This window comes from Lampris incognitus, chromosome 1 (assembly GCF_029633865.1).
Source record: "Lampris incognitus isolate fLamInc1 chromosome 1, fLamInc1.hap2, whole genome shotgun sequence".
Lineage (NCBI taxonomy): Eukaryota > Metazoa > Chordata > Actinopteri > Lampriformes > Lampridae > Lampris > Lampris incognitus.
In genome coordinates, this window is record NC_079211.1 from 116737814 (window position 1) to 116881992 (window position 144179).

The 144179-nt window shown below is 47.9% G+C and overlaps 1 protein-coding gene and 1 pseudogene across 3 annotated transcripts; one reads left to right on the plus strand and one right to left on the minus strand.

Annotated features, from left to right (window-relative positions):
• The first annotated feature begins 14424 nt into the window (after window positions 1-14424).
• On the plus strand, window positions 14425-52373 carry ppm1f (protein phosphatase, Mg2+/Mn2+ dependent, 1F). Of its 3 annotated transcripts, none has more exons than XM_056281972.1 (8): window positions 14425-14558; window positions 26918-27123; window positions 38521-38651; window positions 41053-41255; window positions 42087-42275; window positions 44138-44281; window positions 46162-46255; window positions 51332-52373. In XM_056281972.1, exons 2-8 carry the CDS (start codon window positions 26957-26959, stop codon window positions 51688-51690), a joined length of 1287 nt encoding a protein of 428 aa, XP_056137947.1. In that variant the 5' UTR covers window positions 14425-14558; window positions 26918-26956; the 3' UTR covers window positions 51691-52373. The 3 variants fall into 3 exon arrangements, with proteins under 3 accessions (XP_056137947.1, XP_056137957.1, XP_056137965.1); XM_056281982.1 differs by having other exon boundaries at window positions 14488-14558; window positions 26937-27123; XM_056281990.1 differs by lacking the exons at window positions 14425-14558; window positions 26918-27123 and having other exon boundaries at window positions 38617-38647.
• A 3410-nt stretch (window positions 52374-55783) lies between these two features.
• Window positions 55784-59142, minus strand: LOC130111841 (uncharacterized protein K02A2.6-like; annotated as a pseudogene).
• Between the last annotated feature and the right edge of the window lie 85037 nt (window positions 59143-144179).

The window sequence follows — 144179 nt, forward strand, 5'->3', positions numbered from 1 at the left end:
ATAAAAGTGCTCAACAAATGAGGAGCGGAATGTCAATATAGATGTAGGGGGAAAAACTTTTAATACATGGCAGTACAAGCTTGCTTCGTGCGTCGCGCTCCTGGCAGACTGCTGGTAGCTTTGTCGTGGTTCTTTCTCTGTTCCCACTTGAGCTGCATGAGTTTCTGTGTCAGTTCCCTGTTTTCCTTTTTCACAGACATACATGGCAGTGTGTTGCGCAGTACTCCCTTCTTGTCTGTAGGTGGGGGAATGTCCGGTATGGCCTGTACTTTGGAGCAGTCTGGTTCCGCTCCTTTTCCAGACAGCTTGTCACCTAAGGAAGTGATCTCTGTTGCCCCGAACTGACATTTGTTTTTGTTCAGTTTCAGACAACACCAGTCATGCACAGGTCTAGCAGGCCTAGAAAACAGAAGGTCATAATGGACTTGTAGGATAAAAAAACAAAAACAAAAAAAAACAAGAGACTGAGTTTGGTTACAGATGTCCTACAAGACATCAGAGTGTGGAGTTATTTGAAAACTTATCAGAAAGTTGCATTGCGTTGGGATACCTGAAAAGGAAATAATGTGACTTACCTGTTTGTTGTTACACAGTATACCTGTACTGAAAGGAAAAGTGTTAAATATATTGTTTAATGTTTAAATGACTAGGTATGGCAATAGCTTAATGTGACTGACCCGTTTGTTAGTTTACCTGAAAAGGAAAGTGTTAAAAATGTGGTGTAATGTTTAGATGACTAACAGTCTCTAGACTCTATACTTACCTTGTTTTCTTATTCTTATTATTTTTTGTTTTAACTTCAAAGGAAGGAGGGTGTAATGATTTGCCCACTGGGCCAGTAGGAGGTAGTATTGGTATATCTTGTTTATTGTAGGGTTAAGGTTCATGTGCAGCACGTCCTAGGATCAGAACACGTGACAGCCATGGCGCAGACAAGACGTGATTAAATACACAGAGACAAGATTTACTTTTCAGCTTGATTTATTACATAACAGAACATTACAGTATATACAAAACGGTTGGATTTATTTGACAGTGTTAAGCATTCAGCCCACAGAAGGAAACCGTTTTTATATCTGGTTGTTGGGGTACAGTGCTCTGTAGCGCCGACCAGAGGGGAGGAGTTGGAACAAGTTGTGACCAGGGTGTGATGGGTCTACAACAGTGGTCACCAACCCTACTCCTGGAGAGCTACCGTCCTGCCGGTTTTCACTCCAACCCTAATTTAACACCTGATTCTACTGATTACCTACGTAATAAGGTCTTGATTAATTGAATCAGGTGTGTTAAATTAGGGCTGGAGTGAAAACCGGCAGGACGGTAGCTCTCCAGGAGCAGGGTTGGTAGCTCTCCAGGAGCAGGGTTGGTGACCGCTGGTCTACAGTGATGTTGTCTGCCTGTTTCCTGAGTCCAGAGGTGTACAAGTCCTGAATGGCACCAATGATTTTCTCTGCAGACTTAGCTGTCTGTTGTAGTCTGTCCCTGTCCTGTTTGGTGGTCGAACCAAACCAGACAGTGATGGATGTGCTGAGGACAGACTTCATTAATTAAGTAATTAGTTAACTTCAACGGTAGGGAAAGTGCTCCACAAACAAGGAGCAAAATAATCCAGTGATTCAAGTAATTAATTAAGTAATAGTCTAATTGAAAAAATTACTGCTGGGATAGGCTCCAGGATCCCCACGACCCTGAGAGAAGGATAAGCGGTTTGGATAATGGATGGATGGAAATATATATATATATATATATGCATCTTAAGTTTGTTTTGTCTTCATTTGATGGCTGGGAGAGCTTGGTCTGCCGATCCTGTGAGCCCAGGGACCATGGCCCGGATCGGAGCTGCGCTCAAAGAGGTAACACCAAGGGCGGTCTGACAGGATGCGGGGTAGGCTAAGCTAACTGCTAGCCCATGCAGACCGGCAGTTACGATAACACTAAGGGCGGTCTGGTGGTGGCCTCGCTTAGCGTTGACTGTGTCTTCGTGTCGTCGTGTACGGTGCGGGGAGGTGTGTCGAAGGTGTCTGGCTAGGAGAGCTGGCGTTGGATCGGCTGGGGGAGCCTGGTCTGCTGCATCAGGTGGGCCCAGGGACCATGGCCCTGCCGGAGCTGCACCCCGAGGAGGAAACACCGAGGGCGGTCTGACAGGACGCGGCCTGTTAGGCCATGCAGACTGGCAGTTCCGACAGTCATCCTGGCTGGCGTGAACGAACGCGGAAAGCGGAATTGTTAGACTGTGCTCTGTGTTGCACTGAGTGGACTGTTGCAAGTGTAGGTGCATATAAATAACAGACAGAGTCGGGCTGTGTCGCTTAGTAACATGTATTCACCGGCTGTGCCCATAACGCAACTGAGGCATGTTACACAGGGCAAGTATACATCAATCAGTGCCCCCAGGGGGAGCTGTTGGCTACATAACATTACCCTACAACATCTCCCTTCCTTTCGTAGAATACAATACCAAATAATATAATGGATAGTATTAGCCATTAGAACATTAGTGCTCATATCCCAATATTAAATAGTGCAATGGAAATAGTGCATCAAGAAGGAACAGCAAGTCAATATCAACCAAAACCTCTGCAGAACAATAACGACAAAATGGTAGCATCAGAACATCCACAAGACCACTGAATAAGAACATTAGAAGTGAACATCACAGTTTTTGTTTCGTTTTTTTTTTTTTTTCTAATGTCCACAGTCCAGTGTGTGTGTGTGTGCGTGCGTGTGAGCGTGTGTGTGTCAATCTCAGTACAGTGTATGACCTAGAGGTCAAGTCTTTCTGGAGGCTTAATCTGCCTCCCGCTCCGGGAGAAGGCCCAGCCCTGTAACTCATGGCATGGTGTGGTCACAGCCTGTGGGGGAGATGGCGGCGACCTCGGGGCTGACGACCTTGGAGACATTACAGGGCTGCTGACGACTTCCTCCATGCTGCCCCCGCTCACATGGCCCCCTTCAGCTGCACACGCGCCCACAGGCTGCTCCGGTGGCCGTTCTGTGTGGGCTGACGGCTGTGGAGGGGCAACCTCTGCTGGTCGGAGATCAACCCTGTTGCTACGGTACGTGGTTCCCTCCACGTTGACAAGATAGGACCGCGGTCCCACCTGCTGCAGGCATACTCCTCTCCTCCATCGGCCTGTCCTGTCACCCGGGATTGGTTTCATCCTGACAGGCTGGCCGACGTTTAGCTCTGGCAGATCCCTCGCAGTTCTGTCATATGTCAACTTCGCTGCCTGATGCTTCACCCTCAGCTTGTCTGTGACCCCAGTGATGATCTGAGGTGCTAGTAGCTGGTTGGCCACAGGGAGAAGAGTTCTCAGCCTCCGTGACATCAGCCGTTGTGCTGGGCTGCAGCGCATGTCCTCAGTGGGCGTGTTTCTCCAGTGTAGAAAAGCCTTCCAGGGGTCTTCGTCGGCCCGGTCTGCTTTTCTGCATAGGCGTTTCACAATCTTCACTGCAGACTCTGCTTTGCCGTTAGCTTTTGGGTGTCTCGGGGAGGACATGACATGTTCGAAGCCCCACTCCCTCGCAAACGCCCGAAACTCTCCACAATCAAACTGACCTCCGCAGTCGGAAATGACCCGGTCAGGGATACCGTACCGTGCAAACTGCGCCTTGCACCTTCGGATGGTCGTTTCTGCCGACAGGTCTGGGAGTAGATCAATCTCCCAGAAGTCTGAATAGTGATCCACCATGAGCAGGAAGTCCTGCCTTGCGTAGCTGAACAAGTCCATGCTCACCAGCTGCCAGGGACATGTGGGGAGCGGGTGTGACATCATAGTCTCTTTTTGTTGCTCGTGTGCATACTCGTTACACACTGAGCACTGCTGCACATAGTCTTTGATTTCCCCCTGCATATTTGGCCAGTAGAGAGTATCCCGGACCTGTCTATAACAAGCCTCACCCCCCACGTGGTTGTAGTGGATCCGTTTCAGCATCTCAGGACGCATAGCTTTCGGAATGATGACACGCTGGCTCCTAAAAAGCACACCGTCCTGTGCGCTTATTTCATCTCTGATGGCCCAGTATTCTCTGATGGCTATGGGGCTCTCCTCTTTGTGTTCTGGCCATCCCTCCAGCACGACCGACTTGAGTGTTTGAAGACACACATCCTCCTCTGTGTGTTTTCGAATCTGTGCGAGGCGTTGGCTGGTGACGTTTAGATAGTCTGCCTGCTGAATGGCTGCCGTGTCGTACTGCACCTGTTGCATGCTGCAGACCATTTCATGTCTGTACTGAGTGTCCGTTCTCTGTGGCGGGGTGGTGGCTCTGCTGAGCGTGTCACTGATGTACATTTCAGGGCCTGGCTTGTACATCACCGTGCGGCAGTAGTTCTGAAGTGTGAGGAGCATGCTGTGAAGGCGCTTTGGTGCACTGAGAAGGGGCTTAGTGAAGATTGACACCAGCGGGCGGTGGTCGGTCTCTGCAGTCACATCACCCCTCCCATATAGGTAGTAGTGGAAGTGTTGACAAGCGAATACGATGCTCAGGCACTCCTTCTCAATCTGTGCATAGTTTTGCTCCGTCTGGTTCAGCGCGTGGGAGGCGAACGCGACCGGCTGTCCCCCCTGAAGCAGGCAGCAGCCCAAACCGGTCTGACTGGAGTCGCTCTGTATGGTGACTGGCTTGCTGACATCATAGTAACGTAGTACTGGCACCGCCGTGACCAGCGTTTTGATTTCTTTCATAGCAGCATCATGTTTGGGCAACCAGTGCCACAGCACACCTTTGTCCAGCAACCTTCTCAGCGGTTCATACACCTCTGACAAGCGGGGCATGAACCTCAATAAATAGTTAACGAAGCCGACACACCGCTGAACGCCTTTTGCATCCGTGGGGTTTGGCATGTCCAGGACTGCCCTGACCTTCTCGGGATCAGCTTTGAGGCCCTCCACCGACAGTATGTGGCCGTGTAAGCGGACCTCCCTCACACGAAACTGTAGCTTTTTTATGCTCAGCCTCAGCTTCACTTTCCTGCATCTGTCCATCAGAGCAATGAGGTTTGCGTCGTGGTTGCGAATGGCCTCCTCCTCCGTGTCCCCACAGCCGACTATGAGGATGTCATCGGCTAAGGGCTCAATTCCTTTCAAACCAGCCAGCAGCTCATGTTGTTTCCTCTGGTACAGCTCTGGTGCGACTGACACGCCAAAAGGGAGCTTCAGCCATCGCTTTCTACCTCACGGCGTCCAGAACGTTGTCATCAGGCTGCTCTCCTCATCAAGGCGACACTGAAAGAATGCGTCGCGTGCATCCACCAGGGTGAAGATACGTGCCTTAGGCAGCTTGTACAGCACGTCATCTAAAGTGGGCATGAGGTAATGGGACCTTTTCAGGGCTCGGTTAAGTGGCTTGGGGTCGATGCAAAGCCTCAATTTGTCTGGCTTCTTCACTATGACCAGATTGCTAATCCAGTCTGTGGGCTGAGTGACTGTGGTTAAGTGTCCATCCTTTTCATATTGGTCCAGCTGCGCCTTAACAGCTGCCTTGAGGGCCACCGGGACATTTCTTGGTGCGCACTGGACAGGGGCCACAGTGCTATCCAACTCGAAGTGAACATCACCCGGCAGTGACTCGACTGGGCTGGTGAACACGTCATTGTAAGTGTTAATGAGACAGCCTTTGGTTAGCTCACCTGTCTTGCAGTGCTCCACTTTATTCAGCTCTTCGGGAATGGTGAAGCGTATCAAGCCAAGTCTCTCGCATGTCTCCCCTGAAAGCAAGGGCTTCTGGCTGGTGCGCACAACCTCAAAGTCCAGTCTGTGCGTCTTGCCTCTGATGACACACTGTGTGCTGTACACGCCCATTGAGCTCATCCACTCACTGTTGTAGAGTCTCAGCCTGGTGAGACTTTTCTGAAGAGGCACTCTAGGCGCCAGTCTCATCTTGTCTTTCAAGCTCATCACGTTGCAGGTGGCTTCAGAGTCAAGCTGGCACCTCTGGACCCCTCTGTGCAGTGGCAGGTTTACAAACCACTTTTTCCTTTGAGTGTTCACAGCCCCCGTGCTCTCAGCCGTGTACACGTCCCTCTCATCGCGGTCGCTGTCCTCCGGGTCCCCTAGCGGCGGGTCATCCACAATGTTCAACTGACGTGCTTGCTGGCCTCTTTTCATGCATACTTTGGCAAAGTGATTAGCAGTACCACACAAGCGACATGACTTTCCAAATGCGGGGCACAGGTCTCGCCCCCGTCTGTGCGGTGTGCCACATTACTTGCATTCACCTGTGCCTCTCTGTGGCTGTGCAGATGTGTTGGTGGGCTCGGATGGCCTGCTGGTAGGTCTCTGTCCTGGTCGCTGTCCATGTGCTACATTGATGCTCTCCGCAGTCACAGAGCTGCTAAGTGACATGGATTTTAACTTATTGTCCAACACCTCCGCTGCACGGCAAATGTCAATAGCTCCCTCCAACTTAAGCTCCTTTTCTCTAACATGCGTCGTCTGGCGCCCTCATCAGTTGTTCCAAGAACAAGCCTGTCCCTTATAAGCTCGTCTCTTATAGCTCCATATTCACATGTGGCAGCCTTTTCTCTCAGTCTCGTGACAAAAGCATCCACAGGTTCTCCTTCCTCTTGTTTAAGGTTGCCAAAAACATACCTCTCAAAGATGACGTTTTTGGTAGGTTTGAAGTATTCCCCCAGTTTGTCGAGTATCGCTCCGGCGTCTTTCTGCTCTTCCGCTGTGAGTCCCAGGTTGTGCACGTAAACATGGAGGCATTCCTTCCCCATTAGCCTCCGGAGCGTCGCTGCCTGCACCGGCTTCTCTGCCTTGTCGATCCCGGTCGCAAGCAAATAATCCTCAAACTCTGATCGAAAGCTAGCCCAGTTGCTGTGAAGATCCCCAGTCATCTTCATGGGCTCCGGCGGCGGAATATTGGAAGCCATCGTCTTGGCTCGATGCTAATGCTAGCAGGCTAACTGAAACTTCTAGCTACGCTTAGTAAAAAAATAAACGCACACTGTTCAAGCAACAGGCAACGTAAGACTCACGTTGGGTTCCAATACAGCTTCTGACACCATGTTGCAAGTGTAGGTGCATATAAATAACAGACAGAGTCGGGCTGTGTCGCTTAGTAACATGTATTCACCGGCTGTGCCCATAACGCAAGTGAGGCATGTTACACAGGGCAAGTATACATCAATCAGTGCCCCCAGGGGGAGCTGTTGGCTGCATAGCATTACCCTACAACATGGACTGTGTTGTTAACTGTGTTTGTTGTGCTGTTGTGCTTTGTTCTCGGCGGCACGGTGGTGCAGTAGTTAGCACGGTCGCCTCACAGAAAGAAGGTCCTGGGTCCGAGCCCCGGGGTAGTCCAACCTTGGTGAGTCGTCCCGGGTTGTCCTCTGTGTGGAGTTTGCATGTTCTCCCCGTGTCTGCGTGGGTTTCCTCCGGGGGCTCCGGTTTCCTCCCACAGTCCAAAGACATGTAGGTCAGGTGAATCAGCCATACTAAATTGTCCCTAGAAATGAATGGTTGTGGTATGGTGTGGTATGGTGTGGGTGTGGGAGGGCTGTCCAGGGTGTCTCCCTGCCTGCCGCCAGCCATCACAGACGACCCTGAGAGCAGGATAAGCCGTTAAGATAATGGATGGATGGATGCTTTGTTCTTGGTGGTGTCGTTTTTGAGAAATTTGGGGTGTGTGTTTTTGTCTTTTGTGTCACACTGCGGTGAGCTAGGGGAAATGGAATTTAGTTTCCTTTGTGTACGCAAGTACTACATGAAATAAATGACAATAAATTGTTCCTGAGTCCTCATATATTTGGACCTGAATTAAGGGTCTTATACAGGCTTTCTGTTGAGATATAACACCAGTGTATTTGTATGACTATGTGTTACTGTGTACTATTATTTTGTTTACGACTTTGTTTGTCCACAAGTGGGCGGTGTTGCGCTTGCATGCGCGGATTGATTACGTCACTGAGACGCCGTTCATTTTCTTCTTCTCCCAAAACTACCGAATAAACGAAGGCTGCATTTTTTCCCTCCAGCAGAAGTTCGGTAGTCAGTACGATTCTTTATAACGGTTTAATAATCCACTTCATCTGCGCAGAGATAGACATAAAGTATTAGTCTAGTCTTCTAACAGGTTATGGGCCCAGATAACGTTGGATTATTTAGTAGTTTGATAAAAGAAGTACACGAAGTGTGATAACCTCGGATGGCGGGATGCGCACAGGTTAGCACGGAGTAGCAAGTTAGCAAGTGTGAAGCTAGTTAGCATCGAGAGAAGCTATCGGGAAGCTAACGGAACGCTAAGCTAACGCTACCTAGGGAGATGGAGCGAAAGAAGAGCAGGTGGCCCACATTCAACGGACAGGCCGATGAGTATGAACTGTGGGAAGAGCGAATGCTCTGTTGCATGCATGGTGTGGGGCTGAAAACCACCATCCTTACCGAGCCCGTGGGACCTTTGACAGCGGAAGAGCAGGCCCTAGACGAAGAGCGGAACGCGGACGCCTACTGCGCATTGGCGCCTTTATTGGACAACACAAGCTTGGGACTGATCTTCAGAGAAACGAAGAACAACGGTAGAGAGAGTCTACGGGCGTTGCGGGAACATTACATTGGTAAGGGCAGACCCCGGATTGTCACTCTGTATGTTACATTGACTGGGCTAAAGAAAGCTAATAATGAGACGATAACCGAATACATTATCCGAGCTGAACAAATCATTACGGCTCTCAAAGGGGCGGGAGAAGCACCAAGTGAGGGACTAATGATGACCATGGTGATGAGGGGGTTACCTGAGAGATATAAGCCATTCACTCTAATGGTGACACATGGCGACAGTGAGTTGACATTGGGACAATTTAAGGCCAAATTGAGAACCTTTGAGGCGGCAGAAGATGCAGCTAATGCTACAGCATCGGACGAGACGTCCGAGAGGGTGATGAAGGCCCACGCAGCGCCTAAGAAAAAGCCAGTGAAACGCTGTGAGGGAGAAGATGATCAAACGGTGTGCTGGTGATGCGGTGACAAAGGCCATCGGAAAACAGACTGTTCACGCAGCGTGTGGTGCAGCTTCTGCCGGATCAAGGGTCACACGGACAAAGTGTGCAAGAAGAAGGACCGCGCTGATGGAGCCAGGTGTGCACGCGAGCAAGGTGGCGGCGGCGGTGGTGGTCACGGAGTAGGTCGAGGTCAGGGACCGGGGAATGCTGCGGAAGAAGAGAACTACATCTTCAGAGTGCAGGCTGGAGAGACCAGCTCAGCAGGACCAGGATGACGGCAACAGTTCAAACCAGGATTGATTGTGGACTGTGGGGCTTCTTCCCACATAGTCAATGATAAGAAGAAGTTCAAGAGCTTTGACAGCTCGTTCGAGCCAGAGAAACACTGCATGGAGCTGGCGGACGGTAAGCGCACCTTTGGTGTGGTGCAGGGCAGGGGAGATGCTACGGTATGTCTGCTCGACAGTGAGGGGCGACGGTGTAGAGTGACACTGCGGAACGCACTATATATTCCATCGTACCCCCAAGAGCTCTTCTCTGTGAAGTCTGCGACAGCACACGGAGCCAGTGTGTTCTTCGAAGAGGGCAGAGATGCCCTGATGTCACCGGATGGTACCAGGTTTGACATTTTTGTACAGGGGAAAATGTACTATTTGCAAACTGAATGTGTTGTTGAAAAGTGCCATGTGAGCCATGATATAGAAACTTGGCACGAGATAATGGGCTACTGCAACTATGACGATATCATAAAGCTACAGGATATCACTGATGGTATGCATATAAATGGTAAAGTGTGTAACCTGACAAAGAGTGTGCAGTATGCATAGAAGGGAAGTTTACCCAAAACAGGAACAGGAAATCTACAGACAAAGCCAAGACACCACTGGAGTTGGTAAACACTGATTTAGCCGGTCCTGTGGCAAACGAGTCCATTAATGGTTTCAGGTACATGCAATCATTTACAGATGTGTGCACAGGGGCAGTGTGTGTTTATTTCTTAAAAACAAAGAGTGACAGTGCAAGCGACCGAGAAATTTCTGGCAGATGTAGCTCCCTATGGGACAGTGAAATGCATAAGGTCGGATAATGGAACTGAGTTTACAGGCAAGGAGTTTCAAACCCTGTTGAGACAGAACAAAATAAGACATGAGACGTCCTGCCCATACTCTCCCCATCAAAATGGCGTTGCAGAGAGAGAAGGACGCACACTATTCGAGATGGCAAGGTGTATGCTAATAGATAGTGGTCTACCAAAGAGCCTCTGGCATTATGCTGTACAGGAGGCAGCCCACACCAGAAACAGATGCTTCAACAAGCACACAGGCACTACGCCATATACGGCAATGACAGGAAAAAAGTGCAACATGGCTAGAATGCAAAAGTTCGGGACAGAATGCTATGCTTACCAGCAGGACAAGGGAAAGTTAGATTCTAGATGTGAGAGGGGGCGTTTTGTAGGACACGACAAGAACAGCCCGGCCTACCTAGTCTACTACCCTGACCAAGAGAAAGTACAGAAACACAGACTAGTTAAATTTGTACACAAGGCAACTAGTGAAAATGAGACTCAGACACCAGGTCTGCACCCAGAAGACTGGGTAAGAGAGAGAAAGTCTGCTGAGACAGCTGCAACTCAGCCTAGAGTACAGAAAAATGTACAGACTGACGGTACACAGTCAGCACCCAAGGATGATGACGAGGAGCACCCAAGGGTGACGTCACAAGCCTCAGCCAGTGGGAGGTACCCCCAAAGGGAACGCAACCCTCCGAGATACCTGATTGACTATAGTCAGGGCGGCAGTGATGACAGCTCACTCACTACTATAGATTATGCATACAGGGCAGTGTGCGGTGTCCCTCTGACCTTTAAAGAGGCCATGGAATCGCCAGAATCAGAAAAGTGGTCCAGGGCAATGGACGAGGAAATGGAGTCTCTAAGAGGCAACAAAACATTCACCCCTACGAAATTGCCAGAGGGCAAGAAAACAGTGGGAGGAAGGTGGGTGTATGCGATAAAGACAGATATAGACGGACACGACAAGTACAAGGCTAGATTTGTAGCAAATGGATATAGCCAGAGAGCTGGGGTGGATTATGGGGAGACATTTTCGCCGACAGCCAACCTAACAAGTGATCGAGTGCTTCTACAGAAGGCGGCTCAATATGACTTGATTTTACACCAGATGGATGTAAAGACGGCCTATCTTCATGCCCCCATAGACTATGACATATACATAGAACAACCTGAGGGTTATATTGAGAAGGGAGAAAAACTAGTGTGTAAACTAGAGAAGTCAATCTACGGCCTCAAGCAGTCTGGCCGCAATTGGAACTTACTGTTACACGAGTGTTTGACAGGTGATGGTTTTACACAAAACCAATCAGACCATTGTGTGTACTCCAAGGAGTCAAAGGAAAGGATGTCATTGGTGTATTGCCCTACAGACGAAATGGTTGCAGATGTAATGACGAAGCCCGCATCCAAGGTAAAACTGAAGACATTTGCTAAGGCAATGTTTGGTGTGTGAAATGTGAGTGGTATGGGTTATACCAAGTTTCTTTTCATTTGTTCTATGAATATGAAAAGGTATACAGTAAGCACATGATTCATAAGTGGGAGTGTTGAGATATAACACCAGTGTATTTGTATGACTATGTGTTACTGTGTACTATTATTTTGTTTACGACTTTGTTTGTCCACAAGTGGGCGGTGTTGCGCTTGCATGCGCGGATTGATTACGTCACTGAGACGCCGTTCATTTTCTTCTCCCAAAACTACCGAATAAACGAAGGCTGCATTTTTTCCCTCCAGCAGAAGTTCGGTAGTCAGTACGATTCTTTATAACGGTTTAATAATCCACTTCATCTGCGCAGAGATAGACATAAAGTATTAGTCTAGTCTTCTAACACTTTCTCAGCAATATCTGCCTGCTCGTTAGCAATAACAACTTTGCTTCTTGTTCGAACCTACTTCCATATTTGGTTCTTAATGTGAGGATGCAAATACTATAAAGTTTGATTTTTTTCCCCCGGAAAATCTGACGCAACAATAACTATTTAAATGAGCATCTGGGTGATTCTTCAATTTGGGCACTTTCGGCTTTTGAAATTTTGAAAAAATAAATTTCTTTAAAAATCTGGGGTTTTTTTTTCTTTCTTTTTCAAAAGCTCTGTTAAGTGGTCTGGAACAAATAGCTTTGATCGTCCTACAAAATAAGTTTGATATTGTGACGCTTTTGCGGCACAGTGGCGCAGTGGTTAGCGCGGTCGCCTCACAGCAAGAAGGTTCTGTGTTCGAACCCCGGGGTCGTCGTGCTCTGTGCGGAGTTTGCATGTTCTCCCCGTGTCTGCGTGGGTCCCCTACGGGGACTCCGGTTTCCTCCCACAGTCCAAAGACATGTAGGTCAGGTGAATCGGCCGTACTACATTGTGTGTGTGTGTGTGTGTGTGTGTGTGTGTGTGTGTGTGTGTGTGTGTGTGTGTGTGTGTGTGTGTGTGTGTGTGTGTGTACACACGCACAGAGTGTTGTGATGCGTCTAGTGCAGCAGTGTGTAGTTGGAGGGAAGGTGCACGTGTTCTTCCAACCCGCTTGTGTCCTTCCTGCCCTTAGCTTGCTGCCGCTGGTTAGCCTTTGTGGCGAATAGGGAAGCATCCTAGCGTGTAAGCCTTCCCTTGCCAGTACATAGCCTCTCCTTCACCAAGACTCCTGCCAGGCCTCCCCGTGGCCACACATGGTAACTGGGGTCTTGCGGCCCCAGGCTAACTTGGCAGGGGATCTCGGAGCAGCAGTGGGCCCCAGAGATATGGTGTGCAGGCCCACCCTGGTGGACACACCCTGGCACCTATCAACCACTGCCCCGCTGCCTTGTGGGTGAGTCTGGAAGACATAAGGCTAAGGGAGCTTACCCCAACAGAAAAGCAAGCTGTGGCGGCACGCTTCGAGGCCGTTTCCGAAAAACTGGATTTCCGGCAGCCCCCTGCAGTTGTGTGGAGGTGCCGGTCGTCTAGGGATCCCCCTTGCCATCGGAACCATCTCCTCTACAATCAAGTCATGTGGCGTTGGGAGAAGCGCACCCCCCATGCCACTTTAAAAACCATCTCTGCGCAGGTATCTTCTGCTATCTGAGTCCTCAAAGGACCCACAAATAGAAGAAGATGGTCATCATCGGGCACGATGGACAACCAGCAAGCAAGCAAGCAAGTGTGTGTTTGTGTGTGTGCGTGCCTGCGTGTGTGTGTGCGTGTGCCGGCCGGCCCTGTGATGGCCTGGCGGTGTGTCCAGGGTGTCTGCCGCCCAATGACTGCTGGGATAGTCTGCAGCACGACCCTGAGAGCAGGATAAGCGGTTAAGATAATGGATGGATTATGATGCTTTTTTCAAAGTTGTAACAGAAAAATGTGATTGTAATGACACGTGATGGTCATGACAATTTTCACTTTTTAGAGTAAAAGGTGGCTGAGTCTTAGACTTGCTAACCTAATTTGTTAGCTAGCATACAATGTACAATGAATACACATGAATAAAGTGAAATTTCTTATTTCTGAACTAAAATACTCAGTAACTTGTTTGGTAATGACGCTTAATAAACATACTTTCAGATCGGGACATATAAATCTTCAAATGGCAGAAGCATGACTTCTGGCACTTATCGTTTCCATGGCAACCACGTTTTTGGAAAAAAAAAACCGTTGTTGCTCAGTCTAAAATGTTGGGTGTGGTGGTAATGACAGATGTATGAGGGACAGCGATATTCGACTATAAAATGTGCAAATTGCACATATATAAACCATATGAATTTGAAATATGTCTTTTTAAATTATTATGAGAAAATGCAAAGTAAAGCTTTAATGAATTTAACCATTTTTATTCCTTTACAGAGGCTCGGAAGTTAAAAAGTCTGGGTTGGGGACAAGCCCAAAACAGTGAAATTCTGGCACATTTGAATTTTCAACATACTGAAAAAGTATTAAAATGTCATCATTGAGACACGAATCTTTTTTCATAGCTAACACAACCTGACTCTAACGAATACAATCATTGTTTTGTTGTTTTTTTGTTTATTTTTTTCTTAAAGGTGTTCTTGAAAATCTACCCCTGGACAGAAAAACTCCCTTAATTGAAGAATCACCCAAATACTATAAAGTTTCATTTTTTCCAGGAAAATCTGACGCAACGGTAACGACTAAAATGAGCGTGTACAAAAGCAAAAAATACATTTGTTAAGGTAAATATAGCCTGACGTACTCGATCCAGAAATGAGTGAATGTTTCTTTAAATATTTTGAGGCGGGATATGGATAAAGATGGACAGGAGCCTGACCCAATAGTGTGCCGTTTAGCGAATCTTGTATCGTGCGTTTTTCACGTCGATATAGTGCTTTAGATCTATGAATAGCGTGGATGGGATACATGCTAGGGTTACATAGTACCATCACGTCTTAGTCACTTTACAAAGCGATTCTGTCAACGCAGGATTCAATACACGCTTTTGCGCTTCGGAAGCGGCGTTACTCCTTGTGTCTCGCCAAAGGGCTCGCCTCTCCCAAGCAAGCGGCGGTAGCGGAACCGCAGGCAGAAGTTGGGAAGGGAGTATCGTAAATTAGACAACCTTAAGGTAAGGTATCGTCAAAATTACCGTATGTTCGAGTCGTCATAGTTTACAAATCAGATCTGTTTTACAGCTGAAATGGTATTTCATCACGGGTGCAAAGTGATGTGGGCTGCATGGGTACGTTGTGATAGCATGTTTGTTGGAACTCCTCAGCAGACGAAGATGAAGTTCGTTTGCGACCGGCAGAGTCCTGTTAGTTAATTACGGGAAAATTAGTGGAAACTTAATGTTGTTTCGATCCCCGTAAAATAGCCCTACACACTCGTATGCAAAACCCTCTCCAGCTCTGCACCACATCACACAAACGTCGTAACGTCATGGAAATCACAACAGCAACCACCCATGTCTCGTCAGTAATTTGGGGTACAGAATAATCAAAGTCAAACTATTCTAGGCCACTATTGTAGCTGATTAGTAAACACAGGGTCACGTTTTCAAAATAAGCCCCCAGGGCAGTGTGTCATGAAGAGTTCGCAAAACATTTTAGCCACCTGTACACACAGAAAAATAAAGGCGCTAACTGCAACCGAAATGGTTCTTCGGAGTGATGCCATGGAAGACCCTCAAAGAACCATCAACAATTGTTCTTTTGGGCACCATAAAAGGTGCTCCAAAGAACTTAAGCAAAAACAGGTTATTTCAGGAACCCTTGTCAACCTATCCTATGAAGAGAAAGACAATGCTAGACAATATTTGTTCCCGCATGGCCCAATAAGAGTTTCTTTAGTAAATCAAGCATTAAATGAGACACTTTTAAGCTTGTGTTTTGGGACAGGAAAACCTTGCAGTTACCAGTATCACCATAGGTGTCATTGTTAAAAATGATCTTTAGGATCACACTTCAAATACAGGCACCGGTCATTTTGTAGGACCAATGTGATATGTTTTCTGTGTTATGTATGATTGCAGACTGTCATTACACAATGGCATTAGAAAGTAGCAAACCCTTTGAGCAGTCCAAATCCCAGAGAGCCAGTCCGAATGAAACCGAGGGCTGTTTTGTCAACACCTACCACAAAACAACAAAAAGCCGCACAAATAGCATAGTTGAACCTGTGTTGGACTGCTGTATCTGCTTGTTAACAATCCTGGTTCTTTTTCAAACTACTACCCGCCTTCTTTTTCTGTATTTGCCTGCTGTGGTGGAGATGTAAAACTGTGCCTTGCATCATTTCCCCCAAAGTCCTGACAATTTACTACATAATTTTCCCCAGGGATGAATCTGACAGTTAGCCTACCTTTAAAGACCCGGCCAACATATTTCCTTGATTAGCTTCTTATTATAAGGAGCATGGTCCCAAGTAAACATACTTCTACCAAAGGAAGGACAAGTGAGAAATCTCTGCAATGTACATTCACTGAGTACTGTATAAGGAACACCTGTACACCTACTTATTCATGCAATTCTCTAATCAGCCAATCATGTGGCAGCAGTGCAGTGCATAAAATCATTCCGATATCGGTCAGGAGCTTATGTTAATTTTCACATCAACCATCACAATTGGGAAAAATGTGGTCTTAGTGAGCTTGACGGTGGCATGATTGTTGGTGCCAGATGGGCTGTTTTTTTTTTAAAGATTTTTTTAAAATTATTTTTTATTGGTGGTATTTTTTGCCTTTATTTTGATAGTGATAGTAGAGAGAGACAGATGGGCTGGTCTAAGTATTTTTATAACTTATGATCTCCTGGGCTTTTAATGCACAACTCAGAATGGAGTGAAAAAAAATCCAGTGAGGTGCATTTATGTGGACAGAAACGCCTTGTTGATGAGAGAGGTCAATGGAGAATGGCCAGACTGGTTCGAGCTGACAGAAAGGCTACGGTAACTCAGATAACCACACTGTATAATTGTGGTGAGCAGAAAAGCATCTCAGAATGCACAGCAAGTCGAACCTTGAGGCGGATGGGCTACAACAGCAGAGGACCACGTCGGGTTCCACCTCTGTCAGTCAAGAACAGAAACCTGAGGCTGCAGTGGGTGCATGCTCACCAAAATTGAAGATTGGAAATGTAGCCTGGTCTAGTCAATCTCAATTTCTACTGAGGCACACAGATGGTAGGGTCAGAATTTGGTGCCAACAGTATGAAACCATGGACCCAATCTGCGTTGTGTCAACAGTCCAGGCTGGTGATGGGATATGGTGTGGCGAATGTTTCCTGGGCACAATTTGGGCCCCTTAATACCAATCAATCATCACTTGAATGCCACAGCCTATTTGAGTATTGTTGCAGACCATGTGCAACCCTTCATGGCCACAATTTACCCATCTTCGAATGGCTACTTCCAGCATGATAATCCACCATGTTACAAAGCAAAAAGTTGTCTCAAACTGGTTTCGTGAACATGACAATGCGTTTTTTGTTCTTCAGTTGCCTTCCCAATCACCAGATCTGAATCTAGTGGAACACCTTGGGGATATGATAGATGGGAGATTCGCAGCATGAATGTGAAGCTGACAAATCTGCTGGAACTGCGTGATGCAGTTGTGTCAAAATGGACCAGAATCTCAAATGAATGTTTACATCTTTTGGAATCCATGCCATTAAGAATTGAGGCTGTTTTGAGAGCAAAGGGAGGCCCTACCCACTATTGGTGTAGTGTTCCTAATAAAGTGCTCAGTGAGTGTATAATGTGTTTTCTCTGTCCTCCTCTAACTGGTTTATGGTAGACAGGAAGTTGATATCGTGAATTTTTTTGTGGCCTAATAAACCACTCAGAATTAGAAAGACACTTTTATCAGCTACATCTTAACCACACTCCATCAAGACAGTTACTGATACTTGGGTCTCTTATGTGCAAAATAAGTTGGAGATAAACATGCAATTATAAAGCACTAGCAATGTTACAAGCATAATGATTTCAAAATTAGATATAGAAAGATGAAAGCCAATATACAGCTCAGAGTTATTTTAACCTGAGCAGTTTGTTTGCCTAATTTAACTTTAATGGTAAAACTTAAGGCACAGTGGCGCAGTGGTTAGCATGGTTGCCTGACAGCAAGAAGGTCCTGGGTTCGAACCCTGGGGTTGTCCAACCTTGGGGGTCATCCCAGGTCATCCTCTGTATGGAGTTTGCATGTTCTCCCCATGTCTGCATGAGTTCCTTTCGTGTGCTCTGGTTTCCTCCCACTGTCCAAAGACATGTAGGTCAGGTGAATCGGCCATACTAAGTTGTCCCCTGGTATGAATGTGTCGGCACTGTGATGGCCTGGCGGCCTGTCAAGGGTGTCTCCGCGCCTGCCGCCCAATCACTGCTGGGATAGGCTCCAGCTTCCCGCGACCCCAGTTGGGATAAGCGGCTTGGCTAATGGATGGATAGATGGATAAAATTGATTAAAGGGGTGTATTATGGAAAAAAAAAGATTTCTCTAGTCTTAGGGTGGATTTTGATGTGAACGAAGGGAAGGCGCTGCACCTAAATGACATCTCTGTTTCACCAGCTTTTTATTGGACCAAATGGCAACATTTGAACATGCCGTTCATAACTACTCCTCGCAGTGATGTCACATCAGGAACAATCAACCCAGGTTTTGCATAAGGCCGCCCATTCTGAGAGCAAGGTGTAGCATCTGGTTGAGCGGTTGTCTCTGTCAATGGAGGGGGTGGGGCCAGCAATACTGCCAGCCAATTAGGGCTGTATATTGGTGAGAATCTGGCGATATGATACGTATCACGATACAGGGATTACGATTCAATATATTGCGATATATTGCAATACTGTAAGAAAGGTGATATATTGCGATTTCATAAGCTTGTGTTCTTTGTGGTTATGCTACTTCCTGTCTCAGTTTATATTGGTGGGTTGGCGTGGAAGAGTCAAATGGCTGAAAATAGATTACAACACTGTTATCTAGCGGCCGTGGGGTTACACAATTAAAAATCGATATAGTGGTTTTGAGAGTCCATACAGTATCACAAAAGATAATATCGTGATACTCAAGTGTACCGATATTTTCTTACACCCCCTACAGCCAATTGGAGTCATGGCTCATGCATAATATTATGTTAATGATCCCCAAATGGACTGTTTCATCAGAGGTGGGTCAGGTCAAGTCAGTTTCATTTGTATAACCCATTATTGTGGAGCACTGGAGGCCAAATGAGTTTTGATGACACAAACAAACCTTTGTTGAAACAAATGTCAGCGATACGTTTCATAGACATACCGTGGTTATACCAATGTGTCAAAAAGTAGGAAAATAACCTCCCTTTAATAAATGGAAAAAATTGACAACTGGCTTGAGGGAGAGGACCAAGGACACACTGCTCACAGAGGATTGGGGAATAGTTACAATGAGAGCATTGTAAGATGGCGACAGATCAGAATCAGTGTCATCTTTAATTGGCCATGTAGGTTTGCAGTACAAGGAATTTGACTCCGGTTTCGTGCCATGCAGTGTACCTAACATAGAATAACAACACTATAACACAACAATCTCCAGATATATACACAAGGATTGACTATATACATATGAAATAAGTGGCGATAAAGTGCAATGGTGCAGAGAATATATCAGAGATGTTGAAATGGATGTTAGCAGGTTACTTACATACATGCCTGAGGTAGATGTACATGACAGACTGTACCAATATACATACAGTAAATACATAATGGTTGGATTTATTTGACAATGTTAAGTGTTCATTTGAATGACAGCCCGCGGAAAAAAGCTGTTTTTATATCTGGTTGTTTTGGTGTAAAGTGCTGTAGCACCTACCAGAGTGAAGGAGTTGGAGCAGGTTGTGTCGTTTATATCGTTTTCCCCAGCCCACAGCAGTGCAACACAAAGACAAAAACACATATCCAAAACCTACAAGTACACATATGCAAACTTTAAAAAAAAAAAAAACTACAAAAACACATCCAAAAAAAAAAAATCAGTCTGAGAGAGCGAACGCCAGCCAGGATGACTGTTGGAACTGCTGGTCTGCATGGGCTAGCAGTTAACTTAGCCTGCCCAGCTTCAATGTCCTATGAGACCGCCCTCGGTATTTCCTCTTCGGGCGCAGCTCTGTGCAGGGCCATGGGCCCTGGGTCCACCGGATACAGCAGACCAGGTTCCCCCAGCCAATCCAACGCCAGCTTTTCCAGCCAGACACCCTCGACACAGTGGGTTGCAGTGATGTTGCCTGCCTGTTTCCTGACCCTGGCGGTGTATAAGTCCTGAATGGAGGGCAGGTTGGTACCAGTGATTTTCTCTGCAGACTTAACTATCCGTTAGTCTGTCCCTGTCCTGTTTGGTAGGGAATATAAATCAGACAGTGATGGATGTGCAGAAGACAGACTGGATTATTGCAGTTTAGAACTGAATCAACAGTTCCCGAGGCAGGTTGAATTTCTTGAGCTGGCCATGAAAGCACAACCTCTGCTGGGCCTTTTTGATGATTGTGTTTATGTTGGATGCCCACCTTGGGACCCGGGAGATTGTGGAACCCAGAAATCTGTAGGTTTTCACCGCAGACACCATGCTGTTGAGTATTGTGAGGGAAGGGCAGTGTTGGGTTGGGTTGGGGGGGGTATCCCCCTGAGGTCCACTGTTATCGCCATTGTTTTGAGCGTGTTCAGCTCCAGGTTGTTTATAGCTGCACCAGAAAGCCAGCTGTTCAACCTACCATCTTTATGCAAACTCGTTACCATCCCGGATAAGGGCAGTGATGGTTGTGTCATCCACAAACTTAAGGAGTTTAACAGATGGGTCTCCTGAGGTGCAGTCATTTGTGTAGAGGGAGAAGAGTAGAGGGGACAGTGCACATCCCTGGGGGGGGGGAGGGTGCGAGTGCTGATAGCCTGGGTGTTGGATTTGATTCTCCCCAGCTTCACCAGCTGCCTCCTGTGTGTCAGAAAGTTTTTAATCCTCTGGCAGATGGGGGCTGGTACAGTGAGCCCGAGTGAGTTTGGAGTGGAGGATATCTAGGATTATGGTGTTGAACGCTGAGCTGAAGTCCACAAACAGGACCCTTGCGTGTATCCCTGGGGAGTCCAGGTGTTGGAAGATGTGGTGCAATCCCATGTTGACTGCATCCTCCACTGACCTGTTTGCCCGGTAGGCTAACTGCAGGGGGTCGAGCAGGAGGCCTATGATTTCCTTTGGGTTGGCCAACACCAGTCTGTCAAAGGATTTCATGCCCACAGATGTTAGCGCAATGGGCCTGTAGTCATTTAATTAGTGCAATGGGCCTGTAGTCATTTAATCTAGTGGAGCTCTTGAAGAAGGAGAGGACTTCACACAGCTCCAGTGATCTGTTGAAGATCAGTGTGAAAATGGAGGCCAGCTGGTCAGCACAGACTTTCAGACAGGAGGGTGACATGCCATCTGGGCCCTCAACGCAGATCCTGAGGGTGGGTGGGGGTTCAGTGGGGAGGGGAGAGTGGCTGGCAGTGATTGCAGTTGTTTGTGTGTTGTGGTCAGAGAGGGTGAGGGGTGTGAAAGTTTGCTTTTCAAACTTAGAGTAAAACCCGTTTTGGTCATCAGCCAGTTGATGGTTCCCTGCAGTGTGGGGGGCGGGGTGGTCTCCTGTAGTTGGTAATGTCTTTCAAACCTCTCCAGACTATACTGGGTTGTTGGTAGAAAACCTGTTTTTCAGCTTTTCAGAGTAGCACCTTTTTGCTACTCTGATCTCCTTTGTGAGTGTATTTCTGGCTTGGTTGTACCGGATCCTACCTCAAGCCCTATAGGCTTCCTCTTTGACCTGACGAAGCTGCCTAAGTTTTACTGTGTACCAGGGCTTATTTTTGTTGACGGTACAGAAAGTTTTGGTGGGCACACACATGTCCTCACAAAAGCGTATGTAAGATGTTACAGTGTCAGTAAGTTCATCCAGGTCTGTAGATCCATCCATCCATCCATTATCCAAACCGCTTATCCTGCTCTCAGGGTTACGGGGACGTCGGAGCCCATTCCAGCAGCAACCGGGCGGAAGACAAGGGGACAGGCCGCCAGGCCATCAAAAACACTCGGATCAGTGCAGTTGGGGCAGGCCTGGGGCTCCAGTTTTGACTCATTAGTCAATTTCCTCACCATTTTAACCATAGGCTTTTCAGATTTTTGTTTCTGCCTGCAGGTTGGGATAATATGAATCAGGCAGGGATCAGAGCAGCCCGTGGCTACACGGGGGACAAAGCAATAGGCGTACTTTGATATTGTGTAGCAATGATGCAGTGTTTTGTCTCTGGTGGGACGTTTAACATGCTGTCTGTATTTTGGCAGTTCGTGGCAGGTGTTTACTCTGTTAAAATACCCAATGATAATTAGTAGGGAGTCTGGACATTTGTGCTCCATGTTTGTAATTTGATCAGCCAGGTGTTTTAACGCCTCTTTACCTCTTTTTGGTTTATTTACATGGTGATGCTGGTCACGTGGCTTGGGTCCTGGGCTGTTCGGTGGCATCTGGATACTGCTTGGGATCCTGTGTATCATATTCTTCATAAATTTTATAATTCCGTTGTAATTATGTTATCCTCTTTCAATGCTGTATTCTGTAAATTGTGTAAACGCAACATCCATTGCACGTAGTCCATCTTGGGAGAGAGATTCCTCCTCTGTTGTTCTCCCTGAGGTTTCTTCCTATTTTTTCTCCCTGTTAAAGGTTTTTTTTTTTTTAGGGAGTTGTTCCTTATCCAATGTGAGCATATAAGGACAGGATGTTGTGTTGCTGTAAAGCCCACTGAGGCAAAATTGTAATTTGTGTTATTGGGCTATACAAATAAAATTGACTTGACTTGACTTGACCTCTTTATCACAGGCCTGGGGTGGGATATAGACGCCGATCAAAATCCATCCATCCATCCATTATCCAAGCCGCTTATCCCAATTGGGGTCGCCGGGTGCTGGAGCCTATCCCAGCAGTCACAGCGCGGCAGGTGGGGAGACACCCTGGACAGGCCGCCAGTCTATCACTGGACCGACACATTCACACCTAGGGACAATTTAGTACGGCTGATTCACCTGACCTACATGTCTTTGGACTGTGGGAGGAAACTGGAGCACCCTGAGGACCAGACCAGACCAGAAGGACTGACTAGAATAAATCATGAAAATTCCCGCAGTGAATAGAATGGTTTACAGTCAATGAAAAAGGTCTGTTAAGTGAAGGCTGCATGATTTCTTCAACACTGACATCCGTACAACAACCTTCGTTTATGTAGAAGCATATGCCACCACCCCATATTGTTCCCGATATAGCTCCATTTCGTGGTGCGCATGGAGGAGTTGGAACTGCGGCAGATGAGGTGTACTGTCTGTTATATGCTCACTAAGCCAGGTTTCAGTGAGACACAGGGGCAGCAGATCTGGAAAAGTCCCAAGTTTTTCCCATTTATGAGTAGGAGTTCATCCAGCTTGTTGGCCTTAGAGATGACATGTTCTCCAGGTGGATTGACCGCAGCGCTCCACTTCGCTTACCCCGTCGGCATCTTCGTCGAAGTCCGCACAGGGCTGTACCAATCAAGACCTCGGCAAATCAACACCTCAGCAAGACTTTCGTTATAATGTTGAGTTAAAGTTGGTAAAAAAAACAGATATACTCTTAGCCCCCCCCCCCCCGATTCAGGGATGGTCGTTTTCTCTTCACCTAGATGGACTCTTTGACTCCCCGTTCAAACCAGTGTTCCTCCCTATCAAGGTTGTGTACGTCTTCATCCTTGAAAGAGTGGCCACTGGCCTGTAGATGGGTGTAGACCATTGAGTCCTAGCCTGACGAGGTAGCTCTTCTGTGTTGTGCCATCCTCTTCGCCAGCATCTGTTTGGATTCTCCAATGTAGTGGTCACAGCAATCCTCCTGGCATTTAACAGCCTACACTACATTGCTCTGTTTGTGCTAGGGCCACGAGAAATCTGACTTATTTGATCCGCATATTTGATTTGGCAAAGTTTTGACGCTGGATGCCCTTCCTGACAGAACCCTCCCCATTTATCCAGGCTTGGGACCGGCACTTCACTTCACACACTTCACTTCTTGTGACCGGCACTGAAACTGATGATCCGCTGTGGCAACCCCTAATGGGAGCAGCCGAAAGTAGTAGTGCTAGGGCCAGGGGACCCGATTCTTGGGGTGAACCAGTTTCTGGCGCAGTGTGTTTTTGGGCTTGAAAGCAACTGAGACACAGGGTTTGGAAAATACGTGTCTCAACTGTACCGACACTCCTGCCACATACGGAATCACCCCTGGTTCATGCTTAAGCAGCTGTTGTCCTTCTCCTCTCTTCAATCGGCTGGTGCACCGTTTGGGTGTCTTCCTGGCTTTGACAAGCGCCCAGTTAGGATAATCACACTTAAACAAGGCCTGTTGAATGTGGGATTTCTCCCCTTCCTCAGCTGCTGTGTCAGTGGGGATGTTGTCAGCTCGGTAGTGCAGCATCCTGATGACTTCTAGTTTGTGCTCCAGTGGATGATGAGAGTCAAACCTTGATTAGTATGTGTTGGTTCACGGTAAACATCAACAATCAAATGTCCCCCATCACCAATTGCAATTTCACTGTCAGTTAAGTCAATTTTATTTATATAGCCCAATATCACAAATTACAAATGTGCCTCATGGGGCTTTACAGCAACACAGCATCCTGTCCTTATACCCTTGCATTGGATAAGGAAAAACTCCCTAAAAAAAAACCTTTAACGGGAAGAAAGAATTGGAAGAAACCTCAGGGAGAGCAACAGAGGAGGGATCTCTCCCCCAAGACGGACAATGTGCAATGGATTTTGTGTTTACACAATTTACACAATACAACATTGAAAGAGAATAAGAGAATTATAATGGAATTATAAGATATATGAAGAATATGATGAGGAGGATGCCAAGCAGTGTCCAGACGCCCCCGGAACAGCCCAGCACCATGCAGACCTGGCAGGAGGACAGACTACACATGCACACAACAAGACTCACATCACACTATTCACATACAGAGGAGAAGAGACAAGAAAAAACAAAATCTAAATTCTCTCTTTCTCTCTCTCTCTCTCTCTCTCTCTCTCGCTCACTCTCTCTTTCAAATGCACTAACCAACAAAGGGAAATTGCCGGAACAATTGACCATATTGTACTGGGAGGCTTAATTCATGTTGAGAATGGTTAGATGTGTGTCATCTTCAGCTGAACAATGTGCCAGGGGTGTGCATAATTGGAAAACTCATAAACCAGAACCATCCAAGAAATACATTTTAGTCACCCATTTCATTACGTTATCTAGTGAAGCTGTAAAATTTCTGCTTCACTGGCATTCCTTCTAATAATCTGAAGGTGGTGCTGTCTTACACAATAAACAATCGCGAATGTTCTTTTGAGCCATGACCCTTTTTATGGTGTCACATCATTCTTATTTCTTCAGATACCTTCAGCTGCGAAATATAGGTGAAACTCACTCCCCCGTCCTAGTAGCATAGACTTATTACTCAAGGTAGGAACCTTATCCAAGGGCCATATCTCCTATTTCTACGACTTTTGATCCCAAGCGGATGAGTCGGTCATTAATAAGATTAGTTTGTTGGGGAAAAGAACTGCAGACCACTTTTCAGATGCTTTCTGGAAAAAGGCTCTGGAAGCTGTCAAGTCCTCTGCTAGTTGTGCTAGGCTCAGTCTCATACAGTTCACAGTAGTTCATAGACTCAATTATAGCAAGGCTCAGCTCGCCCAAATTTTCCCAAAGCAAAGGGATATGAAAATTGTGGGAGATGTTCCCTAGTCCCTTGCAATTTGGCTCATATGTTCTGGTCATGTCCCAAACTAACTAGCTTCTGGCATTAATTTTTTAACATGATTTCAGAAATTTTGAGGTTGAAGATCTGTCCGTCTCTTCACATAGCAATTTTTGGTAGACCCCCCAGCCGAAATCACTACTACGGCTATCCAATGTAATGTTATTGCCTTTGCCTCTTTAATCGCCCGTAGAAAAAGCCTCATCCTTTGGAAATCCTCTCGGCCACCCTCTATTAAAGCATGGCTATGGGACGTTTTGTTTCTACTTAATACTGGAAAAAATAAAGTTTACACTGAGGGGCTCCCCTGAGAGATTGTATTCTCTCTGGAAGCCATTGATTGAATATGTGATTGTCTCCTTCCTGGCGAGGTGGCGCCATAGAAATCGGGCTTGGGCTAGCCTGGGGTGAACGAATACCTTGCAGCTTGCCCACCACATACACAGCCAGCAGTTACCCAACCTCATAAAGCCCCAAAAGACCATTAAAATGGCTCAGATGCAAGTACAGTAGTTATCAACTCCGTTCCGAGAAGGGGCCTGCGGGATGGGGTAGGAGTAGATGAAGGGGAGCAGGATGTGGGTAAATGGGATTTGGGGATGTTATCATAGTTTTTCAGCTGTAATTGTTCAGTTTGATTTGTTTTCCTTGAAAAAAATTAATAAAAAAAAGGTTGTTTTTGTTTGAAGTTCTGCATCACTTGCCTTCGAGAAACCTCCTTTGTTCTACATAGTTGAGGAGGAAAATGTCGGTTTTAACACGTTTGGATACCCACTTTATTTCAACAGGTGGTTATGAACTATCAAACGGCATTTTGTTTCCCCATTTAATTTTCTTGCAAGAAGAAACCTTGACTCAGGCACTTTTAGCCTGCTTTGACCTGTCACGCTGCATACCAGTACACAGCGACTCAGGGGCTTAACTTCTGGACATACTCTGACTACTCTTCTAGAGTCATGTGCACACCAGTGAGTTTAACATGCAGGTTGCAGGCACCTGGTGACTAAATGGCATGAGTATGTTTGGATATACAATAGGTCTATGTGATGGTACTTTGCAATAAAGTTTTTTTTGGAGGGGGGGGATTTTTCCCCTTTTTCTCCCAATCGTATCCGGCCAACTACCCCACTCTTCCGAGTCATCCCGGTCTCTGCTCCACCTCCTCTGCCAATCCGGGGAGGGCTTAAGACTACCACATGCCTCCTCCGATACATGTGGAGTCACCAGCCACTTCTTTTCACCTGACAAGTGAGGAGTTTCACCAGGGAGACGTAGCGCGTGGGAGGATCATGCTATTCCCCCCAGTTCCCCCTCCTCCCTGAACAGGCGCCCTGACCAACCAGAGGAGGCGCTAGTACAGTGACCAGAACACATACCCACATCTGGAGTCCCACCTGCAGACACGGCCAATTGTGTCTGTAGGGACGCCCGACCAAGCCGGTGGTAACATGGAGATTCGAACCGTCTTCCTCGTGTTGGTAGGCAATGGAATAGACCACCACGCCACCCGGACGCCCCGCAATGAACAGTTTTAAGTGTTTTAAGATATGCAAGTCCTAGGTTGTAGCTCTGTATGACTATCGGGGTCAGTAGTTAAACACAAGTTGGAGGAGCCACCACTCATTATTGTCGTTTTCAACACTTCTAGTCTTTACCTTTTCACCTTCACAGCTGAACTTTAACCTTAAAGGTTGGTGTGAGGAAACAAGTATGGAGGAGGCAGCGAAGGCCTTCCTGGGGAGGTTTATGGAGGAGTTTCCAGCTGCTCTTCAGCCCGGCGATGCTCTTCCTCTCAGCCCCCTTAGCCGGAGCAAGCTCAGCCTGGATGAGGTCCACGGAGAGAGCCTGGAGCTGGGCCTGCGGCTGCTGGCTACCAGGTGAGGTTGTATTCAAGTGACGAAATTAAAGAGCTGAAGTGATTAACCTTGTATTGAAAGGTGTTTTGCAGAAGAATGAATTGTATGAAAGAATTTTAAAAATGTTTATGTTACAGCTTTCTTTTCTGCCATATAGTTGTTCATTTAGGTATTTAGACATAAAATTAAAAATTTCCCCATTTGAATTGTTAGGTGTTTTGAAGTTGAATCCTCTTTTAATAGTCTTTTTTAACTGTTTGTACCTCAGACTTTTGCACTTAAGTCATTTGAATGTTTAGAATCTTGTTTTTCATCCCAAGGTTTACACGTTGAACAGTTTTTTTAAAGGGCCATACCGGTGTTTTGTTTTAGTCTGTTTACAACTAACATAAAGTCCAACCATTTCCAACTTCTGGTTTCCATTCATTTCAGTGCAGTATAAAAATCAACTTACAGTAGTTTGAATTTTGCTTGAGATAGGTAATCTATCAACATTCAGTAATCTGTCGCCATTATATGTTTTTCAAAGTTACTTCGAAGCCTCTCAAGAGAAGCGGTATTGCTCAGGTGCCATCTTGGAAGCGTTGCTAGAAGCTCAGTATTTCTTAAATAATAATAATAATTTTTTAAAAAGTCTCAATACTGCTGCAACCGGCTGCAACCTACTAATAAAAAAGTAAAATTTAATTAAATGTAAGTCAAAATAAATGTTCCCTCAAATTAATAAGTATAATAAAATAAACATGCATCAAGGTACAGCATTTAGAAAGTTAACCGTGTTTGAATTGTGTGGTACTTGTATTCACATTAGCAGCTTTCAGCTTCACATTAGGACTGTGCAAGAGTGCCAGCTTGTATTGAGATTCATTTTATTTTCATGGTTTTTCTTTTCTTTTTTTCAGAAAAATTAACTTGTCTATGTTGTTTGCAGAAAGGCACTAAGCTCTGCTTTGTCTGTGTTTGCCATAACTATGAGGCTGTGCTAAATACCGGCCAGCTCTCTGTGGCATGCACGTGTGGGCAGGTGGGCATGCTTAGTGGGGGGTTGAACCTACAACATCTGGCCCTTTGTGAAACTTGCTATTGGGGAAACGCGGCATTTTGAATCAAATTCCACATACACAAAAGTTCCGCACGTGCAGTGGTAAAAACAACGCTGCATTCATCTGGTACACGTGTTCCAAACCGAAAGTCCCATACCCACAATTTTTGGTACGAATGCGTTGGTATGAATGCGTACTGTTACACCCCTAGTGTAGATGTAGACGACAGTGTTGGTGGTGTCCATGTATAAACAATTTAAAGGGGTGTAGATGTAGAGTACAGTGATGGAGGTGTCAATGTATGAAGGATATAAAGGGTTGTACGTGCCGAGGACAGTGATGGTGGTGTCCACACATCTACTACTACTACTACTACTTTTGGCTGCTCCCGTTAGGGGGTGCCACAGCGGATCATCCAATTCCATCTCTTCCTGTCCTCTGCATCTTCTTCTGTCACACCAACCACCTGCATGTCCTCCCTCACCACATCCATAAACCTGGTCTTCCTCTTCTCCTCTTCCCTGGCAGCTCCATATTCAGCATCTTTCTCCCAATATAGCCAGCATCTCTCCTCCACACATGTCCAAACCATCTCAATCTTGCCTCTCTTGCTTTGTCTCCAAACCGTCCAACCTGAGCGGTCCCTCTAATATACTCGTTTTTAATCCTGTCCATCTTCATAACTCCCAATGAAGACCTTAGCATCTTGAGCTCTGCCACCTCCAGCTCCACATCCTGTCTTTTCGTCAGTGCCACTGTCTCCAACCATACAACATAGCTGGTCTCACTACCATCTTGTAAACCTTCCCTTTAACTCTTGCTGGTACCCTTCTGTCGCAAATCACTCCTGACACTCTTCTCCACCCACTCCACCCTGCCTGCACTCTCTTCTTCACCTCTCTTCTGCACTCCCCATTACTTTAGACAGTTGACCCCAAGTATTTAAACTCCTCCACCTTCATCACCTCCACTCCTTGGATCCTCACCATTCCGCTGTCCTCTCGCTCATTCATGCGTAGGTATTCCTCTTGCTCCTACTGACTTTCATTCCTCTTCTCTCCAGTGCATACCTCCCCCTCTCTCCAGGCTCTCCTCAACCTGCTTTCTACTTTTGCTACAGATCACAATATCATCCATGAACATCATAGTCCATGGAGACTCCTGCCTGATCTCGTCTGTCAACCTGTCCATCACCATTGCAAACAAGAAAGGGCTCAGCGCCGATTCCTTGATGTAATCCCACCTCTGCCTTGAACCCATCCATTACTCCTATCAGACAACTCACCACTGTCACACTGCCCTCATACACATCCTGCACCACTCCTACATACTTCTCTGCAATTCCCGACTTCCTCATACCACACCTCCTCTCTCAGCACCCTGTCATATGCTTTCTCTAAATCTACAAAGACACAATGTACCTCCTTCTGACCTTCTCTATACTTCTCCATCAACATTCTCAAAGCAAACATCACATCTGTGGTGCTCTTTCATGGCATGAAACCATACTGCCGCTCGCTAATCGTCACCTCTCCTCTTAACCTAGCTTCTATTACTCTTTCCCATATCTTCATACTGTAGTTGATCAACTTTATACCTCTGTAGTTGCTACAGTTCTGCATGTCACCTTTATTCTTGAAAATCGCTACCAGTATGGTTCTTCTCCACTCCTCAGGCATCCTCTCACTTTCCAAGATTGTGTTAAACAATCTAGTTAAAAATCCCACTGCCGCGGTTATGCGATGTAGGTAGAGGATGCACGGCTGAGGGCTCTCAGTCTACTTTTTGACGAAACTTGTTTTACCTAGCTTTTCCTTTGAGACTTTGACAAATAAGGCCTCGTAAGACTTACTTTAGAGATATCTTGCGAAATGAGCCACTGTAAATGCGCCAAACCAGCAAGAAGCATCGACAAAACTCCAGCTAATGCTAACCGTGCATATGCTAACGTTTCCAAGAATGCAGCCGAGAAGCTAGTAGCGTTTGCTAACAACCCTTCGACAACGACAGAAACTGGAGATACCACAGCTGATATGCCCATTTCCATGGATCAACTGTCTGCAGAATTCGAAAAGCAGAGGAGGTCACTTAGGGGTGATGTTTCTTCCCTGATCTAAGAGTCCATTAAACCCCTGCAAGCCTCACTGGACTCCTTGCAGGCGACAGTGAACTCGTTCCAAAATCGCCTTACCTCTGTGGAGTCTGTAACCAGTGACAACTTTGAACATTTAACTGTAGCTGAGTCCACCATCAAAACGCTCCGAACCCAAAACCTGTCTCTGCAGGACCGGATCAACGACCTCGAGAACCGATCTCGGAGGGCCAATCTCCGTGTACTGAACATTCCTGAAGGCAGTGAGGCCGGTGAAGTTCTTGTCGGAGATGCTGATACAAGTAATGGGTCCTGACGTCTTTTCTGCACCGCCTGAGCTGGAGAGAGCACACCAGACTCCGACCTTCAAATTCGGCCGAGGATCATCCCCCCGCACGTTCCTGGTTTGCTTTTCCAGATTCCAGCAGAAGGAAGCTGCATTGCGCTGGGCCAGGAACCCTGAGCTGAAGTACCAAGGAGCAGTTATAAGGGTTTATCAAGACCTCAGCACGGCACTCGCTAAAAAGCGAGCCGCATTTAACGGCATCAAACAAGCTCTGTACCAAAAGAACATGCGGTTCCACCTACTGTACCCGGCCCGGCTGCGCGTGATGTACGGAGATGACTCGCACACCTTTGACTCCCCCGATCAAGCTCAGAAGTTTTACGATCAGAAGCTAGCTTAAAAAGTAGGTTAGCAAAACGGCTGTTTTGAACCACACTGGTTGGAAACTGTTGATTACCTGGACTGCTTTGAAAATGGGTAGAGCTATGTTTACCGTTTGAACTCACCCTCTCAACAGCCCTGGGACTGAAGGTATGTTCACTCTCGCTATATTATTGCCGGGCTACGTTAACTCATTTCTGTTCAGCTTACTCATTATAGTGACGGCGCCTTCCCCTTTTTTCTTCTTTTTTTTCCTCTCTTTTCTCTTCTTTTTTGTATTGCCATCATAGGTGGTGCTTTCATACGTATATTGATTGTTCACCTGGCCTACAGATGTTGTTCGGTTCAAGCTCTTAATATTTCATTGCAGGGAGCCTTCTTTGCTGAAACGGAGCCAGGTTGTATTACCGGAAGGACTGGGGAATAGGGCTATGTAGCCTGCAGCTTGCCTCAGAGAGAGGAACAAGTATAGGCTTAGCGTTAGTTTCGTTCATGTTTGGGATGAGGGACAGGGTTATGGGAAGGGGCACGCCTAGTTTTTTTTTTACAATGTGTATTTTCTTTTGTTTTCCTTAGAGAGGTTATTCATGAGGCTGTGCATTCTATTACAGCCACTTATTTATCTTGTCACTGTCATCGCTGTTACTCTACCATTCCTGGCTAAATATGGAAAATAGAACTAGTAAGGCTGGTGTACGGTTTATCAGCTGGAATGTAAAAGGTTTAAACGGGCCTGCAAAAAGAGCTAGAATATTCAATCACCTTAAATATTTAAATTGTGAAATTGCATTTCTTCAAGAAATTCACCTGTTGGTTAAAGATCAAGTCAGACTAAGAAAAGGTTGGGTGGGCCATGTGTTTCACTCGAATTTAAATTCCAGAACACATGGAACAGCTACATTGATACATAAAAAAATTCAGTTCAGTGCATCCACTGTTATTTCACATCCACAGGGACGCTATGTTATGGTGTCTGGGTTCCTTTTCCACAAACCTGTCATTTTGGTTAATGTTTACACCCCAAATTGGGATGATGATAAATTTATAGAAAGAGTCACATCATTAATACCAGATTTGTACTCACAACAATTGATCTTTGGTGGTGATCTGAACTGTGCAATTGATCCAGTACTAGACCATTCTAATCCTAAATCCACAACCCCTTCAAAAATGGCCAAATTACTGTCACTCTTTATGGATCAGATAGGAGGTTTCGACCCTTGGCGTTCCTTATTTCCACAAAATCAGTCCTTCTCCTTCTTTTCCCCAGTTCATCAATCGTATAGTAGAATATACTATTTCTTCATTGATAGAATGCTTCTCCCCTATGTCACTAAAACTGAATATATGACTATAATTGAATCAGATCATGCCCCTGTGTTACTAGGTATCACATTTCCTCTTAACAATTTGGAACGCTCTCCTTGGAAACTAGACAAAACTTTATTGGCTGATAAAGCCTTTTGTGTATTGATATCTAAAAAAAAATGATGACTTTATCGAATTCAATAAAAAAGATAATATTTCCCCATCATTTGGGAAACATTGAAAGCTGTAATCAGGGGCGAGATTATGTCATATTCAGCTAGATTCAACAAGATGCAAAGGATTAAACAGGACCAGCTCATTAAATCTATAGATACAGTGGATTCTCTGTACTCTACTGCCCCTTCCCCTGAGCTCTTTAAAAGGAAGTGCGACCTCCAAACCCAATATAACTTGTTATCAACTAGAAAGACAGAACGACTCTTACTAAAATCACGTGGATTCGTCTATGAACATGGTGAGAAGGCTGGTCGTCTCTTAGCACACCAGCTTAAGTGCCAAGCAGTTGCTCGACAGATCCCACAAATTAAGAAACCAAATGGGGAGTTAACTATTAACCCAGAAGAAATTAATGAAACATTCGCCTCATATTACTCAAACCTATATACGTCAGAAGCAACAAGTGACAGTATTGCTATGGAAAATGTTTTTGATAATCTCCAGGCTCCTTCTATCAATGCAATTCATAGGACTGAGACTGAACTCCCACTACAACAGACAGAAATTATTAACGCAATAATGGCGATGCAAAGTGGTAAAACGCCTGGCCCGGATAGGTACCCAATAGAGTTCTTTAAAACATTTTCTAACAAATTATCTATAATTTTACTCTATGTTTAATGATTCTCTGACTTGTGGGTCGCTGCCACAAACACTGACCAAAGCATCAATTACTCTCCTGCTTAAGCCAGGTAGAGATAACACAGAATGTGGTTCATATAGACCTATTTCTCTCCTAAACTGTGATGTGAAGATCCTAGCCAAAGCTCTTGCCCTACGCTTAGAAACCACAATGCATGAAGTGATATCTGTTGACAAAACCGGCTTCATTTCGGGACGACATTCATTCACAATTATCCGTCGGCTTTTGAATATTATTCACTCTCCTGCATCCAGTGGGGTACCAGAGGTGATCATCTCACTGGATGCAGAGAAAGCTTTTGACAGGGTCGAATGGGAATTTTTGTTCACTTGTTTAAAAAAATGTGGGTATGGTCCTAATTTTATTTCATGGATTAAGCTTTTGTATACTTCACCCAAAGCCTCAGTTGTTACAAATGGTAAACAATCAAAATACTTCCAGCTGTCAAGAGTGACCCGTCAGGGTTGCCCACTCAGTCCACTATTATTTGCTTTAGCTATAGAGCCCTTATCCATTACACTTAAATCGTTACCATCTATAAGTGGAATCCATAGAGGAGGAATAGAGCAGAGGTTGTCTTTATACGCTGATGATTTATTATTATATGTTTCAAATCCAGTTCTAAGCACACCTCACATTATCCGTACTTTGGAGAGCTTCGGTACATTCTCTGGGTAAAAAGTAAACTTTGGCAAAAGTGAATGTTACCCTGTTAATGACTTGGCTCTGCAAATACAAGATAATGCCTTACCGTTCCAAATGTCTAGAAATGGCTTTAAGTATTTGGGCATTAATATCACGAGAGACATGCAAAGTCTTTATCAGGAAAACTTTTCTCCTTTATTTGAGAAAGTCAGACTAGACCTAAAAAAGTGGAAGTCACTTCACTTGTCCTTGGCAGGAAAAGTGAATTGTATTAAAATGAATGTACTCCCCAAATTCCTTTATTTGTTTCAATGTATCCCACTTTATCTTCCTAATTCATTTTTTAAATCCATTGATAAGGCTTTCATTTCATTCATATGGAGCGATAAGATCCCTAGAATACGTATAGAATTACTACAAAGGCCTAAATTAGAGGGTGGCTTAGCTCTTCCAAATCTTTGCTATTACTATTGGGCTGCAAATGTTCAAAAAATTATGTATTGGCTTCACTCGCCAGATACAGACTGGTGTGACTTTGAGGCTACATCTTGTATCTCATCATCTCTCACAGCCCTGGTCACTTCCAGCTCTCCTCTTTCTATTACACACTTTACTAACAACCCAGTCGTCATCAATACCCTCAAGATATGGTTTCAATTTAGACGGAACTTTGGGTTCAAACATTGTCTTAGCATGAGTCCTGTATGCAATAATCACCTTTTTCCCCCAGCTAGATTAGACTCTGCATTCTCTTTTTGGCAAAGACAATGTATTTCTAAATTTAAAGATATGTACATAAACGGTGTATTTGCAAGCTTTGATGACTTATCACACAAATTTGAGCTCCCTCTGTCTAGCTTATTTTGATATTTTCAAATGCACCACTTCCTTCAGAGCCATGACCCCAACTTTCCAAACTTATCTTCAGTCTCAGTTTTAGATGGTATGCTAGAGAACCCTTTTAATTCTAAAGGACTAATTTCAAGGATACATGATTGTATAGCTTCTCTTAAAAAACATAACTCTTGCTAAGATTAGGGCAGACTGGGCAGCTGAGCTTGGAGAGGACATGGATGAGGACAACTGGAACTGTGCTTTACAAAAAGTGAATGATAGTACTTCCTGTGCAAGACTAAGTATAATACAATTGAAAGTCCTACATCGTGCTCATTTTTCTAAAGCAAGACTAGCTAAGATTTACCCTAATTCAGACGCAAGTTGTGACAGGTGCCGTAAAACCCCTGCCAACTTAACCCATAAGTTTTGGTCATGCCCGGCTCTGACAACTTACTGGTCTATGGTTTTTAAATCACTGTCGGAAGCACTTGATATTGATTTCCAACCCAATGTAGCAGCAGCTATATTTGGAATCACAGGTGGGGAACACTCTATAATGAGGAAAAGCCATAAAACCATCATTGCTTTCACGACACTGCTTGCTCGCAGAAGAATTTTATTACATTGGAAATCAAAACACCCACCTAAAGTGTCTATGTTGTTGAGTGATCTGATGCATTTCATACTGTTAGAGAAGATTAAGTACATTCTTAGGGGGTCCAGTGACAAATTTTTCTCCATCTGGGGTCCAATTTTGACAAATCTAAGCAAACTAAAAACTTTGCCTGATGACCTAAGATATTTAGTCACCACAGACCACAGTAGGCCTATATAACATTTCACAAATAGAAGTGTTTAAACATATTCTGTTATTTTTCCTTCCCCATATCCTTTCCCCCCCCTTATATACCAGTTACCAGGGATTGTATTTTCTAGGGATATACGTACATATTGTGGATATTGTATTTAAATTTTATCGAAATTGTTTCTCCCTTGGACTGATGCAGGCATATATGACTGCAATCGTGAAAATGTATGTACACAGTGACATTGAACATGGCTAAATGTGACCTCTTTCACATGTAAATGTATCTGTTATTATTATTATTGTGTATGTGTTATTATCTTATTTTCTTTTTCTGCTTCTCTAGGCGGGTGCACCCCATGTTTTGGTGGGTTGGAAGGGTGGGTGGTTGGGGTGTTGGTGTAAAATAAAAAAGGAGATAGTCTAATTTCATGCCTATTGTATTTTGCACTTGTTAACATCTCCAAATAAAAAGATTGTTCAAAAAAAAAAAAAAAACCCACCGCCATCTCTCCTAAACATCTCCATGCCTCCTCAGGTATGTCATCTGGACCAACCTCCTTTCCACTCTTCATCCTCTTCATAGCTGCCCTCACTTCCTCCATGCTATTCCAGCGTGCTTTCTGATTCACTATCCCTACATCATCCAACCTTCTCTCTCTCTCATTTTCTTCATTCATCAGCCCCTCAAAGTACTCCTTCTACCAGCACATTTCCATCTCTATCCTTCATCGTCCTAACCTGCTGCACATCCTTCCCAGCTCAGTCCCTCTGTCTAGCCAATCGGTACAAGTCCTTTTCTCCTTACTTAGTGTCTAACTTCTCATACAACTCACCATACGCCTTTTCCTTTGCCTTTGCCACCTCTCTTCACTTTACGTTGCATCTCCTTGTACTCCTGTCTACTTTCTTCATCTCTCTGACTTTTCCACTTCTTCTTTGCCAACCTCTTCCTCTGTGTACATTCCTGTACTCCCTCATTCCACCACCAAGTCTCCTTGTCTTCCTTCCTCTGTCCTGATGACACACCAAGTACCTTCCTAGCTGTCTCCATCATTATTTCTGCAGTGGTTGCAGAAATAATGACTACCACCCAGTGTCTGTCTTAACTCCTGCCTGAACTCCACACAACAGTTGTCCTTCTTCAACTTCCACCATTTGATCTTTGGCTCTGCCTTCACTCTCTTCCTCTTCTTGGTCTCCATAGTCATCATACAGACCACCATCCAATGCTGCCTAGCTACGTTCTCTCCTGTCACCACCTTGCAGTCTCCAATCCCTTTCAGATCGCATCTTCTACATAAGATATAGTCCACCTATACCTACCTATACACGAGGATGTTGAAATTTACTTAACGAGACATAAAATTACAATTTATTTTCGTGGGTCATCCTCTTTGTGGAGTTTGTATGTTCTCCCCGTATCTGCGTGGGTTTCCTCCGGGGGTCTGGTTTTCTCCCACAGGCCAAAGACATGTAGGTCAGGTGAAACGACCATACTAAATTGTCCCTGTGTGTGTGTGTGTGTGTGTGTGTGTGTGTGTGTGTGTGTGTGTGTGTGTGTGTGTGTGTGTGTGTGTGTGTGTGTGTGTGTGTGTGTGTGTGTGTGTGTGCCCTGTGATGGCCTGGCGACCTGTCCAGGGTGTCTCCCCGTCTCCCGCCCAGTGACTGCTGGGATAGGCTCCAGCATCCCTGAGAGCAGGATAAGCGGTTTGGATGATGGATGGATGGATGGATGGATGGATGGATGGATGGATGGAAGTTGAATTCACTATGCTTGACTGCTGTAGCATCATGTTAGCTTTGGTTGAACTGGAGTGTTTTGTTTTGTTTTTGTTTTTGTTTTTAGCTGAACGGTAATTGTGTGTTTTTCCTCATATAAATTGCCTTGAACTGTAATTGGCAAGTTAGAGATGTGTATGAAGAAAAGGATGGATGACTGTGAGAACTATCCATGCACTACATGTGCAGTAAGTATAGACTTACAAAATTCTGAACTATTCCTTTAAAGTCGCATGAAGTGATGAAACCAGTGCCAATAATAATTGCCATTGTTTGCAGTGTACAGCTTTGTGAAATTATGTGATCTTTCTTTTTAAATCTTTAAGAACTGAGACAATATTATCCAGTATCATTATTCATTGTAGTAGTGCTTCGTACCATGGAATTGGGAAGAAAATGTGGTAGCTCAGCAGTATTGGAAACAGTTGATCGAATTAAGTTACTGAATTGATTTCAAACTCGTCTGGAGATAGTTTACCTACTGGTGGAGCCTAGACTGTAGTATGCACGTTGCAGAGTTCAGCAGTCCTGCTTATTCCAGTCTCTCTCTCGTGTGTGTGTGTGTGTGTGTGTGTGTGTGTGTGTGTGTGTGTGTGTGTGTGCGTGTGTGCGTGCGTGCGCGCGCGCGCGTGCGTGCGTGCGTGTGATTGTACTTTTGTGTGGTTGCAAGTTGCACTGAATTCCTCATGTTCCACTCTTGAAGGAGCAGCGGCCCTGTCTATCTCCTGCCCTGCTCGTACGCAGGGTCAGTGTCGCTTACTAGACCCTGCGTGGAAGGGAGAGGGAGAGGCATGTATAGAATCTGAGGAGTAAAATAAGAGTTGTGACACTGTCAAAACACAACTATGAGAGAAAAGCTAAGAAAGAAAGTCCTTTGGCTCAGTGAATGTGTCTAGATCTATGCAGATGACATCATGTTTACCCTCAGTCATGAAGGAGAAGTGGACCACAGACATAAAGGAAGCATTGGCCTCGGTGTTCTTTTTTTGGCTTGCATTCTTTCACAGTTACATCCTGTCAGAAAGACCTAATTTCCTCTCTGTAGAAATACCATTGTCACCTCAATTCCTGTGTTTCTCAGTTTCACTCTCTAAAGAAACAAGAGTTTTAGCTATGAAAGGAGAGAGTGACAATTGAACATATTGCATTTCTGACAGCATTTCCTACCCATGTTGGAGTAGCAGTCATTTATTGAGCCAAACGATATCTCAGCTGTTGTTATGTTTCCGTGTACTTTGGCGTATCAGATTCAAGTTCAGTTGTACTGCTGCGTGTAATTCAGAAAGTGAGTAGTTGTGGATTGTATGCATCAATATCTAAAATGGTGACACAAACTTTGCTTGATCATCCTTTGTCAAGGAATGCCCCACCAGTGCTCAGCACCCTCATGTGCCAAGCGACTCTCTCAGAGCTGCTGAAGTGCGACCTTTCACCTTTCTACTGCCCCCAGGAGGACGAGGCTGACCAGGAGGACCAGCAGGAAGGAGTGTGTGAGTGTTTCCTTCTGCAGTGGCAAACACAGCAGTCAGGATGGCCTCTTGTTATATCCAACTTGACCATTCAAGCAGCTGAATTTGTTAGATAGTTTTTAATCATAAAATGTACTTTTTTTGAGAACTAACATCAGCATGTCAACTTCTTAGTGAATATCAACATGATTTTCATTAGCTGAAATAGCTTTTTGAGTGTTCTAAACAAAACATTATGGTGGGACACAGCAAGCTGTCAAAAATATCAACTTCTTGGTTAAAATCCAGTTAACAGGAGCCTAAGCAAGTATAAGCAACTTTTTTATACATTTAGATAGAGCTACATTAGGCCATAGGAATCAGGAATCAAGAACACTTTGTCATTTCCGTACATGAAATGAAATGACTTATTGTTTCCCCCAGCCGACAGCAGTGCAACACAAAGACAAAAACACACGCAGTCGAGGCAGGCCTGGAGCCCCGATTCTGACTCATTGGTCCATTTCCTCGCAGTTTTAACCACAGTCTTTGCAGACTTTAGTTTCTGCCTTGCGTTTCTGCACTGGACGCCTCACGGCTCCTATCTCCGCCACTCCAAATTCGGGGATCTGAACCCGACTGCCTTTCGATTGACGGGGGGAGACGGAGAACCTCGCCCCTCCCTTTCGAACGGTGTTCGCCCATCTATTAGGACTGACTTACCCGTGTTCAGCTGCTGTTAGTGTGGAACCAAGCTGGAATAATCACAATGTTTATTTGAAGGCTTTACATCTCAGCACATACACAGAATGGTCCCTGACCATGGGAAGATCCACACACATCTTACAAGTCAGGTCAATTTTATTTGTATAGCCCAGTATCACAAATGACACCTACAGTCCTTAATATTTGGTTACCACGTTGATCCAGTAACTGATGTCATTGTAGGCGTGTTTAATCGCAGGGTCACAGAATCTGATGGATCACAGATTTTGGTAGAACAACCCAGCATGCCCGCCTCATCTTATTACTGTAATTTAAAAAAAAAATTATTTCTGATTTTTCCCTTTTTCTCCCAATTTAGTGGCCAATCGCTCCCTATTCTTGTTCAAACACCCACCCTCCTTGTACTGCATGCGTTCGCCAACTGCATCTCTCCGACCGGCAGTCTCGAAGGAGACGCCTCCCCACTTTCGTGACGAGGCGAATCCAGGCCAAACCACTGCTTTTTCCGACACACACAGAGACGCATTCATGTCACGAACACTAGCCGACTCCGCCCCCCTCCCAAAGACAGCGTTGCCAATTATTGCTGCTTCATCGAATCCGGCCATAGTCGGATCTGACGAGACCGAGGTTCGCGCCTCGGTCTCGTCAGATCCGACTATGGCCAGTGGGCAACTGCATCAACACAAAGCTGATGCTTAGACCGCTACACCACCGCGGACTACATCTTATTCCTGTAATTTGAGCAATTTGTACGCTTGTGAGTTTGTACTTGAAGGTGATTTGTATATGATAAATTCTAATCCTCAAAAAGTAGATGAGGTATTGAAGGAAAAATCATCATTCTAAAGTGTGCCAAAATACAGAATTTGGGGGGGGGGGATTTTTTCTCCCCCTTTTCTCCCCAATTGTACTTGGCAAATTACCCCACTCTTCCGAGCCATCCTGGTCGCTGCTCCACCCCCTCTGCCGATCTGGGAAGGGCTGCAGACTACCACATGCCTCCTCCGATACATGTGGAGTCACCAGCCGCTTCTTTTCACCTGACAGTGAGGAGTTTCACCAAGGGGCTGTATTGCATGGCAGGATCACGCTATTCCCCCCAGCCCCCCCCGAACAGGCGCCCTGACCGACCAGAGGAGGCGCAAGTGCAGCAACCAGGACATATACCCACATCCGGCTTTCCACCCGCAAACACGGCCAATAATTGTGTCTGTAGGGACGCCCGAGGCAACAGGGGCTTTCGAACCGGGATCCCCGTGTTGGTAGGCAACAGAATAGACCGCTACGATACGCGGACGCCCCCGGCTAGCCATGTTTCCATTCAAATGTTGGTCACAGTTTAAAGTCAGTTTTGAAAAAAGTCAGTATACATATTCACTGTACTTGTACAGTCTCATTGTGGGCAGGTTGGCAAGACGGTCATCAAACAGTCCAGAGAAAATGAAGAGGGGTGTATTAAAAAGTTGGTGTAGGAGACTTCTTAAACTTCCGTATTCTTCATTGTTTTAAGCAAAGCTTGTTAATCCACACGTCATTTCTTCCAAGTTGAGCGAGAATAGAACGTTTTTTTCTAGCTCTGGTGTTCTCTCTTTTGGGGGGGGTAGCTTTTCATATTTCCATCTTCATAGTTAACATAAAAGTAGCGTGATGGACACATAGCTACTGCTTCTTGTCATGTGAATTACTTTTCTGACACCAGTTCATCTGTCCACAGTGCTCCAGTCAGAGCCAACCCAGCGCCTGTTCTTCAACAAGCTGAGAGAAGTTTGTTTTACCTGGTATCAGAACCTCCCTCCTCTCCCTGCTGCTTCCACCCGCTTTCTCCTGTGTTCTGTTCATGCCATTAGAAACACACGGAGGAAGATGGAGGACAAACATGTTACTTTAGCTGAGTTCAACCAGCTCCTTGGCCTCCAGGTAGGATACTCACTACTGAGGAGACCACATCAATATTTCCATGCTTGTGTGACCTTAAAGCTGCAGTCCTGGAGGTTTATGTAACAATAAGTGTCCTTTTGATACTTAGTAATGCTGGCAGTTAACCACAATAGCTGATCAACAAATATACAATCATACACTTGCACTTGTTCATTTCAATAGCTTCTGTTGAAGAGCACTTTGTTGGGAAAAACTGACACAACAGGGGCGTCCGGATGGCGTGGTGGTCTATTCCGTTGCCTGCCAACACGGGGATCACCGGTTCGAATCCCTGTGTTACCTCCGGCTTGGTCAGGCGTCCCTACAGACACAATTGGCAGTGTCTGCGAGTGGGAAGCCGGATGTGGGTATATGCCCTGGTTGCTGCATAATCGCCTCCTCTCGTCGGTCAGGGCGCCTGTTCAAGGGGGAGGGGGATCTGGAACTGGAGGGAATAGCATGATCCTATGTCCCCCTGGTGAAACTCTTCACTGTCAGGTGAAAAGAAGCGGCTGGCAACTCAGATCAGCAGAGGGGCTGGAGCAGCGACCGGGATGGCTTGGGGAGAAAAAGGGGGGGGACAATTATGACACAACAGCACTGGCAACACTGTTTCATTTTTGAATGCATCTCTGGGATTTGATGAGCCAAACATCAGCATAGGTATCAGTAAGTCATACTGAAAGCATTCTTGTTTTGCTTTATTTTTTCTCCCATGCTAATTATTATTTTCGATTGGGAAGTGAGCATGCATGAACACAAATGAAATGTTGACTTAAAAATTTTGTTATATGATATTATTAATCTGTTTTTCTCCATCCCTTGGCCCAGGATGGTGTGGAGCGTGCCTACTATGCTGTGTTTGATGGACATGGTGGCATGGATGCAGCTACTTACGCTGCCACTCATCTGCATGTCACTCTAAGCCAACAAGAGACGCTCCACAGCAATACTGCTGCAGCTTTCAAAATGGCCTTCAGCCAAACCGATGACATGTTCAAACACAAAGCCAAGAGAGAGGTACAGGACATTCAGGTTTTACGAGTGGGCTCATGCTTATTTTACACATTTTGGAAGCTGAAATTTCTGAGAACTCTTAAGAAAGTCTTGATGCATGCTCAATAATCCAGGTAAGAAAATCCCAGAAAGTTGAATCATTTCATCCATCATCATCTAAGTGACTTCATCAGTCTCAGCTGACTGCAGGTATCCCACCCTTATAAACAATACAGATGCATAATGACCGAAATCGGCACAGTTACATCACAACCGAAACCAGCGATCGGCTTCATATGCTAATTGCCATATGCAAATTGCCGTGACCATTAATTAGATTTAAAATTGCCACGTGATTGTGTAATAGTTGCACAGTCACAGCAGTGTAAGATGGCGACAGATGTACCCCCCCCCCCCCAGTTCAGGGATGGTCATTCCCTCTTCACATAGATGGCCTCTTTGACTCCCTGTTCAAACCCGCGTTCCTCCCTGTCAAGGATGTGCACATCCTCATCCTTGGGGGAGTGGCCACTGGCCTGTAGATGGTGTAGACTGTGGAGTCCTGGTCTGATGAGGTAGCTGTTCATTGTTGTGCCATCCTCTTGGCCAGCATCTGTTTGGTTTCCCCAATGTAGTGGTCACAGCAATCCTCCTGGCATTTAACAGCGTACACTATATTGCTATGATTGTGCTAGGGCCAGGGGACCCGATCGTTGGGGTGGACCAATTTCTGGCACAGTGTGATTTGGGGTTTGAAAGCAACTGAGATGCAGGGTTTGGAAAATACGCATTTCAACTGTTCCGACACTCCCGTCACATACAGACTCACCACTGGTTTACGCTTAGGCAGCTGTTGTCCTTCTCTCTTCAATCAGCTGGTGCACTGTTTGGACGTCTTCCTGGCTTTGACAAATACCCAGTTAGGATAACCACACTTAACCAGGGCCTGTTGAATGTGGGATTTCTCCCCTTCCCCAGCTGCTGTGTCGGTGGGGACGTTGTCAGCTCGGTTGTACAGCGTCCTGATGACTCTTTAGTTTGTGCTCCAGTGGATGATGAGAGTCAAACCTTAAGTAATGAAACATCAACAATCAAATGTCCCCCATCACCAACTCCACAGTGTAAGAAGGTTAGCCTGTCATGTTCCACATCCTCCCTGGTGAACTTGATCTGGTTAGATTAGATTTTGATATTTAATGATTCCAAATGCGTTTCTCCAGCTTGACCCCCAGCAAAATTTAACGAAACAGTTATTGGCTAGCAGATGGGTTACATAGCCACTATTAGTGGGTGAATGGAGATCTTTGTGACAATGTTTTTCTTCCGTGAAACACAACTGCGTTTGTCCACTGTGTTGCACCAAGTCAACAAAACTCCTTGTAGCGATAGTCTGCAGCCCTCCCCAGATCAGCAGAGGGGGTGGAGCAGTGACCGGGATGGCTCGGAAGAGTAGGGCCAACTACAAGAGGGAGAAAAAGGGGAAACCCCCCCCCCCCCAAAAAAATAGTCAGACTTCAGAAATTAATAAATAGAACATAACAATAAGAGTACAAACTATAAAAAAGGTGATAGTGTAAAGAACATGAGAAATGCAGACATCCATGTATGCTCACAGTGCTCCCCATCAAGTGTGTCAAACTACTTGGTTTTCTTTTTTATTGTTTAGCAAATACTGTATGATTGATATGAAAAGGTAATAATGTGGCACTATTTTCTATGACATGGCGAACAAACCTCTCTTTTAGCAAAATGATACCAAAGGCATCCAAGATTTTTTTTCTTAATGTTGGACAACTGATTGTTTGTAGAAATGATCATCTCCTGGTTAGCCATGCTTTCAGCCATGATGGAAGCCAGATTAATGAATGTTTGTGTGCCTTTGGTAGCGCCTGCGGAGTGGCAGCACAGGCGTGGCAGTGCTGCTACAGGATCAGAGTTTGACAGTGTCCTGGCTGGGAGACTCTCAGGCAATGCTAGTCAGACAAGGACAAGCTGTCTCACTCATGGACCCCCACAAACCTGAGAGAGAGGTAGGCACAGATTCACCAAAAAAAAAAAAAAAATATATATATATATTCATGTTATTAATTTTGAGCATGTACACTACCGTTCAAAAGTTTGGGATCACCCAAACAATTTCGTGTTTTCCATGAAAAGTCACACTTATTCACCACCATATGTTGTGAAATGAATAGAAAATAGAGTCAAGACATTGACAAGGTTAGAAATAATGATTTGTATTTGAAATAAGATTTTTTTTACATCAAACTTTGCTTTCGTCAAAGAATCCTCCATTTGCAGCAATTACAGCATTGCAGACCTTTGGCATTCTAGCTGTTAATTTGTTGAGGTAATCTGGAGAAATTGCACCCCACGCTTCCAGAAGCAGCTCCCACAAGTTGGATTGGTTGGATGGGCACTTCTTTGAGCAGATTGAGTTTCTGGAGCATCACATTTGTGGGGTCAATTAAACGCTCAAAATGGCCAGAAAAAGAGAACTTTCATCTGAAACTCGACAGTCTATTCTTGTTCTTAGAAATGACGGCTATTCCATGCGAGAAATTGCTAAGAAATTGAAGATTTCCTACACCGGTGTGTACTACTCCCTTCAGAGGACAGCACAAACAGGCTCTAACCAGAGTAGAAAAAGAAGTGGGAGGCCGCGTTGCACAACTGAGCAAGAAGATAAGTACATTAGAGTCTCTAGTTTGAGAAACAGACGCCTCACAGGTCCCCAACTGGCATCTTCATTAAATAGTACCTGTTAGATCCTGTTTGTGCTGTCCTCTGAAGGGAGTAGTACACACCGGTGTAGGAAATCTTCAATTTCTTAGCAATTTCTCGCATGGAATAGCCTTCATTTCTAAGAACAAGAATAGACTGTCGAGTTTCAGATGAAAGTTCTCTTTTTCTGGCCATTTTGAGCGTTTAATTGACCCCACAAATGTGATGCTCCAGAAACTCAATCTGCTCAAAGAAGTGCCCATCCAACCAATCCAACTTGTGGGAGCTGCTTCTGGAAGCGTGGGGTGCAATTTCTCCAGATTACCTCAACAAATTAACAGCTAGAATGCCAAAGGTCTGCAATGCTGTAATTGCTGCAAATGGAGGATTCTTTAACGAAAGCAAAGTTTGATGTAAAAAAAATCTTATTTCAAATACAAATCATTATTTCTAACCTTGTCAATGTCTTGACTCTATTTTCTATTCATTTCACAACATATGGTGGTGAATAAGTGTGACTTTTCATGGAAAACACGAAATTGTTTGGGTGATCCCAAACTTTTGAACGGTAGTGTAGGTGTGGACACACAAGACCCAAAAGTAACTAGATTTAATAGGGGTGTAAGAAAATATCGATAAACTCGAGTATCGCGGTATTATCTTTTGTGATACTGTATCGATTCTCAAAACCACTGTATCAATTTTTAGTTGTTTACATGTAAAGGTTCATAACAAACATGTTGTGTTGTGTGTAACCCCACGACCGCTAGACAACAGTGTTGTAATCTATCTTCAGCCATTTGACTCTTCCACTCCAATCCAACAATGTAAACTGAGACAGGAAGTAGCATAAGCACAAAGCACACAGGCCTATGAAATCTCAATATATTATCGCCTTTCTTACAGTATTGGAATGTAGCGCGATATATTGAATCGTAACCGCTGTATCGTGATACATATCGTATCGCCAGATTCTCGCCAATGCACAACCCTAAGACTTAGTCCCATAAATGCTGTCCTACACAAATGTAGAAGGGCAGGGGGAAGTTGCTATTTTTAGAAGTTTTTGCTCCGAGGTGTTTCACCTTATGCTGACCTTGAAGTTTTGAATCAAAAAGTGCCAATAACATGGATAACCTACAGTACTGACGGGAAACCCAGTCTCCCTGTGTCTTTTACTACCCAGGATGAGAAACAGAGAATTGAGGACCTAGGTGGCTGTATTACCTTCATGGGCTGTTGGCGGGTTAACGGGACCTATGCTGTGTCTAGAGCCATAGGTGAGTGATATTTAACAAAGAAAAGTAAACAGCGTTTTTTTTTTTTTTTTTACCAGTTCAATGTATGTGTTTAAAAAAAAAAGCATTGTTTTTCAATGCATTTTTTTCCTATTTTTCAGATTGAATGGCAACATTTTTATGTACTGGATTTGAGTAGTTGTATTGGCTTTAAGCTTAGGCTAGCACTCTGAATTGCCAGTTTATTAGGTACAACTACCTAGTAGTGTTTGTGACTCCTTTGGCCTTCAAAATAGCATGAATTCGTCATGGATTCTACAAAATCCTGGATGTGTTGTGCAGAAATATTGTACTATGCAGGAATAATTGTGTTACACAATTGCTGCAAACCAGATGGTTGCACAATCTTGCTGCTAACAGCCCTGCCCACCTCATCACAAATGTGTTTCAAAGGGTAAGTCAAGTCAATTTCATTTGTATAGCCCAACATCACAAATTACAAATTTGCCTCAGGGAGCTTTACAGCAACATAACATTCTGTCCTTAGACCCTCGCATCGGATAAGGAACAACTCCCTAAAAACCCTTTAACAGAGCGAAAAAATAGGAAGAAATCTCGGGGAGAGCAACAGAGGAGGGATCTCTCTCCTAAGGTGGACAGACGTGCAACGGATGTGTGTACAGAATAAAACACAATTTACAGAATACAACATTGAAAAGGGAAAAAAATAATTAGAAGATATATGAAGAATATGATGAAGAGGATGCCACCGAAACAGCCAAGGCCCTGAGCCAAGTGACCATCATCACCATGTAGACCTGGCAGGAGGACAGACAGACTACATACTATGCACACAGGGGAGACTCGCATCACACCATTCACAAACACGGGAGAAGAGACAAGAAAAATCATTAATCACACATCAGCAGGATAAAACATTGAAACAGGATAACAATATATGGATTTATAAGTTATATACACTACCGTTCAAAAGTTTGGGATCACCCAAACAATTTTGTGTTTTCCATGAAAAGTCACACTTATTCACCACCATATGTTGTGAAATGAATAGAAAATAGAGTCAAGACATTGACAAGGTTAGAAATAATGATTTGTATTTGAAATAAGATTTTTTTTACATCAAACTTTGCTTTCGTCAAAGAATCCTCCATTTGCAGCAATTACAGCATTGCAGACCTTTGGCATTCTAGCTGTTAATTTGTTGAGGTAATCTGGAGAAATTGCACCCCACGCTTCCAGAAGCAGCTCCCACAAGTTGGATTGGTTGGATGGGCACTTCTTTGAGCAGATTGAATTTCTGGAGCATCACATTTGTGGGGTCAATTAAACGCTCAAAATGGCCAGAAAAAGAGAACTTTCATCTGAAACTCGACAGTCTATTCTTGTTCTTAGAAATGAAGGCTATTCCATGCGAGAAATTGCTAAGAAATTGAAGATTTCCTACACCGGTGTGTACTACTCCCTTCAGAGGACAGCACAAACAGGCTCTAACCAGAGTAGAAAAAGAAGTGGGAGGCCGCGTTGCACAACTGAGCAAGAAGATAAGTACATTAGAGTCTCTAGTTTGAGAAACAGACGCCTCACAGGTCCCCAACTGGCATCTTCATTAAATAGTACCTGTTAGAGCCTGTTTGTGCTGTCCTCTGAAGGGAGTAGTACACACCGGTGTAGGAAATCTTCAATTTCTTAGCAATTTCTCGCATGGAATAGCCTTCATTTCTAAGAACAAGAATAGACTGTCGAGTTTCAGATGAAAGTTCTCTTTTTCTGGCCATTTTGAGCGTTTAATTGACCCCACAAATGTGATGCTCCAGAAACTCAATCTGCTCAAAGAAGTGCCCATCCAACCAATCCAACTTGTGGGAGCTGCTTCTGGAAGCGTGGGGTGCAATTTCTCCAGATTACCTCAACAAATTAACAGCTAGAATGCCAAAGGTCTGCAATGCTGTAATTGCTGCAAATGGAGGATTCTTTGACGAAAGCAAAGTTTGATGTAAAAAAAATCTTATTTCAAATACAAATCATTATTTCTAACCTTGTCAATGTCTTGACTCTATTTTCTATTCATTTCACAACATATGGTGGTGAATAAGTGTGACTTTTCATGGAAAACACGAAATTGTTTGGGTGATCCCAAACTTTTGAACGGTAGTGTATATATATAAAGAATATGATGAGGATGCCAAGCAGTTTCCAGGTGGCGACCACTATCACCATGGAGACCTGGGAGGAGGAGAGACTACACATACACATGGGGGTGAGTCACATCACCCCATTCAACATACATGGGAGAAGAGAAAGGAGAAGACATCATTCAAGGGGAGAGAAGAGAACAGTTCAATTTAAAGGCAACTAATTTGGAGATGCAGACCTCTCTCATCTCTGCCAGCTGTTTCCAGCTTCCACCTTTGTGAGATTGATAACTGCTGTTTATTCTCTTACTCTCTCTTCTCTGTACTCTGCCCTAACCTTTTCAGTTGTTGTACGGATTTCACTATTTTCAGTGCTTAGTTCACTTATCGCTAGATTCTCTAGTGGGCAGCCTTTCATTCCTAGGCTATTTACTAGCTTCGAGCTTCGCTTAGCAGTTAGCTTTATTGCATTTGCAGTCAAAGTAGCCTTGTTAAAACGATGTGTGGTGATTGTCCTGCAGTTACAGATAAGGCTGTCTCTACTAGAGAGACATGTCTGAGAGTTAGAGCAGCTTCCCTCGGCAAGGATTACATTAGACATGATGGGCACTCCAGATAGCCTTACCCCGGGCCTGACAGCTGATGTGATATTGTTAGCATTAGCTCAGCCTCGTCTGCAGATGCAGCGGAGTTTGTTTTTGTTTTCCAGCATGGGAAAGCTCGCAAGAGCAAGCCACCGGTCGTGTGGCCTGGTCTGCAGTTACCTCTGCCAACTGTAAACCGGTTTTCACCCCTTAGGGAATCTCTGCAATTCTCTGTTCTGGCAATTATTTAGTTCCACTCTGACAATAAATGAGGAGCGAGACAAAAATCTCTTACTATATTGTCACACTTTAATATGTTCATGAACAGACACGCAGAGCATAGATGCTTAAGTGCATGCCCTGATCTCAGAGCCCACTCCCCTTTATACCTTGTGGCACAAACATGCTTACTGTCACAGTCACAATAGTACATACCCAGACCGATAGGTCATACATGGTCAAAGATTAAAAGTAAGCAATCACATATGATTATATAGCAGACAAATTGCTTTCATATCCTCTTTCAATGCTGTATTCTGTGAAATGTGTACACAGCATCCATTGCATGTCTGCCTGTCTGTCTTGGGAGAAAGATACCTCTTCTGTTGCTCTCCCTAAGGTTTCTTCCTATTTTTTTCTCCCCTTTAAACGGGTTGTTTTAAGGAGTTGTTCCTTATCCAATGTAAGGGTCTAAGGATAGGATGTTGTATTGCTGTAAAGCCCACTGAGACAATTTTTTTGGATTTAAACAGACTGATTGTCTGATGGCAGCAGGCATATCATTCCACAACAACGGGGGACTGATAGAAAAAGCTCCTGCCACCAGCTGACTTCTTTTTATCTTTGGGTGCTTCTCTTGGATCGCCATCTTGCCGTGGTGGAGAAGCTTGCATATACTAATGATCCCAAGAGCTATGCCGTCTGGAACTTGGCTCCTGGTAGGGTCACCCAAGGTGAATAAGTCAAGGGGGAGGTTCCAGACCAAGTGCAATCCAACAAAGACCTCAATAGCGGAACTGATGGAAGATGTCTCCAGGTCACAACGGCAGTGAAGGCGGATGAAAGCTGCAACAGAGGGTGATCTCCAATCGTCTTGGTTCTCTATGCCATTGGACTCTGGCCACCCCCTGTCAAGGACCGTGTGGTGGCTGCAGGCATATCAGCCTCTGCATGTAAAAAGCCGTCATGCACAGGCATCCTCCCATTATGAGGCTCCAGGATCGGCCTCTGTACCCACCTGAAGACCCCGAGTGATCACCGATGATGATGGATGGATGGATGATGATGATCTTTGGGTACACACAGGAGCCCTGTATTTTGAGAGCAGAGAGCTCAAGATGGAGTCCTGCAGCTTTCTCCATCTCAGCATCATTTAAGCAGCTGGGTTTCATTGAGCTTAGACCTATGGATGGTTGAAAAGGTCAAACTAGGAAATTGTGTTAATGTCATCAAAATATGGTGCCATTAATAATGCAATTTGTTTACATATTACTCACGCATTAATAAAAAGAGTGATTGGGTTTAGGGTTAAGGTTAGCATCAGATTGTTGTTATCTTTATGGTTAAGGTTAGGCTGTCATCACGTTAAATAAAGTTTCATTTGTCGGATTACGAATGTGGGGAAAAAATAACACCAACAGCAAGTCTAACCATGGCTTACAAACAACTGACACATTGGCTTACCCTAACTGGCACCATGGCTTACCCTAACTGGCCCATAGCCAAAACTTGCTGCATGGAACTCAAATTTCTGAATTTAAGTGGAGACTGCAGTTATTTGGTTGGTAAGGCATACCAAACAGCAAGTGCTGTACCAAACTGTTTGGTGCCATTACATGTACCATTACACCCCAACATTCTGCACACCAATGGTACATTTGAATGTGATTTACCTGGTTGTGTCCCTTTTGTTTGCACACAAACAAAAGGGACCCATTTGCTTTTGACCCAACATTCTCGGTAAACCCTCGAAACGGTTATGTTTGAAAAGTGCAGGGCAACAGCCATTGAGGAAATGCTGAACTGGCACGCCTAGAGCCAACTGTCATGCCATATTCAAAGTCACTAAGGTCACTTGTTTTGCCCATTGTAACACTCAATTGAACATGCACTGATGCTAGAAATGCTGGTTTGCCTGGTTTATACAACACACTGTAGTCACATGACATATGATGTGTTAGAATATACAATATGTGTGAAGGTGGGGTGTGTGCCTAATAAAGTGGCAAGTCAGTATATGTTCTGTCAGACATTTTCACTTTGTCCAGAATAACTTGCAGTAAACCAAGCAGGTAGTGGTCTTGTTCAAAAATAATTTGTATTAAACTACAGCCTGAAGCCACTCAACATTAACAATGAATTCAACTGTCTCCTCACTTCAGGTGATTTTGACCAGAAGCCGTATGTGTCGGGTGATGCAGACTGCGCCACAATTCAACTCTCTGGCAACGAGGACTATGTGTTGTTAGCATGTGATGGCTTCTTTGACACAGTGAAACCCGCAGAGGTTCCACAACTGGTACTGGAGGCACTCCAGGATCCTGGAGACCCAGAGGGGGCTGAAGATGAAGAGTCAGAGATCGCTGCAGGAAAGAGCATCGCCCAAAAGCTGGTTACCCACGCTAAGATGGCTGGTTCAAATGATAATATAACAGTTGTTGTTGTGTTTCTTCGTCCACCCAAGCTTCTAGTGGCTGAAGACACTCACACAGTTGTAAAAGAGGCAGAATCAGGCCTCTAACTGCCAACAAGCACTGGGGTAGTGAGCGAAGAGGTCCACAATTTAGACTGTATAGTGCTTGACCAGGAGTTGAGACTGAAGCAACAAAAAAAAGGACACCTTACCTTACTGACTTAATGTTTTTCTGCCTTCTTTATTTTTCTGGTGCTCATTTAGGCAGTTCACTGGGCAACAAAACTAATGTCATACCAAAATGAAATGCTTTAACTTGGCTGTCATCTTTTACCAGTTAACCACCAAAACTATAATTTATAGACTTTTATGAACTGTAGAGGTTTACAATCAGTGTTGATGTTTGGTGGCTTCAAATTATATTTTAACCTCTTGCATTGTTTATACCTTACACATGACTGTAAGGCCACATTACCAAATAATTGGGCAATGCGGCGCCTTGGTGTGGTGTGTGGCGGTGTGGGCGTGTCACCACATGACCCATTGCGTTCAGTGATCACCGCAATGGGCTATTGCAGCGATTGTGGCCCACGTGGGTGTCTTTGGTCTGATCGCCGGCTTACGTGATTGGCCACTGCAGCGTGCTGCATTCCGGCAAAATCCACTCTGCATAACTGTAGTCCATTGACTTCCAATTTCTACTGCAGCGGTCATACCAGTTTCCTGTTTGTTGACGTTTGCTATTGACAATGGCATATTTTTCGCAATGCCTGCAAGAATTTCCATGGATAAATGTCAACGACATGCACAGAATTGTCGACAAAGTTTCACCTGCACCGACCAGCAAACGGGTGAAAAGTTTCTAGTTGTACATATCAAGTTACGTCCACAATTAGGATGAGTATCCTCATCCTCATAATTGTGGACTTTTCACCCATTTGCTGGTAGCTGCAGGTGAAAGTTTGTCGACAATTCTGCGTATGTCGTTGACATTTATCCATGGTAAATCTTGCAGGGGCAGCACAGTAGCACAGTGGTTAGCGCGGTCGCCTCACAGCAAGAAGGTCAAGTCAAAGGTCCCGGGTTTGAGCCCCGGGTAATCCAACCTTGAGAGTCATCCCGGGTCATCTTCTGTGTGGAGTTTTACATGTTCTCCCCGTGTCTGCGTGGGTTTCCTCCGGGTGCTCCTGTTTCTTTCCATAGTCCAAAGACCTGTAGGTCAGGTGAATCGGCCATACTAAAATTGTCCCTAGGTGTGTGTGTGTGTGTGTGTGTGTGTGTGTGTGTGTGTGTCTGTGTGTGTCTGTGTGTGTGTGTGTGTGTGTGTGTGTGTCTGCCCTGTGTGATGGCCTGGCGGCCTGTCTAGGGTGAAACCGGAAGTAAGTGGACTACAGTTATGCACAGAGCCAACTGAATCTGGTTCAACTTTCTTGCCAGAAGCTGCTGTTTTGTTTTGTTTGTTTGCTGCGCCTCCTGCGGCATGCACTGCCACAACGTAAATGCACTACCCTCACTCAAAATGAACGTGAGGACTTGTGTTTTTGATGCATTGCCTGATTCTGTCTGAATGCAGCCTTAGTCATTGTGTCTTATTTTTGACGTCAGTATTCATAGTTTCACGTCACACTGAATCCCTTCAAAAGGCTTTAAAGCATTGATGCTCAGTCACTCCAGCAACGTGGAAACAGAACGCCTTGCCGCAAAATACCTCTCAGCACAGTGTAATTGACGTTTTCATGTTATAACCTTTTGTTACATTATAAGGATGCTGCTTTTTTGCTACTTTTTGAAATACTCATAAAATAACTTTTCTGTCTTTTTTCAGAAATATAAGAAATATATATACACCACATGTGAAATTAAAATCTCGTTTAATTTTTCAGTGCTTTACAGAAAAGCCTATTATATCCTCCTGTATGGGTCTCATAGGGGCGTCCGGGTAGCGTGGCGGTCTATTCCGTTGCCTACCAACACAGGGAACGTCGATTCGAATCCCCGTGTTACCTCCGGCTTGGTCGGGTGTCCCTACAGACACAATTGGCCGTGTCTGTGGGTGGGAAACCGGATGTGGGTATGTGTCCTGGTCGCTGCACTAGCGCCTCCTCTGGTCGGTCGGTCGGTCGGGGGGGGGGATAGCGTGATCCTCCCATGTGCTACATCCCCCTGGCGAAACCCCTCACTGTCAGGGGAAAAGAAGCGGCTGGCGACTCTACATGTATCGGAGGAGGCACGTGGTAGTCTGCAGCCCTCCCCGGATTGGCAGAGAGGGTGGAGCAGCAACCGGGACGTCTTGGAAAATAGGGTAATTGGCCAAGTACAATTGGGGAGAGCCCCCCCCCCAAAAAAACTGTTAATATAGTCGGTGGCCCCATTGACTATTCCTCCATATCAGTATTGTTTATAGGCTGGAGTTCTCGAGCATACACCTGTTCCTCAATGTTCTCCTACAGTAAAATCCTGAGTGTTAATTTAACAAATGGACAACTCAGAGTTAAATTAACACTCAGTTTTTTACTGTGTAGGACTGAATTTGATGTGAATATTGAAGGCTGTTTGTATTGGAAATTATTTGCCAAATACATAAAGTATATAAAACAAACTTAATGCATTCTTTGCAGTGGAATATGATGTGGATGTTATTAATAGTATTATTCAGTGTTGCTACATGTTGTGTTTTAGTCGGTGTCTGTTGTCATCCCGTCAGTCTCTCCTACAGGGCCTTTTTCACTGGCAACTCAATGAAACGCCTCTTCATCTCTAATGTGACGCATTATCCAATATTTCATGAGAGGGTTTGGAATATGATTTTTCATTTTGGAACAAGTTTTCCATCTTAATTTTACTTAGCACAGTACAAGTCTGACTCGGATATTAATGTGTTTCATGCATCATAGCTTTTTGAGTTTGAAACCCCTTGTTTTATTTCCATGATAAGGGAACTATTGACTATTAAGCCTTTTATAACGAACTTTTAGTAACCACAACTTCTTTTTAACAATAATGTCATGTACTGTCAAACCAATCCTGTCCCGTTTACTGGCCATACTCTTTGCCAGCGTCGTGGTGTAACATTTCCTATCTGTAATTAAACCAGTGTAAACTAAAGCTTTGCAAGATGTGTGCATAAATCCTAAACGACATAGTGTATCGATTATTACGTTAACAGAACCCTTGAAGAAAAGGTAAAACGACAACTAAATATTAAAAACATATTCAGGGGTGTCCGGGTAGCGTCGCGGTCTATTCCGTTGCCTACCAACACAGGGCTCGCCGGTTCAAATCCCCGCGTTACCTCCGGCTTGGCCGGGCGGCAATGGCGGATCATGGGAGCCCCGGATAGTTCCAAAAGTGCGCATAGAATATGTGTCACGTTGGAATATATCTATATATAAATGTAAAAATCTGAAAATTTGTTAGTAGTTACCAGAAATCGCGGCTAAGCAGCTCATTTAAATGACCCGCCAAGCTTCGTTTGGAACTATTCGGCGGCTACATGAACCACGTGACCCTCTCGCGTTCTGACCCCTCATTGACGCAACTCTCTTTCTAGGGCTCTGGTCCTGCCTAGGCTTTGTCCATCACACTCCTTAATGCCTTGGAGGCCAATCTGATTCTGTATCAGCAGCACTTTTCTCTGAGACACTTGATAAGCAAACTCTTGGAGACTGTGATAACGTGTTCTTTTATGAAAATATGTAGTTTCACCGGATTTGGGTTTACCGATTTTATTCAGTCTCACGGAACAGCGTACAGATTCACATGTTGTCATTTCAGTTATCACTACTTACTCTGTATGTCTCAACTCATCAACTTGATAACCCTAGGGGTCAACTGTACCTCCTTAGGGTGTGGGGTGGTACTGCCGGTAAGTATAATATGAACAGGTAGTCAGTATACCACATCCCTCCCCCCTTAAGAGTAAACTACTCGGGTGAGCTTTAACCTCAAGTTACCTTCTTTTTTTAAACTGCTCACACATTGTACTGTAACAGCAATTCAAAACTAAATAAAATGTTTAACTTAAGTGTTCAAAGTTAATTTCAACATTTCATATTATGACAATGTTTACCCATGTGTTTTTTTTTTTTTTTTACATATCCTGCTTGAACATAGCACAAGAATGAACTAGGAAGGTGGGTAGACTACCAGCCTCCAGTGATTCCCAGAGCTTATTCTTGCTCTTGCTTGAGGGATCTCACTACTAACTTACAAAGTCTTTCATGTAAGCAGGAGCCTGTCTTGTGTGCTCAGAGCGGCGCAGTACTGGTGTTGGGTCTGCTCTCATGTCTGGCGGGTCTGGAGGGTGAACCTCAGCTATCTCAGCAGGCTCAGAGACTTCCCCTTCCACTGAAGCAGAGACCGTCGAGTCTGCAGGCAAGGCCTCTGCTGCTTGCTTCGACTCCTGAAGAGTGGTAGGCTTCTCTGTCACCTCCGGCATGGACGTCTCGGTCATTGATGCATGCCGTCTCCGGATTTGGTCGACATGACGTCTCATGACACGTCCATCTCCTGTCTGTACCGTGTAGGATACAGGTCCTGTGTTCTGCTCGACGACCGCTGGTACCCACATTGGCCCGTAGCTGTAGTTACGGATGTACACATCATCACCAGGGGAAAAACTTCTCCACTTACTGTGTGTGTCATGTTGTTCCTTTTGTTTAAGTTGTTTCTTACGTATCTTTGACTTCACATCAGGCAGTAGAACATCCAGTGTTGAACGTAGTCTCCTGGACATCAGCATTTCCGCTGGTGACAAGCCAGTAGTGGTTTGTGGTGTGATTCTGTAATTGAATAGAAATCTGGCTATTTTTGTTTCTAAAGTGTCTCCTTTTATTTTCTTTATACCTTGTTTGAATGTCTGCATGGCTCTTTCAGCCAAGCTGTTTGATGCCGGGTGGAAGGGCACAGATGTCACATGCTGTATGCTATTCTGTTTCAGAAGCGTCTCAAACTCTTGGCTTATGAAGCAAGTTCCGTTGTCAGATACAATTGTCTGGGGCAGCCCGTGCGTGCTAAAGCACTGTCTGAGCTTTTCGATAGTTGCTTGGCTTGTTGCGGTATTCGTTGGATACACGTCAATCCATTTGGAGTGTGCGTCTACAATGATAAGAAATATCTTACCTAGATGAGGGCCGGCATAATCAATGTGAAGTCTGTTCCAGGGTGTCTCAGGCCACTCCCAGGGGTGGAGAGGCGCTGCGGCTGGAGACTTTCTGTTTTCCTGACATGTGTAGCAGGACTTTACTTCCCTTTCAATGTTGGAGTCCATCCCTGGCCACCTTATGTACGAATGTGCTAAGCCCTTCATTCTTGATATACCTGGGTGTGTGTGGTGTAGTTGTTTCAAGATGGCTTCCCTTCCCCTCTTCGAAAAAACCACTCTCGCCCCCCCAGAGCACACATCCATCCTTCACACTCAGTTCCAGTCTTCTCTGATTGTAGGGTTTGTATGCTGTTTCCACCTCTTTTGGCCATCATTTCAGACACCAAAGGAGCACTTGAGAGAGTGTCTCATCTTTTGCTGTCCACTGCTTTACCTGTGCTGTTGTGATAGGTAGATCTTCCATCACATCCAGCATCAGGACTTGTTTTGTGTTGTCTTCCTCCTCTGGTTGTGGCAGCGGCAACCTGCTCAGTGCATCTGCATGTGCGTGTTCCTTGCCGGGTTTGTATATGATTTTGTACTCGTAAGCTCTCAGCAGTGTTGCCCACCTTTGCACTCTTGGTGACCCCATCTGTGGCACTGGCTTCTTCTCATGAAAAAGTGATATTAGCGGTTTGTGGTCGGCGCTGATTGTGAATGTACGTCCACAGAGGTATTTACGGAACCGCTTGATTCCGAACATGATGGCTAACCCCTCCTTATCGAGCTGCGAGTAGCGCTTCTCGGCTGGTGTCAGTGTGCGTGACATGAAGCGTAATGGCTTTTCACTTCCATCTCCCATGACATGTGACAGCACGGCGCCAACTCCGTATGGTGAGGTGTCGCATGCCAGCACCAAGTCCTTGTCTGCTGTGTAGTGACCCAGGACTTTGGCTGATTTCAGCAGTTGTTTGGATACAGGGAAAGCATCCTCCTGTTCTTTTTTCCAGGCCCATGGAGCATCTTTTCTTAACAGCTGGTGTAATGGAGCTAAACGTGTGGCAAGATTGGGGAGAAATTTGTTATAGTAATTTAACAGGCCTAGGTATGCCTTAAGCTCAGTCACTGTGGTTGGCGGTGGGGTCTCCTCAATGGCTCTCACCTTACTCTGTACTGGGTGCAGACCATCAGCATTGATCCTGTGACCTAAGTATTCCACTTCGGCCAGTAAGAATGCACACTTGTGTCTGTGAAGTCGCAGACCGGCTTCTTTGAGTCGCCTGAGCACCTCGTCCAATGTGCTCAGGTGTTCGGATTCATCTCTCCCCGTCAATAATATGTCGTCTAAATAAACAGCTACCCTAGGCAGGCCTTGTAACAGACTTTCCATCATTCTCTGAAAAGTCACAGGTGCTGACGATACTCCGAACACAAGCCTATTGTAGGTGAACAGGCCTCTGTGTGTGTTTATTGTTAGGTATTTCTTGGACTCGTCATCCATGACGATCTGTTGATAGGCGTGGCTTAAATCGAGCTTGGAGAACTGTTTCCCTCCTGCTAGTGTATTGAACAGGTCTTCGACGCGGGGAATAGGGTATTGCTCTAGAGAAGAGGCGCCGTTTACTGTTAGTTTGTAATTGCCACATATCCTGACTGAACCATCCGGCTTCAGGACAGGTACAATGGGCGCCGCCCACTCAGCATACTTAACAGGTGCTATAATGCCCTCCTTCAGTAGTCTATCTCCTCTTGTACTTTCGCCCTCATGGCATATGGAACTGAGCGGGGCCTGTAAAACTTGGGACGGGCTTCAGCAGACGCACAAATTGTGGCTTTCATGCCTTTTAACATGCCAAGTTCTTGCTTGAAAACATCCTCATGCTTCATGAGCACTTCCGGTAATCTCTGTGTCTGTGTCCTCATATGCTTTATCTCATCCCACTTCAGCTTCAGGGCCTCTAGCCATCCTCTTCCCAACAAGCTAGGTCCAGTACCTTTCACCACCACTAGGGACAACGTCTTCCCCTGTTGCACGTAGTTTGCTTCCACTTCAGCCACTCCTACTACTTTAATTTTCTCTCCTGTGTATGATTTGAGTGAGAGTTTGGTTTGTTTTATTGACGGGTGTTGTTTTTCTTCCCACGTCTCATTAAACTTCGTTTCATTCATGATGCTCACACTACACCCTGTGTCAATTTCAAAATTTACTTTCTTCTTATTCACTTCCACGTTTACTTCAAATGGCTTTATTCTCTGTATGGACGTTTCTGTTTTCAGGCAAGTTAATGTAAATTCCTCTTCTTCTTGTTCCGAACTATCACTATCCTGCCTCCCACACTCACAGCGGTAGACGTTGTGTAGGCAGTTAAGTTTCAGTTTGTCTGGGCAAAGTTGTGCCATCAGATGTTGTTATTTTTATTTCTTCTTGAACTGTTAGTAAGAACACAAGGAAAGTAAATTGAAACTTACAATTCCATTTTCTCGTTATTTGAGCTTTTTTATGTGCAGCTAATAGTGAAAGCAAGCTTATCTTTTATTTTTCTACCAACCTCAATGAGAAACTTGCCAAGTTTGGAATCTGGATTCACGCAAATTTTAGTCCTTAATGTTGCACTGAAATGAATAAAAGAATCGTGTTGGGTATAAAAGTCAGAACACACCGCATGAAATTGACAGAAGCTGGGAACCTGTGGCTAGATATTTAATTAGTGTACTTACACAATCTCCACTCGTGGACAAAGGGGACTTTTCTTGTGAACTTGAAAACTCTTCATGAGTTTCAGGTTTAGGCAGTCAACAGTGCCGGCTGAACACATACATTTAAGACGACTATGAAGTTGCCCTGTGGGGAGGAGAGATGCAGCACTGTTATGGCATGCTGCGAGTTAAGTTTTTAAGTATTATTTGGTCAAAGAAAACAATACACGCAGAATAAAATAATCAAACACATGGATGTTGCACTTAAGCGAGTTTTTGGGTTTGGGTCTGAAGACTTCAAAATGTAGTACCTTCAGAGCAAATTAATATATGAATAAATATGTCATAAAGCCCGCCAGAATCAATTTTCACGAAAATAAGTCATTCATTATGCATAAATAAATAAAAACAAAACACAAACCCTCAAATTCATTAAACAACGTACCTTCTACGTGAAAGACAAGCAGGCAGCTGAGAAGGCAGAACACAGCTAATGTTATTGAGCTAGCCATCGATGGACGTGCCTTGACTCTACGGTCCCTCAAATTGAGTACTTTCACTGATTTAGTGAAAATGATGAAGATGGATGAGAGCTTGTCATCTATTTATGCTGTGTGAGACACTCAGACGGGTCCAGTCTCAATAGTGAGAAAGGGAATTTCCCGATCTTTTTCTCTTCTCTCTTTCTCATTGTTAACTAGAAGGCCACGACATTTACTTGAAAAAGGAACTGTATATAACAGTTATAATGTCCGATTGATTATCAGGAATAATGTGTATATATAGTTTCTTTTTGAATGGATCATCACATCCAAGTATTCTCAACCTTTTCAACAAAATTCACATAATTTCTCAATTGTTCCTTCCATCTGTTGACAATGATTGATGGTAACATGTGCTGGTTGACGACACTGCTGCAATAGTGGCTCACGAGTCAACAACGTCACCCATTCGTCAGTCTGTTTGACTTGTTGAGTGACAATTGATTTTTATGCACGTGGTTAGCCTGACATGCGCCGAAATGATTAAATCTATTCAAACAGTTAACACGGAGACCCATTCGGCCGTGCTGATGTGCAAAGCCTGTGTGCTATTCAGAGGCCCTGATTCATTCCCACGTGGTAATAATGGAAATGGTCATGTGAGGTGCAGCAATATAACTGTAGTTTCTGGTGACCATTCCACTGCTGTCGAGAATCCATTATCTGCACACCGACTAAGGTCTGGCACTGGTCTGCTTAATGTCAGTAGTCTGAAACCGCCAACGTCAAATCTTTTTGTAATACCCGTGTGAATAAGTGAATCGTTGTAACTCACATTTCGGTGGCCTTGCGCATACGAAACAGACAGCGATTGTACAGAAAACGGCTTGTGTTCTACTGTAACAGGTTTCTGAAATTCTGATCTGACCAGAAATGTAAAGCGCTTTGAGTGGCTGTTGCAGCTAGAAAAGCGCTATATAAAATGCAACTTGATTGACTGATTTGATTGATTGATTGAATAATGTACACTGTTGAGTCTGACACACAAAAGTAAAGAATTTATTAAAAAGAAATATATATCATACAGTGTGATTTCTGCATAGTTTGCTGAGGACTTCAATTAAAAGCCAAGCCGTTTCTTTTTTTGGAGGGGACATCAAACAACAAGAACAACTCAGCCTGTCTTGCCAACATGTTTTGTTTTTGTTTTGTTTTTAATGCAGTGTATGTGGGGGTAAGGGAGGTGGAATGTTGCATTGTTAATTAGCTTAAGAAAATCCTATAAAGTAACCTAAATACATCTTTCATTTGAACTCAGCTAAAGCAGATTTTTTTTAGAAAAGCCCCCCTTTCACACCACCAAATGGATTCCAGCTATTTTCAGGACAAACACTTTCACCAACACCCAGCAAATCCCTGCACTATATTTACATCACATCCCATTCTTTCCTCTGACCACCTCTATCTTCAGCTTATTGTGCTTGAAAAAATAAGGAGAACTGGTCCTATAGACTAGTTGTTGTGTAGTCGGTTCATTCATTGTCCATGATTTGCATACCACCACGCCACCAGAGGGCGCAGTAGCCTAATGATTGTTGCTGAGTGCAGTACGGTGCTGAGGGTGATGAAGAAGTGAAAAAAAAAGAAAGGAGTTGAAAACGTACAGTGCTCGTCGTTATTTTACAGCTATACTAATGTGATAAATCTAGTATAGGACAAATTGGCGACGAGAAATGGCGACTGCAGCTGTGCCCTTACCTGCTTTATTTCTGCCGTGCGCCGGACAACCTACAATTCCGTTCGACATGTGGGCTAGGATGTTTGAGAACTATCTGCTAGCCATTGATGCGGATGGTGATGACTGGCCAGACACGAGGTTACGTGCACTTCTTTTACATTGTCTGGGTACAGAGGGCCAGTGTGTGTTTTATACACTTGCAAATGCAGGTAGGACTTACAAAGAAGCAATGATGGCACTGCGTGCACACTTCAACCCAGCCATAAATGTTGTGGTGGAACGTCATAAGTTCAGACGGAGAATACAGAGACCGCAGGAGTCCATTACAGAGTACGTTGCCGCGCTGCGCGAGCTTGCCACAACATGTGGGTTTGACAACAATAGAGACGAAATGATACGTGACCAGATCATCGAGCATATCCATTGTGCAAAGATACGCGAGAGACTGCTAGGACAAGCAGATGCAAATTTGACACTTGAAAAAACACTCCAGATTGCATGCCAGGCGGAAGCTGCCATCGGGTATGCGCGCACGCTAGGTTCAGAGTCCCAGGTTCCCGTGCAAGCTGTAACGGCGAAGCCTAAACGTCCATTCAAAAATAAAGGGAAATACAACCGCTCTGCAGAGCCTGCAAACACCACTCCAAGACAGGACAGATGCTGTTTTAGGTTTGGGTCGTCTACTCATCTTGCAAATGCTCCAGACTGCCCAGCTCTGAAAATGACTTGTCGGAAATGCAATAAAGTAGGTCATTTTGCCAAAGTTTGTAAATCTTCTGAAAGGTCAGGTGAAAAGTCTACCAAAAAAGTAGGTGAAGTTGTTGTGCAAGTGCTGGGAATTAATGCAACCCAACCAGCTCAGAAAATATCATGTGAAGTGACTATTAATGCCAAGTCAACTTCTTGCCCAGTAGAGCTAGTGGTGGATACGGGCGCCGCTGTGTCCATCATTCCTGAACCCGTCTACAGAGAGCATTTCAGCGATGTGCCCCTGACAGAACCAGAGGTTAAGTTAGTGTCATATACAAAGTCAGACATCCCAGTAATAGGCTGTTTATCAGCTACAGTGCAGCACGAAAATACTACAGTTCCGGCTACACTATACATTGTGAAAAAGACAGGTACTGCTGTCTTGGGGATGGACTTATTCAGGGCACTGAGACTTTCTATAGTAAATAATACTGTGCTCTCAACTGCGGCTCCAGTGACAGAGGTTAAAACTGGACCAGTGAAACTGGGCTTAGCCAAGGGGCAATGAAGCAGTACAGAAGCTGAGGAGACTTCCCCTCTCCGTGAGACAAGCTGTCTCCACAGAACTTGAGAGACTGTTAGAAATGGACGTGATAGAGAGGATTGATGCATCTCCATGGGTTTCACCCATCGTGGTCACGCGACGGAAGAACGGTGCGGTGAGACTGTGCGTGGACTTACGTGAGCCTAACAAGGCTATAGTGATGGACAGTTACCCACTTCCACACATGGATGACTTGTTCTCCAAGATGAGCGGTGCCACTGTATATTCTTCCATAGATCTCGCAAACGCATATTATCAAGTCCTTTTAGCGCCGGAAAGCCGGGACTTAACCGCATTCATAACGCACGACGGACTTTTCAGGTTCAAACGGGTCCCATACGGGCTGTGCTCCGCCCCAAGTGCGTTCTCCAAGATGATGTCGCTCGTACTTAAAGGCCTCAAGGGGGTCCAGTACTACTTGGACGATGTCATAGTGTATGGCAAGGTCAAGGAGGACCACGACTGCAACCTGCAGGAGGTGCTCGCCGCTATCAGGGGCGCCGGCCTCCAACTAAACGAGGAAAAATGCCAGTTTAACCAGTCCAGCCTGCGGTTCCTTGGGCACACGATCTCTGCCCAGGGCCTGCAGCCACTCACCGAGCACGTCAGAGCCATTACAGAGGCTCCAGTGCCAAGTGATGCTACAACACTTCGCTCATTTCTAGGGCTCACGGCGTGGTACCAGAAGTTCGTAAACAACTACGTGTCGCTCGTGGAGCCTATGCGAGCATGTCTGCGTGAGGACACATTTCAGTGGACTTCAGCAGCTCAGGAGAGCTTCGAGGCGGTGAAGGACCGTATTGTAAACAGCCCAGCGCTGTCCGTCTTCGACCCCAGCCTCCCCACCTACGTGTCTACGGACGCATCCGATTATGGCTTGGGGGCCGTACTGACACAACTACACCCGGATGGGACAGAACGTACAGTTGCATGTGCCTCACGCACACTTAACCCCGCTGAACGCAAGTACTCCATTGTTGAAAAGGAGGCGTTGGCCTGCGTGTGGGCCGCGGAAAAATGGAGGACCTTCTTATGGGGTACTAGGTTTACACTACGCACGGACCACCAGGCTTTGACCACACTACTTGGAACAAAAGGCCTGGGCCGCGCAGGGATGCGTATTGCGCGTTGGTCTGCGAGACTACTCTGCTTTACATACGACATGGAGTACCGTCCTGGCTCACAAAACCAGGCGGCCGACTGCTTTTCCCGGTTGCCCCTCCCTGCAGACGAGGATACAGAGCCAGTGACCGAGCCGGAGCTTGTTGCTCTGTTGGACACAGAACTAAAAGCTCTTTTAGTAAAAGACTTTACGGAGGCATGTGAGGCGTGCCCTGAGCTCACAGCTCTTAGAGCACAGATAAACAGGGGCTGGCCTAAGACAGCTAAGTCCCTACCAGACGAGCTCAAACCGTATTTCGCCACGAGAAATGAACTGTCAATACAGGATGTGATTATTTACAGGGGGCCTCACCGACGACTTGTGCCAGTTGCCCTATGGAAGCAGCTGGTGGACTTGGCACACGAGACACACCAAGGGGTGGTCCGCACCAAACAGAGGCTGCGGGACTTATACTGGTGGCCCGGTATGGACACGTGTGTGCAGGAGACTATCCGCTCATGTGGATCGTGCCAGATTAATGATAAAAGTGCCAAGACGCATTCTGCTCCTCTCCAGCCCATCCCACTCCCGGATGCCCCATGGCAGAAAGTGGGGATAGACATAGTGGGACCATTCGAGTCAGCTACTTGGGACTGTCGCTTTGCTGTGACGCTGACTGACTACTACACAAAGTGGCCAGAGGTCGCTTTCACTTCAACTATCACTACCGCTGCAATCACTACCTTCCTGTCTGCTGTGTTCTCCCGGATTGGAAATCCTATCGAACTGGTGAGTGACAATGGAACACAATTCACCTCTACCGAGTTTGCAGACTACCATGCAGCGAGAGACATTAAACACAGTAGAGTGTCTCTTTACTATCCACAAGCGAATGGAGCCGTGGAGCGCTGGAACCGCGTTCTCAAAGAAACACTACTCTCTGCCGAGCAGGAGAGAAGGCCATGGAAGCCATACGTACAGGATTTCTTGTCCAACTACTGTGCTACACCACATGGCACCACCGGGGTGTCACCGTATGAACTCATGTACAACCGACTGATGCGCACCAAAGTGAACATTGGCCCTGCACGAAAACCTGACCCACTGTCGGAGGAACAACTAAGCAGTCAGGTTGCTGCCAAGCAGGAGGCATCGAAAACCTACACTGACAAGAAAAGGGGAGCACGTGTGCCTAAGATCAAAGAGGGAAGCTTAGTCAGAGTGAGGAAACCTTTCCATGTGAAAAAGGGACTGTCTAAGTTTCAGAGACCTACCCGAGTGATACGCAAAGCTGGTTCAAGTGCTTATGTGCTAGAGGATGGACGTACATGGAACGCTGCCCACCTCTCTCTGGTCCCTGAAAGCGGAACAAACAGGGAATCCGATCCAGAGCCAGTTGCCAACCCTGCTCCAGTGCCGGAGTCGGCCCGACAACCTGAGCCGCCCCAACAACCAGTTGGCACTGGGGTCATGGACAGACCTGTGAGAGTAAGAAAGGAGCCTGCTTGGCTGAAGGACTATGAACACTAGTTAGTCCAATGGACGGTGAGAAATGAGGAGAGAATAAGTGGATGTGAAAATGTGAAAAAAAATACTGTTGATACTAAAATGTGAAAAAAACAATTCTGTGACTAAGAAAAAAAAAGAAATGTTTGTTTTTGATTGATACCAGGTTACTTTGATTCTAGTGCCTTGTGATTGAAAGTGCCTATGTTACACTGATTAACATTTTTGGGATTACAGGTTCAAGATTTCCTGCTATATTTTATTTACAGTAATATTACAGTGGAACTGTGGTTCGTGGTTATTGTGGTTGATGGTTATTATAACATTTCTATTGTGGGAAGTTGTGTTGATGCTGATAGCACTTGAGTTATTGTACTACTGATGTCTGTGACATGGGACATAGTATTTCATGTACCGGTAAGCTTCTTAAGAGAGGGGGAATATGTTGTGTAGTCGGTTCATTCATTGTTCATGCATTGCAATACCACCACGCCACCAGAGGGCGCAGTAGCCTAATGATTGTTGCTGAGTGTAGTACGGTGCTGAGGGTGATGAAGAAGTGAAAAAAAGAAAGGAGTTGAAAACGTACGGTGCTCGTCTCTTGCCTCGTTATTATTTTACAGCTATACTAATGTGATAAAGTCTAGTATAGGACACTAGTTTTTATGAAATTTTATATGTGGATGACATCGCTTCCGGTATGGGAAAATGGCCACGCGAATTCGCGCTTGCAGCGGCCTCACCCACTGAGTGCCGTCCATGCCGTGTCTCTGTGCACGTCTACGTCTAAGTTTTGTGTTGGTTTGATGGCTGGGAGAGTGCCCCAGGGCCCTGGACCACGAGGGGCCCCAAAGGGTCAGGGGTATTGTATTCACATATAGTAGGAATCCCCAATCATACCCTACAAGGGACGTTTGTTCCAACCCTGCGTCGTGATGCAGGGCCCAAGCTAGTCTATTTTGATGCGGGGGCCCCAAGCTACAGTCTCTACTGATGCAGGGCCCCAAGCTACAAAGTCTCTATTGATGCAGGGCCCCAAGCTACAAAATCTCTTGATGCTGTGAGCTGCTATTCTCATCTCTGTTTGTTTTGTGATTCAAAATTGTGTTGTACTTTTTAGTTGCCATCCGAATCCCATGCAGATTGGCATAGCGTCGACTACCATGTTGGGTATTTGCATTAGTTTTACATTTAACGATGTTTAGTATTGTTTGCGTGGCCTATCTGACGGGGCGGGGGGCAATGGACGCGCGTGCCCCGGTGCCCCATGGTGAGTTAATCCGGCCATGCCGGTCTTTCACCCATTATGGCAGGGATAGGCAACATGGTCCAGAAAGGTCCGGTGTGGGTGCAGGTCTTTGTTCCAACCAAGGAGTTACACACCTGAGTCTACAAATCAAGGTCCTTAGCAAATACCAGAGCCCTAGAAAGAGAGAGTTACGTCAATTCCGTAGACGTCAATGGGCCAATTATTTAGCAATGGCGGATCATGGGAGCCCTGGATAGTTCCAAACAGTATGACCCGGGGCAATAGGATTTCTATGGCGAAGGTATGTTTCTCGCATTAATCAAAGGTTAATTTACAGGTAAGAAGCTACAGTTGACATTTTAATTATGACCATTTTACAAGCACGTTTGAATCAAATTAACGATGTAATTTAAAGCGTGATAGCTCGTCAATTTCAAACAAAATATTAGTTTTAATGTTCCTACACATGCGCATAGAATATGTGTCACGGTGGAATATATCTATATCTATATATAAATGTAAAAATCTGAAAATATTGGTTAGTAGTTACCAAAAACCGCGGCTAAGCAGTTCATTTAAATGACCCGCCAAGCTTCGTTTGGAACTATTCGGCGGCTACATGAACCACGTGACCCTCTCGCGCTCTGACCCCTCATTGACGTAACTCTCTCTTTTTAGGGCTCTGGCAAAGACTATTGGTTGACTGGTAGAATCAGGTGTGTAACTGCTTGGTTGGCGCAAGACTATTGGTTGATCTATAGAATCAGGTGTGTGCTTGGTTGGAACAAAGACCTGCACCCACACCGGACCTTCCTGGACCATGTTGCCTATCCCTGCATTATGGCTACAAACACACTATACCAAGATAGATACAGTGCTGTGAGAAAGTATTTGCCCCCATCCTGATGATAACTGTTTTTGCATATTTGTCACACTTGTTCCATTCAAAATGTAATATAAGCGGAAGAGAACCCAAATAAACACAAAATTCAGTTTTTCGATGATAATTCCATTTATTGAAAGAAAAAAGTTATCCAACACCAACTGACCCTGCTGTGTGAAAAAGTTAATGCTCCCTTTGTTACTCAATCAACCAAATTTACTTGGTCAGTGGATTCAATTAGAGCAGACACACCCAGAGTTGATTACTGCCAGCCCTTTTGAATCTAAACATGACATATAGAACTTTACTCTCAATGTTGTTAGGGCTCGGTCTGTTGACCAACCTGGCAACCAGCAATGAGAGCGGGGGGAGGGGCGCGTCTGAAACACCTGCAGCCTACCTACTCGTTAACCACTCTAGTATAAGTTTGTTTGCTTTCCAGAACTCGTCGCGAGTTCGTCCTGAACAGTCCCGTGAGTAAATTCTTCGTCTCGAGTTTTTGTGACATTTCTGTGTCTCCCGGTGGAGTACAGATTGTAGTATTCTCCGTGTTTTTGCTTGTTTGATTATTCCCTTGTGTCAGTTCTCCTTGAGAGCTTGTTCGGAGAAGAACTCTCTTTGTGTTTTCCCCATTGGATTTTCCCATCGTGATTTTCTAGTTGAGATCAAGTTTTTGATATTCTAATTTCTCCTCTCTCACTGTGGATCTTATTACTCGGTTGGACTTCTACCTTAAAGGAGCAGTTTGTGTTTTTTCCCCTTTCGGACTTTAAAGGAGCAGTTTGTGTTTTTTTCCCTTTCGGACTTTAAAGGAGCAGTTTGTGTTTTTTTCCCTTTCGGACTTTAAAGGAGCAGTTTGTGTTTTTTCCCTTTCGGACTTTAAAGGAGCAGTTTACGTTTTTTCCCTTTCGGACTTTAAAGGAGCAGTTTACGTTTTTCCATTTTTAAGAAGCTATTCTCAAGTTCCGCCTGAAGCGCCTCCCCCTTCTGTCCAGGCCCGGCCGGCTCTCCTCTACGAGTCCTGCCAGGTTGGTGCTTTACTTTGTCTTGTGTTGTCGCTATTGGGTTCGTTCTACAAACCTTAACAGTACGAACTCGCCTTCACTATGAACCCAGACAACCCAGACGCCAATCCTGTCCAGGCTGCTCTCTATAAGCAGATTCAGCTTACAGCCTCCCACGGCCAGCAACTACAAGAGGCCGCTGTTGCCATGCAGGGCCTCCGGGCTCAGGTGCAACCCCTCCAGGCTTCGGTGGATTCTCTTTCGGCCCAGCAAGCGGCGCTCGCGAGCCAACAAGAGGAGGTTCTTAAGCAGTTGCAAACTCTCACAGCGGCTATCACCATCCAGCCAGCTGTCCCACCAGTTCCGGCCGCCCCTCCTCCAGCAGTGCCCGCAGCCGTTGCCTTAGACAATCCTACCGTTTATGTTTCGGATTTCCGGGAGCCCAGTATCTCCAATCCCAAGCCTTTTGACTGCAACTTTGAGACCTGTGCCACGTTCATCATGCAGTGTGAGCTTGTCTTCGCCCACCATTCCAGGGGGTTCACCACAGATGCTGCAAGAGTTGCTTACGTGACTAACCTGCTGACTGGCCGCGCTGCTCAGTGGGCCACTGCTTCCTGGTCCATGGGGGCCAGTTTCTGCTCTTCCTACGATGACTTTGTGGCTGAGCTTCGGAAGGTATTCCATCATCCTGTGTACGGTCAGGATCCGGGTGTCCGATTGAGCAGGATCCAGCAGGGCAGTGGCAGTGTCACTGACTACTCAGTCGAGTTCAGGCTGGCTGCGGCTGAGAGTGGCTGGAACGACCAGTCACTTCGGGTAACCTTCCGTAAGGGCCTCAGCGATGCCGTCAAGGATCAGCTAGCCACCCGGGAGGATCCTACCTCTCTCGACGACCTTATCAGCCTTGCCATCCGCATCGATGGACGTCTCCGCGAGAGAAGGCGCGAGCGAGGTCTACGGGGAACCGTTTCTACCTCTCAGCCATCCAGAGCTTCCGAAGGGGGCTCTTCTTCGTCGCACTCCACTTCCCCTGTGGCAAGCCTCTCCTCCTCCCAGACAGTGACAGAGGAGGAACCTATGCAGCTTGGGCGTACACGACTGACTCCCGCTGAACGTGAGGCCCGGTTCAAGGCAGGTCTCTGTCTTTACTGCGGTCTTAAGGGACACCGGATCAGCGAGTGTCCTACGCGGCCAAAAGATTAGGCTCACTGGGACCCCGGGAGATCCTAGTGAGCCGTCTTTCCTGTTCCCGCCATCCTGCTCCGGCTAACCATCTTGTGAGCGTTACCCTGGCTTGGGCAGACCAGCGGCTCACTGTAGGCGCACTCATCGATTCGGGAGCTGATGGGTGTTTCTTGGACTCTACGTTTGCTGCTCAAGCTAACATTCCATGTGAGGAATTGGAGAGGCCAATAGAGGCCTTTGCTCTGGATGAGCGCCGCCTGGCCAGTGTTACCCGACAGTCCTGTCCCGTGTCTCTCACAATTGCTGGAAACCATGTGGAGAGCCTTCAGTTCTTCGTCATCCAGTCTCCCTTAGTTCCTGTGATCTTGGGGCGTCCCTGGTTGGCTCAGCATGAGCCACACATTGCTTGGTCGTCTGGTAACATTTTGGAGTGGAGCTCCTCCTGTCACGCCCGGTGTCTTCAGGCCGCACCTGGTCCAGCAGTCCAGACTGTTCCGATTGCCCCTCCTCCCGATCTTTCCTCTGTTCCTCCCGAGTATCATGATCTCGGGGAGGTCTTCAGCAAGACGCGGGCTCAGTCTCTCCCTCCACATCGGCCATATGATTGTGCTATCAACCTCCGTCCTGGGGCCTCTCTCCCTAGCAGTCGTCTTTACAGCCTTTCCATTCCCGAGAAGGCTGCTATGGACGATTACATTTCAGAATCGTTGGCGGCAGGGCTCATCCGACCCTCATCCTCCCAGGTGGCAGCTGGTTTCTTTTTCGTTAAGAAGAAGGATGGTGGTCTCCGACCCTGCATTGATTATCGCCAACTCAACGACATCACCATCAAGAATAAATACCCCCTGCCTCTGATGAGCTCCACCCTCGAACCCCTGACCCAGGCGACTGTCTTCACTAAGCTGGATCTCCGGAACGCCTACCATCTCGTTCGGATCCGGAAAGGGGACGAGTGGAAGACAGCCTTTAAGACTCCCCGTGGTCATTATGAGTACCTGGTAATGCCGTTCGGCCTCACCAACGCCCCGGCGGTGTTCCAGGCACTCATGAATGACATCCTTCGTGACATGCTCGACCAATTCGTTGTCGTCTACCTTGATGACATCCTCATCTTCTCCAGGTCCCTCGAGGAGCATGTCCAGCACGTGCGGCAGGTTCTCGAACGCCTCCTTCGTAACCGGCTGTTCGTCAAGGCTGAGAAATGCCTGTTCCATTCTGAGTCAATGGACTACTTAGGTTTTATCGTGGAGGGAGGCAAGACTCGAGCTGATCCTCGCAAGATCAAAGCGGTGGTGGAATGGCCGGATCCTAAGTCACGTAAGGAACTGCAGAGCTTCCTCGGGTTCGCGAACTTTTACAGGAGGTTCGTCCGAAACTACAGCTCTGTAGCAGAACCCCTCACCCGTCTAACCTCCCCCTCTCAGCCGTTCGTCTGGTCCCCAGCTGCTCGCTCTGCATTTCTGTCGCTCAAGGAGAGGTTCACCAGTGCCCCCATCCTACTCCATCCCGATCCCAAGAGGCAGTTCATAGTTGAGGTGGACGCTTCGGACACCGGATTGGGGGCTGTGCTCTCCCAACGATCAGAGACCGACCAGAAGGTTCATCCTTGCGCGTTCTTCTCCCGCCGGTTCCTTCCCGCCGAGGAGAACTACGATGTTGGTAATCGGGAGCTTCTCGCTGTAGTGGCTGCACTTGAGGAATGGCGCCATTGGCTGGAGGGGGCAGAGCATCCATTTACCATCTGGACTGATCATAAGAACCTGACGTTCATCCGGGCAACCAAACGTCTCAATGGTCGGCAAGCACGGTGGGCCAGTTTCCTCAGTCGGTTCGACTTCACACTGACTTATCGTCCTGGCTCCCGCAACACCAAGGCAGATGCTCTGTCTCGTCAACACCTTAAGGAACCTGTAACGGTGGAGCCAAGTCCCGTCCTCCCTGAGACCAAGGTCGTTGGCGTGGTGACCTGGGGCCTTGAAACGGTGGTCAAGCGCGCCTTGCGCTCCAGTCCAGCCCCGAGCAACGTGCCGCCTCGCCGACTGTTTGTTCCGGACTCAGTGAGGTCTTGGGTCCTCAAATGGGGCCACACCAGTCAGCTCGCTTGCCACCCTGGAGTCCACCGCACTTTCACTTTCATAGCTCGACGGTTCTGGTGGCCCACTATGAGGAGGGACGTCAAGGAGTTCGTCATGGCCTGCACCATCTGTGCCCGCAGCAAGGCCTCTCACCAGGCACCGGCTGGTCTGCTGCAGCCCCTTCCTATTCCCAGTCGGCCCTGGTCCCATGTGGCGTTGGATTTTGTCTCTGGACTTCCTCCGTCTCAGGGCAACACAGTGATCCTGACGGTGGTGGATCGCTTCAGCAAGGGTGTTCACCTGGTGGCTTTGCCTAAGCTTCCTTCTGCTTCAGAAACCGCTGACCTCCTGATGAGCCACGTCTTCCGTTTGCATGGACTTCCCAAGGACATTGTGTCAGACAGAGGGCCCCAGTTTGTTTCCCGTGTGTGGCGTGCTTTCTGCAAGGGGTTGGGCGCCTCGGTCAGCCTTTCGTCGGGATATCATCCGCAGACTAACGGACAGACTGAGAGGATGAACCAGAGTGTGGAATCTGCTCTCCGTTGCGTCGCTGCCAAGAAGCCAACCTCCTGGAGTCAGTTTCTCCCCTGGGTCGAGTATGCGGTCAACTCCCTGGTCAGCTCCGCCACCGGCCTCTCGCCCTTTGAGGCATCCCTGGGTTACCAGCCGCCCGTCTTCTCTGCACAGGAGTCCGAAGTGGAGGTTCCCTCCGTGCAGACTCATCTGGACCGCTGTCGTCGTGTCTGGGAGATCACCAGGGCTGCGCTGCTCCGTGCTACGGAGCGTGCCAGACGAGGAGCTAACCGTCGCCGATCCACAGCACCAGTTTACCAACCCGGACAGAGAGTCTGGCTGTCCACCAAGGATCTCCCCCTTCAGTCCTCTGCCAAGAAGCTGAATCCCCAGTTCGTTGGACCCTTCGAGATCCAGGAAGTACCCAGTCCTGCAGTTGTGCGTCTTAAGCTCCCGGCCTCCATGAAGATCCATCCGGTTTTTCATGTGTCCCGAGTAAAGCCTGTCTCCGAGAGCCCCCTTATGCCGCTTCCCCCTGAGATTGTGGATGGGCATCCACAGTGGAAGGTCCGTCGGCTGATGGACGTCCGACGCAGGGGACGGGGGTTCCAGTATTTGGTTGACTGGGAGGGCTATGGGGTGGAGGAACGAAGCTGGGTATCCCGCCAGCTCATCATGGACCCTGGTCTGCTCGCTGAGTTCTATCGCCGTCACCCTGACAAGCCTGGCAGGTCGCCTGGTGGCTCCCGTAGAGGGGGGGGGTACTGTTAGGGCTCGGTCTGTTGACCAACCTGGCAACCAGCAATGAGAGCGGGGAGAGGGGCGCGTCTGAAACACCTGCAGCCTACCTACTCGTTAACCACTCTAGTATAAGTTTGTTTGCTTTCCAGAACTCGTCGCGAGTTCGTCCTGAACAGTCCCGTGAGTAAATTCTTCGTCTCGAGTTTTTGTGACATTTCTGTGTCTCCCGGTGGAGTACAGATTGTAGTATTCTCCGTGTTTTTGCTTGTTTGATTATTCCCTTGTGTCAGTTCTCCTTGAGAGCTTGTTCGGAGAAGAACTCTCTTTGTGTTTTCCCCATTGGATTTTCCCATCGTGATTTTCTAATTGAGATCAAGTTTTTGATATTCTAATTTCTCCTCTCTCACTGTGGATCTTATTACTCGGTTGGACTTCTACCTTAAAGGAGCAGTTTGTGTTTTTTCCCCTTTCGGACTTTAAAGGAGCAGTTTGTGTTTTTTTCCCTTTCGGACTTTAAAGGAGCAGTTTGTGTTTTTTTCCCTTTCGGACTTTAAAGGAGCAGTTTGTGTTTTTTTCCCTTTCGGACTTTAAAGGAGCAGTTTACGTTTTTTCCCTTTCGGACTTTAAAGGAGCAGTTTACGTTTTTCCATTTTTAAGAAGCTATTCTCAAGTTCCGCCTGAAGCGCCTCCCCCTTCTGTCCAGGCCCGGCCGGCTCTCCTCTACGAGTCCTGCCAGGTTGGTGCTTTACTTTGTCTTGTGTTGTCGCTATTGGGTTCGTTCTACAAACCTTAACAAATGTGAAGTTGGCTACACAGTCTCAAAAAGCAGCACGCTATGGCGAGATCAAAAGAAATTCCAGAAGAGATAATAAAAAAGGTTTTTGAGATATATCGCTCTAGAAAAGGCTACTGTCACAGATCAGAGACGACCCACATATAGAATCACTGAGCAGAGGCAGGAGTTAGGCAAAACAGTGACTTTACTGATAAAAAAGGCAATCCATCCATCCGTTATCCGAACTGCTTATCCTGGAGCCTATCCCAGCAGTCATTGGGCGGCAGGTGGGGAGACACCCTGGACAGGCCGTCAGGCCATCACAGGGCAATCAGGCGGAATACGAAGCAGGCAGGGAGCACAAACTACAATCTGGCAAACAACAAGGGCCAACGGACCGGAATATATACTGAGGTATGAACAGACAAGCAACACGTGTGGAAGACTGATAGGCTGACAGATAATGCAGGGGGAGTGCCAGTGGGTGGAGACCAGGGGGTGCAACACCCCCGCCATCCACAACTCCATTGGAGCCTGAACCCCCAAATCGAGAACCAGCTCACCCAGAACCCCGAAGCAGCAGCAGCTCCAGGACCGCTCCGACTGTTGAAACCTAAAGCATAGAACTGAAACAGGCTAGTGCTAGCGCAGACTGCGTGGAGGATAGTTGTCGGGACATAGAGACGGGTAAAGCTGCACAGCTAATTATTGACAAAAAGGAGACTGCTAGGTTGTTTGGCCAAAGGGAAAGATACTTCAAGTTCAGGGCCCTGTGTTCTACCTCTGTGTTCTACCTCTTCCATATATAAGTTGGCTCACCAGTATCGCCCATTGTGGCCAACTTATATATGGAAGAGGTAGAACACAGGGCCCTGAACTCCTTCAGAGGAACACCTCCGAGCCACTGGTTCAGATATGTGGAGAACACATGGGTCAAAATCCAAACACAAGAGGTGCAAGCGTTTACTAAACACATCAACTCAGTGGACAAGAACATTAAGTTCACAAGGGAAGAACGTAAAGAACAACAGTTAGCCCTTCTTGGACTGTGACGTCCAAATTGGGGAAGACAGGAGCCTCCAAATTGGGGTTTACAGGAAACCTACACACACAGACCAATATCTACTTTTCGACTCACACCACCCACTGGAACACAAACTGAGCGTCATCAGAACTTTGCAACACAGAGCTGACAATGTGCCCAGCAGCACTCAGGCCCAACAAGAAGAACACAAACACCTGAGGGGAGCTTTAAAAACCTGCGGCTACCCCAGTTGGAACTTTGTGAAAACTGCAACACGTTCCAAAAAGACCAACCAGGTGAGCGACGAGGAGAAAGGGAACAGAAGGAATAGCACAGTCATCCCATATGTTTCCGGGGTCTCCAAGAAACTCAGGAGAATTTTCAACAAACACCGCATCCCGGTATACTTCAAACCCAGCAACACACTCCGACAAAGACTGGTTCCTTCCAAAGACCATGTACCACACACCCGGAAAAGCAATCTGGTGTATGCCGTACAATGCAATGAGGAATGCACTGACCTATACATAGGAGAAACCAAACAACCACTACACAAACGGATGGCCCAACCCAGAAGGCCAAACTCCTCAGGACAAGACTCAGCAGTCTATCTACACCTAAAGGAGAAGACACACTCCTTCGGGGACAGCAACGTACACATTTTGGACAGAGAAGATCGATGGTTTGAAAGAGGAGTGAAGGAAGCCATCTATGCGAAACTGGAAAAACCATCCCTCAACAGAGTAGGTCTGCGTCACCACCAATCTCCCACTTACAATGCCGTCCTTTCATCTCTACCCAGGAGAGTCAAGAAGCCTAGCCTCCAAGAACAACAGTCGGTCAATAACGGATCCAACGACTCTCATGACCACTGAATAATGAAGTCGAAACTAACACCCCCAACGACCGTCGCTGCTAAACAAATGCAAATCAATAGTTCCGATGACGACGGACCCGGCTGGACATCGAAGCACAGGAGAGCCACGCATATCAATAGTTCCGATAACGACGGGCGCGGCCATAACATCGATACACAAAAGAGCATATCTATGGCTCTGTTAGCGACGGACGTTGTTAAACATCGGGACACAAATAACCACGCATATCAATAGCTCTGACAACGACTCCTAGAGGCTAAATATCTGAGTCTCATCACCAGCCAGTCAGACTAGCTTGGTCTAGTCCAGCGTTTCTCAAGCCTCTCCTGGAGGACCACTTGTCCTGCATGTTTTAGATCTCTCCCTGCTCCAACACAGCTGATTCAAATGAGCAACTCGCTATGAGCTCCCGAAGCTGCCTAATAACAAAACTGATCATTTAAATCAGCTGTGTTTGAGCAGGGAGAGATCTAAAACATGCAGGACAAGTGGTGCTCCAGGAGAGGTTTGAGAAACGCTGGTCTAGTCAGAAAGGCATGAACTGAGGAAACCTCTTGGATGAGAGGCGAAACGTCTTCACGGATATATACCAAGTCCAGTTGCACTTGATTCAACTCATTTGGATGCCAACTAATGTATTTCTTTTTTCCAACTTGTATGACTTTCTATGTCGTCCTCGTTATTTCGTCTGCAGCTTCTACAGTTGCCGTCGTTATATCATCTGGTGGGTGTGGCATAGTTTTTTTTCCTTTTAAAAAACTACTAGCGCCGTCTACTGGGGACTGTGGAACATGTTAAACTAGACATTAATCCTTTCTAGGGCAGCTAAAATTCTGGTTACAGCCTCCCCTCCTGAATCATCATGCATCCTTGCATTATGGTAAATACTGACTAGACTACTTCTGAGGACATTGGTTCTAACTGACTTATATGAGTAATGGCACCCCATCAATTAAAGCAAAACATAAAGTCTTTACTTTTCAAAGTACAAATGAAATTACAATAAAATATACAGTCTTTTTTCTTAATCCCCTTCCACTGTAGTAAACCACTTTTCAATAGACTCAAACACTAGATAATAAACTGAAAATTCGCCCTTGTCAATACCAAATATGAACATTACATTCAATATATACACGCACAGTCACAAATGTCCTTTGAATTCAATGAATTAAATTCTCAAACCATTTCAATTCAAATAAATCACTCAGTTCAAAATATAAATGTACCCTATACCGGCAATAAACCCCAAACTAAGTACCGTAGCAGGCCTGTTTCGCTGCTTGGGTACGTTGAGGCCAAAAACAAAACGGCCGCTTCGTTCAAAAGAGCAAAAAGATTTTCGTTACTTCGTTGCAGCAGACTGTTAGCCGAGTTCCATCAACGGCGTTGAAGAGACAAGCAGTCGCGTTGCTCCTCGTACACACTCGATCTCTCCGTCGTTTCTTCACTTCACTTTAACCAGATGAATGGTGTCCGAAATCATAAGTATTTCAAAGTCTAAGCAGTTACACGTGTAACATCCGTCCCATATTTATCTAAATAAAATCTGCAGTCTGTTACTAATATGGGCGGGCCCTGGGTTATGATCTAAATAAATGGCGCTCTTACCTTATCAACTGGTTACCAAAATGTCCTAATGCTGTAAATAAACTGTAAATATTGGCAGTGCCTCCATGACTAAAAGGAAGTAGCATGAATTAAGACTTCCTGTTTACCTTATGAATTATATGAATTATCTATTTTTTAAATATGTGACTCAACACCTTTAACTTAAAATGTACCAAAATATAGATATTTATTTAACAAGCAATATGAAATGAAATGAGGAATTATAGACAATGATAATATAGATATGAAATCACAATAGTAGGATTTGAATGTAAACACAATGTATGGCTTTAAGCCATGTAGGTTCAAAACCTAGAAAAATAATAAAGCAGAGTCTCCAATTAGACTCTGTTACCAACTTTCAACAACACAAAATAATAAAGTGGGCCCACACACTCGCACACGATGCAACGACACAGTCCAACTTTTATCCAGACTGTCACGGGTACGTTGCAGGCCTGAAATGTAGCTTGGGAACGGTGGGGCCTACAAACTGTTATTGCCACTTCGCTTGGTCACTGCCAAGTATAAAGAAATTGCACGTGCAGGAATGGAGGGTTGTACTCACGAGTCCCCGCGCCAGGGGAGAGGGGCAACGATGGTGGGAATCAGGGTAACCGCTCGCGCAGCGAGCAGAGAATGAGAGAGAACGAATGCCACGTCGAGGAAACAGCAGGGCAGTCCAAGGTAGCACTGCAGCCGGGAGCACGTTTCACTGTTGTCCACGGAGGTCTTCCCTGCTCACCGTTCACCTTGTCCGACTCCTTTTGAATAAAATAGATAGCTAAGCTACCAAGTGCCGATACTATCCCGGTTTGAGCTGGTAACAACTGGTCTCATGCAGCCAACATACTGTAACGTGCATGGATAAGAAGACACGCTGGCCGCTTGCTCGCGGGTCTGACCCTTTAGTCTCGATGCCTCCTGCGGTGCGGGCGATACGGGTTCGCTTCCCGGCCGCGGCAGTTCCTGTGGTTGCGTTGTCCCCCGAATTCGCTACATTGGTGTCAGAAGTGGGTTGGACTTCTTTAGACCGCAAATGTTGGCCGAAGAGCGTAACCGAAAGTCGGCCGGTGAGCGTATGGAAATCGCTGCTCTCGAAAAGGAGATCAGAAGTCTGCTCTGTCTGCCAGATGGGAGTAGCGCAGTGCGGCCTCAGGAAGAGTGAAGACCCATACAAGCTTGTGTCTGTTCTGACTTGTTTGACTTGCGGTCATTAAAAGCTTACTTGTTAACTCTGAAAGGGTGTCTAAGAAGTCCATTATTTAACCACGTCACATTGGTGTCAGAAGTGGGATGGAGCGACCATAAGGCCATCGGAAGCGTAGGCGCCCTGAGGCGTGAAGGAGCGGATATGCTTAAGCGCGGGGACGCGCTTCCCGAATGAGGGGGGTAGTGTAACGTGCATGGATAAGTAGACACGCTGGCCGCTGGCTCGAGGGTCTGACTCTTTAGTCAAGCGGTTAGCGATGTCTCCTGCGGTGCGGGCGATACAGGTTCGCTTCCCGGCCGCGGCAGTTCCTGTGGTTGCGTTGTCCCCCGAATTCGCTACAGTACAAAAGCAACACACACAGCTAACGTTGCTGACGCTGGATCGGCTGGGAGAGCTTGGTCTGCTTCGTCCTGTGGGCCCGGGGACCTCGGCCCTTGCCTAGAGCTGCGCCCAAGAAGGAAACGCCGAGGGCGGTTTGACAGGACGCTGAAGCGGGGCGGGCTAAGCTAACTGCTTGCCCATGCAGACCGGCAGTTCCGACATTCATCCTGTCTGGCGTTTGTTCCCTTGGACAGTGATTTTTTTTTAAAATTTAGTATGTGTTAGTTTGGATATGTGTGCTCTTGTAGTTTTTGGATGTGTTGTTGTCTTTGTGTTGTATTGCTGTGGGCCGGGGAAACGGCATTTTGTTTAATTTCATGTACGCAAGTGCATGAAGTGAAACGACAAAGTGTTCCTGATTCCTGATCTTTGATACCGGTTCGATAAGTGACAAGCACATAAATCCACTTGCAGAACTATTGTTGTCTCTGTCATAGTAATGATTGCCGCTTGTTTGTGAGTTCGTGTATGTCTGGCTAGACTGTAAGAACTGAATTGCCCTTCTGGGATAAAAAAAGTTGTCTTAATCTGAATCTATTCGTAAAGTTGGTGTAATGCCTCTATCACTTTATGAGTGGATTACCCGTTTGCATGTAAACACCCGAACTGATTTCCTAGTTTCTTTAACACCAAAGACTTTCCCAGGAAAACTGAAGTTCAGTGTAAAGGGCACAAGAAAAAAAATCATAATCCAATTTTTTGTTTTAGACTGTACCCCTTTCATTATATCCTCTTTTTTGTGTTAGCCATGCAGTAATGTCTTCGAGACATTTTCGTGCATTTATTGCACCAGACAACGACAGTGGTTGTATTTCAATTTTTATAATCATTTAGATGAACTTTCAGTGAACTGATTGAAATGTCTTGATGCATGCTCGATAATCCAGGTGAGAAAATTAAAGAAGGTTGAATCAGTTCAACTGGACACAACGTTGTACCCAGATAAACTGATTCAACCTTCATTGAGAGTGAAAAGAAAGTGTTCGATCATCCCTTTTCACCCCCAGTAGTGGTTGTTTCAGTTTCACTTTCTCTGGCTATATTTGTCTGACGCAATTCAGAGGACACATTATCAGGAAATGGAAACCTTTTCAGGAAATGATCTTTTTATTTTGCGGATTGGAAACAAGCATGAGCGGCAGGAACTAAAATAAAAAAAGTCCAGTTTTCCATGTAAATCATTAACCTACATCTGATTTCAGTGCCAGCACACAAGAGCTTCTCAGCTTGCAGCTTTTCTCTAAGTTTCTTTGCTTAAGCTACTGAAATTAGTCAATGAAAGTTATGCTTGGAAATCTTAAAGAATCAGGAATCAGGAACACGTCATTTGTCATTTCACTTCATGCATTTGTGTACATGAAATGAAACGAAATGCCGTTTCCCCCAGCCCACAGCAGCACAACACAAAGACAAAATCACATCCAAAAACTACAAGAACACACATATCCACGCTAACGCATATATCCAAACTAAAAAAAAATCACTGTCCAAGGGAACGAACGCCCGCCAGGATGACTGTCGGAACCGCCGGTCTGCATGGGCTAGCAGTTAGCTTAGCCCGCCCCGCTTCCGTGTCCTGTCTGCAGCCTGCAGATCGGTGACGTTGTGGTGACCCACATCTATATAACTAGAGACATTCACCTAAGAGGACAGTGTACCTTTAAGGGAAGAGGTGAGGGGTCAGATAATGTACTTCTGCTTCCGGTACACAGTTCAGTGTCGTTGTCGAAGTTATGACATGCAAAGTTGGAGCTAGTAAACTACCTCGACTACGTCTACTCTCACGTCTCCTGTCTCGTTGTTTTCTAACTCCACATTGGTGACCCCGACGTGATCGAACTACTAATACGAGTATGTCTGACAATGACGACGCCGGTGCTAACAACATGGCTATTGCTAACGCTAGCATTTACACCGCTACTGTGAAGCTACCCGACTTTTGGCAGCATAATCCACGGCCGTGGTTTCAACATGTGGAAGCCCAGTTCCAGCTGAGAGAGATAACACAGGATGCAACGCAGTACTTCCACGTAGTGGCGGCGTTAGACGCATCGACAACGGCGCGAGCAATGACACTGTTGGAAGCTCCGCCAGCTGCTGGCAAGTACGATGCTATAAAGACATTCCTCCTGAAACTATTTGAACTGTCGGAGCTGGAGAAGGCAGACCGTTTACTGTCCCCGAATGGCCTTGGCGACGGCAAACCGTCTGAGTTAATGGAAAAAATGCTGTCTGTGCTGGGATCGGCTGATCCGGCCTTTCTTTTCACACATATTTTTCTGAGGCAGCTCCCCGCACATGTACGCACAGCACTGGCCAGTTCTCCTCTCGCCGCCTCCAAGGACTACCGTTCTCTGGCTGCTGAAGCAGACAGGGTTTTCCTGGCCAACCGGCAACAGTTTGTGCATGCCCTGCTACCCCACCAGACCGCCCCACCACCACCTGTGTACGACTATATGGACACCGCGGCTGCGGTGACAGCCCGCCGCCAACCTGACGACGGGTTCTGTTATTACCATGCCAGGTTTGGGGCAAAAGCAAAACGGTGTCGCAAACCCTGCAGTTACAGGGTTCAGGGAAACGCCAAGGCCGGCGCTCGTTAACGGCTATGGGCGCCGGCCGTGACTGCAAGCTGTTGTTCATCAGAGACTCCTTGTCGGGCCGGCGGCTACTGGTTGACTCTGGCGCTCAACGCAGCATACTACCAGCACAAGCTGTGGACACGATGACCGACAGTCACGGCCCCCAGATGGACGCCGCCAACGGCACGTCCATTCGGACGTACGGTATCAGACATGTGGACGTGTGTTTTGGCGGCCGACGTTTCGGCTGGGACTTTGTGATGGCTGCTGTATCCACCCCGCTCCTAGGTGCGGATTTCCTCTGTGCTTTCAACCTGCTGGTGGATGTTAAAAACTGTCGCGTGATTGATGCCGTCTCTTCTGCGTCATACCCCTGCACGCTTGGGGGCGCTGGAGCGCTGTGCCTCGCTAACAGACTCTCCACCGGGGATCCATACCAACGCCTGCTCGCAAATTTCCCTGAGCTCACCACACCCACCTTCTCCTCGGCGGTGGCCAAGCACGGCGTGGAACATCATATCACCACAGTGGGCCCCCCAGTTTACGCCCGGGCCCGACGCCTCGACTCGGCCAAGCTCGCAATAGCCAGGGAGGAGTTTTCGACTATGGAGCGCCTCGGCATTGTCCGCCGTTCTGACAGCCCATGGGCTTCCCCTCTTCACATGGTTACTAAGGCCAACGGGGGTTGGCGCCCGTGCGGGGACTACCGTCACCTAAACAATGCCACGACCCCCGACCGGTACCCCATACCTCACATACAAGATTTCTCTACCCACCTGGCGGGCGCTGCCATCTATTCCAAAATCGACTTAGTGCGGGGGTATCACCAAGTGCCGGTCCACCCACTGGATGTCCCAAAAACGGCTGTCATCACACCCTTTGGGCTCTTTGAGTTTTTACGTATGCCTTTCGGCCTTAAAGGGGCGGCGCAGATGTTTCAGCACCTTATGGATTCTGTGCTCCGCGACATGCCATTTTTGTTTGTGTACTTAGACGACATCCTCATGGCCAGCGCGTCGGCGGAGGAACACATGACGCACCTCAGACAGCTGTTTGACAGGCTCAGCGAACACGGCCTCATCATCAACCCCGCTAAGTGTCAGTTTGGGGAGTCGTCCATCACCTTCCTCGGGCACCACATCACTCCACAGGGGGCCGTTCCCCTCCCTGCCAGGGTTGAGGCTGTCACCATGTTCCCCCGCCCCCGCACTGTACAGTCGCTGCAGGAATTCCTGGGCATGGTGAACTTTTATAACCGTTTCCTGTCCCGTGCCGCCCACATTATGCGTCCCCTGTATGAGGCCCTGCGGGGTAAGAAGTCTAAGGACGAGCTGGACTGGTCTTCGGGGATGGACGAGGCTTTTGTGGCTGCCAAGACCGCGCTGGCCAACGCTGCGCTGCTAGCTCACCCGTCGCCTGCCGCCCCCATAGCCCTTACAACGGATGCCTCCGACTACGCCGTAGGGGCCGTGTGTAAGCAGTGGGTGGGGGGGGGGCTGGCAGCCGTTGGCGTTCTTCAGTAAACAACTCCGTGAGAGCGAGCGCAAATACAGCACCTTTGATAGGGAACTACTGGGTCTCTTCCTCGCAACCAGACACTTTAGGTTCCTATTGGAGGGCCGACAGTTCACCACTTTCGTGGACCACAAACCGCTGACGTTCTGTATGGCCAAAACCTCAGAACCGTGGTCTGGGCGTCAGCAGCGCCATCTCGCGGCGGTTTCCGAGTTTACCACGGACATACAACACGTGTCGGGCAAGGATAACTTCGTCGCCGACTGCCTTTCACGGGCGGTTGTTAACGCCGTTCACTTGGGACTCGACTACGCCACTATGGCAGCGGACCAAGCCAAGGACGCCACCGTTCAAGACTACCGGTTGACCCCTACGGCGCTACGGCTGGAGGGCGTGACGTTCGACGCGGCCAACACCACCCTCCTCTGTGACATCTCCACCGGTCAACCGCGCCCCCTGGTGCCTACTTCCTGGCGGCGCCGAGTTTTCGACACCGTCCACGGCCTTTCCCACCCGGGAGTGCAGGCCTCGACCAAGCTGGTGAGCGTCAAGTTTGTTTGGCCTGTGCTCCGTAAGGATGTTAGAGCCTGGGCCGGCTCGTGTGTGGAATGCCAACGCGTCAAGGTGCACCGCCATACCAAGGCCCCTTTGGCGCCGTTTGTGGTTCCAGAGAGGCGGTTTGACCACGTCAATGTTGACCTGGTGGGTCCCCTGCCCCCCTCCCGTGGTTTATACGTTCCTCCTCACTATTGTGGACAGGGCCACCAGGTGGCCAGAGGCTATTCCCTTGTCCTCCACGACGGCAGCAGAGGTAGCACGGGCGTTCATCGGCTGCTGGGTGGCCCGTTTCGGCACGCCGGGTGACATCACGAGCGACCGGGGCTCCCAGTTTACCTCGGAGCTCTGGACGGCGGTCGCTGAGCACCTGGGGATGAAGATCCACCGCACTACGGCGTACAACCCGCAGAGCAACGGACTTTGTGAGCGGTTCCACAACGTCTTCAATGTCGGTGACGTGTTCGATGTGGGCTATGACGTGCCCAACGTGGGCGTCCTCAAGTTCACTGGTTTACGATTCCCGCCGATGGCTTTATAGTTATTTAGCTGTGTGTTTTTTTTACAATCCACGCTGACATAGAGTTGGTTAGTAAAGGTACGAGGGTCCAAGGCCCGAGCTGCGTCTAACGTCAATCTACTGTTTGTTGTAGGGTAATGTTATGCAGTCAACAGCTCCCCCTGGGGGCACTGATTGATGTATACTTGCCTTGTGTAACATGCCTCAGTTCTGTTATGGGCACAGCCGGTGAATACATGTTACTAAGCGACACAGCCCGACTCTGTCTGTTATTCATATGCACCTACACTTGCAACATGTTGTCAGAAGCTGTATCGGAACCCAACGTGAGTCTTACGTTGCCTGTTGCTTGAACAGTGTGCGTTTATTTTTTTTACTAAGCGTAGCTAGAAGTTTCAGTTAGCCTGCTAGCATTAGCATCGAGCCAAGACGATGGCTTCCAATATTCCACCGCTGGAGCCCATGAAGATGACTGGGGATCTTCACAGCAACTGGGCTAGCTTTCGATCAGAGTTTGAGGATTATGTGCTTGCGACCGGGATCGACAAGGCGGAGAAGCCGGTGCAGGCAGCGACGCTCCGGAGGCTAATGGGGAAGGAATGCCTCCATGTTTACGTGCACAACCTGGGACTCACAGCGGAAGAGCAGAAAGACGCCGGAGCGATACTCGACAAACTGGGGGAATACTTCACACCTACCAAAAACGTCATCTTTGAGAGGTATGTTTTTGGCAACCTTAAACAAGAGGAAGGAGAACCTGTGGATGCTTTTGTCACGAGACTGAGAGAAAAGGCTGCCACATGTGAATATGGAGCTATAAGGGACAGGCTTGTTCTTGGAACAACTGATGAGGGCGCCAGACGACGCATGCTAAGAGAAAAGGAGCTTAAATTGGAGGGAGCTATTGACATTTGCCGTGCAGCGGAGGTGTTGGACAATAAGTTAAAATTCATGTCACTTAGCAGCTCTGTGACTGCGGAGAGCATCAATGTAGCACATGGACAGCGACCAGGACAGAGACCTACCAGCAGGCCATCCGAGCCCACCAACACATCTGCACAGCCACAGAGAGGCACAGGTGAATGCAAGTACTGTGGCACACCGCACAGACGGGGGCGAGACCTGTGCCCCGCATTTGGAAAGTCATGTCGCTTGTGTGGCACTGCTAATCACTTTGCCAAAGTATGCATGAAAAGAGGCCAGCAAGCACGTCAGTTGAACACTGTGGATGACCCGCCGCTAGGGGACCCGGAGGACAGCGACCGCGATGAGAGGGATGTGTACACGGCTGAGAGCGTGGGGGCTGTGAACACTCAAAGGAAAAAGTGGTTTGTAAACCTGCCACTGCACAGAGGGGTCCAGAGGTGCCAGCTTGACTCTGGAGCCACCTGCAACGTGATGAGCTTGAAAGACAAGATGAGACTGGCGCCTAGAGTGCCTCTTCAGAAAAGTCTCACCAGGCTGAGACTCTACAACAGTGAGTGGATGAGCTCAATGGGCGTGTACAGCACACAGTGTGTCATCAGGGGCAAGACGCACAGACTGGACTTTGAGGTCGTGCGCACCAGCCAGAAGCCCTTGCTTTCAGGGGAGACATGCGAGAGACTTGGCTTGATACGCTTCACCATTCCCGAAGAGCTGAATAAAGTGGAGCACTGCAAGACAGGTGAGCTAACCAAAGGCTGTCTCATTAACACTTACAATGACGTGTTCACCAGCCCAGTCGAGTCACTGCCGGGTGATGTTCACTTCGAGTTGGATAGCACTGTGGCCCCTGTCCAGTGCGCACCAAGAAATGTCCCGGTGGCCCTCAAGGCAGCTGTTAAGGCGCAGCTGGACCAATATGAAAAGGATGGACCCTTAACCACAGTCACTCAGCCCACAGACTGGATTAGCAATCTGGTCATAGTGAAGAAGCCAGACAAATTGAGGCTTTGCATCGACCCCAAGCCACTTAACCGAGCCCTGAAAAGGTCCCATTACCTCATGCCCACTTTAGATGACGTGCTGTACAAGCTGCCTAAGGCACGTATCTTCACCCTGGTGGATGCGCGCGACTCATTCTTGCAGTGTCGCCTTGATGAGGAGAGCAGCCTGATGACAACGTTCTGGATGCCGTGGGGTAGAAAGCGATGGCTGAAGCTCCCTTTTGGCGTGTCAGTCGCACCAGAGCTGTACCAGAGGAAACAACATGAGCTGCTGGCCGGTTTGAAAGGAATTGAGCCCATAGCCGATGACATCCTCATAGTTGGCTGTGGGGACACGGAGGAGGAGGCCGTTCGCAACCACAACACAAACCTCATTGCTCTGATGGACAGATGCAGGGAAGTGAAGCTGAGGCTGAGCATAAAAAAGCTACAGTTTCGTGTGAGGGAGGTCCGCTTACACGGCCACATACTGTCGGTGGAGGGCCTCAAAGCTGATCCCGAGAAGGTAAGGGCAGTCCTGGACATGCCAAACCCCACGGATGCAAAAGGCGTTCAGCGGTGTGTTGGCTTCGTTAACTATTTATCGAGGTTTATGCCCCGCTTGTCAGAGGTGTGTGAACCGCTGAGAAGGTTGCTGGACAAAGGTGTGCTGTGGCACTGGTTGCCCAAACATGATGCTGCTATGAAAGAAATCAAGACGCTGGTCACGGCGGTGCCAGTACTACGTTACTATGATGTCAGCAAGCCAGTCACCATACAGAGCGACTCCAGTCAGACCGGTTTGGGCTGCTGCCTGCTTCAGGGGGGACAGCCGGTCGCGTTCGCCTCCCGCGCGCTGAACCAGACGGAGCAAAACTATGCACAGATTGAGAAGGAGTGCCTGAGCATTGTATTCGCTTGTCAACACTTCCACTACTACCTATATGGGAGGGGTGATGTTACTGCAGAGACCGACCACCGCCCGCTGGTGTCAATCTTCACTAAGCCCCTTCTCAGTGCACCAAAGCGCCTTCAAAGCATGCTCCTCACACTTCAGAACTACTGCCTCACGGTGATGTACAAGCCAGGCCCTGAAATGTACATCAGTGACACGATCAGCAGAGCCACCACCCCGCCACAGAGAATGGACACTCAGTACAGACATGAAATGGTCTGCAGCATGCAACAGGTGCAGTACGACACGGCAGCCATTCAGCAGGCAGACTATCTAAACGTCACCAGCCAACGCCTCGCACAGATTCGAAAACACACAGAGGAGGATGTATATCTTCAAACACTCAAGTCGGTCGTGCTGGAGGGATGGCCAGAACACAAAGAGGAGAGCCCCATAGCCATCAGAGAATACTGGGCCATCAGAGATGAAATAAGCGCACAGGACGGTGTGCTTTTTAGGAGCCAGCGTGTCATCATTCCGAAAGCTATGCATCCTGAGATGCTGAAATGGATCCACTACAACCACGTGGGGGGTGAGGCTTGTTATAGACAGGCCCGGGATACTCTCTACTGGCCAAATATGCAGGGGGAAATCAAAGACTATGTGCAGCAGTGCTCAGTGTGTAACGAGTATGCACACGAGCAACAAAAAGAGACTATGATGTCACACCCGCTCCCCACACGTCCCTGGCAGCTGGCGAGCATGGACTTGTTCAGCTACGCAAGGCAGGACTTCCTGCTCATGGTGGATCACTATTCAGACTTCTGGGAGATTGATCTACTCCCAGACCTGTCGGCAGAAACGACCATCCGAAGGTGCAAGGCGCAGTTTGCACGGTACGGTATCCCTGACCGGGTCATTTCCGACTGCGGAGGTCAGTTTGATTGTGGAGAGTTTCGGGCGTTTGCGAGGGAGTGGGGCTTCGAACATGTCATGTCCTCCCCGAGACACCCAAAAGCTAACGGCAAAGCAGTCTGCAGTGAAGATCGTGAAAGGCCTATGCAGAAAAGCAGACCGGGCCGACGAGGACCCCTGGAAGGCTTTTCTACACTGGAGAAACACGCCCACTGAGGACATGCGCTGCAGCCCAGCACAACGGCTGATGTCACGGAGGCTGAGAACTCTTCTCCCTGTGGCCGACCAGCTGCTAGCACCTCAGATCATCACTGGGGTCACAGACAAGCTGAGGGTGAAGCATCAGGTAGCGAAGTTGACATATGACAGAACTGCGAGGGATCTGCCAGAGCTAAACGTCGGCCAGCCTGTCAGGATGAAACCAATCTCGGGTGACAGGACGGGCCGATGGAGGAGAGGAGTATGCCTGCAGCAGGTGGGACCGCGGTCCTATCTCGTCAACGTGGAGGGAACCACGTACCGTCGCAACAGGGTTGATCTCCGACCAGCAGAGGTTGCCCCTCCACAGCCGTCAGCCCACACAGAACGGCCACCGGAGCAGCCTGTGGGTGCGTGTGCAGCTGAAGGGGACCATGTGGGCGGGGGCAGCATGGAGGAAGTCGTCAGCAGCCCTGTAATGTCTCCAAGGTCGTCAGCCCCGAGGTCGCCGCCATCTCCCCCACAGGCTGTGACCACACCATGCCATGAGTTACAGGGCCGGGCCTTCTCCCGGAGCGGGAGGCAGATTAAGCCTCCAGAAAGACTTGACCTCTAGGTCATACACTGTACTGAGATTGACACACACACGCTCACACGCACACACACACACACACACACACACACACTGGACTGTGGACATTAAAAAAAAAAAAAAAAACGAAACAAAAACTGTGATGTTCACTTCTAATGTTCTTATTCAGTGGTCTTGTGGATGTTCTGATGCTACCATTTTGTTGTTATTGTTCTGCAGAGGTTTTGGTTGATATTGACTTGCTGTTCCTTCTTGATGCACTATTTCCAATGCACTACTTTAATATTGGGATATGAGCACTAATGTTCTAATGGCTAATACTATCCATTATATTACTTAGTATTGTATTCTACGAAAGGAAGGGAGATGTTGTAGGGTAATGTTATGCAGCCAACAGCTCCCCCTGGGGGCACTGATTGATGTATACTTGCCTTGTGTAACATGCCTCAGTTCTGTTATGGGCACAGCCGGTGAATACATGTTACTAAGCGACACAGCCCGACTCTGTCTGTTATTCATATGCACCTACACTTGCAACACTGTTTCCCGCTGTTCCTAAACTGAACTAGCCCTACCCAAGCCCCTACTCAATCATAATCCATGAAGTAGTGCTGTCATCTGTAGTCGCAGGACTCCAAGCAAGGCGAGTATGTAATGAATGAAAGATGTTATTATTTTGAAGGTCCTGTCACGTGTTTAACTTGACCTACTCACGGGTGTACGTGCAGTGCGTGTGACGTATACAGGAAGTTAGACGCTCATGTTAAGAAGGTTGTATGTTGAACGAACGCTAGTAAAAGCTACACAGTTAAGAACCTACGAAGTCGGCTCATTCTTGAATTATTCTTATGTCATTAAGACAAGGCGTCTACGGACATTACATGGTGTCAGAATAGTCTGTGTATCTGAACACGAGCGGTCATGCCGAAGTTTAATCCGCCGAGTGAATTCAAGTTTGACTGCCCCGTTGAATGGCTGGAGTGGAAACAACGGTTTTCGCGCTTCAGGCTCGCGACAAAGCTGGATAAAGACGACGGGGAGATTCAAGTGAGTTCGCTGATTTATGCAATGGGAAGCGAGGCTGAAAAGATATTCAGCTCGTTTGACTTCGCGGCGGAGGTTGATAAAGTGGACTATAATATCGTACTGAAAAAGTTCGACGACTACTTTATTCCCCGCCGTAACATCATACATGAGAGGGCGTGCTTCTATCAACATAGCCAGCAGCCAGGAGAGACAGCGGAGATGTACATCCGGGCATTGTATGAGCTGTCTGAACACTGTGAGTTTGGGGACAAGAGGGATGAACATATCAGAGATCGTCTGGTAGTGGGCATAAACGACAAAGTGCTCTCCCGTCAGTTCCAGCTCACAGCGAACCTTACTCTGGTGAAAGTCATTGAACAAGTGCGCCAGGCGGAGGCAATAACAAAGCAGCTCAGCCTCCAAGCTAACCAACCAGAGGCCCAGCTGGCTAACGTCAATGTTGTCCGACGGCGGGACGGACGCCAAAAGAAAAAGGGCGGACAGCGTCATGGTGGCGGCAGTCCTGCAACCAACAAAGTAGATGAATGCGGGAGGTGCGGCAAGACGCAGCACACCGATGAGCGGAAGTGTCCTATAATGAACAGTAAGTGCAACAAGTGTCATAAAAAGGGACATTGGGAGCGTGTATGTCACTCTAAAGTGGTGAGAGAAGTCACTGAAGAGGTTAAACAGCTGTACTTTCTGGGAGAAGTTGGCAAAGAGAGCAGTCAGGAAGATTGGACTGTTAGTTTAACAATAAGTGATGTACCAATAACCTTTAAAATTGACACGGGGGCTGACCCTACTGTTATCAACCAAGGGACATTTAAAAAGCTGAAGCCAAATATAAAACTGGGACCTCCTGACACATGCTTCATAAGCCCAGGGGGAAACATCAGCTGCATAGGACAGTTTCAGGCCACAACCAAATACAAGGAGAAACAATACTCCTTTCCAGTGTATGTGATCAAGGGGAGAGGCAGCTGTCTGCTGAGTCGTCCAGAGGCAGTGGAGATGGGTCTAGTGAAGCGGATGGATGAAGTCAGTGGAGTTTTCGGTTCAAGTGGACTGCTGAAAACAGACCCAGTGAAAATAGCTCTGGTGGAGGATGCCCAGCCATACGCGGTGCATACAGCCAGACGGATACTGCTGCCACTTGTACCACTGGTTAAGAAAGAACTGCAGCGCATGGAAAATGAGGGCATTATTGAAAAAGTGACTCAGCCCACAGAATGGTGCGCCGCTATGGTGCCGGTGCTGAAACCGAACAAGAAAGAGGTTCGCTGCTGCGCTGACGTCAGGAGGCTGAATCGAGCGGTGAAACGTGAGAAATACGTGCTGCCCACTATGGAGGAAATAATGCCAAGGCTTGCAGGGTCAAAGTTCGTCACAACGTTGGATGCAGCAAGTGGGTTTTACCAGATCCCCTTGCATGAAGACAGCAGGGGGCTCACCACTTTCATCACCCCATTTGGGAGGTATGCTTTCTGCCGCCTTCCATTTGGTATAACGAGTGCTCCAGAGATTTTCCAGAGAAAGATGGCGGAAACTCTGACCGGGCTAGAGGGCACAGAGGTGTAGATGGATGACATCCTTATACATGGAGAGACTGAGGAAATCCATGACCGGCGCCTAGCAGAGGTGCTGGGGGTCATTGAAACAGCAGGTCTCAAACTGAACCAAGCGAAATGCAAGTTCAAACAGAAACAAGTCCGCTTCCTTGGTCACGTCATTGACGAGGCAGGCATCAGACCTGACCCGGACAAAGTGGCCGGAATAGAGAACTTTCCTCAGCCCCAGAATGTGACGGAACTCAAGAGGTTCCTCGGGATGGTGAACTATTTGGCAAAATACGTCCCAGAGCTGTCCACTGTAGGTCAGCCGCTTTATGGACTGCTTAAAGCAACGACAGAGTGGCTGTGGGGACCTGCACAGAACACAGCATTCCAAGACCTTAAAGCAGCACTCACCACCGCCCCGGTACTCACCTTTTATGACATCACTAAGGCTACGGTGGTGTCAGCAGATGCCAGCAGCTATGGGCTGGGAGGCATTCTGCTCCAGCAGCACGGGGAACACTGGAAGCCCGTGGCCTACTGCTCCCGACGGCTGAGTGACGCAGAGACAAGGTACGCACAGATCGAGAAAGAGTGCTTAGCCAGCGTCTGGGCATGTGAAAGGTTCGAGAAGTACTTGTTTGGGCTTGACAGTTTCAGACTTGTCACCGATCATAAACCACTAGTGCCTCTCATGAACAGCAAAGACTTGGATAATGTGCCCATTAGGTGCCAGAGACTGTTAATGAGGCTGATGCGTTTCAATGCAGTGGCTGAATACGCACCAGGCAAAACGTTAGCTGTGGCTGACGCACTCTCCAGAGGCCCAGAGCAGTGCTATGGAGATGGTGCTTCTCATGATGATGTTGCAGCGCACATTGATGCCATCGTGTGCCGGGTGCCTGCCACACCTCAAAGGATGCAGGAGATAAAACAGAGCACGGATGGGGATCTGCAGCTCCAGACAGTGTTGGGCTTCATCAGACACGGCTGGCCTGAGTATGTCGATAAAGTGCCGGAGACCGTCAGAGACTTTTATCAGGTGAGAGGGGAGTTATCTGAGGTAGATGGTTTAGTCATCAGAGGCAGTCGTATCGTCATTCCCACAGAGATGAGGGAGGTGATCTTAGAGAGAATACACGACGGGCACCAGGGGATAGTTAAGTGCAGAGAGAGAGCTAGCCAGTCAGTGTGGTGGCCCAAAATGACAGAGCACATTACAACAAAGATAAAGCAGTGTCAATTCTGCAGAGAACACAAGAACACACAGAGAAAAGAGCCTTTAATGTCAAGTGAGCTCCCATCCAGACCATGGCAGAAAGTTGGCATAGACCTGTGTGAGTACAAAAAGCAAAACTGCTTGATAGTGTCTGACTATTATTCCAGGTTTTTGGAGATCCTAAATCTACCAACAACTACTAGCAGTCAGGTTGTAGCTAGGCTGAAGGCTACATTTGCACGTTTTGGTATCCCTGAAATTGTAGTTAGCGATAATGGGCCACAGCTAGTTTCAGAAGAGATGAGGAAGTTCAGTGAGGATTATGATTTCATCCATGTGACTTCAAGCCCACACTACCCCCAGAGTAATGGACAGGCAGAGAGGGCTGTTCAGATAGCAAAAAGCATATTAAGACAGGAAGACCCTCTCCTCGCCCTGTTGACATACAGAGCTACACCCTCTTCTTCCACTGGAGCCAGTCCAGCGGAATTGCTCATGGGTAGGAAAATCAGAACCACCTTACCCACATTGCAGCATGACCTGAAACCGGCCTGGCCTAAAGAGGAACTGATCAAAACCGCTGACGCCGCAGCCAAATCGAGGCAGGCTTTCTACTACAACCGCAGGAACGGCGTGCGGACACTGCCCACTGAACTCGGGTGACGCAGTACTCACCAAACGTGATGGACAGAAAACATGGACAATGCCAGCAGTTGTTCACAGTCAGAGCTCCACTCCCAGATCCTAAATAGTGGAGACAGCTCAAGGTGAACATTACAGAAGGAACAGGCGCCACCTGTTGGCCACACCCAAAACACTCACCTTTGTCAGCAGGGATCCTGACCATGTCACTCCAGGGGAGAGTGGAAACACGGATGAGTCCCGAGCAGCAGAAATGCCAACTTCCACACCATATGTTACTCGCTCTGGCAGGGTGAGCAAGCCAGCAATCTGGCTGGATTTGTGAGGCGTATGGACTTGTGTACTGTGGGGGATTTTTTATTTTTTTGTGAAAAGGGGGGTGATATACAGGTTAGAAAATCATCTTAGAGGGGGAGATGTAATGAATGAAAGATGTTATTATTTTGAAGGTCCTGTCACGTGTTTAACTTGACCTACTCACGGGTGTACGTGCAGTGCGTGTGACGTATACAGGAAGTTAGACGCTCATGTTATGAAGGTTGTATGTTGAACGAACGCTAGTAAAAGCTACACAGTTAAGAACCTACGAAGTCGGCTCATTCTTGAATTATTCTTATGTCAGTAAGACAAGGCGTCTACGGACATTACAGAGTAGATCAAGTACCGCGTGCGTAACTGTACAAACATTGAGCACGTCACCGACTCTGTCCACATTGCGCACGTCACAGCCAACATTGGATACGTCAACGATCTGCAGGCTGCAGTCAGGGGCTTCTCTCAGCGTTTCCTCCTCGGGCGCAGCTCCAGGCAGGCGCCGTGGTGCCCGGGCCCACTGGACGAAGCAGACCAAGCTCTACCAGCCGATCCAGTGCCAGCTCTCCCAGCCAGACACCCTCGACACACCTCCCGACAGTCCTCATGACGACATCAAAAACAGCACAGTCAACGCCAGGAGAGGCCGTCGCCAGATCGCCGTCGGTGTTATCGGAACTGCCGGTCTGCATGGGCTAGCAGTTAGCTTAGCCTGCCCCGCTCTCCCAGCCGATCCAGCGTCAGCTCTCCCAGCCATCAAACAAAGGCAAAATGTTGACATATATGAAATAAGTGTTCTCTTTATTGTAGAAGTAAATCTATATTTTTGTATTAACACATAGGCAATCTTATGAGTACATGCGGGTACTGTATGATGGACAATGATAACAGCCAATGAAATGCGCTGAGATTGACATGTGGTCTGTGCGTATATAACAGTGTGCAGCTGTCAATAAACTTACTCTTTCTACGGTGATTCCGGTAAGAGCAGAACTGACGCTCTACTGTGTATTTATTCCTCCGTAAAGTTAGCATTTATTTCGGTCTAGCACTGGGTATACACGCCAGAATCGCTGAACAATTCAACTCTGACAACATGTTATGGGCCCAGAGTTACCCAGAGATCGTTATCAAGCGATTTGCCACCGAGAGAAACATCGCAACGTACCGCGTGTGTGGGTTAGCATGCTAGCACCATGAGTAGAAGGGTCGCCGAGTCAAATAGCAGGGGCGAAAGACCCAGGATGGAAAGATCGAGCAGCCGTTGGTCTCGACTAGTCTTTGACGGAGATGAAAAGAACTATGAACTGTGGGAGACGAAATTTCTGGGCCATTTTCGGTTACAAGGGCTAAAGGACGCTATATTAAATGAGCCTACCGACGATGATGGACGGGCAGTAGATGGAGCGAAAAATGCCGAGGTGGATGATAGAAGTTTGTCGCTGGTAATGCGGGAAGCAGCGGACGATGGGCGGAAAGCGCTGAAAATCCTGAGAGACTATTATGCAGGTAAAGGGAAGCCGCGTATAATTAGCCTGTATACAGAACTGACGTCACTTCAGAAGTGGAGCAGTGAGAGTGTGACTGAATACGTTATCCGCGCAGAGACAACCAGCACCGCATTGAGAAACGCTGGTGAGACACTGAGTGATGGGCTGTTAGTAGCAATGATTTTGAAGGGACTACAAGAATCATTCAAACCGTTCGCTATTCATGTCACGCAAAGTGACGTGACAAGGCCTTTTGCCCAATCCAAAACGAAACTACGGAGCTACGAGGACACTGAGAAAATGCGCGCAACAGCATCCGACGACAACGTCATGAAGGCGCGGGTGCAGCCGAGTGCGAGACCCGCTCTGGCGAGTGCTGGTGATCGGGGATCCGAGAGTGCCGACATAGTGTGCTTCAGATGTGGCCTGAAAGGACACAAAGCCAGAACATGTCAACGCAAGCAGTGGTGTAGTCGGTGCAAAAGCACCTCACATCGGGACGCAACCTGAAGACGGAGACAGCGGCGCGACAGGTGTCCGAGGAGGCGAGCAACAAGGGGTATGCATTCCTGACGAGCGACGGGGACGCGGAGATCCAGCCAGGGCGCGGCGTCAAGATTAGAGGTCTGATGGTGGACAAGGTAGCAACTTCACATATCAACACGGATATAGCAAGTTCAAGAAATTCGACGACAGGTTCCAGGCCGAGACACACTGCGTGGAGTTGGCTGATGACACAAGAAGCAATGGAATCGCAGAGCGCAGAGGAGACGCGGAGGTGTGCTTGATCGACAGCAGAGGGCGACGCCACAACACATCGCTGAGACGGGCGTTGTACAACCCCTCTATTAAGTTTAGAAATCACGTCAGGACACAGCGCTGTCGCTCGACACAACCTCTCCGTGGCATTCTTTATTTAGACGGACACAGCATCAAAGGCAGACCCGATCAAACAACCCAGAGCCCGCAGGCATCACCAATCGATCCCAGCACAATAGAACAGCACCAAATCAAATGCAGCACTGTCGATGTGTGCATACATAACATTCCCCCCCCCCCCCGGCAGGATTTCAAACATGAAAGGTTGACACAAAGTCCTCTAGGTGGCCAGGGCGTAAACGTGTGCGAACAGGTCGCGGGGCGGCCTGAGGCTGGGCAGGCCGAGGTGGGGAGGGAGATGGCAGGGGGAGCTGAGGCCCAGAAATGTCTGGGGCCCGTGTAGGAGCTGCATGAAGCCCCGGGGCGTCTCGCCATGCTGAGGGAATGGCTATGGTTGTGTCACCAGCTGTGTGTGGCGGAGCTGACACCTTCCGTAGACGACTGGAGTGCCACCGAGTGCCATCGCTGAGGAGGTAAGTGGCTGGGCCCAGCTGACGGGTGACTTGGAGAGGAGAGGACCAGTATGAAGCCATTTTATTGACCCTGTGGGGCCTGCGGACCCTGACCCAGTCTGACACATTGATGTCTGGCACCCTGGTTCGTTTGACTGGTCAAACCGTTGCTTCATCCGCGTCTGCTGACGAGTGACTGAGGCTCTGACCCCAGAGGGAGGTGCCTGAGGTGTGGAGGGGCGGAGCCTGTCAAGGGGCATGCACAGTTCCCGGCCTAGCATGAGAGAGGCTGGGGAGACGCCTGTGGTCGAGTGCTGTGTGGCCCGATAGTGTAGCAGAGTGTGACGGATGGCCTGCGTGAAAGAGCACCCTTGGGCCATGTGTGCTCTGAGGCCGTTCTTCAGTGACTGGTGAAAACGTTCAACGCCGCCATTGGCCTGGGGGTGGTAGTACGCAGTGCGTATATGACGGATGCCCTTGCTTTCGAGATAAGCAGTGAACTCAGCAGAGACCAGCTGAGGGCCGTTGTCAGTGGTGATGGCCTTTGGGAGGCCCCAGCGAGAGAAAAGAGAGTCCAGGAAGTCGATGATGATCTGTGAGGTCACAGTGCCGGAAGTGGTGAGTTCAGGCCATTTTGAGTGTAGATCGTAGGCGACCACCATGAAGTGTTGGTGGTTGGGAACTCCATGGATCTCACCACAAATGTCCAACTGCAGGTGTTCCCAGGGCTGAGAGGGCCAGGCGAGAGGTTGCAGGGGTGGGGGAGCCTGGTGGCCAGTCTTGCCACTCACAAGGCAGGCAGAACAGTCCTTCACCAGAGCCTCAATATCTCTGTCTATCCCCGGCCACCACACCAGGTCTCGGCAGCGCTGTTTCAGTTTCACAATGCCCAGGTGGCCTTCATGCGCCGTATTCAAAACACGTGCACGGAGAGCAGCTGGGACCACTGTGCAAAACCCACGTGCCACGCAGGTGTCGTTCCAGCAGGAGAGCTCCTGTCTGACTCGGGCGAACGCAGCCAGCTCCTCTGGGACCTTGTGAGGCCAGCCGTTCTGGATGTAGGTGCGGAGCTGGGAGAGGACAGGGTCCTGTTCGGAGGCTGCCCTCAGCTCCTGAAGAGAGACAGTGGCCTGGAGGGGTGTGTGTAGCATTTGGACAATGTCCTTTTCCACACAGTCAGTGTCCGTCTGTGGAGCTGGGGTGGAGACAGAGCGAGAGAGCAGGTCGGCGACAACATTGTCTCTGCCTGGGGTGAACTGCAGGCTGAAGTTGTACTGGCGGAGGCGGTCAGACCAGCGGTGCAGCCTCAGGGGTTTGTGGCCTGTCCCAGATGTGGACAGCAGCGCTGTCAGGGCCTGGTGATCTGTCCTGAGGGTGAAGGAGTGGCCATAGAGTTAGAGGTGCCACCTTTCACAAGCCCAGATACAGGCTAACGCCTCACGCTCACCCACGGAGTACCGCTGCTCGGTCAGGTTGAGGGCACGGGAGGCGAAGGCAATGGGCTTCTCCACACCGTTCTGGGTTTGAGACAGCACGGCCCCTATCGCTGTGGCTGATGCGTCACAGGTCACAAAGGTGGAGCTGGAGATGTTGAAGTGAGCCAACACTGGTGGTGAAGTCAGTTGAGTCTTGAGATCACGCACAGCATCACTGCATGCCTTTGACCACACCCATGGCTCGTCCTTACGCAGCAGCTGGCGCAGGGGGGCTGTGGTCGCAGAGTACTGGGGAAGAAACCTCAGGTAGTAACTTGTCATACCCAGGAAGGAGGCGACCTGGGCGGCCGAGCTGGGCTCAGGGATGGCCTGAATGGCGTCCACGTTGGATTGTAGTGGAGTTACACCGCTCGCTGACAGCCGGAACCCCACGAAGTCGATGGCTGGCACAGAGAGGACACATTTCTCAGCATTGAGAGTTAGCTTGTGCTTGGACAGGGCTGCGAAGACCATGTTAAGGCGCTTGTAGTGGATTTCACTGGTGGGCCCGTGTACCACTATATCGTCCAGATAAATGGCCACGCCCAGTATGCCAGCCAGCACGGAGACCATGATTTTCTGGAAGCAGCTAGGGGCGGAGCTGAGACCGAAAGGCATCCTGGTGTATCGAAACACTCCTGCATGTGTCACAAAGGCTGTGAGGTTTCGGCTGCTGGGGTGGAGGGGCACCTGTAAGTACCCCTGTCTGAGGTCGAGCTTGGAGAACACCTCAGAGCCATAGAACTGAGCAGTGAGTTCTTCTGAGGTGGGCAGTGGATACTTATCAGGGACCACTGCCTTATTTACTGCACGTAGATCGACGCAGACACGCAGGCCCCACGACTTCTTCTTAGCCACCACGAGGTTTGAGACCCAAGGTGACGCGTCCACCGGTTCAATGATGCCAGCTTCCAGCAGATGTTGCAGCTCGGCGGAGACCCCATCACGGAGAGCCAACGGGATGCGGCGCAGTGGTTGGATGACAGATTTCACAGCAGGGTTGAGGAGAGGTTGATGGGTGAAGGCGGAGAGGCAGCCCAGCCCCATAAACAGCGATGGCCACTTCTGCTGCCAAGGTGTGGCGACAGTCAGGATTGCTGCCGGGGAAGATCGACAGACGTTGGCAAAGTGATTGTGCTTACCGCAGCTACGGCATGTCTGGCCACGGGCAGGGCAGTTCTGAGCCCTTGAAACATGAGACCGAGATCCACAGTTACCACAGGACTGTTGAGGGCGGGGCCGAGAACGCCGTCGTTGCAGTTGCAAGACGTCCCCAGTGGAGTCGGCGCCCGCCTCGCTCTGGCTGGGTTGCGTCCCGAGGGGCAGCCGTGAGTAGAGGGAGGAGTCGTTGGCAGCTTGACTGGAGGTGGCCACTTGCTGTGTATTTAGCATAGCAGCACACTCAGCTGCTATCTCAACCTGTAGTGCGATGGTAATTGCTGTGGACAGCAGCAGACCGTCTTTTTCCAGCAGGAGAGTCTCACGCACCTTTGCGTTGTTGGTGTGTTCGATTAGCTGGTCGCGAACCATCTCGTCCTGAAGCGCGCCAAACTTGCATGAGCTAGCTAGCCCTCGCAAATTAGCTACGTACTGCCGCACAGACTCACCAGGCAGTTGGTGTCGCTGACGGAATATAAATCGCCGAAGGAGGGCACTCTGTGGAGCAGCGAAATGGGTGCTCATAAGTCCCACAGCTTCGGCAAAGCTTGTGACGTTCCCCAGAGACCCGAGCACACGATGACCCTCTGCTCCCAAGCAGTGTAGCAACAGAGCCGTCTTCCTAGCCTGGCTCACGTCGTCGAGCCCCGAGGCGATGATGTAATTTTCAAAACTATGTAGCCAGCGAGTCCATGGTACCGGAGGCTCGCCAGGTAATGCCAGGAAGGGGGCAGGTGGTGGGAGGGAGATATCAGCCATCCTCGTCGCCAATATTAAGTTTAGAAATCACGTCAGGACACAGCGCTGTCGCTCGACACAACCTCTCCGTGGCATTCTTTATTTAGACTGACACAGCATCAAAGGCAGACCCGATCAAACAACCCAGAGCCCGCAGGCATCACCAATCGATCCCAGCACAATAGAACAGCACCAAATCAAATGCAGAACTGTCGATGTGTGCATACATAACACCCTCATACCCGCAGGAATGTTTTTCTGTGAAAGCAGCTACTGCCAGCGGAGCGACCGTAATCTTCAGGGAAGGAAGGGACGTTCTACGAGACAGAGACGGTACACAATTCCACATTCATGAGCAAAACAGACTATACTACTTGCACACAGTAAATGATGAATGTGATGACCAATGTAAAGCATGGTTTGATGTACAGACATGGCATGAGATTCTAGGGCACTTTAATTACGATGATGTTCAGAAATTACAAAATGTTGTTGATGGTATGTCAATCAAAGGCAAAGTAGAAAAACCTACCCTACATTGCGAAGTGTGCACTCAGGGAAAATATATCCAAACTAAGAATAGGGAGCTTGATGTGAGAACCAAAGCAGCTCTGGAATTGCTACACACAGATCTAGTGGGACCAATAGACCCAGTGTCCAGAGACGGGTATAAGTTTGCGTTATCATTCACTGATGATTATTCCAGTGCAGTGTTTGTGTACTTTCTAAAAATTAAGAGTGACACAGTGCAAGCAACAGAGACGTTTCTTGCTGACACAGGCCCGTACGGGAAAATTAAATGTATAAAATCTGACAATGGTACAGAATTCATGGGAAAGAATTATCAGGCAGTATTCAGCAGAAATTAAATTAGGCATGAGACCTCAGCACCATACTCACCACACCAGAATGACAACTGAGCGAAACTGGCAAGCCATGTTTGACATGGCAAGGTGTATGCTGATAGAGAGCGAGTTGCCAAAAGTGTTATGGACCTATGCAGTGCAGACAGCAGCTGTAGTGAGGAACAGATGCTTTTGCAATCGCACAAAACAGACGCCTTATGTAATGTTGACAGGAAAACGGCCTAACATTTCTAGGATGCAAAAGTTTGGGTCAGTGTGTTATGCTTATAAGCATGACAAGAGAAAACTAGACTCGAGGTGTGAGAAAGGAATCTTTGTTGGTACGACAAGAATAGCCCAGCCTACATGGTCTATTATCCTGACAATGGGAAAGTGCAGAAGCACAGACTGGTTAAGTTTGTGACAAAAACGATTGCAGAGCAGCAGACACAGACTGACATGACACCTGATGACGATGACTTCGAGGTGCAGAATAGGGCTAGCAAGACCAGGCAAAATACTGATGTGAGTCCAGGGTGTACTCAGAGCCAGGTCCCAGTAACTAGGCTTGAGGTGAACAGCCAAACACAGAGACAGGCGAGCCTAGCCATGAGCCTACACGACACCCTTCTGGAGTGAGGAAGAAACTAGGTTAATTAAGTGAATATGTATCTGATGAGAAGAATGATGATCAGATACTGACGAACATAGATTACTGTTACAGACTGATGTGTAATGTACCCCTAACATTCAGGGAAGTGGTAACCTCAATTAACTCAAAGGAATGGATTAATGCAATGGATGACGAAATGCAATCACTCAGAGAAAATGACACATTTACCCGGACCTGTATTGAACTGTCAGGACCTTCTAGGCCTTCGGTGAAGGCCTAAGACCCCACAGAAAAAGGAAAACATTTTCATTAATATAACACAATCTTCTAATAAATTTGTTAATATCGCATTCGACTACACATATGAATTCGGGAGGCTCTGCTTGCAGTCTCTCTGCCAAAAAAAAAAAATCATCCAATCAGCTTTTTCCCTCTGTTGTAACCGTGTGAGAAGACTCCTCCTGCAAGTGCCTTCGGCATCTCGAGTGAAGGTCTCTGCTATCTAAATAAGATGGTGTTAATACTGGATTGATAGATTACTCAACCAATCAGATTTTGATGTGTAGCAAATGGGCGTATTCTTCTATACTTGCCCAGTGTCATAGGGCCTTCGCTGCATACAGCCTACGTGACCGATTGTTCAGCCAATCAGCAGCAGCGCCTAGGACTGTGGTTGAAACAGTTGTGGTTGCATTCCGCAGCGCATCACGGTAGTTGGTGGTTAATTTTATCTAGCTTTTGTGTTTTTGATTTAGTCAGCTTAGCTAGCTACCTGTGAATGAGAATAATTTCTCCAGGAGAACATGTGAATGATGTGGTGGCAGCTTTATTAGTCACACCATTTTCAAGACGTATGTGGGGCATTTCACTTGTTTAGCTGTGACAGTCCACTGTTGAAAGGATATTTTCAGCACTTAAAAGGATAAAAACCTATTCCGGGAATACAATGGGGCAGACACGACTCACAGCATTGGCCTCCATTGCCAAAGGACATTCTGATGGATTTAAAGCCAAAGGAGTGCTCTATGACCGTGTTATCGACCGTTTCATCCAGAAAGAAAGGAGAATGGATTTGGTCTTCAAATAGACAACACTGGTGAGTCAAATGTATTTTTTTGTACAGTTAGTTGATTTGCTTAATGTTTGATTGTTTTTATGCTCAGCGGCCTGGCTGGGATGTGTTTGTTGAGTTTCTTGACAGCATAATATGCCCAGTGGGATTACTTCCAGTAAAGTTGTATGTTACACCATGTCGCCACACGATATCGCTGTTGTGAAAGTGAAACGTGTCAAATAACTTGATGATGGTGATGATTGTGACGATAACCACTTTTGCGACTAAAACATTGCAGCATGGCAATATGATGGCTGTCTTTGGGTTATTCGGAGGAGGTGACATCTCACCAAAGGCTAGGTCTGAAATGCACGGTCCGCTACTGACCTTGACCAACTTACCTGAGGGTAAGAATGCAGTGGGGGGTAGATGGGTATATGCGATTAAGAACGATGTTGACGGATCTGACAAATACAAGGCCCGGTATGTAGCTAAGGGATACAGTCAAAAGATGGGTGTAGACTATGAGGAGACATTTTCTCTACTGCTAACTTGACCAGTATCAGATTGCATGGCTCTGTTAGCGACGGGCGTTGGTAAACATCGGATCACAAAGAGCCACGCATATCAACAGCTCTGACAACGACTCCTAGAGGATAAATTCTGAGTCTCATCACCAGCCAGTCAGACTAGCTTGGTCTAGTCAGAAAGGCATGAACTGAGGAAGCCTCTTGGATGAGAGGCGAAACGTCTTCACGGATACATACCAAGTCTAGTTGCACTTGATTCAACTCCTTTGGATATAGGGCTCACGAAACTCACACAAGGGGAAAAATGCTGGAACGCTGTCACAAGGAACAGGACGAACTGGCACAGAAGGAAGGGAACACTAAGACTATATACTCTGGAGGAGGGGAGGCAATGAGACACAGGTGCAACACATTAGGGCACGGCAGGTAATCACACAGGAGGAGACACATGAGGGCAGGAAGTAAAGGACCTGAAAGGAGACAAGAGGTGAGTATCAAAATAAAACAGGAAGTACAAGACAAAGAACACTGGGAGAAACAAAAGATAACTTAACTATCCAAACAGGGTGTGACAGTACCCCACCCCACCCCACGGCCGGCTCCAGACGGCCCAGGGTCGCCAGGGTCAGCCCGATGGAAGTCCCGGCTTAGGGAGGGGTCCAGGATGTTGCTGGTCGAGACCCAGGAACGTTCCTCCGGGCCGTATCCCTCCCAGTCGACCAGGTATTGGGAGCCCCGGCCCCGACGCCGGACCACCAGGAGCTTGAGGGTAGTGTAAACAGGGCCACCATCGACGAACTGAGGGAGAGAAGGGGGGCTGGAGGCAGGGACCAGAGGGCTTTCTATGGCCTGATCTGACTCACGTGGAAGGATGGTTGGACTCTCATGGCTCTGGGGAGTTTGAGCTTGACAGCAATTATGTTAATGACCTTGGAAATAGGGAATGGCCCCACAAACCTGGGAGCGAGTTTCCGGGACTCCAATCTGAGAGGCAGGTCTTTAGTGGATAGGCATACCCTCTGGCCGCTCCTGTGAGTGGGGGCAGGGATCCGCCGTCGATCAGCCGCCTTCTTGTAACGCTCGGAATTGTGGAGCAGGGTGCGTTGGGCCCGGGCCCAGGTGTGGCGACAGCGGCGAACCAGAGCCAGCACAGAGGGCACACTGACCTCCCTCTCCAGGGCAGGGAATAGAGGAGGTTGACATCCATAGGCACACTGAAAGGGGGAGAGACCAGATGAGGAACATGGGAGATAATTGGTGGATACTCAACCCAGGTGAGCTGACTGCTCCATGTGTTGGGGCTCTGGGAGGCGAAGCAACGCAGGCTGGTCTCCAGCTCCTAGTTCAGCGGCTCCATCTGACCGTTGGTTTGGGGATGCTGGCCAGATTAGAGGCTGATGGATGCTCCCAGGAGTGAACAGAAAGCCCGCCAGAACTGTACCACAAACTGCGGGCCCCGGTCAGACACAATGTCCCTGGGGAAGCCGTGGAGGCGAAAAACATGATGCAGCATCACCTTGGCTGTCTCCTTGGCCGAGGGCAACTTGGGCAAGGGAACAAATGGACCATTTTTGAAAATCTATCCACCACCGTGAGGATGGTGTTGTTACCTTCAGAAGGGGGGAGACCAGTCATAAAGTCCAAAGAGATGTCTGACCAGGGTCAATGTGGCACAGGGAGTGGGCGAAACTGATCAGAAGCTGGGCGTCGGGACCTTACTGCGAAAGCACACCGGACAGGCTGCCACATACTCTGTCATCCCCTTTTCCATGACCGGCCACCAGAACCGCTGTCGTATGACGAACAAGGTCCTGCGTACTCCAGGGTGACAGGATAACCGGGAAGAGTGGGCCCAGTGGATGACCTGTGAATGCAAGACAGGAGACACAAACAGCCGGTTCGGTGGGCAGCCGGCCGGAGGTTGACAGTTCACATTGGCCTCGTTGACCCTTCTCTCAATGTCCCAAGTGACCGAACCCACAACACACAAGGGAGGAAGAATGGGAGTAGGATCTTTACAAGAGTTCTCGGAGGGGAACAAACGGGAGAGAGCATCGGGCTTTAAGTTCTTGGAGCCAGAACGATAAGACAGGGTGAAATGGAACCAGTGGAAAAAGAGAGCCCACCTTCCTTGCCGAGAGTTTAGCGTCTTTGCCGTCCTCAATTACTCAAGGTGTTTGTGATCCATCCAGACGAGAAAAGGCTGCCCCCTCCAACAAGTGCCTCCACTCCTCCAATGCCTCCTTGATGGCAAGCAGCTTACGGTTGCCAACATCATAGTTTCTCTCAGAGGCCGACAGCTTGCGGGAAAGAAAGGCACAGGGATGTAGCTTATTTTCCTTAGACGACCTCTGAGAGAGAACAACTCCCACCCCCACATTGGAGGCATCCACCTCCACCACAAACTGCAGGTTGGAGTCAGGCAATGTGAGGACAAGAGCCGAGGTGAAGCTGGTCTTCAGTCTCTGGAAAGTGAGCTCTGCCCGGGGGTTCCACTGGAAGCTAGGCTTGGAAGAGGTCAGTGCACGAAGGGGGGCGGCAACAGAACTAAAATGTCTGATAATCTTTCTGTAAAACTTAGCAAACCCCAGGAATCGTTGAACCTCCTTACGGCTAGTAGGAGTGGGCCAATCCACAACAGCGCTAACCTTTTCTGGGTCCATCCTGACCTCCCCCTCAGACACGATGAACCCCAGGAAGGACATGGAAGGCACGTGAAACTCACACTTCTCAGCTTTGACCAAGAGTTGGTGGTGGAGGAGGCACTGGAGGACCCGCCGGATGTACTGAATGTGAGTTTGCTCATCAGGGGAGAAGATTAAGATGTCGTCCAGGTAAACAAAAACAAGCTCATTGAGCATATCCCGGAGGACGTCGTTCAGCAGGGCCTGAAAGACAGCTGGGGCATTGGTAAGCCCAAACGGCATGACCAGGTACTCGTAATGACCACTGGGAGTGTTAAATGCTGTCTTCCATTCATCCCCTTCCCTTATTCTAACTAGGTGATAAGCATTCCTTAAATCCAGTTTAGTGAAAACCTTAGCACCATTTAGTAGTTAAAAATCAGTGGAAATTAAAGGGAGGGGTACCTGTTGCGAACGGTGATCTCGTTGAGTCCTCTGTAGTCAATGCAAGGCCGAAGGGTTTTATCCTTGTTGTCAACGAAGAAGAACCCAGCTCCAGCGGGAGAGGAGGAAGGCCGAATAATCCCTGCAGCCAGGGATTCCTCAACGTGCTTTCTCATGGCCTGGGTTTCGTGAGCTGACAGGGAATACATGCGACCCTTGGGTGGCGAAGTTCCGGGGAGCAAGTCAATGACGCAGTCATAGGCCTGGTGCGGAGGCAAAGACATGGCACGGGCCTTGCTAAAAACCTCAGTAAGGTTGTGGTAGCAGACCGGAACCCAGGGAAGGTAGGGAAACTCAGGATCCAGGCTGGGGGAGTTCTGGGAGGTGTTAGGAGGTTGAAGCTCTGACAAGAAAGGTTGACAGGGTGAGAAACAGTTCTTTGCACAAGTCTTTCCCCATGAAATTACCTGCCCTGTTTTCCAGTCTATATGGGGGCTGTGGAGTGTGAGCCAGGGGTATCCCAGGATAAGTGGGTGCTGAGGAGCTCGAAAGACATGAAAGCTGATTCTTTTGCTGTGAGAGTCGGGAAAAGACAGGTGCAGTGACTGAGTGCGATGGGTGACCTTACATAATAGCCTGCCGTCCAGGGCACTGGCATCCAGGGGCTGGTTGAGGCGGAAGGTTTTGAGGCCCCGCTTCCTGGCTAGATCAAAGTCCATTAGGTTAGCATCTGAGCCGGAATCAACTAGGAATGGATGCTTAAGAGAAAACGCAGGGGAGATGAGAGACATTAGAGGTTGCAAACGAGAGGGATTAGAAACAGTCAAAGTACTGCTCACCAGTGCCCTCACCTTCACTGGCGAGCCCGGTCTTTTAACGGGCAGAAGGCGATGAAGTGGCCCAGTTGGCCGCGGTAGATGCAGCGACCCTCTGAAACCCGTCGCTGGGGTTCCTCTCGGGTCAGATGAGTTCGACCAAGCTGCATAGGCTCCTCCATGTCTGGGGGAGGCGCTGTGATAGAGTCAGCAGGAGGGGTGCATCGCCAGGAAGAAGAAGAAGAGCTGCTGACCTGTTGCCTCCGCCAGGGCTATAAGGGAATCCAGCTCTGCAGGTAGGTCCAGGGGGGCTAATTGGTCTTTGAGAGTGTCAGAAAGTCCATCAAGAAAAGCATCAAACAGGGCTGGCTGGTTCCAATCACTGTCTGCTGCTAGAATGCGGAACTCTATGGCGTAATCAGAGACCCTCTTCTTACCCTGTCACAATCTCACCAGGGCTCGGGCTGCCTCCCGTCCAGGGGCTGTCTGCTGGAAGATCTGGGTTAAGAGCTTGGAGAACAGCGACAGTGAATTGCAGACAGGTAATTTCCGACTCCACTCTGCCGTCTCCCAGGCCTCCGCTCTCCAAGTTAGGTGAGAAATAATGTATGCAATCTTTGAGCGGTAAGAGGGGAAGGCAGCAGCCTGAAGCTCAAAATGCAAATCACACTGGGTTAGAAAAGCTCTGCAGTCACCTGTGTCTCCGGAGAAACGCTCTGGTCTGGAAAGGTGGAGTGGCAGGCACAGGAGAAGCAGCATTGGACCTAGAACCAGGAGGTGCCGCCGGTGTCGATTCGCCAGAGCCCAGCGGGTTCTGCATCTTCCGCATTTGGTCAAAGAGATGGTTGAGCTGGGTTCCGAAAGCTGCCAAGAGGGACTCTTGACGGTCTGTCAACTCCTTCACTTCATAGTGAAAAAGACTGATCTGTTCATCTTGACTCTGGAGCTTGTGAACCTGTGCCCGGAGCGTACTGTATCTGAGTCTGCTGAGTCCATGTTATGGCCAGTTCGTACTGTCAGCACTGAACCACAGGCTTGGACTCAAAACGCAGACTCAGTCTCAGTTCACAAAAATCAGTCATTTTAATAAAAATGAGGTTGGTACACAGGTGATCAGATAACAAGGCAACAGTGTCCAAATCGGCAGGCGAAAGGTGAGGTCAAAAAAGGCAAAAACAGGTCAGAAAACTATAGGGCTCAAGAAACTCACACAAGGGGAAAAATGCTGGAACGCTGTCACAAGGAACAGGACGAACTGGCACAGAAGGAAGGGAACACTAAGACTATATACTCTGGAGGAGGGGAGGCAATGAGACACACTAGGGCAGGGCAGGTAATCACACAGGAGGAGACACATGAGGGCAGGAAGTAAAGGACCTGAAAGGAGACAAGAGGTGAGTATCAAAATAAAACAGGAAGTACAAGACAAAGAACACTGGGAGAAACAAAAGATAACAACTATCCATGCGGGGCATGACATAGAGGTCTGATATTATTTAAATGGTACAGACATAAATTCACACAAGATACCGACTCTACTCGGGTAGGGCGGGTTAATTTGTACAGTATATACAACAGTCAGTTACAGTTGGGTGGGGTAATGTAATTACATCAGAGGGGTACCCTTAGGGACTTTTAGGACTTCAGAGAAGGCCCACCATACTTAAATGCTATATTTAAAATCTTTCATTTGATAATAATTCTTTCTTCTAATTGTAGTTTTAGCCCTAGTTTCTGTCAAGTTTGCTTCAGCAATGAAAGGGTTACTTTCCTGAAACAATGAAAATCGGGTTGTCCAATCAGATTTTGTTGTTGTTGTCTCTTGGCAGAGAAAGGGTTAGCTAGCTGGCTCCCTCGTTGGTTATGACTGCTAGAAGTCTTTGTGCTTTCGTGTTTATTTAGAAAGTGACAGGTGAATCAGCCAATTATATTTTCCTGTTGTAGTGGGTGGGACAACCCAGCCACTGAGGATGCACATGTCAGTGCATTCTTAGTGCCGGTCCCGAGCCCGGATAAATGGGGAGGGTTGCGTCAGGAAGGGCTAAATGCCAAATGAAATATGCGGATCATAAATAAGATTTCCATACAGGATCGGTCAAGGCCCGGGTTACCAACGACAGCCACCGTATTGTTAACGAGCAGGGTGCCGGTGGAAACTATGCTACTGTTGGGCGAAGGAGAAGGAGAGGGGAAAGGCATGTCCAGAGGCAGCGAGAGAGGAGAAAGGGTAGAAGTGTGGAAGTGAGAGTCGGAACTTTGAATGTTGGCTCTTGTCTCGCCTGTGCTTCGTCACCTCACCTGTCTGGTGGTGACCATCCCCGTATCCACCTCTTCAGTTGAGCGGTCTTTCTCGGCCCTGAAGTGCATCAAGACGCACAGGATCGACTGGGAGCGTTGGCACTGGTGTCCATAGAAAAGGGCCTTCTGATGGAACTTAAATCCAAGGACACACTGCATGATGCTGCCATTGTCCACTTCACAAAGAAGGACCGACACATGGACTTTATATTCAAGTAGCCTAATAAGGTAAGCTGCCTCATGCTATTTTACTCCAAATCAAAGCTGGCATGTTCATTTTACATATTGTGATGGCGCTTCATATCACACTTTGCTCATGTAACGTTAGGCCTACTATACTCAATATTATGGTGTAATGTTTGGCATATTTTGCATATGATTTTTATTGCGACTTTTCTCAAGGCATATTCTGCATGTGAAGGTTGATTATCGCTATTTTTGTTCTTTGCTCATGAGTTGCTTTGACTTGGTCTGGTCAGCTTGTAAAGAAGAGGTGTTGTGACGCTGCATGCCAGCGCTGTCCATGGTGGTGTTGTAGGCCAGAAGCGGAGGCCATGTCATGTGACTTTTCATTGTTTTCCAAGTATGGAGAGAGACAAAGCCTATGCAATGGATTTGATTTTGGTGGATCTTGAGGAACTGAGTTACTGGCGGTGTGTGTGTGTGTGTGTGTGTGTGTCGGAGGTTTTCACCTGTGGTGCTGCGATGGGTGCACTTTGTGTGTGTGTGTCGGAGCTGTTCACATATTAAAAAATGCCCCCCAAAATTTGGCTGATGACAATATCATTGCGCCATTGAAGGCCCACTGCCAGAGCCCACGGTTCGCTACTGAATTACATATTTGTTGTAACCTTAACCTACACAAAACATATGCAAATGTTTATCACAATTTGTGCCATGTTTTACTGAAAATAACACTCAGAAATTGTTATTGTTACTTCTTTTATTATCTTTCACAGAAAATTAAACAGCACAAATCTTACATTCTTACTGAAAACCAATGAAAAGATGTCCTAAAATAAATACAATAAAAACATAACATTGCCTACACATGAACTAATGCATTTTACTCAGGTACTAAGGTATTTTCAAACAAGCCTAATAAAATCTTTCAACGGGGCAATATTGTAGCGACTGGAGAAGGCGTTGGCTCGGACTGACGGTGGCTCTGCGCTGGGGGAGCGCAGGGGCTCATGGGACGGTCAATGTTCAGGTGGAAATTGCTGTGATTTATGTGTTTGGTTTATGTTGGGATGTGTTGTTTATTACCAAATAGTGACAATAAAAAAGTTAAAATGAGCATAACAAAGATTTATTATTAAATTGTAAACGGTAACTAATGCATAATAACTAGTGGAAGTGGATTAGAGAATAGAGATCATCAAAATATTTACTAATGTAAAGCTGCTGTTCAGCACCATAGAATTCAAATAAACACTGCTTCATAATTCACCTGTAGATTGAAAAGAGGATAGACAAGTTACACATTGACTTAGTGACTAGCGATTATGGATGAATAGACTCGCTGGCCCTTGGCTAACGGGTTGGACTCTTTAGTTGACTGGTTAGCCTTATCGCCTGTGGTGCAGGAGACCCGGGTTCGCGTCCCGGCTGTGGCGGTTCCCGGGTTCCCCCCCGAATTCAGTACATTTGGGGTCTGACCCATTAACCAAGGGCTGGCGAGTCTATTCATCCATGATCGTTACATGACTAATGTCTGTTAAATTAGAACTAGTAGCCTACCTATTTTTTAGGAACCAGGAAAGGTACATTCGTAATTAGTAGTCAGCAGAATAGCGACCAGTCAGAAAGTACAAATAAATGTTCTTACGGCATTCCATACACACTCTGCCATCACTCACAGTGTTTCGTCTTCTCTCAGAAACCTATGTCTCTTCTGTCCTCTTCCGACACTTCTTTCGGTGAACAGGTGACAAGGCATACACCACACACTCTTCTCTGGAGCGATCTGAACACCACTGCTCGTCTGAAAAGGCCTCAGAGCACAGGAGCCTATCAAGTGGAAATTTATGGAGAATGTGCCACGCCATCTTCCCGTTCTGGAGGTCAGAACTTAAAAGGTGGCTTTATTTTGGAATTTTTAGTATCTTTATATAAGATCAATGTATTATGAAGCAAAGAAAGAAATCAAAACGCTGAGTCGTGTTTATTAAACTGAACCAGAAACTTACCAAGGATGAAGTAAGCCATGGCACTAATGGAAAGGATGATGAGGAAGATGGTGCCAAGACCCAAGTCTCCCACGGCACAGGCATTTGCACAGGCACATGGACTCTCAACCCAGATGTTCAAGAGCTTGTCTGTGCCAAGGCTCTGGGTGTGGATAAAAGATGAGGACTGATTTGGATTGCAGTGGTAATGCACTATCGTCAGTGGCCGTTCATTATAAACTTGAGCTAGAGAGAAAGACAGACAGTCAGGTTCAACAAGTTGCACTGGCAAGATTCTAGGTGTAATAAATAATACCTGCGCTCTTGTATCTTACCAAAGTATGAGACTGACAGTGTCTTCATGGTCGCATTGTAGTGGAATTCATTCCCTTCATGCATTCCATAGTTAATGTAGCGGCTAATGTATCTGTTGAGCCTGTGAAACCTTTAGAGAATCAAATATGGAATCGAGTCAGGAATCAGGAACACTCTCATTTCACCTCATGTACTTGCGCATATGAAGTGAAATGAAATGCCCTTTCTCCCAGCCCACAGCAGTGCAACATGCAGACAAAAACACGTTCAAGAACTACAAGAACACACATATTCAAACTAACACATATATAGCCAAACCCAATAAATAAATAAATAAACCCATTCATCCATCCGCTTATCCAAATCACCGTCCAAGGGAACAAACACCAGCCAAGATGACTGTCGGAACCGCCGGTCCGCATGGGCTAGCACTTAGCCTAGCCTGCCCCGATTACGCGTCCTGTCAGAGCGCCTTCCGTGTTTCCTCTTTGGGCGCAGCTCCAGGAAGGGGCCGTGGTCCCTGTGGCAACCGGACGAAGTAGACCAAGCCCTCCCAGCCGATCCTGCACCAGCTCTCCCAGCCAGACACCCTTGACACACCTCCCCGCACTCCACACGACGACATCAAAAACACCAGTCAACGCCACGTGAGGCCGCTGCCAGACCGCCCTCGGTGTTATCGGAACTGCCGGTCTGCATGGGCTAGCAGTTAGCTTAGCATGCCCCGCTTCCGTGACCTGTCAGAGTGCCCTCGGTGTTACCTCTTCGGGTGCAGCTCCGGGCAAGGCCGCGGTCCTTGGGCCCACAGCGCAGCAGACCAAGTTCTCCCAGCCAACAAACGAAAACAAACATTTAGACGCGGACGTGGATAAAGACACTGCATCGACGATACTGGGTGAGGCCCCCGCAAATGTGAATTCGCGCCAACATCTTCGCACACTGATACTGAGTGAGGCCGCTGCGAACGTGAATTCGCGCCGTCGTCTTTCCACACCGGAAGCGGAACAAGAATGCACTTTAGAATGGCAGCTCCTGTGTCCCATACATCGCACGATGCACCTTTATTCTGCCCCTCCCCAAAAGTTGACAAATGGACATGCAGAGGTACGAATGACAAGGAAAAACACCAGGGAGGACACGCGTCACAAACACTTAAAAGTTTATAACATCAAATTCTGTGATGAAATTGCATTGTTACCCCACGTTTACATATCATAAATCTGATGTTCAACACGTCATACTCTAGTACTACTAATCCTTATTCAAAAGCAGCTAGTAGGACATTCACTATAATTACTGGAATAGCAACTAGCATTAATAAATAGTTACTTTTGACTAATATATAATTACTAGTAGAACCGTCTGAGAGACATGTAAAAATCTGTCTTTACACCTAGTAATATTTTTTTAGCAACTAGTAACTGCACTATAGTGACAAGTGACAGCCAGAATAGCAACTAGTATTTCAAAAAATAAATACAAGTGTATAATTTTAGTGCTAACCATCTAAACCAGTGGTTCTCAAACTTTTTCTGTCTTGCTCCCATTTGGAGGAAGAAAAATGTCCATGCCCCCCCCCCGCCCTGACAAAATGGTGACAAAATGGGCCGAGTTTAACTTTATATAAATGACATCCAAGATCATGAACATTCCTTTCACTTTTCTTTCAGTAATTTGTTGTTCAAATAACAACCCCAAGTTCCACTGAACGTCATCAAACGTTTTTTGTGAGATTTATCATTAGATTGCTCCATCAGTCTGTGTGCTTTTCAGAAACAGAGAAAAACGAAATAAAACTTAAAACTCACGTTGCATATGTACAACTTATAACGAGATTCAATGGGCAAAGATTCTTGCGCCCCGGGCCGGAAATACATGGCCTATATGCAACTTTAGACAACGTCGGACATTTGAAAACAAAACTTTATTGCAGACTACACATTTTAGTCACTAACTAATATTTACCTTGCTCATATTGTCTTCTTCGACAGTCCATCAAAACGAGGATGACTGTGATGCTGTTTAAGCTCGGCAAGCACTCCTGCGGGCCATCAGGCCCGCATTAGAGCGACAATATCGTCCACATTTGTCACAGACGAATTTTGTTTGTCTGTTATATCTTGCATAGTGGGCCTTATCAGAGGCTTCTTGTGTTATGGCAACCAAAATAGGCAGTTCAGAGGCAGCGGGATCTTTCGCCGCCGGGTGTTTAACAAAATTAAACAAGGAAAAACACAAGAATAAAGTGTATTGTGTATGGTGCGTTGTTCGTCTTGTTTGTGGGATGTGTGTCTTAACTATGTGTGATGACCAGCGGCTTGTGTGTCTAGGCTATGTGTAAGTATTTACTTTACGTGTGGTGCGGTATGTAAATGGTTTGTCCAATGTATTGTAACGTGCATGGATAAGTAGACACGTTGGCCGCTGGCTGACGGGTCTGACCCTTTAGTCGAATGGTTAACGTTGTCGCTTGCGGAGTGGGAGACAGGTTTGCGTCCCGGCTGTGGCGACGGTCTTCCGGACTGCCCCTCGAATTCGCTATATTGGTGTCAGAAGTGGGATGGTGAGACCGTAAGGCCATCGGAAGTGTATGCGCCCAGAGGCGTGAAGGAGCTGATATGCTTAAGCGCGGGGACGCGCTTTCCGAAGGAGGGGGGTAGTGTAACGTGCATGGATAAGTAGACACGTTGGTCCTTGACTAACGGATCGGACCTTTTAGTCGAGCGGTCAGGGATATCTCCCGCGGTGCGCGGTGCGGGCGATACGGGTTTGCGTCCCGGCCGCGGCAGTTCCTGTGGTTGCCCCCCGAATTCGCTGCAGTATGAAATGTGCGTGCAGGCAAAGGCGTCTGTGATCCGTGTCCAAGATAAATCCAAGCGTGGTTTTCCAGGGTCCGTAATCCGTGAGAGAGAGAGTGAGTCCTTTAGAAGTCCAAAGCCAAGAGTTCCAAGTGAGAGGTTAGGGTCCATGGGAGAGGGCAGAGCTCGAGGGATTCTTGAGGAGACAGGGAAAACAGGATCAAACAGGGCACCAGATGACACGAAGGAAAACTTGGGTTGACAATTTGACTAGAAGACACGAGTAAACTAGGTAGGCTAGACCAACGTTACTCAAACCTCTCCTGGAGGACCACGTGTCCTGCATGTTTTAGATCTCTCCCTGCTCCAAACACAGCTGATTTAAATGATCAGTTTTGTTATTAGGCAGCTTCGGGAGCTCATAACAAGTTGCGCCAGTAGTGGTTGTGGTTGCTATAGTTACCAAGCCTCCCTTCCAGTCTGCCTGCGTTGCAGTCTGGGTTGTTTTTCCTGTTTCAACTAAATGGCTGCTGCCGCACGTTTCCATCTGCGTTGTGTGATTCATTGATATCGTCTCTCATTAACGGCGTGGTGGCAGCGCTTACCAGACTTACATCCCGAGGACTGATATTTACCGAACTAATCGCGGTAGCCCTTCCAGGGGAATCACAGGGTAGTTACGTCTACCACCAGACGCAGCTGGGCTAGCTCAGACACAGTTGTGCTAGCTAAGTTGGCAGCATGGCGACACACGGAGCACCGAAGCAGTGGTGTTTAACAAAGACCGAGACGTTGAACTCTTTTGAGAACTGGCGTCAGAACCTGCTTTATATACTGTCGCTCGACGCCGGGTTTGCCCCCTTCCTGCTCGATGGCGTGGAGTGGGAGAGGAAGTCTAAAACGTCCCCTGTCCGGGGATTCACAGATGACGGGGAAGATATTCCCGCGCCCCGACGTCGCAATAAAGAACAGAAGGTAGCCATGTTAGAGCTAATGTTGGGACAGATAGCCAATTATTGTCCTGTAATCTCTCGTCACAGCATAGTCAGGCACTCCACATCTATTGACGGCATATGGCAAGCTATTCATCTACATTACAGCTAACAGTGCACCGGGGCTGTGTCTGAACTCCCCAAGTCAAAGCAATCCATCCCTGTCCGGACAAGGAGGTCATGTCCCCTTTGTAAATGTGCCGGCAGGCCTGATAATCACTTCCTCAGCAAATGTTCCTTTCTGCCCCCCCCCCCCCAAGATAAAATATCCATGGCAAAGTCGCGTCAGGTTTTGGGAGAGCAGGTCGAGACTGATGATGAGGTAGAGGAGTGCGTTAGTTGGGAGCCAGCGCCATCTAGTAGTGTGAAACGTGTCAAACAGTCCTCTTACCTCGATGCCTTCTTTGAACACTGCCCTGTGCATCTCACCGTTGATAGTGGGGCAACAGGCAACATGATGAGGGCCTCATGCGCGACCAGGCTGGGCGTCACTGTCACAGGAAGTACGCAGTCCGCATTCCAAGCAGCTGGCTCATACCTTTTGAAAGTATTGGGAGAGACACGGACACACTTCCAGAGAGATGGCCATGACCTCTATTTTGAGGGCCTCGTCGTTGAGAATCTCAACTGACATCCTGGCGGGAATTCCCTCTATGGAAAAGAACGACGTCACCGTCAGACCAGCCAAACACTACATCTGCTTGGGCGAGGATATATACCGCTACGGCACCCTCCAAACCCCGATGGACAGGCATGCCGTACGGCGCGCGCACGTGCTCTGCGCTCCGGATAAATCTACTGTGTGGCCAGGGGAGTACATCGAGCTCCAGCTGCCTCCTGAGCTGTGCAATGTGGACAGTGAGCTGGCTGTTGAACCACATGTCGATGTCTCAGGTGACCAGTGTGACACAGAGCAGTGGCCTGCCCCAACTTTGCTACAGGGTGTGTCCGGGAAGATCCGTGTTCCAAATCTCACCGGCGAGTCGCGGCTGGTCCAGAAAAGCCACCACCTATGCCATGTCCGCGCTACATATGTCCCGTCACTCAGTGACGCCGCCATGCCAGCTGATCCCCCCAAACTGGCCCCGACGACCATGTCAGCCTTGTCCTCTGACCTTGTCGCTCTGGACCCAGATAACATCATGCCTGCTGACATCAGAGATGAGTTCCGCGCCCTGCATAGAGAGTTTGATGTAGTGTTTGATCCCCACTTTGAAGGATATAACGACGCTGTGGGTCCGTTCCAGGCCAGGGTGAACATGGGACCTGTCCTACCTCTGCCCTTCACCAACAGGTCGGCCTGGCTTGCCATACAGGCAGGATGCTCTGACCTCAGACGGACCCGCGCTCACCTCCGTCAGGGTACGCGTCCATCCAAGAAGCTGACTAACATTCGTGATGTGAAACGTTACCTGAACGTTACCACAGTGGCTAAGGACGGCCCCCTAGTTGTTCACCGGCACACTCCCCTCGCAGCCTCAACGGACTGCATCGTTGTGCCTCGGTCTGTCCTCGATGGCCTACTGACCTCTCTCCATATCAAGCTCAATCACCCCACCGGCACCCAGTTGAAGACAGGTGTGCAACGCTACTTCTACGCGTTGGATATGGACTCTGCTGTGCAACATGTCTCCAGCGGCTGCCACCAGCCTCCCGCCATTCGACCTGGTGAACTGGTGTACCGGTATGGTGACTGGAATAAGTCAAAGGCCCGTGACAGGTACCTTGTCACAAGCGTGGATGGTTCATGGTGCAATATCCAGATGTTCACGGGGTCTCAACTCCGTCGCACCTCCTACAGGGTCAGGCTGGGTGACTGCTACAAAGTGGAAGGTCCCTCTACAGCCTCTGAACCCCTCGCGGACGATTTCGCGTCTGATGAGGACTTGGACAACTCTGCCCCGCACTGTCCTGGCATACCGCCAGCCATTGCCAAGCCCCCATCCGGACCTTGCCTGCCTTGTGATAACGATATGAGGCTGGGGGATGAGACTGTTCCTCCCGTCGAGGTCGAGCCTGGGGGGAGCTCCCCTGGCGAGTGTGTGCCTGCTCTTGCTCCTGATGCTGCACCTCAACGCTCGGAGTGTCGCCGGCGCTTGCCGCGGCATTTAGAGGACTTTGAACTGTAGGCCAGTTGTTTGTGTGTACTGGTGATAATGTTTTGTCTTACCTTACAAGTCTAGTTATATAGCCTGAGCTGTGATGTTTCCTGGTGTTCTGTGGTGTTATTGTTGTACTGTGTGAAGGGGGGGGTCTTTCTTTTGGAAAAAAAGGGGTGACGCCAGTAGTGGTTGCTATAGTTACCAAGCCTCCCTTCCGGTCTGCCTGCGTTGCAGTGGTTGTTCTTCCTGTTTCAACTAAATGGCTGCTGCCGCACGTTTCCATCTGCGTTGTGTGATTCATTGATATCGTCTCTCATTACTGGCGTTTATCATTTGAATCAGCTGTGTTGGAGCAGGGAGAGATCTAAAACATGCAGGACAAGTGGTCCTCCAGGAGAGATTTGAGAAACGCTGGGCTAGACAATGTTACCGACTGTCGCTAAGGCACGTTCTGGCGACGACACAATGGGTTGGCTGGGGTCTTGTAGATTGGTGATGAGCTAGTCACTCGCAGGTGTGGTGGTTGTAGATTTTAGACAGGTGCGTTGTTGTTGATTGCGTCTATGTGACGCTGTGTGAGCTCGCGCAGACGTGCCTGGTGTTTCAGAGACAGATGATGGAGATGTGCTTCGTGACCTCACGGTGGAGCCAGAGGGCCGAGCAGGGGTCTGAACCACAACAGTACCCCCTCCCGACGGGATACACCGGGCGACCGCCCAGGAGCGTCAGGGTGGGCACGATAGAAGTTGTCCAGCAGGGTAGGATTTGCAGGGTAGGAAGGGGGAACCCAGCTCCGGTCCTCAGGGCCGTAACCCTCCCAGTCAACCAGATACTGAAAACCTCGCCCCCTACGATGGACCACAAGCAGCTGCGTGACTGACCAGACTGGATCACCATCCTTCGGGATACCGGGAGGTGGAGGAGCTGAGACAGGGGGAGACAGGGAATTGAAGGACACAGGCTTTGAGCATCGACACATGGAACACTGGATGGACATTCAGAGATGGTGGCAGGGTGAGACATACCGCAAAGGGGTTGATGATGCGTTCGATGGGGTAAGACCCCACGTAGTGGGGTGCGAGCTACCGGTAGGGTGTTTGGAGGGGCAGGTCCCTGGCCAGCAGCCACACCCGCTGTCCTGGACGGTACGCAGGGGCCGGGACCTGACGCCGGTTGGCACCGGGCTGGAACCACTCCACAGATCTAACCAGAGTGGTATGGGCACTAGTGGACGGTGTGATAGGTAAAGTAATATGACCAGTAGGTGTCGTCACTGTTGTACTGTCTATTACCATGACGTGAAGTGCGCATGTCTGATAGTTGTTGAGGTAGATGGAAATGGAGTGTGCTGGATAAAAATATGCTGAGCAACAGCAAAAGTTACACTTGTTAAAAAGAACTCACGGAGTCGGCTCATTCTATTCGGAAATTATTCTTTATGTCGAGAAGACACTTCTACAGACATTACATGGTGTCAGAGTAGTCTGCATGTAAGTGCAACGTGAAGCCATGCCGAAGTTTAACCCACCGAGCGATTTCAAGTTTGACCGCCCCGCAGAATAGCCGGGGTGGAGACAAAGATTTTCGCGCTTCAGCTACGAAGCTGGATAAGGATGAAGGGGAGACATAAGTGAGTTCGTTGATTTATTCAATGGGAAGCGAGGCTGAAACGATATTCAGTTCCTGTACAATGACTTGCATGGAGGCAGTGTTAGCGTCTAGGCTTAACATTTAATAATCATTGCAGGGGATCTCGGGTACAGTCTACAGGCATGTAGCTGTGTGTATAATGCCGCAACTAGGCTGCATGATCACGTGACTACTCTGTAAGTACGGAATGCAGGTCAGTAAAAACATAACGCTACAAGGTTACCTACATCCTCCTTCTTTAGTTCAGAGCTGTAATTATGTTTTCAAAATGTTCACTGTGTTTCAAAGTAGCTTATGTAACCCCTTCTTCACTGGTGGGCAACGCCAAGCACATTTGAACAAGACAACATCCTAATGCTACCAGTTACTAAAGTGTTACAAGCAAATCCAATGGCGCAACAGGATCCTGAGTTCTCAGGAATGAATGTTGAGCTGGCCGAACCTCCTGTGCACTAGTAGGCTAGTGCCACTAATGACAATAATAGTGATAAATGATAATAGAAATAATTAACCAGGATATTTATCAGTGTAGTAGCGCGGTGCCTCCACTGAGAAAATACTACACTTACCTAAGGCTAGTGAAGGGTGTATCTTCCCAGAATTTAAACAAACCTATGGTTAAGGCAGATCGTGTAACCCTGCTGTGTACTGAAATACCGTACACGCTTATTACCAGCACTCCAAAAGTAAATGAGCTGCCAATACACCCGAAATATAATTAATAATAATAGGATTTATTGGATAATAATGAGAGAGAGAGAGAGAGAGAGAGAGAGAGAGAGAGACAGAGAGAGAGAGTGTGTGTGAGAGAGAGAGGGAGAGAGAGAAAAAAAACAGAGTACCACACAAGGGTGGTACTGTTGATCAACTAAACATTAATTAAAATTTCGCAGGGTGTGACAACCGTTCACAATACACAGAAAGAAAGTATCAAAAGAATACAAAATACCCAGCGCTTTCTGTTGGGGCCCGTTGGTGCACATTAAACCAGTTCTCTAAGCGCAGGGCAAGGCAGACACCCTACGATGCCCAGGCGACGAGACAAAAGTGCGTGGGTGTGTGTGTATAAGTGCTCTGTCCAAGTTACTCACGACCCAACGCTTCCACGACCGGGAGGGAGGCTGTGTGTAGTTTTGGGGAATGGTCGCCGCTGTGCTTGCCGTCGGCTCCCCGGCAGGGCCTTCGATGGTCGGCGCTGTGCTTGCCGTCGGCTCTCTGGCAGGGCCTTCAATGGTCGGCGCTGTGCTTGCCGTCGGCTCCCCGGCAGGGCCTCCGATGGTCGGCGCTGTGCTTGCCGTCGGCTCTCCGGCAGGGCCTCCGATGGTCGGCGCTGTGCTTGCCGTCGGCTCTCCGGCAGGGCCTTCGTCCGCAAGATGGCCACAGGTCGCAACGTTCCGAAAACCCCGGCGAAGACAATGGTCCTCTGGTGGGAAACGAAGCAATCCGACCCGAAACAAACCCCACCAGCAAGCACCCGACCGTGGGCCAATCGCAACCCTCGGGTCCTCAAATGCGGCCAGTACACGGCTGTGTACAAAGTCTCCGCGAAACGAGCACTCAAACGGGGCCGCAGAGAGAGAGATAAAAAATGTGACCTCTCTCCTTGGAGTCTGGCTCAATCTGCAAGCTCCCTCCTTTTCGCGAGGAGATCGACCGTTGTGACCCCGCGATTTCGCGGGCAGAACACTCCACATCATATCATTGGCCGATAACAAAAATTCAAATAACAAATACATCCCGTTGGTCCACATGTTTGGAAACCACACCCACACAGGAAACGTTTTAAGACACAAGCATGCTGGCAAATGTAACACCAAAGATCTCCAGATTCTAAAAGGTCCTTACACTTATATTTAGTAAAGCAGTACTGGCTATCTTGTGCTGGTCTAACACGAACTGTGCCTGACATGTAACTCTGCAAAGGAAGCAAATCTGTGTTAATGTAACATTAAACATTTCAACAACATTTCAACAACAAGAGAAGTATACTTATGATGGTAGGTAGAATTTACCATTTAACATTTCAACCAACAAGGCAAGTCAGTTCTTGTGTCCATGCACTCTTCATTCAGTGTATTTTAGGTTGGGCTTTGAAATCCTCCCAGATCTTGTGATATAGGGGGATTGCGATTGTCCAGGTGGCTCCACGACTGGTGGTGGCTCTTCAGTGGTCGCTTGACTGCCATGGTCTGGCTCTCTAGTGAGCACTGATGGAACGCGTTCCACCTGAGTGCCATCCTTGTCTTGCTCTCTGGTAAGTACTGATAGAATGTGTTCATTTTGGTCGAGGATATGTTGAGGTTCGGATACTGGCAGAATGTGCCTTCGGTTTCTCCTGTATTCCTTTCCTTCTGATTCAACGATGTTAGATCTAGGTTCGTTGCACTTCATTTTGATCACTCCGATCTTGTCATGTCCCTTTGTAGTCTGAAGACGGACCATTTGGGACGGTTCCAGTGCAGGCAGTGGTCTGCTTGACTTGTCATAGAGCGCTTTCTGCATTCCTCGTTTCTTTGACAGCTGAGCCCGGACCGTTACAGTGTCCTTTGACGACGGCGCCAACAGCTGCTGGCTGGCAGGTAGGGTGGTGCGTGTTCTCCTAGATAGGAGACGCTGAATGGGAGAGCCCAGGGTCGTATCTCGTGGCACGTTCCGAATGTTCAGCAGAAGATCTGTCCCATTTCTCTTTGACGTTTCAAGCAGCCTCTTTGCGCTTCGAACTGCCCGTTCTGCCAGGCCGTTTGCTTGTGGGTATTCAGGACTGCTGGTGGCGTGGTGGAAACCCCAGGTTGTGGCAAACTCACGAAAAGCCTGACTAGAACTCTGGGTGCCATTGTCTGAAAAGACAGTGTCCGGAACGCCACGGACTGAGAAGTGCCGCTTTAGCTTGTTGACCACACTTTGTGAAGAGAGGTTTTTAAGTGGATCGATTTCAAACCACCCTGAGTACGAGTCGACCAAGACCAGGTAGTGGTGACTGTTCCACTCGAAGATGTCTGTGGCGACGGTGGACCAGGGCAGTTCTGTGATGAGGGTGGGTTGCAGTAGCTCTTTCTGTTGATGTCCTTTTAGACCAGTGTTTCTCAACCCAGTCCTCAAGGAACCCCTATCCTGCAGATTTCCATTGTAACCCTGCATAAGTAGCCCTGCTTGTACTTACTCGACCAATCATCTCGCAGCACTTAATTATGCAAGGTGTGCAACATCTGACAAAATTCATTGCTGATTGGTTGAATAACTACAAACAGGTACCTATTCAGGGTTGCAAAGAAAATATGCAGGATAGGGGCTCCTTGAGGACTGGGTTGAGAAACACTGTTTTAGACTGTTGCACACACTGCAGGCTTGGACCATGTTCTCAACATCCTTTGCCATGGATGGCCAGAATGCAACATCACGTGCTCTGGGTTTTGTTGCTTCGGCCCCAGGATGTCCTTTGTGTACAATGTCATTGTCGATGGTGAGCTCATCCCCGAATGCAAAGAATGGTCTTGCAGCGGCTGCAGTACTGCTTGCTCAGTCTGGCCATCCTTGCTTTATAGTGCGGCAGAGAGCTTGCATTGAAGAGTCTGCAGCTGTGTGTTCTCGCAGCTCCTTCAGGTGATTTGATGAGATGGGCTGGACTGCCATCACTTCGAAGTCGTTCTGTTCAGTTTGATGCTGTGATGTGCTCTTCCTTGGTGCATGAGACAGCGTGTCGGCCAAGTACATGAACTTCCCTTTCTTGTAGACAAGCGTCAAGTTGAACTTGTGCAGTGTCAGCATCATGCGTTGCAGATGCGCTGCTACTGGTTTGTTCAGGATTGTGATGAGAGGCTGATGGTCGGTTTCGACTGTGATTGGCTTGCCGTAGACAGAGTCGTAGAACTTGAAACATGCAAACACCACCGCCAGTAGCTCCTTTTCTATCTGCGCATATCTTGTCTCAGTCTCCGTCAAGGTGCGCGAGGCATATGCTATGGGTTCGCCTCACTGTAAGCAAGCTGCACCAAGGCCATACTGTGATGCATCACAGGTGAGTGTGACAGGCTTTCTCACGTCATAGTATTTCAGCACCGGAGGGCTTGATATGTGGGCCTTCAGTCTGTTGAATGCATCTTCGTGTTCCTTTTCCTAACACCAGGCTACGTCACGTTGCAGCAGCTGGCGGAGTGGTGCAGACAGATCGCTGGAGTTAGGGATGAACTTTCCAAGGTATATTTTCATTCCTAAGAATCTCTGAAGAGCATCCTTGTCTTGAGGTGGGGGTATCTCAGCGATTGCTTTAATCTTTGCAAGGTCAGCTTTGAGTCTCTGGTCTGTGAAGACGTGTAGCTCACCTGTTTGAGTCTGAACCTGCATTTCACTGGATTTTGTCTGAGCTTCACTTTCCGAGCCCTGTCCAGGACCTTTTTGAGGTTGGCATCATGTTTCTCTACTCCGTTGCCGCCCACGATGATGTCATCGACGATGATCGCACATGGATAGCCTGTGAAGACCTGCTCCATCGCTCGTTGGAAGACCTCTGATGCCGAACTGATTCCAAAGGGCATTCTCAGGAATCTGAACCTCCCCAGGGGTGCGGCAAATGTTGTTCGGATGGAGGATTCTGTGTCTAGTTTGATTTGCCAGAATGAACTTTTTGCACCCAGCACCGAAAACACAGTGGCGTCAGACATTTGTGTAGCCACCTCTTCGACCGTGCGCATAGGATGGTGAGGGCGCATTAAAGCTTCATTCAAGTCACGTGGATCGATGCATATGCAAATGTTGTCAGTTTCCTTCTTGTGTGTGGCAACCATTGCAGAAACCTATTCTGTGGGCTCTGTCATTGGTGTGATTACTCCCAATGCCACCATCCAATCCAGCTCTTTTTTGACTTTGTCCTTCATCGTTACGGGGATGCGCCTTGGTGGCCTCACAACAAGTGTGACATTTGGATCGACTTTCATTGTGTATGTTACTAGTAGTGAGCCAATCTCGTCGTTGAACAGGTCAGCATATTCAGAGAATATTTTGTGTGAAAATGTTGAATCCTCACTGACGTCAACTTGATGTACGTCGTTGTTTAGAGTGATTAAGTTCATCTTTAGACAGTCTGGTAGGCCAAGTAGTGGTTGGACATTGTTTTGCACTACATGGAACTGCAGTGTGTGTCTGCGTCCTCATTTGACAGTTTAGCAGCACAGTGCCTTCTGTGTGGATCACGGTTACGCCGTATGCGACTAGTTTGGCTGTCTGTGTCTTGTCGGTTTTCTCTACCTGTTTCACGAAGTTATAAGTGTCTGAGGAGATGACATTAACTTGTCCCTAGTGTCTACTTTTAGTTTCAATGGTTTGCCATTCACTATGACGGAGCAATAGATCTCCTTTTTGTTCTTTATGTTCTCCAGGTTGATTGTGCTGATTTCTCTAGTGTCTAGTGATAGTCCATCTTCATGAAATGAGCCATCGCTGCTGTCTGAGTCATCTGCTGTGACCAGATGATTGACATGTTTGTATGCACGGGCTCATTTAGCGGACCTGCAGTACCTTTTGAAATGGTTATATTTGTTGTAGTTGTGGCACTGCTGCCCGTATGCCGGACACTCCCTTGGTGGGTGATTTCCACCGCAATTTCTGCAGTTGGTGATCCCTGTTGTTGAAGTTTGTTCACTCTGCGACGTTAATCTGACTCCCTTCTGCTTTTTTCTAAAGGCTTTTGGATATTGGGCAGCATCCACGCTGACTGGGACATGCATTGAAGTGGTCAGAGTTTCGCTGTGTTGCTCAGCTAGTTCACTTATTTGACACATACGAATAGCCTTAGCTAGACTTAGCTCACTTTCCTTGAGTAGTGCTTTTCTGACACTATCACTGGTAAAGCCACACACTAAACGGTCTCTGATCAGCTTCTCCTGGAGAACTCCGAAATTACAGCTTTTAGATTTGATCTTGAGTGTACTCACATATGCTTCCACTGTTTCCCCAGGTTTCTGGTGTTGAAGGAATGCATCTCCATGGTGATGTTTGTCTGAGGGTTGCAAATTTCCCTGAATTTTCTTTTCAAACATTCCGGGTCTTCTCGTGTCTCTGCCCACCTTATGACGACCCCATCTTCTGCGTATTTACCGCTGGTAAATACGTGAATGAGCGTTCACGTCCGACCGCCTCTGCTCCTGCTAAATTTAGCAGTATGTATGCTTGCGTTTTGGCTGGTTTGTCACTGTGCACTGCGGCGATGAATATGTAATATTCCTGCTCGAATATGCGCCAATTCTCTGCTACATTACCATCGAAGGTAAGAGGGCCTGGTCGCCGAAATCCGTCTGCCATTGTCGTCCTTCTAGCGAGTTTTTTCTTCTTTCGTCTTTGTGGAGTTCCTTACGTGCAGAGGGAACGGTTACGTTAGTTAGCCAGTGCCGCTAACTAAACTCACTTTGCCAAACAAGGCGTCGGATCTAACTATGTACCTTTCGAGTCGGGAAAGTATCAGGTTTCACTTCTGACACCATGTAGAATGACTTGCATGGTTGCAGTGTTAGCGTCTAGGCTTAACATTTAATAATCATTGCAGGGGAACTCAGATACACCGTACAGGCATGTAGTTGTGTGTATAATGCCGCCACTAGGCTTCATGATCACGTGACTACTCTGTAAGTACGGAATGCAGGTCAGTACAAACATAATGCTACAAGGTTATCTATAGTTCCTTCGGCTTAACAGCGGAGGAACAGAAGGATTATGACGTTGTTATGAAAAAGTTTGACGACTACTTCGTTCCTCGCCGTAACATCATACATGAAAGAGCATGTACATCTGGACATTGTACGAGCTGGCTGAACGCTGCAAGTTCAGGGACAAGAGAGACGAGCACATCAGAGATCGCCTGGTGGTGGCCATGAAGGACAAAGAGCTCTCATGACACAAGTCATTAAACAGGTGTGTCAGGCTGAGGAGATAACTAAACAGGTTAGTCTCCAATCCAACCAACCAGAGGCCCAACTGGCTAACGTTAATGTTGTTCAACGGTGGGAAGGCCATCAAAAGAAAAAGGGCGGGCAGCGTTATGGAAGCAGCAGCCCTGCAACCCACAAAGTGGAGGAATGTGGGAGATGCAGCAAGCCTCAGCACCCTGATGAGATAAAATGCCCTGCATTGAAAAGTAAGTGCAATAAATGTCATAAAAAGGGACATTGGGAGTGGGCATGCCACTCAAAAACTGTAAGAGAGATTACAGAAGAAGTCAAACAGCTATACTTCCTAGGAGAAGTGGGCCGTAAGAAAAGTCAAGATGATTGGACTGTTAGTTTGACTATATGTGACATGCCAGTACCTTTCAAAATTGACACAGGAGCCAATGCTACAGTTATCAGCCAAGGGACTTTCAAAACGCTGAAAAATAAAATAAGATTGCAACTTCCTGACACACACTTCATAAGCCTAGGGGGAAACCTCAGCTGCATAGGACTGTCTCAGGTCACCACCAGTTATAAGGGGAAACAGTATTCCTTTCCTGTGTATGTCATAAGAGGAGAAAGCAACGCCCTACTAGGCTACCCTGAGGCTGTAGCGATGGGCCTAGTGAAGTGAGTGGAGGAAGTCAGCAGCGTTTTCAGAACAAGTGGACTGTTGAAGACAGAGCCGGTGAAAATAGCCCTACAGGAAGACACGCAGCCATATGCAGTGCATACAGCCAGGCGAATACCTTTGCCTCTAGTGCCACTGGTTAAGAAAGAACTGCAGCACATGGAAAATGAAGGCATAATTGAAAAGGTTACCCAGCCAACAGAATGGTGCGCTGCTATGGTGCCTGTGTTAAAACCCAATAAGAGGGAGGTCTGCTGCTGTGCAGACCTCAAGAGGCTGAACCGGGCAGTGAAACGTGAAAAGTACATACTGCCCACTATGGAGGAAATAATGCCATGGCTCGCTGGGTCAAAGTGGTTCACATCATTGGATGCAGCAAGCGGGTTCTACCAGATCCCCCTGCACGAGGACAGAAAGAGGCTCACTATTTTCATAACCCCATTTGGGAGGTATGCCTTTTTCTGGCTCCCATTTGGGATGACGAGTGCTCCCGAGATTTTCCAAAGGAAAATGGCAGAGACTTTGACAGGACTTGAGGGCACAGAAGTATATATGGACGATATCCTTATACATGGAGAAACTTAGGAAATCCACGACCAACGCCTAGCCAAGGCACTGAAAGTCATCGAAGCAGCAGGACTTAAGCTGAACAAGGCTAAATGCAAGTTCAAACAGACACAATTCCGCTTTCTCGGTCACGTCATCGATGAGACAGGAACCAGACCTGACCCAGACAAAGTGACAGGAATAGAGAACTTTCCTTGGCCCCAAAATGTAACGGAACTCGAGAGATTTATGGGGATGGTGAGTTCCCTTGCAAAGTATGTTCCGGAGCTATCCACTGTGGGTCAGCCAATTTATGAGCTGCTGAAAGGAAAGACGAAGTGGGTGTGGGGGCCCGCACAGCATACAGCATTTCACAAACTTAAAGCTGCAATAGCCACCGCCCCCGTACTCGCCTTTCTTGATGTCACCAAGCCTACAGCAGTGTCAGCAGACGCCAGCAGCTATGGGATGGGAGGCGTCCTGCTCCAGTTGCATGGAGACCACTGGAAGCCCGTGGCCTACTACTTGAGGCGGCTAAGCGACGCAGAGACAATGTACGCCCAAATCGAAAAGGAATGCTTGGCCAGCGTGTGGGCCTGCGAAAGATTTGAGAAGTACCTGTTCGGACTTGATAGCTTCAGGCTGGTCACTAATCATAAACCTTTGGTGCCTCTTATGAACACCAAAGACTTTGGACAATGTTCCCATCAGATGCCAGAGGCTTCTAATGAGGTTAATGCGCTTCAATGGCATAGCTGAATATGCACCAGGCAGAACGCTGGCAGTGGCTGACACTCTCTCCAGAGGCCCAGAGCAGTGCTTTGGAGATAGAGCTTTCCACGATGATGTGGCGGCACATATTGATGCTGTCATGTGCCACATACCAGCCACACCCCAGAGAATGAAGGAGATAAAAGAAAACACAGACGAGGATCTTCAACTCCAGACAGTACTGGGTTTCATCAGGCACGGGTGGCCTGAGTATGCAGAGAAGGTGCCTAAGACAGTCAGAGACTTTTACCAGGTGAGAGGGGAATAATCTGAGCTAAAGGGCTTAGTCATTAGAGGGAGTCGCATTGTCATCTCTGCAGTTATGAGAGAGATGATCTTAGAGAGAATCCATGATGGGCACCAGGGTCTAGTTAAGTGCAGAGAAAGAGCTAGCCAATCCGTTTGGTGGCCCAAAGTGTCAGAACAAATCACAACAAAAGTACAGCAGTGTGCATTCTATAGAGAAAACAAGAACACACAGAGAAAGGAGCCTTGTCAAGTGACCTCCCATCCCGGCCATGGCAGAACATTGCCATAGACCTATGTGAGTTTAAAAAGCAAAACTATTTGATAGTGTCTGACTATTACTCTAGGTACCTGGAGATCCTAAATCTGCCAACAACTGCTAACAGTCAGATAGTGGCTAAGCTGAAAGCTACATTTGCAAGATATGGCATCCCTGAAGTGTTAGTGAGTGATAATGGGCCCCAACTAGCTTCAGCAGAGATGAGGAAGTTTAGTGAAGACTATGATTTTGTCCATGTAACGTCAAGCCCACTCTACCCTCAGAGCAATGGAGATGCAGAGAGGGCTGTCCAGATAGCGAAAGGGATACTAAGACAGGAAGACCCCCCCCACTCTATTAACGTACAGAGCCACACCCTCAGCTTCTACCAGAGCCAGTCCAGCTGAACTGCTTATGGGTAGGAAACTCGAGACCACTTTACCCACTCTGCAGGACAATCTGAAACCAAACTGGCCCGACGAAGATGAAATTTAAAAGGCCGATGCCACAGCTAAACAGAAACAGGCATATTACTACAACCGCAGGAATGGAGCAAGGATTCTGCCCCCATTGAGCCCAGGGGACACTGTGCTCATAAAATTGGACGGACAAAAACAATGCACAACGCCAGCTGTCGTCTACAGTCCTAGCTCCACTCCCAGGTCTTACATAGTGGAGACAGCTCAAGGTGAGAAATACAGAAGGAACAGGCGTCATCTGTTGGGCACACCCAAAACACCCACATCCATCAGCAAGGGTCCTGACTGGGTTGATCCAGAAGAGGATGGAGACACTGCGGTCACCCCAGCTCCAAAGACACCAGTTAATCTTGCACGGGGCGACAAATGTTACTCACTCAGGGAAAGTGAGTAAACCAGCTATAAGGATGGATTTGTGAGATGTGTGGATTTATGGACTTTGGGATTATATTTTTTAAAAGAGGGGGGTGGTATGACAGGTGTAATGTAGCAATAATATGAGAAAGGTTCCGTTGTTTATTTAGAATGTTCAGTTGAGTGTTAATTTGTTAAATAGACAGAATTTGACAGTGAACTGAGTGATACAAAGATATTTGGTGTGTTTGCTATTTTTGTTAAAGTGTCAGTACAAGAAAGACAATGTTATTTTTCTAGTTTGGAGAAATCATCTTAAGGGGGGGAGATGTGATAGGTGAAAGTAATATGACCAGTAGGTGACACTGTTGTACTGTCTATTACCATGACGTGAAGCGCGCATGTCTGGTAGTTGTTGAGGTAGACAGAAATGGGGTGTGCTGGATAAAAACATGCCGAGCAGCAGTAAAAGTTACACTTGTTAAAAAGAACTCACGGAGTCGGCTCATTCTATTCGGAAAGTATTCTTTATGTCGAGAAGACACTTCTACAGACATTACAGATGGAACCGCAGCCTCCAACTCATGACGGGGAAACATAGGGGGTTGATAACCAAGCGAGCACTCGAAAGGAGACATACCCGTGGCTGTGCTGGTCATTGAGTGGAGGGCGTACTCCACCCATGGCAGATGTTTGTTTCACGAGGCGGGGTTGCTGGTGGTCACACAACGCAGGGCTGCCTTGAGGCACTGGTTCGCCTGCTCTGCCTGCCCGTTAATCTGGGGGTGGTACCCGGAGGAGAGACTGACTGGCCCCAATCCCCTTACAGAAGGCCTGCCACACCTGGAAAGTGAACTGGGGACCACGGTCAGAAACGATGTCCTGGGGGATGCCATGTAGGTGGATGACATGGGTGACCAGGAGGTCCGCTGTCTCGGCTGAGGAGGGGAGTTTGGAGAGAGCCACAAAGTGAACAGCTTTGGAAAACCGGTCGACGATGGTCAAAACGATGGTGTTACCTTGGGACATAGGGAGACCAGTCACGAAGTCCAGGGCGATGTGGGACCAGGGACGACTTGGAACCGGGAGGGGACATAGGAGACCCACCCGGGTGGTCTTACTGCGGGCGCAGGTGGTACAGGCGGCGACAAACTCCTTCGTGTCCGCCTCCATGGAAGGCCACCAAAAGCGCCGGCAGATGAAGGACAACGTCCTATGAGTGCCAGGGTGACAGGCGAAGTGACTGGAGTGGCCCCACTCGAGCACCTGGGAATGCATGGAGGCGGGCACGAAGAGGCGGTGCGGGGGTCCGTTGCCCGGGTCGGGATGAGCGCACTGGGCCATTCTAACCACGGAGTCAGTAGCTCAGGTGACGACACCCACCACCCCGGCCAGAGGAAGGATGGTATCAGGAGTGTCCTGGGCTTTCCCCGGGAACAGACGGGAGCGCGCATCAGCCTTGGTGTTGCGGGAACCCGGGCGATAGGTGAGGGTGAAATTGAACTGGCTGAAGAAGAGGGCCCAGCTTGCTTGGAGGGAATTCAGCCTCTTTACTGTCCTGACGTAGGTCAGATTCTTGTGATCAGACCAATACAAACAAGACACGGCTGTTGAGCCCTCTCTAGCCAGTGTCTCCATTCCCCCAAAGCCGCGAAGACAGCCAACAACTCACGTGTGTCATAGTTGCGTTCTGTGGGGGTGACGCACCGGGACAGGAAGGTGCAAGGGGGGGGGATGTTCTGGCCCTCCTCCGATTGCTTGGAGAGGATGGCTTGCATCCGATGCGTCCATCTCCACAATGAACTGCCGAGATGGATCTGGGTGGATGAGCACCACAGCTGCCATGAACAGGCTCTTCAGGGCCTGGAAGGCGGTCTCCGCCTCTGGGGTCCAGGAGAAGCGATGGAGGATGGAGGTGAGGGCGGTGAGAGGAGCTGTCACTCGGCTGAAGCCCCTGATGAACCTCCTGTAAAAGTTGGCAAACCCCAGGAAGCGCCATAGCTGTGGACAGTCGTTGGGCCTGGGCCACTCCTCCACTGCGTTGATTTTCCTAGGGTTCGCATGGATCCACCCCATCTCCACGATGTGCCCGAGGAACTCCACAGAGGCGGCGTGAAACAGACACTTTTCTGCCTTTACGAAGAGGCTGTTCTCCAGCAGTCATTGGATGACCAGGCGGACGAAATAATCATCAAACTGCTTCATACTGAATTCACCGATATCAAACTAGGCTCTGCACGTGTAGGGTTTTCAGTCCGCAACCATCTGCAATCCTCCCAAAATAACTGCACAAAAGATGGTCTTGCATAAGTCCATCAACCAACATTTGGAATCAGGGACAATTTATTTGTCATTTCATCTTATGTACTACGTATACAAAAGAAACAAAACTCTTATTTCCCCCAGCCCACAGCAGTGCAACACAAAAGACAAAAACCCATATCCAAAAACAACACCACCAAAAACATACAAAAACAGAGAGAATAAAACTGAAGTAAACAAACACACACACACACACACACAAACAAACAAACAGCCAACAACACAGTCCACCCAGTGCAACACAGTCCAAAAACGCCACCGTCCAGAGAACGAACGCCAGCCAGGATGACTGTCGGAACTGCTGGTCTGCATAGGCTAGCAGTTAGCCTAGCCTAGCCTGCCCTGCCTCCACGTCCCGTCAGACCGCCCTCGGTGTTTCCCCCTCAGGCGAAGCTCCTGGCAGGGCCGTGGTCCCTGGGCCCATTGGATGCAAACCAGGCTCCCTCAGCCGACCCAATGCTAGCTCTGCAGCCAAACACCTTCAACACACCTCCCCCGCACTCCACACGATGACACAAACGCAGACGAAGACAAAAACACTGCACACTCGACGCCAGGCCGCCGCCAGACCGCCTTGGTGTTTCCTCTCGGGCAAGGCCGTTGGCCAGCAGTTAGCTTAGCCTGCTCCGCTTCTGTCAGACCGCCCTCGGCGTTAAACCACTATTTTACTATACTGTACAAAATAATTTCAAAACAACAGAAGATACTTGATAAATGTTTTCACCGTTGGAAATAGCGGCCATCTCCAGCAAAAAATAACGCATTATGGCACACTTCCTGTATTTTCCCAGCATTCCCTGACCACTCAGCAGGCATACCGCTCTCAAAACTGGTGAACGCACGCCTCCTGCTGTCCAAAGTACGCATCCCCAGGCGGCAGCAATGGAGAACTTCGTCCACATGGACTTTGTTTCCCGTAGATATTATTATCATTTTACCACCTGGTCACATGATTCGAACCTACATTCTAGGATGCACTGGAACACATCACCGGTGATGTTTCCTGAGGTCATCGGGTGTTCTGGGTCTTTCAACATCATACAACCTTGCTGAGGTGACCCAGCCAAGGTTGATCAGGTCCTGGCTTGTGTCCCAGCAGAATTGGCCCAGAGATTATATGTAATAATAATAAGAATAATCATTACATTTATATAGCGCTTTTCTAGACACCCAAAGTTCTTCACATTGAAGGGGGTAACTCACTTCGGCCACCACCAATGTGTAGCACCCACCTGGGTGATGCACGGCAGCCAGAACGCTCACCACACATCACCTTGAGGTAGAGAAGGAGGAATCATTTGAGCCAATTACATGGAGGGATGATTAGGTGGCCAGATGGAGAGAGCCAGGTTGGGAATTTTGCCAGGACACCAGGGGACCCCCTAATCTTTGTGATAAGTGCCATGGGATCTTTAATGACAACAGTGAGTCAGGACCTCGGTTTAAGGTGTCATTCGAAGGACGGTATCTCCTACAGCACATCTCCTCCCCGTCACTACACTGGGGTATTGGGATTTGATATTTGTTGTTTTTTCATTAGGACCAGAGGAAATACTGCCCCCTACTGGCCCACCAACACCATTTCCGGCAGCAACTCAGTAGTTAATAAACCTCGCTATTATCCCTCTTTCCTTCTCCGTTTCATTAGAGCAACCAAGGGTGCACACTTGGTAGTTCTATTTTCATTTAGGCATACATTCACACAATCGCTTTATTCACTTACCATTTGTTGTAGTATCTGTAGGCTTTGGTAAAAAGTCTCTGCTGTCGGTGTATTTTTCCTTTGCGGTCAGCGGTCCCAGATAGTATCCGGATGTGGGCCACTTCAGACAATGATACGGCACTGATGGCCTTCTTCTGGCCCTGACAAAATGGATGTGAGCCTGAAGTGGCCCACACGTATAATAACAAATGTGGCCCAAATATGCCAAATTAAATGTGGGCCTTTTTTGGCAAAGATGCGGTGCTCTCAGCAACATGTAATCTGGATGTGACCCTGGAGTGGCTCGTGTGGTAAAAGGTGAATATGGCCCAAATATCACAAAACAAATATGGGCCACCTTTGGCAAATATGTGGCACATGCAGCATTGCTGTGGCTTGGTTCTGGCCCAGATCTGGTAAACAGGAGCAGACCACCCAAGTGCCATCATTCCACGTGGCATGTGGGCCGGATGAAAGTGTCGGTGTGGGATGGGTCTGGGCCACAGCAGTTTTGCTGTCTGGGATGATAGCGGCTCTGGCAGTTCTGGTGTACATGCCATATTTGTCTTTGTGCGCGGTATTGTAGTGCCGACTCAAGTTGAAATCCTTCATGGCTGATTTTGTTTCCAGGCACACTAAACACATATTGTTTGCCTTTGAATTCCATAAAAATATATTCTGTTTCCCATCTTGCCTGGAAGACATAGTTCTCTAGGTCAAGTTTTCTCTTTTTTTTGCCGCTCATGTCTCTTCTCATCACGTGTTATTGCGGAAGAGGCCCGCTGAGACCAAGAGGAGACCAGTGCAAGAACTTGCTTGGCTACAGGCCTCTTATGTTTCGAGGGCGCACCCTCTATCCGTGAACAGTATAATTACAATTGGGATCCCGTTCAAATGTGTTCAAATGGCCCGCTTGCTTCCAACACCTGTGAAACCAACAAATTTATTGATATTTGGAAATTGACCCACAAGCCGTACTGACTGAGGACGGGGGCCACCAGTTGCCCCTGAGCTTAAGTTTCGATTGCAGGACAGCCAGGAGACCCAAGTCAGCCGACCTGGGGGACCTGGAGGTCGAATAGAGGGTCAGAAGGTCTGCGATATAAGAGGGGGCCGGTCCATTTAAGGCTTTAAATAAACAGGAGAACCTTAAAATCAAGTCTGAACCACACAGGCAGCCAGTGGAGAGAGGCCAGTATAGGGGTAATATGGTCTCTCTTCCAGGTACCTATCAGGAGCCTAACTGGCGTTCTGGACCAGTTGCAGGTGGGAGAGGGACAACTGACTTATCCCAATATGGAGTTGCAGTAGTCCAAGAAGGAGGATATCAAAGTGTTGATGACTTTCTTGAGATCTTTAAAGAAAGAGAAACGGCTTGATTTTGGCAATAGTACAAAGCAGGAAAAAAAAACTGGCTTTCACTATACTGCATTAACTTGCTTGTCAAACTTGAAAGTGGAATCAAATATCACACCGAGGTTTAGACGTGAGGTTTGACAAGGACAGGTTGCCAAGAATGTTGGCAAACCTTTTAACGGAGTCGGGGGGGGGGCAAATAGGACAACTTCAGATTTGCCTTCATTCAGTTTTAGGACGTTTTTGTGCCAACCAGCACTTTCTGTCCTCAAGGCAGTTCAAGAGGCTGACTAGACTGGTCTGGTTGCTTGGTCTCAGGGGGAGATAAAGCTGAGCTGATCATAAGGTCACGGCACTTAAACAGAAATTATAAACACCTTTTGCCTTTTACTTATTTAATTACTGGCTATCTCTTCTTGAAGCATTACTATAAAACAGGGTTTCAACATTTTGAAATATATACCATTCAAAAACACAAACCGAAGAGTCGCAGTTCATTTTTTTTCTTCTTCTTCTTCTTTCGGCTTGTTCCCTGTTACCCAGTGGCCGATGGTGGCTGTTGTTAACCCGGGCCTTGACCGATCCAGTATGGTCTTGTCAATCCATGACAAGATGATTTGGCAAAATGTTACGTCGGATGCCCTTCTTGACACAACCACTCACCCTATGGACGGGGGCCATACTGTCCATACATCCATAGCCATCCATTTTTTTCTTTTATTGGGGACATTTACAGTATTCATTACAAATAAGGTGTTTAAATGACTAAACAGGCAAAATTATATTGTGGCGCCATCTAAGGCAGAACGAGAAAGGTGGGGGAAATTCTCTGTACCACTACCACTACTACTACAACTACTACTACTACTTTCGGCTGCTCTCATTAGGAGTCGCCACCGGATCATCCGTTTCCACCTCTTCCTGTCCTCTACATCTTCCTCTGTCACACCAGCCACCTGCATGTCCTCCCTCACCACATCCATAAACCTTCTCTTTGGCCTTCCTCTTCTCTTCTTCCCTGGCAGCTCCATATTCAGCATCCTTCTCCCAATATACCCAGCATCTCTCCTCCACACATGTCCAAACCATCTCAATCTTGCCTCTCTTGCTTTGTCTCAAACCGTCCAACCTGAGCTGTCCCTCTAATATACTCGTTCCTAATCCTGCCGTTCGTCATCACTCCCAATGAAAATCTTAGCATCTTCAACTCTGCCACCTTCAGCTCCGCCTCCCGTCTTTTCGTCAGTGACACTGTCTCCAGACCATTCAACACAAGAGACATTTTCTCTAAGCAGCAGAATTTACATGGACATTAAATGTTCGGCAAAGCTGTTAAACTGAAACTGGTGTCCTAAAATATTCGGTGGCCTTTCGGTGAATTTGCTGTCGAGAACCAAGGTGCTTGCTCACACGCAGCAAGCAGAATATGTGGAGTACATGTGGAGTAGATGCAATATATACAGTATGTAGCATATGAGTGGTGCATACAGAACATACAGTGTGTACAGCATGTGCTGTACATGCAATACGTACAGTATGCATGTACACTTAATTAAAACCAACAGCATGTTTAGCAAAATACATCTCTCACTCACAAAAAAGATCAGTTAAAGCCACCTTTATTATTAACGAAGACATACCCTAAAAATACAGTGACAGCAAGCTGTTGTTGACATGAATGACTGAGTGCTTCAACTCTGCGGTGAGATATGACAAGTTCGTAACAGTGACTTCCTGCAGGCTTAAGGGGTCAGTGGGACCCTAACCCAGAGCCCTTTAGACACGTTCAGCAATCTATTCATGTCTTTCATTTCCCTAAAGTCCTGCACAAAAGGCTCAGTGAAACAGCAGAGCATCAAAACCAGTCAAAAATCTCAGATGGTCTTATCTTTTATGTCATCTTTTTGCCGTATTTTATGTGTATAATTGTACAAAGAAAGATTTTAAGGATGTTATGTTGTGACATTAATTAACTGTGGCACAAGATTTTCACATCATTAATCTTGAATATATTCTGTACTGCACCTGACAATGATGCAGGCGGCAACATGGTCACAGTCCGCTCCTGCAAGGTCCTCTGGTTCTGAGAATGGCTGGCATGGGCTGAAGGACAGGAGGATCTCGGTGTTGGGTGGTGCGTTTTCAACTAGCACAGGCTTCAAATGCGACAGGAAACCTTCTGCATCTCCTGGAGTTTTCAAGTTGATAACCCCTGTACCATCATTCATGATGCATTTGCAGCTGTTGACTTTAAAGCACCCTGTCTCCTTAGCTGCGGACAGGTGTGGGTAAAGACTAAAAGGAATTATGCTAAAACAAACCGACGAAGCTAGAAATGTAGTTTGAAACATCGTGTTTACAGTGTGCAGCACAATGTAGGCAAGTGAAAAGTTGTCTGCAAGAGCTGGTTATTTAAAGCAGCAGCTGACAGTATGGTGACAGTAGAAAAAGTAATTAGAATTAAGGTGACTGTCATTCCAGGCATTCCTAAGGCTCGCTGGCTCAAATCCTGCTCCTAGCTACACGGCTAGGATGGGTGTGAGGGCAATTCACACATGATGTCTTGATGCAGGCTTTGTTTCAATGAACAGATCGCTCATAGACTGCTTTGTTAAGGCTTTTGTTTACATTTTTTACATGCCTAACAAAGCGCATTCCTAACGAGATGGCGCCCCGTCGCAACATACAACGCGGGTGACGTAACTTCACATTCCCTATAAATCAGATGTGCTGACATAAAGCAAGTAGGCCTACATGCTTGCAGCTATAGACGCTTCTTTGCAAAGAGTCACAGTCAGCCCTTTCTTTGAGTCATGCGCAAGTGCCCCCCGTAAAAAAAAAAGCGAGCTCCCCCGACAGCCATGGTATAGTCCGCACACTGTATTAAAGGCACCAGCGTAGATGGAACTGTAACCTACAAAAAGACTCACTGGCCGGTCGCCAGGGGGTCGGTCGCCTTTAGTCGAGCGTTTAGCGCCGTCGCCTCGGTGCAGTACAACGCTGGATCGAACCCCGCAGCGGGTGGAAATATGCTCCGTTACATTGGTGGGAACCGGAAGCGTTCAGATCCTCATAAGTCTCTTTGGAGCGTGGGAACTGTTATGTCTGCACACATCGACAGTGCTGCATTTGATTTGGCGCTGTTCTATTGTGCTGGGATCGATTCGTGATGCCTGCGGGCTCTGGGTTGTTTGATCGGGTCTGCTTGTGATGCTGTGTCAGTCTAAATAAACAATGCAACGCAGAGGTTGTGTCGAGCGACAGCGCTGTGTCCTGACGTGATTTCTAAACACAATATTGGCGACGAGGATGGCTGATATCTCTCTCCCACCACCTGCCCCCTTCCTGGCATCACCTGGCGAGCCTCCGGTACCATGGACTCGTTGGCTACATAGTTTTGAAAATTACCTCATAGCCGCAGGGCTCGACGAGGTGAGCCAGGCTAGGAAGACGGCTCTGTTGCTACACTGCTTGGGAGCAGAGGGTCATCGTGTGTTCGGGACTCTGGGGAACTTCACAAACTTTGACGAAGCTGTGGGACTTCTGAACACCCATTTCGCTGCTCCACAGAGTGCCCTCCTTCGGCGATTTATATTCCATCAGCGACACCAACTGCCTGGTGAGTCTGTGCGGCAGTACGTAGCTAATTTGCGAGGGCTAGCTAGCTCGTGCAAGTTTGGCGCTCTTCAGGACGAGATGGTTCGCGACCAGCTAATCGAACACACCAACAACGCAAAGGTGCGTGAGACTCTCCTGCTGGAAAAAGACGATCTGCTGCTGTCCAGAGCAATTACCATCGCACTACAAGTTGAGAGAGCAGCTGAGTGTGCTGCTATGCTAAATACACAACAAGTGGCCACCTCCGGTCAAGCTGCTTCTCCCTCTACTCACGGCTGCCCCCCCGGGACGCAACCCAGCCAGAGCGAGGCGGGCGCCGACTCCACTGAGGACGTCCTGCAACTGCAACGACAGCGTTCTCGGCCCCGCCCTCAACAGTCCTGTGGTAACTGTGGATCTCGGTCTCATGCTTCAAGGGCTCAGAACTGTCCTGCCCGTGGCCAGACATGCCGTAGCTGCGGTAAGCAAAATCACTTTGCCAACGTCTGTCGATCTTCCCCGGCTGGGTCAGAGGAACACAACCCCCAGTCTTCAACCGCCATCATTCACAAGGTGAGCTCTGTGTAATATTTGCTAGTAATATTTGATTTGCTAATGTCCCTTACGGCTTTCCGTAGCGCCACAACAAAGTCACGTGATGTACGTAACAACGTCAGTCGGAATCCGGTCGGTGAATAAATACCCAGCACGAGAGAAGTCGTCCTTGCTTCATTACTGTTATAAGTTAACTTAGCCAGAGGGCACAGATCATTACATGGTGTCAGAGTAGCGGAGTTTAAATACCCAATATGGATTCGTACGGCGTTCCAGCTCCACGGATGGACTGGGAATCGGCGAACTTACCTGAAGCATGGAGACGATTTCGACAAACAACGGAACTAATGTTCAAGGGCCCCCTGCGCGGGAAGAACGAAGAGGAGAAATGCAGCTACCTCCTGCTCTGGATAGGGGAAAAAGGGCGCGATGTGCACAACACTTGGACACTCAGCGGAGAACAAGCCAAGAAGCTAGAAACGTACTACGATAAGTACTCTGAGTACATCACCCCCAAAGCAAACCCGATTTATGCCAGATATAAATTTCATGAAAAGATGCAGGGAGAGAGTGAATCCTTCGAACAATTTGTAACTGAGCTAAAGCTCCTAGTCAAAGACTGTGGCTACCCAAATGCCGACGAGATGGTCAGGGACCGCATCGTGTTTGCCACCAACTCACCCAGAGTGAGAGAAAAGCTACTTAGCCAGGGAGCTGAGCTAACGCTAGAAAAAGCCATAGATGTAGCCCGCTCACACGAGCTAGCAAAGCAACAGCTAAAGTTTATGGGCCAGGGCAGCACACATGAAACGGTGCACGCAATAGGCAGAAAGACTTACAAACCGAACGCACCCAAAGCAGCTAACGCTAACTTCAGACAAAGGGAGGGTAACGTTAGCACCGCCGCCAGGGCATGTAGCTATTGTGGAGGGCTACACGGCGCTAAAGCCACTTGCCCAGCTAAGGGTAAACAATGCATTAAATGCAAGAAGCTCAATCATTTTGCTAAAGTATGCAAGTCTAGCTCCCAGGGACGGACAAAGTACTACCGCGGCACAGTACATGCCGTCGGAGAGAACCCAGAAGAGTACACCACTGACAGAGAGCAGGAAGAACTGTACTTCGACAACATTACAGTGGAGAGCACCGCTGTGGGAGAACAGACAGAGCTGTACATAGACTGCATCTCAATAGAGAACAACGGAAAAAGCAACGAGCAGGCTTACGTAGAGGTTGGAATTGGCACACCTCCACAGAAGGTAAAGTTTAAACTAGACACTGGGGCACAGGCCAATACTATTCCCACCAACCTGTTCCAGGCGCTGTTCAAAAATGTGACACTGAAACCAGCAATACACAGACTCACTGAATATGGAGGAGGCGCGCTGAGCGTGAAAGGCACATGCAAACTCAAATGTAAGTACAGAGACAATGCAATGATGCTGGACTTTTACGTCATTGACACAAACGCCCCACCAGTCATGGCAATGAAAACATGCCGTGACCTAAACTTGGTAAAAATAGTGATGGCTGTGAGCGAGGAAAACAATGTCACATCACAGAGCATAATGGATGAGTATGCAGATGTTTTCCAGGGAATAGGAGAGTTCCCAGGCGAGTGCACCTTCCGCGTCACACCAGATGCAACGCCGGTCGTCTGCCCGCCACGCAGAATCCCCATCGCCCTACGCAGCAAACTGAGGGACGAGCTTGACAGCATGGAGAAAGGCGGCATAATCTGTAAGGTAACAGAACCCACAGAATGGGTGAACGCACTCGTCATTGTTGAGAAGCCAAAGACAGGCAAACTTAGAGTGTGTTTAGACCCCAGGGCTCTTAACAAAGTGATACAACGACCTCACTACCCCCTCCCCACGCTGGAGGACGCCACCACAAAGCTCGCTGGAGCTGAGTACTTTAGCGTGTTAGACGCGCGGTCAGGCTATTGGGCCATCAAACTGAGCACTGAATCCTCAATGTTGACGACATTTAACACAGTGTTTGGCAGGTATCGTTTCCTCAGACTGCCATTCGGAATCGTGTCCGCTCAAGACGAGTTCCAGAGACGCGTGGATGAAACATATGAAGGATTGGACGGTGTGACGGCCATAGTGGACGACATACTAGTGTTCGGCAAGACTAAAGAGGAACATGACCAGCGTCTCAGAGCGATGCTGAAGCGCACAAGGGAGCGAGGGGTGAGGCTCAACCCCGACAAGTGTCACATATGCGTGTCCGAGGTAAGCTACTTCGGCCACACGCTCTCACACGAAGGCATCAAACCAGACCCACACAAGGTGAAGGCGGTCAAGGACATGCAACCCCCACAGAACAAAGCAGAGCTGGAGACAGTCCTCGGGATGATCAACTACCTCACCAGATTCGCTCCACACCTCTCACAGATAAACTCACCCCTCAGACAGCTTCTGAAACAGGACAGTGAGTTTGTGTGGGATGCAGTCCGTGACAAGGCGTTCCAGGAGATGAAGAATCTCATTACACAGCACCCAGGTCCAGTACTCTCATATTTCGACCCGCAGAAAGAGCTGCGACTCCAAGTGGATGCATCCAAAAGTGGCCTTGGGGCTGTCATGCTCCAAGATGGCAAACCAACTGCCTATGCGTCCAAGTCACTCAACAGCACTGAAGAAAACTACGCACAGATAGAGAAGGAGCTCTACGCTGTGGTCTTCGGCTGCAAGAGGTTCCACGAGTACATGTACGGACGAAAAGTGATTGTGGAGTCAGACCACAAGCCTCTGGAGGCAATACTAAAAAAGCCACTGGCAGCAGCACCACCCCGGCTGCAACGGATGATCCTGGCGCTCCAAAAATACGACATCCAAATCATCCACCGCCCCGGTAAGGACATACCGGTGGCCGACACACTGTCACGCAAGTCAATAGAACACCACGACAGTGACCTACAGGAAGGGATGGAGGCCCAAGTGCACACAGTCCTCAGCAACATCCCTGTGAGCGACACAAGACTCACAGAAATCATGCAGAGAAAGCAGCACTTTTCAGAAAAAGGGAGATGTAATATTTGCTAGTAATATTTGATTTGCTAATGTCCCTTACGGCTTTCCGTAGCGCCACAACAAAGTCACGTGATGTACGTAACAACGTCAGTCAGAATCCGGTCGGTGAATAAACACCCAGCACGAGAGAAGTCATCCTTGCTTCATTACTGTTATAAGTTAACTTAGCCAGAGGGCACAGATCATTACACTCTGGGCCGGTGTCATTCAAATCATGCACAGTCAACATTAATGATGTGTGCATCCCCCTGCTGTTGGACACCAGTGCAGGTGTCTCTCTCCTGAATGTTGATACCTACAGTCAATTTTTCAGTTCACTGCCACTGTCCGCACCCTCAGCTATCCTCTGTGGGTATGGTGACTCCAAAATCGATCTGGTTGGCTCTCTCCAAGTGACTGTCCGCTATGGAACCAAGCTGGTGCCCAATGCAGTTTTTCATGTGGCACACCGTGGGGCCAACCCGATGGGCCTGGACCGGTTCTCCGCTCTGGGGTTCTCCCTCTCAGACACAAGGGGGGCAGCAATCCTGACTGTTGCCACGCCTTGGCAGCAGAAGTGGCCATCACTGTTTATGGGGCTGGGCTGCCTCTCCGCCATCGCCCATCAACCTCTCCTCAACCCTGCTGTGAAACCTGTCATCCAACCACTGCGCCGCATCCCGTTGGCTCTCCGTGATGGGGTCTCCGCCGAGCTGCAACAACTGCTGGAAGCTGGCATCGTTGAACCGGTGGACGCGTCACCCTGGGTCTCAAACCTCATGGTAGCTAAGAAGAAGTCAGGGGGCCTGCGTGTCTGCGTCCATCTACGTGCAGTAAATAGTGGTCCCTGATAAGTATCCACTGCCCTCCTCAGAAGAACTCACTGCTCAGTTCTATGGCTCTGAGGTGTTCTCCAAGCTCGACCTCAGACAGGGGTACTTACAGGTGCCCCTCCACCCCAGCAGCCGAAACCTCACAGCCTTTGTGACACATGCAGGAGTGTTTCGCTATACCAGGACGCCTTTCGGTCTCAGCTCCGACCCTAGCTGCTTCCAGAAAATCTTGGTCTCCATGCTGGCTGGCATACTGGGCATGGCCATTTATCTGGACGATATAGTGGTACACGGGCCCACCAGTGAAATCCACGACAAGCGCCTCAACATGGTCTTCGCAGCCCTGTCCAAGCACAAGCTAACTCTCAATGCTGAGAAATGTGTCCTGTCTGTGCCAGCCATCGAGTTCGTGGGGTTCCGGCTGTCAGCGAGTGGTGTAACTCCACTACAATCCAATGTGGACGCCATTCAGGCCATCCCTGAGCCCAGCTCGGCCGCCCAGGTCGCCTCCTTCCTGGGTATGACAAGTTACTACCTGAGGTTTCTTCCCCAGTACTCTGTGACCACAGCCTCCCTGCGCCAGCTGCTGCATAAGGACGAGCCATGGGTGTGGTCAAAGGCATGCAGTGACACTGTGCGTGAGTTCAAGACTCAACTGACTTCACCACCGGTGTTGGCTCACTTCGACATCTCCAGCTCCACCTTTGTGACCTGTGACGCGTCAGCCACAGCGATAGGGGCTGTGCTGTCTCAAACCCAGAACGGTGTGGAGAAGCCCATCTCCTTCGCCTCCCGTGTCCTCAACCTGACCGAGCAGCGGTACTCTGTGGGTGAGCGTGAGGCGTTAGCCTGCATCTAGGCTTGTGAAAGGTGGCACCTCTACCTCTATGGCCGCTCCTTCACCCTCAGGACAGATCACCAGGCCCTGACAGCGCTGCTGTCCACATCTGGGACAGGCCACAAACCCCTGAGGCTGCACCGCTGGTCTGACCACCTCCGCCAGTACAACTTCAGCCTGCAGTTCACCCCAGGCAGAGACAATGTTGTCGCCGACCTGCTCTGTCTCCACCCCAGCTCCACAGACGGACACTGACTGTGTGGGGAAAAGGACATTGTCCAAATGCTACACACACCCCTTCAGGTCACTGTCTCTCTGCAGCAGCTGAGGGCAGCCTCCGAACAGGACCCTGTCCTCTCCCAGCTCCGCACCTACATCCAGAACAGCTGGCCTCACAAGGTCCCAGAGGAGCTGGCTGTGTTCTCCCGAGTCAGACAGGAGCTCTCCTGCTGGAACGACACCTGCGTGGCATGTGGGTTTTGCACAGTGGTCCCAGGTGCTCTCCGTGCGCGTGTTTTGAATACGGCGCATGAAGGCCACCTGGGCATTGTGAAACTGAAACAGTGCTGCCGAGACGTGGTGTGGTGGCCGTGGATAGACAGAGATATTGAGGCTCTGGTGAAGGACTGTTCTGCCTGCCTTGTGAGTGGCAAGACTGGCCACCAGGCTTGATTTGCCTGCCCAGCATGAGTTGTGCTGGGCTCACTCCAGTGGCTTGAAGTGGTGTTGCTCTGTAGCTCATCAGAGCTGTGAAGGGGTCAGGCTGTTTCAGGATCTTTTTCGCTGTCTGCACCGCCCTTTCTGCTTCTCCATTGGATTGAGCATAGTGGGGACTCGAGGTGATGTGCTGGAAATCA

Coding starts and splice junctions, on each gene's coding strand:
- ppm1f (XM_056281972.1), top strand. CDS start 26,957: ATGGAGGAGGCAGCGAAGGCCTTCCTGGGGAGGTTTATGGAGGAGTTT. Junction 44,282..46,161: donor CCCACAAACCTGAGAGAGAG/GTAGGCACAGAT, acceptor TTTACTACCCAG/GATGAGAAACAGAGAATTGA. Junction 46,256..51,331: donor TGCTGTGTCTAGAGCCATAG/GTGAGTGATATT, acceptor TCCTCACTTCAG/GTGATTTTGACCAGAAGCCG.